General features: G+C 45.0%; 1 long non-coding RNA gene across 2 annotated transcripts; it reads left to right on the top strand.

Moving 5' to 3' along the window:
- The first annotated feature begins 5366 nt into the window (after positions 1-5366).
- On the top strand, positions 5367-111303 carry LOC146797781 (uncharacterized). Of its 2 annotated transcripts, none has more exons than XR_014968532.1 (4): positions 5367-5538; positions 87127-87205; positions 107206-107266; positions 107839-111048. It is a non-coding gene; the product is annotated as an uncharacterized LOC146797781 (long non-coding RNA). The 2 variants fall into 2 exon arrangements; XR_014968533.1 differs by lacking the exon at positions 5367-5538 and adding an exon at positions 77579-77746 and having other exon boundaries at positions 107839-111303.
- The last annotated feature ends 32876 nt before the right edge of the window (positions 111304-144179 follow it).

Here is a 144179-nt window from a genome sequence, read left to right on the forward strand (position 1 = left end):
TTCTGACCTGCACAAACCGTGGCTATGTGTTGTGATTGAGTTGGGAAATGTCAGAGGTAGGGTCGCTGCAGGGTGTTGTTGGGGAGGAGGCTAAAAGATAGCTGCAGAAAGGTTGTTTACCATTTATATATTAAGGAGCTTTAGTCTTCTTTAGGCAGAGCGCCTGGTGATCCTAAGTCGATCTGGGGCAAAAAGGCGGGTGACGGTTAAGTAAATCTTGGGCGGGTAAAACGGACGGGGGAAGCATCGGTGAGCAGAACGGGTGCTTACCAACTGAATCTCGGGCAAAATTCCCACAGATGCTTCTTCTGCATGAATCAAGTCGGCACCTCGCCAGGGAGGTAGCCTTAAATACGGATATCTGCGCGGTGTTGTTCCGGGTCATGGGGTCAGGAGACCAGACTGGACCCTGTGGGCGGTCGCCATCTTGGAGGGGTGGACTATTGTAAGATCGTATCAGATAGATATAAAGGAAGGAGCCAATCGTATTGCAGATTGGTCGGGGACTTTGTATGTATATGTGAATAGGCACGACAGGAGGATGGACTTAATTATAGCATGAGGGAAAAGTTATGCGTGCGGTCTAAGAGTGTACGCCATATTGGAACGGGGAAAGCTGCTGGGTGGGAGGCTGTTGTATAGCGTGTTATCATCTGGGTTCTAGGGGCGGTTTGCGAAAAGATATGACACCAAACCACAAGAAAGCTTTGACGTGGACAAAAGTGCCCCAACTCGGGAGCCTCGTCTAGCTCAGAAATCGACTCCCCAGCAGCAAGTTTGGAAGGAGATACCTCACGATGCAAGGTACATTTTTTCGAGGATGTACTGTGCTACAGACTCGGTATCAGAATACCAAATACCACAAATACTACAACATCGGCTAGTTCCCCACAATATGGACAACCTCCGACGCCAAGAGCAGGCATGACTACCAGGTCCAGGAGAAAGGAACTGGAAAGAAAAACGTAACAACAGTGACTCTGATTAAGAACCTTTCCTCCATCCAACTCTCAAAACAAGAAACCAGTATCCTCAACAAAGGACTATCCTTTTGTCCAACAGCCTCATGGAATCTAACTAAGACACAAATGGACCTGTTTAAGTTCACACGCACGCTTAAACTAAAAGCGTTCTTTGCTGACAGAGCAAACTGACAAGAAACTCAATCGCTGACCACGGTCTCGGACATGTCAATCCAAGATCTCACTTACATTGATCTACTAACCAATCTAAGTGAACCAAAAACAAATTCAGACTCACTAGTCAGAACTGCCACTGAACTAGAAATAGCTACCAACAGGTCGACGGATACTGATTTTGCTAAAAAATCGACCTTCACCCCACAGTCGCCATCTAGTAACAGCATTGACGCGTTCCATCTTGCTGTCACCCACGATCTGGAACGTGAATTTGCAAAATATCAGAAGAAATCTAAATACCTACCCCAGAACATCCGCCGGGATGAAAGAGCTGCTACTAAAACACTCAAAGAAAGAAAGGATTTAATCCTGAAAGAGGCGGACAAAGGAGGCAACCCAGTTGCACTACATATTGATGACTATATCTTGGAAGCCAATCGTCAACTTGAAGATAAAACATGCTATCAACTCCTAAAAAAGGACCCAACACCTGGGATTCTTAAACGCACCAGTGAGAGAGTCAATGAGTGCTACGGAATGGGGTTACTATCCTCGGCTGAAAAAGCCTTTCTCTACATAGCACACCCAACCATGCCAACGTTCTATCTCCTCCCAAAAATTCATAAAACTACGTACCTGCCACCAGGTAGACCGATCATAGCGGGCATTAATTCATCATGCTCAAGGCTGGGAGAATATATTGATAAAAAACTGCAGCCGCTAATGAAAGAGATACCCTCATTTATTCAAGACACTTAAGATATTCTCCTCAAACTACAGAACATCACGTGGGAACCTGACTTCATACTGATGTGCATCGATATCGTCAGTCTCTACACTTCAATCAAACATCAAGATGGAATCAAAACAACACAACAAACACTATGGACACAGCCAGCTAATTTTTTGGAGACCAACAAAATGATCCTAGAAATGTTAGACTTCTGTCTGGACAACAATGTGTTCAGCTTCAATGGCAAGATACACAAACAGATACGCGGTACCGCCATGGGGGATAAATTTGCGCCGCCGTACGCATGTATATTTATGAGCTACGTAGAGAAATTCTGGCTGTGGGGCTCAGATAACGAAGAATTCACATCCCACATTATATTGTGGCGAAGATATATTGACAATATTCTGTGCATCTGGCAGGGTGACACAGTCACATTACAACGATTCCTTGTAAAACTGGATAATAATCCCTGGGATATCAAAACTACATACACCTTTTCGTAGCGGGAGATCAACTTCCTGGATCTGACACTATATGTGAAGGACAATATACTGCATACCAAACTTCACCGGAAAGAAACAGCGGCCAATTCAATACTGAGGGCGGACAGCTGCCACCCAAGGCATAACATCAGAAATATCCCCAAGGGGGAGCTTCTAAGAACCCAACAAAACTGTAGTGAAGAACAAACCTTTTTGGAGAAAGGAGCAGAGACAGTGTCACACTTGGAACAACGAGGATACGATAAACATTCCCTGAGCAAAACACTTACCTCAATATCTGAAATCGACCGGAAGACCACCTAACAACCAAAAAGAAAGCAGGAGGATAATACTGCGATCTGTTTCATCACAGACTTTCACAATGGACACAACCACATAAGACAAACCCTGAACCGCCACTGGCATCTTATACAACAGGGTCCAGTCTGGTCTCCTGAACCCATGACCCGGAACAACACCGCGCAGATATCCGTATTTAAGGCTACCTCCCTGGCGAGGTGCCGACTTGATTCATGCAGAAGACGCATCTGTGGGAATTTCGCCCGAGATTCAGTTGGTAAGGTTCTGCTCACCGATGCCTCCCCCGTCCGTTTTAACCGCCCAGGATTTACTTAACCTTCACCTGCCTTTTCCCACCAGAATGACTTAGGATCACCAGGCACACTGCCTAAAGAAGACTAAAGCACCTTAATATAAACGGTAAACAACTTTTCTGCAGCTATCTTTTAGCCTCCTCCCCATTTCCCACCTCACTCACAACACATACCCACGTTTTGTGCAGGTCAGAACTCACACCACAAGTATACCACCCACCATCCAAGACCTCACGCTCCCCATATGCGCGCGGGTCCGAACCTTAGCTGCCGATTCCGCGATGAGGCAAGTCCTGGCTTACTTTTTGAGCCATTATTCAGCACATACCTAGATTAAGATAAGCTACCCACCTATGCAGCCCAAAGACTAACTGAGTGAGTTTCTGTTCACCTTCCTTCCGAACCCAACCCTGCAACTTCCTTACTGTAAACGTAACTATACTCATTCCTTAACTTTGAATGCACTGGTCTTCGTATGTCACTTATGTACACATAATCTGCCTCACTTACTTTGGAATGTCACTCTGAATGTATATGTAAATAACGCTTCACGATGACTTGTTTTTGTATTCTCTTGATGCTTTAACGCCTCATTACTAAAATCGCATTTTTCGTCCCACCGCCTCCGTGCCTGTGCGCGTTCCTGTTCCCATCACCCCCCTCCCACCCCTGTCGGTTATTGTCATACTCTACCAAATCGCTGCATGACGACGTCACACTTTTACCATGTATAATGTTGAATGCTGCAATACCCTAATTTCTCCAAAAATGTGATCACTTTAAATGGTCCATCACCAATATCATGGCTGTGCGCCATACCATGGTCCCCATGTGGATCATTCACGTTCACAAACACAATGGTTCTTGGTACTGTTTCGTGTTAACATTTCTTTTTGTGTCCAATTTCATTTGACGTTGGTTTTCCCCTGATGTACTTATGTCTATGTCTAATTGATATGTGGCCACTGTCAACCTGGCTCCCACTTGTATACGTATTGTATGTTCTTGTACAGCCCTGAAGAAGCCCCAGGCCTGATGGCCATGTAAGGGGGCGAAACACGTGTTGGCTGTTTGTCACGTTTGCCAATTCTACTCAGAATTTTAAATCACCCTCATATAAAGATTTCACACCACGAAACCTGAATACTGGAATTTTTTCCTGAATCTAAACGATAACGCAGACTTGTGCGGACCTTTTGTTCTTTAATAATTAAATAATTTTTTGTGATTATTGGTGGTATAAGATAGTAGGGCCAAGTGTTGTTTTCTTTCTTACAGGTGATGGATGTCCCGCCCGGAGTTCTGCCAATTGTCCTGTGCCCGCTTGCTCAGAGCAGCCTTACCCCTGACCACTTTGGAACCTCATAGGGTGGGGATAACTACTTCTACACCCATGAGTTTACATAAAACACATGAGTTCACGCATCCAAAACTCATGACACTTTGTCCTCTATGAGCCTGAGCCTCATGGGGCTTCTCTCAATGAACGGGTCACACATGAGCACCAGCTATCTGCTGCACATTGACCACAGTTCTCTACTCCTATCTTGTTCAGCATCATCGCCTGTTTCCTATCCAGAGTTTTTTGCAGGGCTTTGTGCTTTTGCTGTGTAATCACCCATTTGGTTTCCCTCCAGTGCTGTTGCTACAGGGTTGGATGGTTGCCTCCACTATCAGGCCAGCAATGGTCTCAAAGGTCTCACCCTCTGCAGAGAGTTTACTTATCCGCCATCACGTTTATCTCAGTTCAGTTGTACCTCTTTGCTTACCTCTTTGTCACCAGGTCTACGCGAGGTCACTGGCCGCCTTTGTCAATGAGTAACCAGTGCAGCGTGACGTCTCAAAAGCCACAGGAGACATCACCACCAGTGATGATTAATATTTAACTGGCCAAAGGTGACGTTTCCTATCGCAAGGGGCCTCACTCACAGGGCCTTTTATTGTATAATCTATGGGAGGAAATCTTTCTGGTACAGTAGACACAATTCATAGGTTGGCTATCTATAACCAGTGAACGTTTCCAGTGAAACTGCACAAGACATGAACCCGAAGGGAGGGAAAATAATAACCTCCACTGGAGTCTGAGCTGAGTACTGTCACATGGTGAAACGCGTTAAAAAGCAGCAGCGGCTCCCCCGCTAAGGTGGAGCAGCGCCACCCGCTGCTCTTTAAGCAGTGGAAAAAGGAAATAATAAAAACGTAATAACACTATGTTATTATCATTTTATTTTTCCATCGTGAGATAGGTTTACTGGGCAGGATGGGGCTGGCTGCAGGGAAGGAGTGGTGGGGCACTTAAGTGCGCATGCCGGTTTGGGCGGCGACTTGGGCTGGCAAACAGTCATGCGCACTTTGCATGTTCTCCACTGGCTGAATTGGACAGCCTGGGTGGAGAATATGCACAGGCTGATAGTTCCTGTCTGTGCGTCGAACTACGGTGCTCAGACCAATCACAACACTTGGTGACAGCAGCATCATGATTTACTTAGGGTAGCCTATGTGTGCTTCACTCTTCCAATAGGAACAGAAGCGGACGGAGCCGAAGCGAGGAGGCGACGGGCTGCAAGGTAAGTAACTTTTTCTATCCCCTCCACCCACCTGTATTACTTGGTGGCAGCCGCCACTGGAAAAAAGAGCTTTACCGGATTGCAATGGGGATCAATTTGGGGTCAGGAAGGGTGGCAAATGCTATCACTGCATTTCCTTTGGCCTGGCCATTATTACCATGGTCTCAGCGGCAGGAACAGAAAGTGAAGAAGGGTCTAAAGGACCTGTTTACTTCCTGTATTTTTCAGCGCTTGCCCTCCCTCTAGCCCTTCAACATCATGAGGTGCTTTGGGGTGGGCCATTGGTCAATATGTTGAGTCACCGAGGGTCAAAGCGTGTGTGACTTCTCTTCCTTTACCGTCAGCATTTCAGTAAATCGACATTCATGCAGAGCATATCAGAGAGAAGGCATAGGCGCACCATATCCAGTATAAAAAGACATCACCACCATTGTGGCTCTGGGGTTGGTAGTAGCATACGTGCCAAAATTTTAAAAATCGAAAGTGGGAGATTTAAAAAATAATAATGATAATCGAGAGAGGATGTGGCTTAACAGCTAGCGAGGTCAACCTTGAAGCACGGAACCAGATTCAAGTCTGGTGGGAGTCTCAAGCATCCTGTGATTTTGGGCAAATCACTTAATCTCCCCGTGCCAAAAAAAGAATGCGTCCATCTGAAATGAAACTGGTGCTCATATAAAGCGCTCAGATACCTTTGGGTCGAGTTCGTAGTATATAAAACTGCCCAAACAAATGTATTTCTCCCATTGACTTCTATTGAAGGAGCGACAATTTCAGGCGCATTAATCACGTCTATTGACATGTAGGCAGGAGGTGGTGCTGCACTTTTAAGCCGCAACTAATCAATTTGCTTTTTGCTCTCACATGAGCCATTGTAAATGCTGTTGATGTTACCACGGTAGCAACAAAAGAACAAAGTCCAAAACAGTAGCAGGCAGCTCTAAGGCTGCAACTATGAGCCCTAACTAGACAGAAAGGCTAACACGACTAAATAATCTGATTCTTGCAGTCCAAAATGTCCTCCTTGCACCCTAACATGAGAATGATGTTCATTCCTGACATCACATTTACACAAAACCGTAAGCAACTCGGAGACAGTAGCCTGTAAAGGGCAATGTATTCATTCGATGTGCATCTTATGAGGGACAGCAAGCAGGGGGTGGCCTAGGTAGACCAGAATGCACATAGGGTTCTTTGAGTCGGGTGAGGACCAGAGAAGGTCCTGCGGCATTTGTTTACATAGGCATGGTAATGGCTTCTCAAAGGATGGTTGCGGGGTGTCTTGATTTTGTGCCAGGTTGAGTCACTTTTTAGATGCAGCCCGACGCAAAATCCTTCTTGGTTGTTACAAAGCCATGCAAATGTTGATTTTCGTGGTTTTGTGAGAAAAAGGAATGCAATGCAGGGCATAACGCTACCTTGCGTTACTTTCCATCAGGTAGGCATCCCATCGGTGGTGTATGGGCGTTCCCGTGCATCCATCCATGATTTTGACACAAACCCATATGTACACAGACTTGTAGACACAGGCTTGCAACACAATGGTGCTCCTGTCTAAGGAGAAATATCGTTATTTCTCCTCATATTTCCTTTTTGCAATGCAAAGAGAAAAAGGCCTCCAAAGGTAGTTTCTGTGTAAGAAGATACCCCTTCCTTCACAAAAACTATCTACTCTGTAACTATGGTGCAAGGGTGCCAGCATTGATCCTAGGCAGCCCAAAGTGTGTCAGAGTATGGAGAGAGCAGAACTTCACCATTTCTTTGAAGATGTGGCGCAATTCTGCTCTCTTCAGGTGATAGAAGGCAGCGCAGCAACATGTCTTGCTTCACTGCGTGCTCCACGTCTTTGCAACTGTGCCCCTTAGTGATAGAATTACCAAAAAACGTAGCAAAGCTAAACCCATAGCAGTACTCCTTGACTGAAGGCATATTTACTACTTTTTAGAATCCACAAACATTGGCAGTAATAGGCTTGGAAAGCTCCACAAGTCTACGGTTTCCAGTCATACTATTGGCAATCGAACACCCAAAACATGATGGGATGAATGCTTGCAAATAGTCTAACCACTGGCAGTCCCCCGGGTATCATTCCAAACCGTTGTTTTTCACCCACTGTGCCATTCTAGACAGATGCCCTGATTTAGGAGTTAGCAGACGAAGGAAAGGTCGAGAGAGTGGTAAAGGACTTTACTGACTTTATTCTATCCGCCAAATTTAGAAATGTCCGATAGCATGGCGGAGAGCTATAGTCTTTGGCAAGAATCACTGTCATGGCTGTTCCTGTCAGTAAAGGAAAAGTTTAATGGACAGCTCTGTCAAACCTGACTGCTGGTTGCAAAACTTTTCCAAATCTTTATTTTTCAAAAACAAACTTCCAAAGCAGGAGTTTGTCTTTGGGGAAAAAAATAATAATGGCCCCCACACCAGTTTTCTCTCATGGTGTAGAGGTCATTTTTCTTTTTTTACTATCCCTCACCATCAGGAAAAACCTGGTAGTGATGGACAAGAAAAAAGGGCATCTTTTTGCCCATTCTAAACAGTACGGACAGTCGCATGGCTTACTTCCGATGGCACCTCCTCCGTAGGCCGTTAAAGCACGTTTACATTGACAGTAAATTTCAATCAATCAGCGTGAAACTTGCAGCCCACCCACTCAAAATTGGGCAGTGGACCTTGTGTTTGGTGGACAGGATACTGTATTGCCGTTGCAACAGAGTACCTGTCCGCCAAACTCCAAATCAGCCCCAGAGGCCCACCAAATGCAAATCAGTACTGACCCTGCTCCTGATGAGAACAGCCCATCCCAAACCTTGGTTACCTCACACATTCACTCTGTGACCCACTGCTTTGTTGGTTGGGAAATTTGAGATTCACACCCTCTGAATCTCACTGACTAAGCTACAGCCCTTAACACACCCACACCCATAAACAGACACATACACACACCTTTCCACAGGATCATTCCTGTAATGCACTGCAGCACTGTTTGAACGTATCTGCGTATTGCTTCATCATATTTAGAACCATACAAATGATATTGAAATGTGGTTACAGGACATTAGTCATCACCAGGTAAAATAATGTACATTAATCCACGCTGTGCTCGGAACTTGTGAGAGCTGTTTTCCCTGCATAATAAACACATCACAAATTGGGCTTATGCTAACCTAGGTTGTGTTTACACTGTCCTCCATCTTGCATCAATGTCATAAACTATCACGTGTTGACTGTTGCTGTTCTCGTTCTAAATAAAGAATTACGAGACTCACACTAACAGAGAATGATACTAAATCTTTTCTCCCACTGTACCTAACCAAGGACATTTCAACTGTCCCAGGCTATTGTTATACAATGTATCAATTGAATTGCACAAGTAAACCGTGAGAATACCTGCAAACTTCATGCATTGCTACCATGAGAGAAACTTCGATTGCATTCTGTAGTAAAATGCTTCTTCTTGCTCATTCCCTATTGGTGCTGATGCTAAGAACCATGTACTTATTAAAAATTTATGAATGCCTTTGTTAGAAGTCCTAAAACGAATGTGTAAATTTATCTGTACAGGAGAACATTTCCCCCACTTTTAGAAGGCGGACCTATGCCGGATTTCACTTTGAACTATACTGAGTTCTCTGTACTTATTATTTGTTTGCTTTACTGCTGAAATTACCTATGACATGTTCTATGTAAACTGTCTATTCATTCTTTATATAAAGCTTTCAAATGACAATGCTTGTCTGTCATTCGTACAAGAAGGTTTGTCACCTGCTACTGAACTTAAATGATTGAACAGAAGTGACAGCTCCAGATGGGGAGCCCCATCGATCCTGGTGCTAGCCCACGGTCTCTAAATCTTTGGATGCTTGTTGGCACAATCCCTCCAATTGTAAATTTATTTTTCTGGTCTGCAAGAAAAGTCTATTCCACGGGTCCAAATAGATACGGGGAGAGGTGGTGATGGGGAGTGATTGGAAGATCTCCAGTTTCTGCTAATGTCTTATTTGGCTATGAGGAAGACAATACCTGCTAGCAGTCTCTGGTGATGTGTGCATGCCCAGCCCTCCAAGACCACCAAGAGGGCCACCCTGGGATGAAGCGCTGCAGGGCTCTGTATTAGACATGTACTTGAGTTGTATCTAGAGATCCAGTAGGTGACAATCATGGGACTGGACCATGCAACATGAAAACAGGACACGTCAGGATTGCCCCCACAGTAGACAGCTTGCTGATGCGGAGCCCCCCATTATCCACAGCTTATCAAACGAGGAATACTGCCTCGCAGTATCAGCACGCCCAGGGAGTACCTTGATAAGTCTTGAGCGTTTCAGTGAACGATCATCATCCCTGATACTGCGAGGCACTATTCCTCATTTGATGCTTTTGATGATGACACTGTGAGGCATTTTCCTCCTTTGATATTTTGGATCTAGAACAACACAATTTTTTCATATACAGGCTGCGATGGTTTGTATTGTTTCTTAAGCCCTGATAAAGCTCCCGCGCTTGGGAACGAAACACGTTGGCGGAGCTGCTGTGTTGTAATAAGGAATTACGCATGAAAATAAAGAACATAATGGTTTTTGAAAAATTGCTACGCTTGCATTGACTTCATCATCTGACGCACCTCCTATTGGTTTATACAATGCGTCCCTATGTATATGAAGTATTTGAATATATTGTGTTTACACCGCAATACCTTTACAACGCAGGCATTACAACGCAAGTCGTTACAACGACTTGCGCTGGAGGGTGCTGGACTTAGGAATAGTATGATATACTATTCCAACTCCAGCCTACATTACTGTAGAGAAGGTGTTGGAATAGTAAATCATACTATTCCTTAGCATAGAGCGCCACCCAGCGCAAGTCATTGTAATGACTTGCGTTGTAATACCCGCGTTGTAAAGGTATTGCGGTGTAAACACCGCGATGTAACCGATGTTTCCCGAAGTATTTAGATCAGGATGGGCAAGGTCGTCTATGGGGCTGTAAGTATTGTAACAAAATGTTGCCATACAGTGCTACCCTGTCGTCGTCATACTCCAAGTGCCGAAAGCCCTACAGCTGGGTGTCTGTCCACCCTTATCCATTTTGCCAGTGGCTCCATCACCAAGGCAGAGAGCAGAGGTGAGAGGGGCAGCCCTGCCACCTGCCCCGCGTATGGAGAAAGGGGAGGAGAATGTGTAGCCTGCATCACTTGCAGTCCCTCTTGCCTCTGGGACAGCCAATAAATCAATTTTCCTGCCTTATTACATTTTTGTAGTTGATATTGGGCTAGGGACCCAGCAACGCTATTTGTATCAAGGAATTTACATCTTAGCATCTCCCTGGATTCTTCTTGGTGTTGTGTGCCTTTGTTAAGTGAAACTGACCCTATTGATTGTTCAAGACTGAGGACCTTTGTTTCAAACAAGGTGATCTTTTTCACTCTCTCTCCTGTTCTCGCCCACACACGGCCGTGAACGCTCTCCAATGGATCATGTTTTAAAGACCTTCCACAGGTCCATTTGGGACTTCATTGAGTGGTGATTGAGGTCAAAGTAATCCCCTACGGCCATTTAGAGGGGGTAGACCAATGACTACTCCCTGATCCTCCGGGTGTTTAGCAGTCTGATACCTCTTACCTTGGGCACAGGAGCCCCTAGTTGCACCTCTAGTGGAGAGTGGACCAAGAGGCCTCAGGGAACGTTACAGGCATCCAAAACCATGGGCTAGAGTCTCCTGGCATGAAGAAGTAATCAAGTCTGGAGTGGCTTTTGTGTGAGGTGGAGCAATTAATGAATGCTATTTCATTGAGTGCCATCTGCACCATACTTCGGTCGTTGTTGTGTCCATGTATCTGTACATGATAGCATTAAAATCCCCTCCCAGGATCCGTGTGCTGACCTGGGTCTGAAGCAAAGTGACTGACAAACCTGGTAACATGGTATTAATCAGTGCCTGGGGTACATATACCCTCCAGCACGCTCTAGAGGAGCACGTATCTGCCTTGCAGGTCTAAGTGGGACTTTGTGATGACTACCAGGCAAGTCCAGTGTAAAAGGATAGCCACCCCTTGGTCCCTCTGGTACAACCAGCATTCGAAGACCCTTATATAGCCATATCGCCCGAGAAAGGGGCCGTTCATTCCCAGTAAGTGGGTTTCCTGGAGACAAAACATAGCGGGTGCCCAACATTTTACTTTCCCCTCTTAATCCTTTCAAATAGCCCATTAACACTCCAGGCCAGCATCTACATTTGCGGAAGCATAGCGAGAATAATAGAGGTCTAATGGGCATAGGTTATTGTAGTAGTAGTGCATGCCTTGTAAACAAAAGAACAAAGCAAAACCCCCCAAAAAAGAAACCAAGCCACTCCCCCCAACTTTCTTCCGCCCTACAATTCACACCCGGAAGTGTCTGTTGCCCCAACATAGATATACCCTAGAAAAGAAAACAAATACAGTAGTCTTGGGAGTCGCTTATGCAGCTAGAGGCTGTTGCTCTGGCCATTACTGGGGGGACACAGAATTAGGCTCTCCATGTCCTCGCCAGGTGTCCGATGAGGATTAGGTGGCGAAAACATCTCAGGGCCATGGTCCGCGACCAGACCTCCTCTGCCGGGACGCCCCACCGGAGCGCCAGGACCTCCCCGAAGGGGGAGTCCCCGACCTCCACAGCATCTCTCACTCCAACGCCCCACAGCCACCTCTGACAGTCTGGCTTGGATCTTCTTGAACCACTACCATACTCTTTCAGGGTGGTCAAAGAACAGAGTCTTTCCCTAGAAAATTACCTTTAACCTGGCAGGGAACAGGAGCATGTATATCAAGTTCATGTTCCAAAGCTTCTGTTTAACCTGGTCGAATGTTTTCCTCTGTATCTGGACCAGTCTGGTATAGCCTAGGAAGATGCGGATCTTGAGCGATTCATATATAGTCTCTTCTAATGACCTTGCGGTGCATAGCATTGCGTCCTTGTTCCAGTAGTTCAGCAAACGAGCAATGATAGGACGGGGCAAGGCCTCATGGTGTGGCTTCTGGACAAGCGTCCAGTGGGTCTGCTCGATGAGAAAACAGTTGTACCCCTGGGAGAAAGCCCAGACTCCAGGAACCTTTTGGGACTCGTCGCCTCTGGGCCCTCATTGAAGCTCATCAAGGAAAGATTGCTATAGTGGGAGGGGCTCGATCTTGGCCTAAAGGGCAAGTATGTATTTCTTAATGGCTTGCAGAAGGGCTTGATTGCTTATTACAGGCCCACTTTAGATGCTGCTAAGGCTTTGGTCTCAGCTGGCAGGGTTCCTGGGGGACGCTGTCCTGTGGGGATATAGGCATTTACATCGCATGCATTTACAATGCAGTTGTTACAACAACCGCGTTGCTACATTGCAGTACCATTACAACACAACTCCAGTGTGTGCAACAGTAGGGAAGGTGTTGGAATAGTAAATTATACTATTCCTTAGTTTAGAGAGCCCACTAAAGCAAGTCGTTGTAACGACTTGCGTTGTAATGGTACTGCGATGTGACAGCACAGTCATTGTAACGACCGCGTTACAATCGCATGCGTTGTAACCCATGCGATGTGATGGCTGTTTTCCTCCTGTGGAAGTGGCTTGGCCATCATAGTTCCATCTGGGTTGTTCAGACCTCGTTCAGTCAAGTCATGCCCGCCTGACCTTCACCAATGAAGCAGCACAAACAGTCCAGAGTCTGACTGGGAAGGCTGCCAGCGGCCCAACTAACTGTCTGACGCCTCGTCATCCTGACAGGTACTTGTGAGCATGAATGGTCACCAGATCATGCCGCTTAAAGAGACTTTGGCCCTGAGCGCTGCCAGCTACAGAGAGCCCTACAGTAGGACTTAAAGACAACAGGCAGGGGGACCTCCCAGGCAAAGGATTATGTGGTTGGGGTCTCTCCAGCCACTGGGAGTCGTTGTCTGTCACTAAGCAGGGCACCTGTGGATGGGAATGACGATTCTTATAGGTTTACTGAATAAAGAATCGAGATTTTATTAAAGACAAGGAGGCTAGCATTATGCATCATCTTCTATTAACTCCTGTTGAGCAGCAACACACAACTTGAAAGCTCCCAGAATGGAACTTAGAATATCACAATAAAAAAGAATGTTCAAGTCATATAAAGGCTCTCAGGCACATGCATCAATGTTGGGTTTTGCGATTTGTTAATTGCAATTTTTAAGGAATCGCAATTAAGGAATCGTAAAAGCCTATGCATGTAGAAATCGCTTTAAAAATAGCGATTTCTAAACATTCCTTAATTGTGACTCGTATGTGTGTGTGTAAAATGGAACTTTGAAAAATGCACTTTAGTGCATTTTTCAAAGTTTTTGCAAATTACCATGAAGTTCAACTTCATGGTAATTTGCGCCCCCTATTAGCGAAATCGCAATTTTTTTTTACTTTAATGCATTGCATTTAAGGAATCTCAATTTGCGATTCCTTAAATGCAATCGCAATTTAAGTAATCGCAATTTAGAGATTACTTAAATCGCGATTTTTGCATTTGGGATGATGCATCCCAAATGCAAAAATACCGGTCGCAAAGGGGCAGATTCTGAGAATCTGCCCATTTGCGACCGGTTTTTCTTTTGATGCATGTGCCTGTCTGTGTCCTCTATCTTCTTCCTCTTTTGTTCAGCTTCCTTTAACAACATTGAATAGCAGTCCTTTCTTCCACCGAAAAACTCCTATATATCTGTAAAAGAACCAACAACCAAAATGAACCTCTTCTTGGAGAAATACCCTGAAACAACAATCCTAAAAAATCAACAGATTACTTGAACATGAGCTTAACATAAACACAATTTAAATCTTTTCTTTAAAATCTACCCCAATCACTTATTCCATGGGAAGGGTGGGTGGGATAATGCTAGCCTCCTTTCTCAATCTCGATTCTTTATTCAGCAGTCCTATAAGAATTGTCATTTTATGGCAAGACAAGAGGCTAGCATTATGCATGTTCAAAGCTTCTTAAAGCACATTTTGAAACATGATCGACTCCTCTAAAGTAGAACTTGCTGAATGCCTCAGCCGAAGACCAATCTGCTGATTTCAGGATCTCTTCTATTCTACCCCCATCATACATACCTTACAAGCCATCACACCTCTTACACTATGAGCAGTAAATTTTGTTAAGTCAACACCTGCCTCCTTCATAGTCGCTTTCACCCATCTCGCAACAGTTGCATTACTTACCGGTCTAAACGGTTTCACATAAGATATCAAGAGTTGATCCACTCCATCGCTCTTCTTGTCCAACAAACGTGATTCATACTCTTTTATATAAAGTACCACACAAAGCTTTGGTGTACCATCAAACCTCAGATAGAAAATGGACTCTGACATTGTCATAGTTCTTTTACAAACTTTAAAAACCACACCACCTGAAGTACGAGCACTCATAGATCACACCCAATATACTTAACTTGCTCAGAAGCAGAAACAAAAGAGGAAGAAAATGGAGGACACAGAGCCTTTATATGACTTGAATATTGCTTTTTATTGTGATGTTTTCAGTTTCATTCTGGGATCTTTCAAGTTGTGTGTTGCTGCTCAGAAGGAGTTAATAAGTGATTATGCATATTGCTAGTCTCATGTCTTTTCATAAAATCGCTGATGTCACAACAGAGCGATTCACCTCCAGTTCTCAGGTGAATCCTCAACCACCCCAATATCCAGAGTCCCAATGCAGTGCACAGTTTCCAGTCTGCAGTCCTCCTCCAAGGGCAATCCCTAGGGGGTGGGGCCTCCAATCCAGAGGAAGGGCAACCCGTCACTTCTGGTCCTAAAAGGGCCCCCTCGCAGGCCCATGAGGATGGTCTGGTGCCCGCAGACCAGTAGTCTTGTGGGGCTCTCCAAGGCGGGACCCTGTTTCAAGAGGGGAACAGACATAGGGAGACATCACTCCTGCAGCATCAGCTATGTCATCGGCGATCCCAATTCCATTTCTTCTAAAGAACAGTTGTGGGTGGAACACAGCGCTCACCTCTGCTGTGTACAGCCCCTGCACCCAGCTACTGTGGCTGAAATCTTTTCTGGACCGACAGGCTTACCCAGGGGATCCCCCGCGGGCTTCTCTCGGGCCAACCACTAAGTTGTTGCAGCTACTGCTGTAATTACGGCCCAGGGGGCTGGTAGAGGCGGCGCAGGTCCCCGGGACAGCCAGCCCGCGTATTTCGAGGTTGCCCCTACCCGGATCTCTTCAGACCTAGGTCACCAGTAAATCTAGATCTGTACCCCTCAAGGCAGACCAGGATCAGGTAGAAATGCAGGCGCCGACCAGGAGCCCCAGCAAGACACATCTGCCATCTTGCTCCTCTGGCCACACCCCCCCACGGCAGCCTTATTTTTAAGGCAAGCTTACCAGATAGTGCAAGCTGCCTGGATGCAAAAGACCTTTGGTTAGTTTACCAAGATCTTACAGTAGGCTTAAAATCTACCACTGCTTTACAACTGTTTGCTTTATAGTCACTCTCAGTTGCTTGCTTCTTATTTGAGTGCTTGCCTTGTCCTTGTCTTTGTCCCTACCCTAGAGCACAGTTATTTTACTTGTGTCCTTCCACTGCTCACTTTTAGTGAACTTTTTTTTTCTTTTTCGTTTAACCTCTCCCTGAGAGAGCATGTGCTTTACAGCTGTCTTACTTGTGTGCTCTTTCTCGTGTGCCTGCTATTCTCTGCCAGCACTGCTCACTCTCTCATTTCTTTTTGCATGAGCACCCCCACATGTGCTTTCCATCTGCCTCCCCTGTGTGCTTCTCTCCCTCCTCGTGCACCTTGTTGCTCTTTCTTGTGTGAGTGCTTCTCTCCCCCTCTACTCTCTGTCGCCAGTGCTTCCCTTCCTCTTCCTGCACTCCTTGTAGCTCTACCCCACCTCTTTGCTTCTGTGATGTTCTCTTCCTCTTGTGCTTTTACCCAGTAGAAAGATGTGACCAGCCTTTTTGTATATTTTGAAGATGTTGCACAGTGTCCAAACACTGTACTGCACCACCAAAAACAATTGTCAAAGCCATCTGGTCCCAAGCGAGACACCTATTGGCTTCAACCATGCCAGCTTCCATATACATTAGGAAGAGGTGCCATGTTTCCAGACTTTCAGGTGATGACTGCCTGTTCAGACCCTGAATACTCCTGCGAATACAAAGATCTGCTACAATGCAGCAGGGGTCTTCATAAATATTTACAGTGCATTTTGCTACTCTTATTCCATTCTAAAAGTGGAAAAGAGGATGTGAAAAGCTGCAATTTTTTTCTGTGGTTAGAAGGGGTGTTTTTTCTTCAAGTTTAAAAGGTGTTTGATGTGAAGCAAAAAAAGAAAAAATACATAATTTTTTCTGCACTTTCTGAAGAGAAGTGACTCCTATATTTCCCATATGTTTAGTTATTTTTAAGAGAAGGGATTTCTTCAAAGGTCAAATTCTTTCCATTTTATTAAATAAATAAATAAATAAATAACTCTACAAATGCACATTTACAAGAAATTTAAGCCTGCAGGTATTCCATAGTAGCAGAGTGAGTTCTGACAGGTGAACGTCAGGGAATGTTACCCGATATATACTTGCAGAATTAGTGAATAAACATTGGCAAAGTCAGTAGGTCTTGCCTAAGTGAGGTACTGACTTTGTTAGTGCCTTTAATCATGTTGTAGAGCAGTGTGGCTGCTGTGCTGTATGACAGAAAGGAAAAAAGAAAGCGCTATGACACAACCAGCATTGGCTATGTCAAGGCACTGTTTTTAGGTCTCGCCTAGCGTTGCTGCACACATGTGTAGCTCGCTCGGCGAGATTAATTGCTAATGAGGAGTTTGACAAAAGGGCTTTAAGCCCCACTCCTTTATTTTCATTGGCTGGCGTCACCATTTATGCTAAACGGTGGCCCGCCATTGGAAATAAGCTTTCTGGGGTGCCTCCTTTTCGCTTTTTTGTCCGGTCCATCCGGACTAGATCGTCTGCTTCACGGCTGTCGTGAAGCAGTTTCTTATCGCAAGGAGGCGTGTTATGTGAACAAGCCCTGCGATCCAGTCCGGATGAGCCGGACAAAGAAGGAGACATGGTGCTGCGTGTTTATTTTGGCATCTCGCTTTCACTTTAAAGTGAAAGCGCGATGCAAAAATAGACAGCGGGAATGGCGAGCGCAGAGGAGACAGATGCGAGGTGGTGATGTGCGAAGGAGACGACAGACTGAAGGACAGATCTGACTTTCTGGGGAAGAGGAGCTGAGAGATGCTGTGGATGTGGTGGGAGGAGGCAGCGTGCTGGAGGCTGGAGAGAGAGGCATGGCTGTGCCCCCCTCACCCCTCTCTTGACTCTACAGCTCTCATGCCCATGTGCACTCACCGGTGCATGCCACCAGGCGACTCCTGCAGAATACTGATCATGCCCTCGGTGGAAGCGCTTCATCCGCTCTCTGCACACACACGGCAGCCTGTGTGTTGTTCCTGAAATGTCACCCCTGCCCCGTGTGCTCCTGTCCGTGCCCTGTCCTCATCACCGCCGTGCTCCATATAATGGCTGCCGGGAGAGCGGTGTAATTAGAAGTCGGGTGGCGGGAAGGCGGCTGCTCCAACCTTGAACGGTAATCTGGTCGGCTGGAGAGGGCAGCATCCGGGATGCAGGGCACACACTGCTGCTGCGGTGACGCCGGGCCTCGCTCCTGGCCCCCAACGTGGGAATTCATTCAGTGAGCCCCACGCGCGTCGAAGCGCTGTAGGTACAAGGCACGCATGAAGCGCTTCATCTCAGAATGCATTCAGTGAGCCAAGTGAGCTCATGAAGCGCTGTGAGCCCACCAAAAAATGCATAAAGCGCTCTGTCGCAAAACTTATTTACTGAGCCCAAGGCGCGCTTAAAGCGCTCCTCCACAGATTACATTCACTGAGTCCAACATGCACAGGGAGCGCTCTTTTGCAGAATTCTTTTAGTGATCCCAAGGCGCACCGAAGCGCTCCGGGGTAGAATTTATTTTGCAAGCCCAAAGCAGAATGAATTCAGTGCGTCCAACACACGCATAAAGCGCTTCATCTAATAATTCATTCAGTAAACCCCATGCCCGCATAAAGAGCTTATTCTCATATTGTATTCAGTGAACCCAATGCTTCCTTGAAGCACTCCCTCACAGAATTCATTCAGTGAGCTCAAGGTGCGCAGAAAGCGCTCTGTCGTAGAATTCAGAAAGTGAACACAACACATGTCTGAAGCGCTCTGTCGCAGAATTCATTCAGCGATGCCAAGGCGCGCAGGAAGTGCTATAAGGCCAAAAGCCGCAAGAAAGCGCTCCATCGCAGAATTCATTCAATGAGCCCAATGGGTGATGAAGAGCTCAGTTGCAGTGGTCCATCGCAGAAGTAATTGCGGATCCCAATTTGCGCTTCAGGCGCTCCATTGTAAAATTCATTCAGCGAGCCCCACGCGCACCTGACACTCCATCGCAAAATTCATTAAGTGAACCCAAAGCGCGCATGTAGCTCTGAAGTGCAGAATTCATTCAGAGAGATCAAGGCACGCATACGGCGCTCCATCGCAGAATACATTCAGTGGGCCCAAAGCACGTATAAAGCTCTCCATGCAGAATTCATTCAGTGTGCCAGATACAGAAAGCGCCCGATCATCACAGAATTCACTGAGTGACCCAAAGCGAGCATGTAGCGCTCCATCGCGAAATTCACTCACTGAGTACAAGGCATGCATGAAGCGCTCTATCGCTGAGACACAGGAGCAGCTCCTCTGAATGCCTTACCCTTCTGCCCTTTCACACTCATTACTTCAATGGGATGCACGTTCCCTTTACTAATCTCTCAGTTTCCTTTGTGACATTGCCAGTTTTTAAATGTGTCGCCTTTAAATAACGAACTATCCGTTTACACAATTAACATTCTATTGTGTAGGGGGTAACCGTTGGCTACAAGTCACCTCGAGCTGAGCTTGTACCCTGATACGGGGTTTAAGTGATCGTGATTTTACATGCCTTCCGGACCAGTGACCTTTCACCCTGTATCGGATTAGTCTCGGCACACAAGCATTTGCAATGCAAGAGTTCTCGCAGTTACAGGAGTTTAAGCTATTGGCATTGTAAATTACAATGCCTTTTATTTATGTTTTTAAAAAGAAAACAACAATAAAAGGCATTGTTATTTGCAATGCTGATAGCTCAAACTCGCGTCAATGCAAGACCTATTGCATTGCAAATGCTTGTATATATTGCCTGAAGGATGGAGGGTGGGACGGAAGGCAACATGGAGGGAGAGTGTCTGGTTGGGTCACAAGGACAACGGAGGGTGTGGGAAAAAAGTACTATGACGTGGCCAGTGCTGGTCGAGTCACAGCGCTTCTTGTTTGCTAAAGCGGATGGGGCGGCAGCATGGAAAAAGGAGGAGGTGGTGGCAGGGCACCACTGACAATGAAGGGAGGGTGGGTGGTTGGCAACACAGGCAATGGGACAGTAGGGGGAGGGGGCAAAGTGGTTGTGAGGGACAAACCAGAAACGTAGGGAGGGTGGGTGTTGGGGTAAGAAGGACAAAGGATAAGAGCAGGTGGTGGGGGCAGTGGGGTAGCTAGGGGGGATGGTCTGCCCCAGGCAGCACTTTTTTGGGGGTGGCGGCACTTCACCCCTTCACTTCACTTGCGAGCCCTCCCGCTCTTACCTGCACCAGCCGTCATTGGACGGCAAACTCAGGGGCCGCCCGAGTGGCAAAAGCTCTAGCTATGCCACTGTGTGGGGGAAATCACAGACTGCAGAGGAAGGGTGTGCCGTAGGGGCAACAGGGAAAACAGGGGGAGGGCATGTAAGGGCTCAGCATGGACAACGGCAAGTGGTAGGGCAGCATGACAGACAGCGGAAGGTCAGTGGGCGGGAAGAACTTAGAGGTGGAGTCAGCTAAAAAACATGGACTCTGATGGAATGCTTAAACATTAAGAAAAAATGTGCACCTCAAAAAATGACACCAGTAATGCATCCATGCTCCAGGGCCAGGACAAACACACGTAGAAGAAGGAGTAGAAGAAGGAAGACCGTGGCAGCTGCCCAATAAGAAGCAATCAAATGAGAGTGACAATAAAGCCAACCAATGGTAAGCAATGGAGAGCCTCTAAGCCTGCTGTTAGATAATATGTCTCTCAAGAGACAGCACATGTGCTATCTAAGGCGAGCGAGACCTAAAAATTGGTAAATCTATTCAAAACGGATGCATGCACAGATTTACATAATATGTTGTACAGCCCAAGCTGTATTGGGAAAGATACAACTATATGCAGTTTAGCTGCAGGGACATGGACGCAAATTAAATTGTATACTGGCCAGGCTGGAACACAGTGCATGTTCACTCCATTTGTGAAAATCAGACATCTGTCCAATCAGCACGATTCCTGACCTTGAAAAGTACTTACTAGTCAGGAGTTATATTTATCCTTTCTTATGTTTTTTGGCCTTGGCAGTCCTCAAACCATCACTTAGACACATAGGTGACGTTTCTGACCCTTAGCTTGCGCTTTTACCACAATGAATGCGGTTTCTGGAACATCATTTTTCCAGACTTTTCGAGCTGCGTCACCTCTTTGCCTCCTCCCTCGGTGAGACGCAGCAGCTGTGGTTGAAGGGCCTTGTTAGCATCTGTTAGGTAAGCGCCGTTCCTGCTGGCTTCCAGCCAATCACTGTGCCGCCCCCTGAAGCCTGCAGATACGGCTCGTCTCTACAGGGCTGGTTCCACCGGGCGACCGGGCCTGTGGCCCGCACCCAGAGAACAGCAGTTACCACCTCCTCCCGCACCCCACCACCCCACGCCCCCCCCCCCAAGCAGCAGCACAGGTCCCAATATTCAATAAGAGGTCCGTCCTCGTGCCTGGGAGCCAGAGGCGCAACAAGAGCTAAATTTCGGGGAGGGGGGGGGGGCTAATAAAACATTTGGGGGGGGGGGCTGACACTTTAAGCAATAGGCAGAGTGGAGCTGCAGGGGCTCTTAGAAGGGGTGAAACAACAGTGAGGCCTCATTAACATGCAAATGGTCTTTTAAAGACCTGTGAAGTGCTCGGGTGCGGCTGTGTGTGTGCCCGGGAAGATGTCTCATCCCGGGCTGCCACACGCAACGGGGGGTTGGGGGGGCTGAAGCCCTTTGAGTCCAATGGATGTTGCGCGCCTGCTGGGAGCTACATCCACTCCCTGCATGGAGGTCCCACAATCCTATCGCACCCCCTGAACTCCCCACCCCACAACCATGGGTGGACAGCTTTCTTCAATTCACTCCACTATGCAATCAGAAGTTTTTAACTTCATCCCATTTTCCTGTCTGCAACGCATGTGTAAGTGTAAACATGGGGTGGATGTGTGTGCTTAGGAGTTTGTGAACTGCAGTGAAGCCATGTTGTTACCCTATCATTTTTGCTAGGATCAAAATATCTTTTCTTTGTAAAGTAGCTAAGAGTCTACCACTTTGGCGGGTCTAGATCACCTCCCTCAAATATTGATGTATTTTGATAGGAAGCAGTTGACCCTATGGTGGGTCTGCATGGCTACAAATGACCTGCTCCTGCAAGCCGTAGCTTCTGAGGAGATGGTGCCCTTTTTGACACCCGGTTGTTGTGGACAAAAGTCCTACTTTGTAGGCCAGAATTTGGCAGTTTCTGACATACATTTTGCATATAGCTACATCAAAATATGACTCTCGCCAAAGCGGTAACTCTAGACCGGCATAACCTCTGACAGAAAATGTATTTATTTGGGGTTCCTTTGCTGAGTGTTTCCATTAAGGGGAAAGTGCTACACCCAAACACCCATTGAAGAGATAGGGATAGACTGTGCATCGGCTTGATGCTCAGGGTCCATCTGTACAGGTGGGCTGCAGAGGTCACAGACAAACATTGGCTATCTCAAACAGCTGCAGGTACCACTTCCCCCCGTCTCACTAAGATGCACAACATGCTGCTCCCTACAAGCAACGTAACCGCAGCCAGTGCATGACTCTGCCTTGGTTTTACCAGTGGCCTGGATGCAACTTACCTTTGGTCATTTGTAAATCACCACAATGCACCCGCAGGTGGATCTCTTGTACAGTTCACTTTACTCTGTGGTACCTGAGCAAATACCTCCTAATTCCAGCAAACAGCCTGAAGAACAGCTCCTCTCACAGACGGGCATCGAGATTGGCTGATCTTCCACCGTCATTCCTTAAACCAGACACTATACATCCAATCCAATGGCAGCTTAAGTCATTGGATGCCCCATACTTTTAATAACCACATCATTCTCACAATGGTGCAAAACTGTGCCACGGGTCACATGCCCTAAAGTCCTACATTATTCTCTACCTCCAGCCCCAGTCCAATCTATGGTACCCTGAAAGATAGTCTCTTTCCATCACCGATGTTTACTGGACCAAGCCTAGTGGATAAAATCGGTGGGTGTTGCATATTTTATCCTTTTTGGTCTTGGACCTTTCGTTTCTGGCCTTGCCTGGCATAGTTTGACCTTTACTTATGCTGCAAGAATTTTAGCTACACAACACCCGTAACAAGTTAGTAATGCATACATCATGCAAAACTGAAACAGATGCTTTTGGAGGCTTTCGTTATAAGCACTGTGCTTTGCAATTCAAAGGCATGAGTTCACCAATGCTACTAATTTGTCAATTTCTGTGATAATATTCTGCCAAATCAGTGAATTAGAGAACTGTCAAACATGTCAAATCTAAACAAAACATAGGTTTTCTTAGATCATTGTATTAAGCTTCCAGAGCTGTTTTTCAGTTTTCCCCATAAATAGTCTTGAGTAACCTCTCCCAAGCCTCATCTTCCATAAGGGACATTTCCCACAGCAATAGGACTTGGTTGCTCTGAAATGCCACATACCGAGGCTAATCTGTGTGAAGTCCTGGCATGATGTAGGTGGTTTGAGCTCCAGTTCAAACCCACATTTTCTCATTGTCAGAGTCTTAAACCTCATGAGCCTTTGCACAAGGGGCCATGGAGTACCATCTCTGACATACCCTTACTGTGTCTTGTGGCCCAGTTAAACAGTGACTCATGGCTCCATTTATTGCTGAGGATTGGACTGTGGTCCTGAGGCTGATGAGGAGATAGCTGAGCCAATCTTTGATCATTCCTTTCACTGTTGGGATGTAATGAACATATTTCTCCCTGAGCGTCAGAATCCCAGTCATCCGTGGGAGGATTCTCTTGAGCTGAATTTGCAGTTTCAGTTATCTAAGTAGGGATTGTGGTCAGGCCATCTGGCAGAGAAATTTGCGCCTGACTCATAGTAATTGGTCACAGGCTTTTCATTGTCTTCCATCAAGAGCTGGGAACTTCATAAATTTCCTGGTTTAGTAGATTGCTCTGGTGCACGATAAAGGCACCCCGCCAACCTAACACTCGTGAAACCGGTGAACGGGGCAGCAGGAATCCTAGGCGTGATCACATACGGTTCCGAGTCCCTTCAATCTCCCAACACATTTTTCTCTTAATGCCAGTGGCTAAAGGTGAAGAACCATCTGCTTGCAAGCTTACTTTTTTCTTTATTAGAACATTGGAATGTTGAGTACTCCATTGAAAACAAGCATTTGCAATGCAATAGGTCTCGCAGTTACACTAGTTAAAGCTATTGGCATTGTAAATGACAATGCCTTTTATTTATGTTTTTAAAACGAAAACAGATATAAAAGGCACTGTTATTTGCAATGTCAATAGCTCAAAGTCACGTAAATGCGAGATCTATTGCATTGCAAATGCTTGTTCTTTTTAGTTACCAATCGGAGTAGGGGAAAAAAGCTTGAGAGCGCTCTTTTATCTTTAAAGAGGGTGGCAGGGAAGTTATAAGGGACTGGGTGGGGGAAACAACATGAGGACCCCCTTGTGTGGTGATCAGGGCAGCAGTGCACGTGAAAAGGCCCACCTGTGAGCAGGGCCGGACTGGGAACTGAAACCGGCCATGGCAAAGTGCTCGGCCGGCCCCCGGGGCTTGGGGGTGCCGCCGAGCTCTTTGCCAGGGCCGGTTTTCGGTCGATTTTGTTACAGGGCCGATTTTGCAGCTATGCTGCAAAAACGGCCCTGTAACAAAAACGGCCCCCAGGAGCCCAAAACCGGCCCCCACCCGTGCAGCGCACCGGGGGATTGCCCGGTGCCTGTTACGGCCAGTCCGGGCCTGCCTGTGAGGTGCCCAGGGCAGCAGTGCTCGTGAAAAAATACTTGCCCGTGAGCTGCTCCTGGCAGCAGTGCAAGTGACCGCCCCACCCCTCTCACCTTGAGGTGCTCTGGGGCGCAGTGCACATGAAAAACATCCGCCCTTGAAGTGCTCTGGACAGCAGTGAACGTGAAAAACACCCGCCCTTGAGGTGCTCTGGACAACAGTGCAAGTGAAAAACACCCGCCCGTGAGCTGCTCTGGACAAAAGTGCACTTGAAAAACACCCGCCTGTCAGCTAGGCTGGGCAGCAGTGTACGTGAAACACCCGCCTGTCAGCTGCTCTGGGCAGCAGTACACATGAAAAGCCACCCACCCACCCACCCGTGAGCTGCTCTGGGCCACAGTGCACGTGAAAAACACCTGCCCGTAAGCTGCCCTGGGCATCAGGGCACATGAAAAACACCCGCCCGTGAGGTGCTCTGGACAAACAAGATTTTTGACATCTAATATTGAATTTAAGTGGAATGCACGAGTCTTTATCACCAGCATTTCCAGTCATCTTAAACAAGGCTCTGACTATTCTGTTTTGTCTGGTACCGCGGCCCCCGGCTTGAGCAGGGCCGGACTGGCTACCGGGCATTTTGGCATGCTGCCGAGCTGGGGGCTGATTTCGTTGATGGGGACCTGCATGTACTGAACGAAATTCGTTTTGCTTTGTTTATTTCGAAGCACACGCAGGTCTCCATCAACAAAATTAGCCCCCACCTCAGTGACAACGGCCCCCAGCTCGGCAGCATGCCAAAACGCCTGATAGCCAGTCCGGCCCTGGGCTTGAGGCGTGAAGGTCGTCTTGGCTGTCGGACTCTTCACGTGCACTGCGGCCCAGAGCACCTCACAGGCAGGTGTTTTTAAAGTGCACTGAGGCCCAGTGCAGCTCACGGGCGGGTGTTTGGTTTTTCATGTGTACTGCTGCCCAGAGCAGCTGGCAGGCGGGTGTTTCAAGTGCACTGCTGCCCAGACTAGATTACAGGCGGGTGTTTTTCAAGAGCACTGTTGTCCATACATCCTGTGTATCCTGTAATCTAGGCTGGGCAGCAGTGCACGTGAAACACCCGCCTGCCAGCTGCTCTGGGCAGCAGTACACATGAAAAACCAAACACCCGCCCGTGAGCTGCACTGGGCCGCAGTGCACTTCAAAAACACCCGCCCGTGAGCTGCACTGGGCCGCAGTGCACTTTAAAAACACCCGCCCGTGAGCTGCTCCGGGCCGCAGTGCACGTGAACAACACCCACCCGTAAGCTGCTCTGGGCAGCAGTGCAGGTGAAAAACACCTGCCCGTGAGGTGCTCTGGGCCGCAGTGCACATGAAGAATCTGACAGACAATGCGACCTTCACGCCTCAAGCCGGGGGTCGTGGTACCAGACAAAACAGAATAGTCAGAGCCTTGTTTAAGATGACTGGAAATGCTGGTGATAAAGACTCGTGCATTCCACTTAAATTCAATATTAGATGTCAAAAATCTTGTTTGTTTATACCACCAGAGGGAAAGAACATGAAAAATGGGAATATTATTAAAAAGTGAATTTATGAATAGCTTTATATGTAGAGCACAACCTTGTATATTAAATTGCCACAAGCTTAATATGTAAAAAAGATAAGTGCCAGGTCCCTCATCAGAAGTGCCTCTTCTGCTTGCACTGTCCATTGCCGCTGTCAGCCCTGCTAATTACAGTAACAATACAATTACAAACCATCACACTCCTACAAGAGTGACAATTCCAAGCCCCAGAGCTTAAGAATGGCTTTGACTACAGGTATTAATCATTTTTAATACAAATCGAATTTATAAATGAATAAATAAACTGTTGTTGTGCTTCTCTTTAAATTAGATAAACAGCGCCACCATGTTTCAGAATGTCATAAGTACTGGTGTTGACAATTAAGTGCCGGTGCTGAGCACCGGAAATCATCAGTTCAAATTAAGCACTTGAGTGTACATGGAATTCAGAATAGAGAATTGGTCCCTTCGACTCAACCGGTCACACAGAGTGCAGTCCCTAATTGAATGCCACAGTGAGTTAATATCCAACAATTAGATTAGAACAGTATGGTTAGCAGCGCTCTGGGCAAGCCGATGTAGTCTAGAGCAGTGTCAATGGTTAATGGAGCATGGGGCTTCCTGTCATTGACAGCTGCATCAGAGGATTTTAAGGATGTCCCCATGAAACGCTGACTGCTCTTGTGGCCCCTTGGGTGACTCTTGCAAACTACCCTACCACTTGCTTGCCACACTACCACTGCTAAAATAGTGCAGATGTTGGTCATAAGAACATCACTGTACATCATGGCCACGAAAAATGAATTACACCTTCTCAGGGCATGAAGTCCAAGAAAACGGTGTGAACAGGTACACACTGTATTGCTATCTACTTGTCAATGTACACTGTAGATGATATAAGTAGTGTGCTAATTTAATATATACCTGCTGCTATGTGCACTTCCTATTTTGGAAGATCGAGGAGCTGAAGCATGGGGTCTGAATGATTTGCCCAAGATAACACAATTTGTTGCAGTGAGAAAGTCAGTGGAACTCTTATTTCCTGATCACACACCTTCCTTATAAATAAAGAATGATGATGACAGCATCTACGTATTGAACTGCTGGGCATGTTTGCTGCAGAACCAATTAATTTCTTTTCCATACCATTTAAAATGTTCATGGTTTACGGTTTGAATTTGGCTGCCCATTTAAAAGACAAAGAAACCAGATTTAGCAGACGAGCATCTGGCAATTTGACATCTCTGAACTCCTCCACTGCAAGGAATTGATGAATTCCCATGCTCTTTATGAGTCAGTGCTCAAAGGCGAGGGACCCTATTTATAGAAAAAAATACGAACCAGACACTGATCAGTAACAAGCGCTAATAAATCAAGCGCGCGGTGGGAGCGTGTAAAGGCTCCTATCACTACAAAGGAGATGCCAGAGAGGAGACACCATGCGCGTGCACATCGCCTGTCCAGGCGCGCACATGGTTTGTCTCCCTTCGTGAATGAAAGCCGTAACAATAGAGGCTCGCCAAGCGAAGCAGCTGCGCTGCATTCGCTAGGCGAGACCTGAAAATTGAGTGCTCCGGGCTTCTAATGGCTGGTAGTAGCCTGGAGCTCCAACATCCCAATGTTTGTTCACAGCAACAGGTGTGAACAAAGGCCTCACAGAGCCCAGGGAGATTTCAACCCCCTTGGGCTCTGTGAGGCCTAGGGGCGGAATGTTCTAATAGCCTTAGAGCCCTCCATAGCGGGCTCTACCAGCCATCAAAGGCCCGCCCCCTTGTTAAAGGCTCTCGCCTTCGGCGGAGGCCTTTAACGTTGGAACGGACCTTTAACGCTGGAGCGGGCCTTTAATAGCCGGTAGAGCCAGCTACGGTGGGCTTTAAGATTATAATCAGTCCCCATTCTCTTTGTTGCCTGCATTGATCTCTGTTTTATTAGGTTTGATTTTGTCCCACTTGGAGTTGTTTGCTGAAGCTTCTGATATTCCCTCTGCAGCTGTTCAGTTAACTGCTTCACATAGTTCAGGTATGTGTCAAGCTCAGCTTCACCAGACAGGGCTTCTAGCATGAAACCTCAGGCGTCTTGCGTTTCCGTTAGACAGCACAGGAAGATACAGTTCAGTCACTCTTGAGTACGCCTGAGTACTTTTGTACTGCTGTACTATTGACCAGGGTGGCGGTATACTGGCTTCAGTGCATATTTTGTGTAGACTGAAGTTGTAAAAGCATATTCACCTGAGTTCCAGAAAAGCTTCCGGGTTTAGGAATCGCCTTATAATTGGGTGTTGCTGCTGTGACGTAGAAATATTATTACGTCTCCCATGTGCTTACGTCTTTCCCCAGCTCCACATACAAAGTCCAGTGAGATCCTTCTTTTTTCTCCACATTCATACTCTACATTTACTTGCAATGTCAAGCAATTGTGACGTCGTCCCTCTTTTTAATCAAAGCAGCAAAGAAAAACACAAATGGTAAAAAGAATATTAAACAAAGTAAGCCAGCAATTGGAACCTCAATAATCCAGAGTGCAAAGTATAGTTTCACATCTGTTCAATCAGCTTGAGTGGTTAGCAAAGTGCTCTACTTGAGCGTTGAGAAGTGTTGTAGGTAGTACAGTGGTTTTTCACCTGGGCTTCCAGGAGGTCTGGGGGTCTGCGACACCTACTCTTGGGGCACACAACTGCTCAGTAAATAAAATAACATTAACAGATTAAAATAGTGTATGTAACTAAAGAAGCAAAATGTAAAACTGAAACTGGTAAAAACATTATGTACATGTGAAAGAATTTATAGTTGGAGGCTAACAATTAAGCTGGTGTCCTCAGATTGGTTCCTGGGAGCAGGGCAGGTGAATCAAACAAAATAAAGTACGGACGATGAGTGGCCTCAATTGGATTTAGATAAGCCCCAAGAATCCCATTACATTTTAACCTTTTTTTTTTATTGTTTCTGAATTAAATTAAATTTTTCGTTATTTGTGTATAAGTTTGAGAATGTCTTGCTTCTGTATTTCTGTGTATTGTTTTGAGGTTCAAATTATCCAAATTGCTTAAGCCAAGGTCTCATGCTTCTAGTATTGAGTCAGTTGGTGTCCCCAGATTCCAATAATAATTCAATGGGGGTCCTGGATTAAATAATGTTTAAGTGGGGATCCACAGAAGTCAAACGGTTAAGAACCACTCAGAAAATATGTTCCATGTTGTGCCTGGTTATTTTGCGGAACCGTGACAGCGACAGGTTCCAGGAATCTACGGTTTCCAAGGGCTCCGAGTCAGATACAGAGCTGCTGGCTGGCTTGGGGTTTCTCATAAGTTTGGTTTGTGAAAAATAAATCCTGGAACAGAAACAAATGCCTGGTTTGGACTTTGTAGTCACCTGTAGAGGTTTCTTCTACATCAAATGAAGAGTCATAAATCTCATTATGTAGCAAAACTTTATCAGATTCCTGCACTTCCTTGTTGATGTCAGTAGATGGTTGTTCAGATATGTAACTTTTTTTCCCTTCCATATTTTTTGTAATGCAATGCGTTCCGGGTAATTGACTTGTGGGCTGACTTGGCAGTGACTATTTTCCCTTTAATCTGCCTTTCTTGCATGAGGGTGGCAGTAAAATATGTATCTGATTTCCTTGATTGATGCAGTGGCACTAATACCCATTATCCATAATGCAGGTAAGAAACACCAGCAGGTTGCTTTTGCCGGCATGTGTTCCTTGTATTCTCTACTTCACAGTCTCGATGGATAATACTCTAATGCTCAGGAGGCAGCGAGGTTATTATTTCTGGTAATCTGGTTTGACGGGCCTGGCTAAACATGAATTGAGTTGGATATTTCCCTCTGTAACTATGTGGCGTGCCCCCTTAGTCTCTCATTTCTTGACACAATGCCTGATTGACCAATGTCAGAATTCCTTTCAGAGGGCCCTGGGGCACGCAGGGGTTACTGGGCCCAACCGTGGTGGTTGAGGCCTTTTACGCCTGATGTTCTGGGGCCCAACCTACCATGTATCCAGAGCAACTGGGCCAAGTATCCATTCTGCACTTGACCCTCAGTGGTAGCTGTGGTAGAGCAGTCAAGGCTACCACAAGGAGATGATGGATGGAGCGCTGAAACTGTTCAGACCCCTAGTCGCAGATCGGCGTTGAATCCATCATCGTTTAATAGCTCACTCCACCACCCCAGTTCAGACCCAGCTATATGCAAATCAGTCTTGACCTTGTTCCTCATGGGAACTGTCCAGCCTGAACTGCCAAGCCAGGTCTTTCCTGGACCGGAAGCAAACATCCTGAGACCATTTTCGGAGTAACACCCCTTATCAGCCAGGCTAGCGTGAATCCAGTGGGAAAGTGAGCAAGGGAACCACGTCTGGGCATACCCTGCCAACTTAGGGTGAACAGAGCAAATGCAAGGAGATGATGGTCAGAGCACTGAAACTTTTCATACACTCCCCCCCAGTCACAGTTCTGGGTTGAATCCAACCTCGTTCTTTAGCTCACTTCGCCACCCCGAGCAGTCAAGGCTCCCTTGGGGTTAGATGCAGGTCAGTGAACGTGGCTTAAAACTCAAAGGTCACACTGTACGAACAATAAATCAATATCTAGTCAAATATTTGCTTTTATATCAACAAAAGAAGTATTTTATTTCTAATTCTACACATGCAAAGCTATATGACATTCAGAAGGAACAACAGAGTCCCTCTTGAGGTCGGGGCTCTAGTAGTTGTCAGGCAAATCCCTATAACAGCCTCCTTCATGAAACGTGTTGGGTGTTATTCAAGGCAAGTTTCCTACTTAGTTGTCGAAGCTGCAGCTGAGTCATGGAGATGCGGTAAGCTGGCTTTGCACAGCGGGGGGAAGGGTGCTTTTTTCTCTCCTAACGAACAAGAAAACTCCCACTTGACCTCTATTACTTTAACCAAGGGAAATAACTGCTCCAATAGGGATATTACAAAGAAATATATCTTAGAACATGTTATATTTCTGATCAATCTTCTTTTATTTCAGGTATGATGATTATTTCATGATAATTATACCTATTTCTTTTATTTCATCAGTATGCAGAAAACACAGAATTTTCTAAAAACAATCATTCTATGATGACATATATTTGTTTCGTATATATTGTTTTTCTTTTTTAACACATGTCTTAAAAAATACTGTAATACTGTACAATAACATATAATGATCAACAGTAAACCCCTATGTACATAGTAACAATACAAAATATGACTCAAAAGTACCTTACATAAACTCACAACCACACCATTCAGACTAACAATCAACCCACATTCATATGCACAATCCGGTCAGAAGGAAAAGATGTTTCTTGGTCTTTCTTGACCCTGTCGTGGGCTGAGTGCATACAACGTGTATGCCCAGACGTGGGTCCCTTGCTCACTTTGCCACTGGATTCAAGCTAGCCTGGCTGATGAAGGGTGTTACCCAGAAACCGGTCCCAGGATGTTTGTGTCCGGTTCAGGGAAGACCTGGCCTGGCAGTTCGGGCTGGACTGTTCCCATGAGGCACAGTGTCAAGACTGATTTGCATATAGCTCGGTCTGAACTGAGGTGGCGAAGTGAGCAAAAAAATGATGATGGATTCAACCCAGATCTGTGACTGGGGGTGAGTGTCTGAAAAGTTTCATCACTCCGTCCATTATCTCCTTGTGTTTGCATCAAAAGTATAGTCCCAGACATTCAGCCCTACTCTTTAGGATTCCTTTCCTGAGATGTGTCCAGACCCGTCCTTGTGATCTCTCACTGAATCAAAGAGCAGTCTTTTGAAGTGTAAAGGGAGTCTCTTCCTTTTCCCTCCAGTGTGTCTCCACCCAACTCACTGGGATGCAGCAATACACAAATGTATCTGGGAGAATCCTCTCCTCCGCATGTCTTCATCATGCAGGCCTGGGCATCCCAAAATGGACCCCAGGGTCCTCCATGCAATGTGCTATTGCAGGCTCTCTTACCCAGTGTACATCCACAGCACACTTTCTGTCCAGCACTGCTACTTCCATGCATTGTACCGTTACATGTACACATGCATTCAGCACACACACTCAGTCTGCACCCACTGTTCAGAACTGAATCTTTTCTTTGTTTAACGAGGGTGTGCTATATACAAACACACAGTGCCAGCACACACACTCACCATGTGAGCGCTGCACAACACTTCACCTTTCAAATACTGTATTTCACTCAAGCACCCATGCACCCAGCACATGTTTCCATTGCACACACACTGCACAGCACTACATCCTTCATGGCTCACAGGCATACATACATACAGTACACACTATCCACACATGCACTGCACAGTACTGCTCTATCCCTGTACTGTGCCCTGTCCAGGCACACATCCACCCAGCACAGAGTCACTACTCCTACGCTATGCAGCACTCCACCTATATCTGATGTTGGCCAAGGTTTGAGTTAAGCACACAGCAGCAGAGCTTTTAAAAAGGTGAGTGAGCCCGTAGGCCTCACTCTAGGGACACAGGGTAAAAAGGTCCTGTTCCCTTCTAATGATCACTATATGGTATGCTGCCACCAATACGCGCATGCTGCTTAACTCCTGGTGAAGGCTGTAGCCTTCCAACACTATGAGGGCATGGCTATGGGCACCACTCCTGTTCCAACAAGACTACAATCCATGAGACAGTGTTCACATATGACAAAACAAATCATCATTAAGGATCCAGACAACTGTACATTTGGGCCCTCGGAGCAGGGGTACACGTATTGGAGCGTAATCTTTTGTTGTTGAATCCCTAAACTGTGCAATGGTATCAACCAGTGAGCTGAAATCAGTAAACCAAGCCACTTCTTAAGATGATTCTTATAAGCCTCAATTTCTGTCATGAGCAACCTTCACTACTCTTACACAATGATATAAGGAGTACAGTCCTAGTGTCTCTCAGCTATAGTGTCCCTGATGACACAGTTAGCTCAATTTGAACTTTCATGTCGCTGCACACCTTTCAGTAACTTACTGGCGTAGTTGACAGGTCTCCATGTACTTTGACAGATGATCTTAACTTCATTAAAAGTAGTGTCTTCACATGACATCTTGACAAGATCTTGTTCTGAGAGTATCTTAGGCAAGGATTGTTTTATGATAAAGTTATGTATTCCTCTGCAGGAGACAAACTGCTGATCAAAGGCATAGTGTGTCTGGGAGGTATTCAGAGGGTTTAAAATCTTTCCCTACTTTATAAATGTTTTTGAAATCTTAATCCATTGGATGCATGCTCCACCATTCAATCCGGTATGACATTTTAGTTTGAGGATAAAAAAAATGGTGAGAACTTCTTGATGATCTGTTACACTTGAAAACTTCCTGCCGAACATCAAAAGATGATAATGTTACAGGCCCACACCACAGCTAAGCTTTCCTTTTCAGGTAGAGTGTATGCTTTTTCAGTATTGGTTTAATTCTACATAGCATATGAAATGATGTACCACAAAGAGTCTATTTCGCGATATGTTGTGCTAGTGAGAGCTAAACCCTTGGGGTTTGCCCTCAATGTTGGTTCACTGCACAAAGCTGGATCAGAGTAAGCCATAAGCCATGTGCTTGGTAGATGCCTTCTCTGTTTTGATTTTTTCAGAAGCTTCTTTACATTCTGTTGACCACTCAAACAGTCAACCTCTCTTGGTAAGTTCTCTTAAAGTTGTACTGATGGCGCCAATCTAAGGAAAATAACAAGCACAGTAACTTGAATGATCTAACCTCTAAACATCTTTCGGAACTGGTGTTTTGTGAATGGTGGGTATTTTCTCTGGATCAGTCTGCAAGCCTTTGCATAAAGATTTAAACCCAAAAAAGTCAGTTCCTTTTTGACCAACATTTTCTACATTCAGTGTGAGCCCAGACACTTTGTGAAGTGCTTGGTCGTGCTACTCCTGATTGCTCCCACAAACTAGGATATCATCGCTGTCACGGAAGCAGTTCTTTAGATGCCACATAACTCTCCTCAGATTTTCGTGAAAAATATATGCATCAATTGTGATTGCAAATCTGATTCTCTTCTACCTGAACATTTTGATGAGAGTCAAAAATGCTCTGATGTACTGAGATTGTTCATCCAGTTCGAATTTTGATAGCGTTTATAAAGATCTAATCGAGAATGATTGTGAACTCATTTGAACAGATAATCATGTCACTTAGTGGTGGTCATGGATGGCGTTCTCTTTCAATGGCCCTATTTTGTAGCCTTCTACACAAAAGCAGATCTCTGTGCTGTTTCTTTTTCGGATGGCTAAAATGGAGGACACCAATGGTGTTTGCCCATTAATAGGCTCTATCAGATCTTGTTTAGGGAGACTTTGGAGTCCCTCCTCTACTTGCGTTTGTAGATCAAAGCCACAAGACGGTGAATCTAGGTGACAGGGAATTTTCTCATGCAGTATAATTTAGGTTTTCTTCTTCAACGTGCACAGTCCCTAAATAAAGACGTACACTTCACCAGTATGTGGGTTGTTGAGATGTCACACAAAGTCATCACCATCAGGGCCATTAGCTGGATTTTGGCATTGATGAGGAGACATAGTGTGTGACATCTCCCATCATCTTAATTTCACTAAGGTTGTTCCATATATTTGTCTATGTCAGTAACTGTGCTTTTAGCTACACACTGATATAACATCCACACGTGATGGCGATGGTGACAATGTATAGTTTTGCATGGACACACACACTCAAGGAGAGAGACAGGAAAAGAGGCCTTAGCACACCCTCCCTAGAAACTATTCGCCCACACAAGTTCCTAAGTCTTATGAAAGGAGGACCAACCTTTGGTGTCCTCTTTGCCAACGCACGTAAACAAAGATATTTGGGGAGGGCACCTCACCCACAGTGTGCTGTGGCACGCTTCATCATTGGTGACCTCTCCATGCCAAGCTAGGTGAACACCACCTTGCCTCAGGCAGTGCTGGGAGTTCCAAATACATTTTGACTGAATAAAAACAGGCATGCAGATGTGTTCTAAAAATATCGTATGGTGTTCCTTTAATTTGGTGGGTACCCAGATATGATTAAAAGAATTTTTGTCAAATGTTTGATGAAAATCAATGTTTCACCCATCCATAATGTCTTGCCAACAAGATTCGGCCAAATTATTTGCTGAAACCAGTAACTAGCCTTCTTCAGGGCTCCTATAATCCCTGCCTAGTATGCGTTTGTTCCATGAAATAGAATGAAATGCGAGGCTCTTATACCTGTTTCTAAACATTTTTCTTACACTCTATTTTATGGCTTGTTGCATTTTCTGGTCATGATGTGGGGCATCTACGTGTAGTCATACATTTTACAAGGGTTGAGTGTCGAAGACAAACCTATTGTTCCCCTCATTCAACGGCACTCAACCCTCAAAGGAGGCAATCTTCTGTCTTCGCAAATGAGGTATTTCATGCAGAAGATTCAGGGGCAGTTCGAGAAGGACCTCAGAGTTTTGTTTCTGGCACTTGACACTTCATCCTGTATGAAGTGTATGCAGGACATTATAAGCATTTTGTGGGATGGTGCCTTCCATTGAAGTGGTTGTATTTCAAATTTTGAACTACAGAAATATTTAACTACTCGTATATTGAATCCCAAATATTTACTACAACTATATTGTCAGGCTAAGCACACACAGGGAATTATAGATTTACTGCTCTAACTCCTCATACATACATTGATACATTCCAAAAAGATCTTTGAGCTCATCCTCTGTCAAGACGTTATCAGTCCCGGCCACTAAGGAGTGTCCTAGAGTGGCAGAAGCTTTGTTTATATCACCTCTAAGCTATGGAACCAAATGCGCTGGAGTTTGAGGAATCAAGCTAACCTCCTCACGGTCAGGAAATCACTGAAGACCTGGCTCTTTACCCTCCCCTTGTGGTACACCAGTACCTCCTCTGGAAAGGTAGCACCAAGACACCTTAGGCAGATGTTGTGCTCTACAAAAATCACATCAAATCATTGATGTTAAAGTGCAAGTCAATATTATGGAGCCAACATTTTGGTTCAACACCCACGATGAAACAATACTATGCAAATGGCTGCTTCAGCGTGTCAGGTGTACCACCTGGCCCTACCACCTTTTTTTTTTGCATATTTATATAGCGCGAACTAGACCCGAAGGTATTGGAGCGCTTTACATAGCACCGTATTTACATTACACATTCAGGCACGGGGAGATTAAGTGATTTGCCCAGAATCACAGGATGTGGACGCGACCTCGAGGCTCGAACTCTGGTTTCCAGCATCAAAGTCGGCAGCGTAGCCGACGGACCACATCCTCTCTCACCTTACAGGTTGTCTCCATCAGTTAACTAATGCAAACATCTCCTACACCAATGACCTCAGCTAAGATAATATCCGTTTGGTCTACTGAAACGGTACCTACTTCGAATCTACTGGTCAGACCAGCTCATCTACCCGCCCGCTACCCTCACTTATCATCCCTCCACAGTTTTGCAGGACTCGGTGCATCCATTCCAGAAATGGAGCTCTGGATCCTCCATTGCCCTAGTGATTCTTGTTGTCCTCCTATACTTATAAATCCTCGGTCCCCAGGAGACCTATTAGTGCTCCGCGGAGCACCAGCGCTGTAGTCACCCAACCCTGCCTAGGCAAGTCTGTCGACCCTAAAACAAAGTTACTCTTTTACGACAGGTCCTGACTGAAACAGCCCAACGTAACAGTAAGTATCCCAGTCGCTTCCCCAAAGACCATCCTCACTGCGTTTCTGCTGTGCTACACCAGTTCCTACTCAAAGCCCCCAAACTACCTTCTACTATTTAGTCCTTCAGAACCTTCTTCAGTAGTACACAGATTCCCATCAAATAATGTTAATTTCCAACAGAATATCCTGATCTTATACAAACAGTGCGAGTGCTTTTTATCACATTTCATGTGTCACAGGCTGACTGTAATAAGTGCTCAATTTGTAAAAAAAAAAAAGCCATAAGTGCAGCGGCCAAAAATGTTTCTTAGGAGCCCGCCACTGATGCTCTCGATGCGCTGATACTCAGGGTTGCCTAGTAGCAAGGTTGCCTGGTCTTCTGTATTGCTCTCTCTTCCTCTGGGTCAAAGCCTGATGCTTGCCATTATGTCCTAGTCCCCATACATGAGTGTCAGTACCTAGCGCCCCCACCCACTGGCATAAATCAAACACCGAAATACCCTCTATGCCGCAGAGAAGCTGACTGCCTTCACTCACTTTTCTAAGCAGCCAGACTATGGCTGAGAGTTTCAATGCCCCTTCTATTCCCCACTGGCCAACAATTATGGCCACACTATACACACCTCCGGCAGTCCCCACTTTCCTTCCCTCAAATCCATATCCATGCCCATTAGCGCGACATCCATTAAGCCTTTACCAGATCAGTATCTTCATGTGGAATAGCAAGGTATCTGGACAAACTCCCTTTTTAAATTTTCAACAACATCTGTATCGACTGTCCCCAATACATCCCACCTCTTCCCATCCATTGTAAGCTTGTGGTGGCAAAACATCTGCCCTGTCGCCATCTGCCCAATACCTTCTGCAGTTACTAATGAATGAAGACAAATTCATTTCTGCTGCTTTGCATCCTCTGGTCACTGAACGCTGTCTGTATTGACTGCAGAAAAGAAACAGGGGTGTAACAATGATTCTCTTTGCTGCCCCATCCCCAGCATCCCATCAGCATGCACGTAGCTCATGAAACGGGTCGCCTGTCATCACTCAGTCCTCAGTAACTGAATATCAGGAATACCAATGCATAAGCATCCTTTGCTGTTTCTATCAAGAACAAAAATATACATACTGCCTGCTCAGTAGTCCCACCCTACTGATTCATTTTCTTAATACCTTAAGCAGCGGGTAAGAAGTCAGTGATGTCAATACACAAAGAAGAAGTGAGAGGGATTATGACTAGACCCTCACTCCTCTCCAGTCAGCCTCAATAGATAAACAAGTATGGCAGTCAATGGAAAATGATTGTAAACCCAGATATGTTAATACAACATGTATGTCAACAAAAGGGTCCTCTAGGTTGCCCCCTACAAAGGCAATAGAACAGGCACCCATGCATTGGGGCATGCTTCATCAAAGGGTTCTCCAAAAAGAAGTAGGGTAACAATCTGTGGAATGTATATCTTCATCATACAGTAGTCTTTAGCTCTGTATCCTGTATTGAGGAAAACAAAGGCTGGCAAGGACTCATAGTTACCATTCCTGCACTACTGAAAAGCCAGCTGCCCAGGTCCATGCTCGTGGTGGGATGTCTTGCAGTGGAAGCGCCTTCCAGTTGCCGTTGGCTCTGTGGGGCTGCTGAGTCTTAGGTTCATGGTGTGGAGTGGTGACAGAGATGCGGGGAGCCTGAGTCTGTAGTATATTTTTTGGGGTGTATACATTTATCACAGCCTTGAAAATGAGGTTTTCACCTCGAAACGTGTTGACCTTTGGGTATCTGCGATTAACTGAATCCTAATAAATAGAATGAAAAATAAATATTGGAGTACAACATCTTTGGATTTCTAATATGAATTACATTAGTTGGAATGTTATTTTGGACTCCCCTCCCTTTAAGGAAACCTGAATAGGTATGCCTGCTTGGACTCTGTGCCCTGTGGTGGGAGGGAGGACCTGGGGGGCGTTGCGTAGAGGAGCTGGGTCATGGGGGTGAAATTAGCATTTGGGCCACACGGTTGCCATAGTAGGAGAATAGTGTCCTTTGGACGCCATACGTTGGGCGTGCATGAAGAAGCAGAGTCAGGATGTGTTTAGATCTTGGGGGCATTTCAACAACAACCAGCGATAATAATCGCTAAGCGCACTTAGCGCTAGGATAATTATCGCCAGTTAGCATGGATTTTTATCGCTGAGATAGCGTACTATTAGCAACGCTTATCTCAAAAGCGATAAAAATCCTCAGGCTAACTGTCTAACGTGAGATTATCGCTGAAAACCCAGCGATAATCTCACGTTAGCTTGTTGATAGGGACAGACAAACTTAGCCATGATATCCTCCTTCCATAGGATATCATGGCTAAGTCAGAAAAATACCAGATGTAAAAAAGCAGCGTTAACCGCGGCTAGCGCTGCTTTTTTTGTCTCTAACAGGGTTAGCGATATTCTTGATAATAGGAGAAATGTCGCTTAGCGACATTTCTCCTATTATTTTACTCTGGAACGCCCCCTTTGCATCTCATTAGAGATGCAAGGGGAAGCGTAGAGTAAATGGGTGCTAACATGCAAATTTACATGTTAGCACCCTGTTGTTGATAGGGTGCTAGTTTTATCTCTGCTTTTTTGGCTTTTAAAGCCAAAAAAGCAGATATCAAGCCCTTGTTGATATGCCCCTTAGGGGCATATCAACAACAACCGGCGATAATTATCTCTAAGCGCACTTATCGCTAGGATAATTATCGCCGGCTAGCGTGAATTTTTATCGCTGAGATAGCGTGCTATTAGCAACGCTTATCTCAATAGCGATAAAAATCCTTACGCTAACAGGCTAACATGAGATTATCGCTGGAAACCCAGCGATAATCTCACGTTACCTTGTTGATAGGGACAGGCAAACTTGGCCATGATATCCTCCTTCCATAGGATATCATGGCTAAGTCAGAAAAATACCAGACGTAAAAAAGCAGCGTTAACCGCGGTTAGCGCTGCTTTTTTTGTCTCTAACAGGGTTAGCGACATTCTTGATAATAGGAGAAATGTCGCTTAGCGACATTTCTCCTATTATTTTACTCTGGAACGCCCCCTTTGCATCTCATTAGAGATGCAAGGGGAAGCGTAGAGTAAAAGGGTGCTAACATGCGAATTTGCATGTTAGCACCCTGTTGTTGATAGGGCGCTAGTTTTATCTCTCATTTTTTGGCTTTTAAAGCCAAAAAAGCAGAGATAAAGCCCTTGTTGATATGACCCATAGTTTGTTAAGTATTTTTGTGTGCAGCTTTTTGCTTGGGTGGGGACGGCTAACCTGCTTTGACTTGGTTTCATTTCATCCCTAGCATACTTTGTGCTTGGCATTGTCTTCAAAGGGTTACCTGGATTGCAGAAACTTCCTCCAACTTCAGGATAGCTTTCCTTCATTAAATTTAGTTTGTCCTCAAATCATGAACATCTGCCCTCACGGTCCTTGGATCCTTTGCAGTAGAGAGATCGTGGGGCATATTTACAAGGGGCTATCGCCACCAGAACATCACTTTTTTTGACGTTCTGGTGAGGATAACACCTTCACCTTATTTACAGGGCGGTTAAGCCACTTAACGTGGCTTAACACTGCCTTGAAATTAATGCCCCTATTCACACAGCATTTAGCATGAAAGGGGCAAACAATGGGTGTTGCAGTGGACATTCCGCCGCAACACCCATTGATTTTGACGCTGCCCCCTATTTACAAGGGTGGCGTAAATAGGGGGTAGCGCCAAAAAAAGACCTGGGAAAACCTGGTCTTAAACTGGTTCAGAAGGAGAAATAATTAATTTCTGCTTGTTTTTGCTGTTTTTATGTGTGCTACATTCTGGAGCACATATAGAAGTTGCAAATCACCATTAGTGATTGTTTATGTGCAGGAAGGGACACCGTCTTGCATGTGAACAATCATTCCCTGCCACGCAGGCACCCTTGCTCTGTGGTGCAAGGGTGACTGCATTAGCGATAGGCAGCTAAATTTAACACCAGCACTAGGGGAAACGCAGGTGTGCACCGTATTATTGTAAATATGGCGCACCCCTGCGGTTTCAGAAAGTTGGAGCTTGGCGTTACCAATTATGGCATAACACTGCGCTCCGCCATTCTGTTGTAAATTTGCCCCCTTGTATTTGTTCTCTGAGCTGCCCCCTAGATATTGTCAAACTCCTATGCATGGATTGGATGGGAGAGTCTGCACCAGTTGTAGTTGGGATGCCTATGCTATTGTTCTGCTCATTGAGCTTCTATCTTACTCCAAGCGCTCTCAGCTACTTTCCATGTGGACAATATCGTTGGTACCTGGCGCACAGCTAGAGACAGACAGGAAGTATTGATGCAGCACAAAGAGCACAAGCTTGGACCAGAAGTCACTGTGGAAATAATTGCTTGCCTGGCTGGACTGCGGGAGCTACACCTGACTAGGACCTTCACCGGACGCAGGTGACCCAGACACTGCTGATGGGGCCCTGAAGTCAGCCCTTGGCTGCAAAGAGTAGCAGTGGCTGCTGTGTGGACTTTAGAGTGAGTGAGTGTAGTGTGAACAGGAGACAGATGAATGAGTGTGCGAGAAATCATTGGGGTGACAGGAAGTCTCAGTGTGGGTTTGTGCCAAGGTAAGTGTGTGAGTGAAAATGCGAGGGAAGCACAAGAAACGAGTGCAAGTGAGAGAAATGAGTCTATGAGGGCATGTGCATTTCTGAGTAACTGAAATGAGCTTGTATGAGATACATGCTGTTTTTGTTTGTGTTTACCTAGGGATGCGGGTAATGGTGCCCATCAATTATATGTCACAGGCTTTATTAGTGACATTCGGGCTGTGTCTAGCTGGCTTGCTCATGCCTGTTAGGGTTTATTGCTGCAGGGGTGGATGAGCTGATTTGTGACACTACCCAATGTTTACTAACCTTGCCAGAGCCTTGATGGACTTAGAACCCAGGCCCTTCCAGTCCATGCCTGCAAGGCTTCAGCTGGCCCTTCATTAACCGGAAGTATCCGCATGAGCGACACAAGGAGCAGTGGTGTGCCAATGGTTCTCGAAAGCAGGGGTCTCGTGCACCTCTGCCCCAGTGGTGGCCGGAACTGATCTGAGATGGGGAGGACTGGTAAGATGGTGTAAAAAAAAAGAAGTATTAACTTACCTCCTCAATGCGTTTCTACTCTGTCGTCATCTCTCCTTGTCTCTCCTCGCCGGAATAGGAAGCACCCAGGCTCCACTAAGCCAATCACAACTCTGCAATGCAGCGTTATGATTGGTCGGAGTGCAGTGATTCGGCGCTCAGGCATGGACTGGGAGCCCGGGCATGTTCTCCACCCAGGCTGCAATGCAGCCTGGGTGGAGAACATGCAAAGGACGCATGACAGTTTGGCTGGCCCGAGATGGCCGGACAAACATTCATGCGCAAGTACATAGTGCCCACCACCCTCCCCCCGCTCTGAGATCAAAGCAGCCCAGCCCCGCCCACAAAGCTACTGAGGCAGGAAAAATAAAAGGATAACAACAAGTTATTATCGTTTTATTTTTATTTTATTCACACTGCTGAAAAGCAGTGGGGCGACGCCACTGCATAGGCTGGTCCTGCACCTCAGTTTTCTGCACATGAATACACCACAGCCAAGAGAAGGGGAACCAATATTTATATGTTCTATGTGTATGGCCGCAGTAATCAGTGTATGTATAATGCTTTGGGTTTCTTTGTGCCCTCTTTCATGTGACAGCTTCCAGCAGAGTGTGGTGTACTGGCCATATGATCTATTTCATATCATCTACATCCATCCGAGAATGCAATGTTATTTCTAAATCCTGCTACACTCCTACCGATGGCTTGACCTCTGCTAGCCAGTTTGTGATGAGCCTAAATTTGGAATATAGCTCTACCTCGGTGCCATGCGTACCTTGCTTATTTATTAGAAAGTTTTATAAAGCGCGAACATGACCCTTGCGGGTATCAGAGCGCTGTACACACGGCGCAAGCATGAATAAACTCCGTACAATAGAGGTCAGCATAGTAGCACCACAAGGTGTATACAATCAAGATCAGGGACCAGGTAGTGGGCTACCCTAGATCCATTTCTCCTCAGGTGTAAAATTTTCTTGTAACATTCAGCAAAACAAGCAAGAGTGCCCTTGACACAACATAGTAAAATAATTGCCAACACTGTAGGGTGAGGACCCTCGGGTAAAATAACAATTAGCCATCAAACATGAAATAAATGGAGAACGCTAAGTTGGGAAAAATGTCAGGACTGTAAACAAGGTTACATGCGAAAGAGAAATGAGGATGCAGTAAATGATCTTTCAGAAAAATCAATTTGGCCTGTTTCTTGAAATAGGCAGTGGAAGGATTGGCTCTAATCTCAGTAGGAAGAACGTTCCAGATTCTAGGTGCAAGGCCTTGTTACAGGTGATAATACCAACCTCCGAGAGGTTGTACTTGACATCACATACCTAGACAGCAGCTCTGGTGTACAGGAACTGTAATTCCTGGAGGCATATATCGCCAAAACCCCAGACTTGCCACACACCCTCCAATCAGCAGACCAGTACAATACGTATACTACTTGCCACATGCACCCAACACACTTTCGAAATCCAGTATTCTGAGTTCATCTAATATCCAGAAACACTCTCCATTCAATGCTCTCACCACACACCATCATTTCAAACACACCTTTAAATGGGCATCCACACAGAGGGCACTATAGGCAGGATCCTTACACCTTCACGCGCACAGCATATCAATTTAGCCCTATAGCGGGCAAAAGGCAGAAAAAGAATCAGCACTGCCAGTCACCTGAGGAACATACACATCAGAACAACTTCAATAAATCGAGCAAAAACACACCATCAGTAGTGTTGTACTGTCAGGACACAATTGCATAGAAAAATAAAGGTTGTTCGTCAAGGGCTTATTAGCAGAGAATGTGTGTGTGTGTGTGGGGGGGGGGGGGGGAGGGGCAGCAGCCCGCAGGGATGTCAGCCCTTCGGGTAATTTGAGGAAGAGAAGCAGTCCGACGACTGCTCCAGGATTGGGCATACTTTGGGCTATTTTTGTAGCCCAAGGAGTATTAAGCTGGGCATTTTGTTGTGTCAACCACCATTTTGTGGGTAACACAGTGGCTGGTACTTAATTGCTGGCTATGAACAAGGATGACTGTACATGGTCTGAATTGACAGTGGTTACAAATTAAACTAATGTAAGAGTGTGTTGGCAGGGGATCACCTTGGGCTCAGCTAAGCAGAAGCCATCTAGCATTTCACAAATGTTGTACACTAAGTGGGTGTCACTGTTCACAGATTTCTTTGGGTCAACTTCATCAGCTGTTCCGAGTTCGGTCTTAAACTTCAGAGTACAGAAAAACTAAATATGGGATTATGAGATTATGTAAGAAATCAAATCCATCTGCTGAGGGCTCGGGTGACCACTCCACGGTGCAGCAGTTCTTAAAATAGTGGACACACACTGTTGTAGACCTTTTTCTATTTCTATTTTGTATTTGTCTAACCCTCATTCCAACTGCTAATTGGTTCTGATTTATGGAAGTGTCCATTTATCAGTGATGAGCACATTCTGTCCCGGGGGGGCTTTATTGGAGGTACTCCAATAGGAGCTGACCTTCTTTTAAGAGGCTTAAGAGAACTGTTTCTAGGAACTGCGGGAGGGAAAAGGAAAGGGGGAGGACTGGAGCCAATAAATTCACGTTCTGTTGTGCAGAGGCATGCAGAGGAGCCGCCCGAGTGGTCTTGTGGAGTATACATACTTCTTTTCCTTCACGGGAGTCAAACCCTGAATTATGCATACTGTGCTCGGTTTTGCTCTCTCATTTTTCTGTGCCAATGACTGAAGCCCCACAGCAGACCAATAGTTTTTTCTGATGTACCCAGATGACCATGTGATCATGCGTCACGTGCAGTCAGGGATGCAGCAATAGTTGGAGAAGTTACATGATTATGCTTGCAAAATAATTTTGCAGTAAATGGCCAGACATGGCAAATTATTGTTTTTGGTAAAAGGCATCGTAAGGACGAATGAATAGTGCCCCCTGGATGTATGAGAGAGCATACAGAGTAGGGAATTATGTGTACTCAAATGTTGGAAAAGTTTGATTGTGGCACTATTACGGATGTGCTGAGAATTGACAAACCTGCAGTAAATAAACTCTTTCAGTGAAAATAAATGAATTAATGTGAAAGAAGAAGTATTGATCGTTTTAGTCCAGGAGTCTCCAGTTCATCTTCCTATGCAGGAGCCGCAGCCACGGTATGAGTGGTAACTGAATGTGGTCACCGACTCACCTGGTGGGCGGGATGGGCTGTTAGTCTGGATGGGGAGAACACCAAGCATTGTTGCTCCTGGAATGTGTGAGAAGGCTCTCCTAGATGACAGATGTTATTCTTGTTGAGTTGCCCTTGTGGGTACCATTGGTTACTTGCATGTACTTGTCCTCTCTTTGTCGGCTTTGTTTTTGATACCAGTTCCCCATACCTAGCCTCATTGAATTATTTTATTCTCCCAGATATTGCATGCAAGTCTAAAAGGTGATGGAAACAATGCTTGCAAATAGACTAAACCGCAGGCAAGCGCTCTGGATCACTTGCCAACCCACCATTTTTCAGGCACTGTGCTTCACAGTAAACACAGACAACCTGGACCAGTTTTGGCCTTGTTAGTCCTCGTCAGTGAGATAAAGTTTGGACCTGTGGCACAGCGAGTGATGGACCCACATTTGGCAACCCTTTGGCTACATAGAGCATTACATCAGACACACAAAAGATGGTGGAAGGAATGCTTGCAAGTAGTCTAAGTCACTGGCAGTCTTTCAGGGTAGCATTCAAACCAACCCCTCATTGTTGGCACATACTGCCACTCTAAGCAGAGGTCAGCCATTTGCAAAACAGTACAGACCTTGCTTCCCTTTGGAGCAGTCAATCCTGAACTGCTAGGCAAGCCTCCCTCCAGAAGGGAACACAAGCAATCCCAGACTCTTTTTGGCTTTCAGTCTTGTAAGTCCTCGTCGGTGAAGTACATGTTGGATTCTGTAGCACACAAGCAAGGGCAGCACATCTGGGCACACCTGTGGCCGCTAAGTGCATTCCATTAAACGCACAAAAAGTAATGGAAGGAATGCTTGCAAAGTGTCTAAAACTCTGGCACTCTCTCTATGTCATGTACCAATCCATAATGTTTTGCATATCCGTAGGAATACTGCTCCTCATGGGGACGGTACATCCCGAACTGCCAGGCGAGACCCCTTCCAGAAGCAAATAACAAGCAACAACAGACTAGTTTTGGCCTGCTTAGGCCTTGTCAGTGACGTATTGCTTTGATCCTGTGACAAAGCTAGGAAGGGACCCACGTCTGGGCATGTCCTTGACCACTTATGGCATTACATCAAACACAGACAATGTGATGGGAGGAATACTTGCAAATTGTCTTCTGGGTAGAATTCCAACCCATTGTTTTTTTGCTCACTGTTCCACTATTGATGGTGGCTGATCTTATGCAAATCAGTACTGAACTCAGTGTTCTTGCTTGCTTGTCAGATTGGCAAGCAATATCCCCGTCTGATATCTGCAATGCTGCTACTTGGGTATACCCTCCCATACCTGAGAGCATCATTAGAGCGGTGCATACATTGGGGGGCAACATTCTTGCAATTGGTGAAGCTAACTTTTGATTTCCTTGAAACTAAATATCATTGGTGGTACAGTAACATATTATCCTATGTTTTCTTTAGAGATTTATTTTTAGGCCAGCATCTTTGGCATATCTCAGTAAGTGCTGATGAAATGCTAATTCACATTGGCAAATGGGGGACGCTTGTGACATCAGCACACGTGAGCTAACATGACGCAGTGGAGGAAAAGAGAAGGATGGCATCAAAGCTGCCATGATCAAGCGACTAGTGATTCTAAGGGAGACAACACTTCCTTCTTGCAGAAACCAGCAGGCAAGACATGGGTTACAGACACAACAATTCGAAAGCACGCACAATAAAAAAGGTAAACATGCTTCTTACTAGCCAATAGCATTACACTGCAAGGCAGAGCATCTTCTCAGACCTGCAACAAATTACCATAGACAATTGTGATCATCACAAAGTGGTATGGTGAAGATGTATGTGGTATAAAGAATTGGGGTAACCAACAAACGAGGTCCATGAGAAACAATTACAAATAGGAGGGAGATCTCGGAGCTTGCGACCATAACATTTAGTTGAGGTGATTCCAATCCCCAAAAGCCTAGGAACACAGGCCCTTCCTGCTATGGAGGTTTATTTTACATGCAGTGCTGCTAGGCACACCACAGACACAGAGGTCCAATACATGATACAACAATGTTACGGAGCTCCTTCACCTCTACAAAATGGATTGTACCATGCTTCGGACCCTCTTCACAAACTGTATTTTGTAGTACATTTACAAGTACTACAATAAAGTACAAATGTACTACAAAATGCTATTCACAAACCTATGTGTGGAGTTGCTATCTCCTCTTATATATCTTTCTTTATCAAAAGAATGGGTTAACCCATGGTAAACCAAAGGACCTGGGTAAAGTACAATACAGAAAACAAAGTGGTCCCAATGATCATACTTTTATCAGAAAGAAAATAGGTCCAAAACTATATCAGGCCTACATCCAAATGGATTGGCCAATATGCGAGAGAGACACAGGTCTGTATACCAGAGGACAAAGGACAACACTTAGTTAGAAAACCAAATTCAAAATTGAATTTTTTTTTTATATAAATCACTACTGTATATATACATTGAAACATAAACTTCTAAGGGTTGCTCAAAAAAGGTGCGTAGAAAAGTGTTTTATGTAAGGGTGCTCATGTGCAAAAGTGAACTAGAAGGAAAACATCAGCGTGAAGGAAAAAAACAATTCACTTTTTCAGATGCACACTGGCTGATGTAACTCGAGGGTAAAGACCAGTGCAATAGGCCGGTTTGAAAAAAACGTCTTTATCTTATATATTCTTAAAGTCTGTTTTGGGGAGATGGTGGTCATAGAGTAACATGAATAGAACATTGAATAAAAATTGGATGAACCAGATTTTACCACTGAGTACGTGTTTAAATTTGACACAAATGTGCATGGGGCTGTGCAACTCCTCTGTGACACGTAAGTCACGTGTCACAACTTCACGAATGAAATTGTCAGAATCGGGCACTTAAAGGAACGGAGTGCACTTGAAGTGTATGCACGCCGAAATTGAGTAAAATGATGAGGTTAACATCAAGTAGAAAACATAGGGTGTGCTGCAGACTCTTTGTAATGAATCATAGTCCCGCCGTTCCACCTCTGTTAGCACCCCAGACGAAGAGAAAAGTAGAAAATGGAAAAACAACAAGGTCACGTCATGGACTGTCCGGAAAAAGTTATCAACAAAAGAAGTTATTAAAAGAACACGTTTAACCATATTATTATGGACATTTGTTTAAAGAATGTGTTGTTTTGGGGAGTTTATTTTCATATGTATTTAGTATATTTATTTCAGCACATACGAGAAAGTGCACCGATTTAGGAGTGATTAGGGGATATTGTTGAATGATTGATGGGGAGTCCAATATTGCTGTTTTGGGAATTTTTGGAGGGTGGAGCGAGGGAGTCACGTTGCGGGAGCGAACACAGGTGGGAGATAAGCGTTCGGCTTAAAAAGCGGATGCCTCGCAGAGTGGGTGGTTTGAACATGGCGTTTTTAGAAGGCGGTTTCACTGTTTGCAAACAACAGAAAATGATTACAGGTACAAACTGGGGAGCAGGGGAGAGTGAGATAGGTGGTGTTACCGATGGGTTGAATGTCAGTGTTACGGGTGATTAGATCTGTAGAGGGACGTGTGATATGTTTTGGTTAAAAGACAAGGAGGGCACAGAAGTTGAAGGTAAAGGATTTGTGTGGGGAAAGATGAATGGGGAGGCACAGGAGTAGCCATTTATGTTATAAGGATGAATTAAGAGTTTGGGGTTTAGGCACAATATATGTTGGTGTTGAATTACTGTTATATATAAAAGATATGGGGTGATGAATGTATTTTTTTAATAATTGTAGATACCCCTGAGGAAGGTCAACAAGACCGAAATGCATTGGGTGTAGTAAAATAATGGATTAATAAAGTTTCTACACGTGCCTGAGGATAGACCTGGATGGGCAATTCGAGAGCAATTAATATGTGTGAAAATTTGGAAACTTATTTTCTGTGACGTGACGGACTAACATGAATAGAACATTGAATACAAATTGGATGAACCAGAGTTTACCACTGAGTACGTGCGTAAATTTGACACAAATGTGCATGGGGCTGTGCAACTCCTTTGTGACACGTAAGTCACGTGTCACAACTTCACGAATGAAATGGTCATAGAGTACAACCACACCATCCAGGAAGAAACTGAAATAAATCAATCCAGGCCATGAGGTTGAAAATTTTGACATTTCGACCCGACTATTGCGTAAAGGGTTGATTAAAACCTCAGCATTCGGGTCTTCATCAGGACAAAGAAGGACAGGGTAAGGTAACCTATGGTTGGGCGCAACACTAGGGTCCCCAAAATTATAATGTTCGGGCCCCACGTGGCCAGGGCTCCTTAATTCCTAAAGCTCTTGAACGATGAGTCACTGCAGTGGTGTCAGTCAATGAATAATATGTTGTTTTTGTGTTGAAGCACCGTGAGTTCAAGGCTGCAGCCACATACAAATTAATTAGTCAACGTTTTCATAATCGGGATGCTGTGGTCCTCATCAAGCCACATCTTCTGGCTTTGCGTCGTCCAAAAGTGCCTGCAGAGTCTCCAAACATATAAGTATACCTTTTAGTATTCATTGCCGGGTGGCAGACAAAAGTGGCAGGAAAATGGGGAATACCTACTACTTAAGGGGATGAGTGAATGGAGGAGTACGGAGGGCTTATCGGATGGCCAAAACCCACCTACTAAAAGGTAAACCCTTCCTATTCATAAACTGCACTTCTAAAGTTACTGAAGCCAAAAACAACCCAAAACAGTAATATATGTACTCCAGCTCAGACCTGGATTAAGTCCAGCAACACACATGGCCAGACTTTGGTGCTATAACACCCTCCCCTAGAATCAATGGAGCCAACAAAGAATTATGGAAATATATTGTAAAATAAAACATATTTATTTCTAAGATTAATTCTCAAATTACTGTTTATTTTAAACCCCTTGTAATATCTCTTGTTTTTTCCCTCCCATATATTTGTAATTTTTATTATTAACTCCCTGTATTATTTTATATTGAGTAAAATATTTTTTTTAACACAAATTAAGATTCTGTTTAATATTTTAACTACAGTAAATACATTTCAAAATCTTCAATTGGAAGCAAATTTACATAACAAGGATTATAACATTTCCAACACACCTAGTAATGGAAAGTAGTGATTGTTCTCAACTCCACTATCTCCAACTGTAACATATTTCCACAATAACCAATGACAACCAGGCATATCACATCTGAAATGAACTCACACACCAAACAACTTTTGATGCATTCACTATGTCTGTGACATCTTTGGAGGTTTGCCCTTTGTTTTGAGGAGCAATTATTTGAGTAGGGAGAGGATTTACATGCAACCGATGACAACCAGGCAAATCGCATCTAAAATGAACTCATACACCAAGCAAGGTTTAATGCATTCACTATGTCTGTGAACACATTTGTAGGTTTGCCACTTTGTTTTGATTGGCAATTATATGAGGAGGAAGAGGAGGGAGAGGGTTTACAGGCAAAGGATCAACAACTTTGCAATGTTCAGAGAAGCTGTTATTGCCAGAAACTGTTTCTCACCTGATATCATCCTGGACATGGTTACTGACTGGGCACAGTAGCTTGATTCACCTCCAGCCCACTCCTATGTTATCCCAGCCTATGTCAAAATACTGGCTGCACTCAATATCATTCCTGAAGGTTTTTCCTGGCAACTTTGGCATCCTCGAAGGCAAGTCAGTCTTGATACTTGCATCAGGTTCTGAGATACATCAACAGAAGAGTACATACGTCTATCACCACGCCAATGTCACTGGTGGGGAGCTAAAGGGTGGGAAGGGAATTTTATGCCTTTAACCACATTCTTCGTATGCTATGTGTGAGTAGGTGTACCCACGTGGCACTTCAGCCACCTCACCACACAGCACACCTTATTTGCAACAGCCACCACTGGCACTCCGTCAATGTGTATGCTGTCTGCTATGTCAGGGACTGCTCCACTGATCTGCACGCTGCCATTCATGGAAGCATACAATACAGCTCTATTTTCTGACAGTCACCTCTTGTACATTGCTTAGTTGTGGGGGAGTTTGGTGACATATGGCTCATTGTAAGCTAGATCTGCACCTGGGGGTGGCCTCTCAAACATAATAAATAATCACTACATCACAACACACATACAGTACTCTGACACCCACTGCATGTTTGGAGGCCTGAAATATTACAACTTGAATATAGGTCGCTTTGTAAAAAAATATATACATATAACAATTTTCTGTGTTGCAAGTGATGCCTGGCGTGCTCTATCTCTCCCCATCTCCTCACATCCTACAGCAGTGGTTCTTAATTATTTGTGGTCCAGGGACCCTGGGGGTTTACAATGCCTACTAAGGGGGTCCACAACTGCTTAGAAATTATTATTAACAGATTAATAAGGTATAAATAAAAAAAGTAGCAGAATGTTAACTTAAAAAATTGTAAACGTTCTGTAAATGTGAAGGCTAAAAATGAAAGTCTAAAAATTAGGTTGGTAATCCCCAGATTGATTATTGGGAGCAGTCAAGCAGAGGCAGCCTAAATTGAATTTAGAAAAACTCCTACTTCACAAAAAAATATTTGTGAATCTAACCAAATATTTCAAGACTTGTTTCAATGAATGCATGTTTCCATATTTTTGAGTATTGTTTTGCTGTTCAAATCATCAAAATTACTTAGGCTGGGGTCCCTGGATTCCAATAACAATTACATGGGGATACACAGAAGCCAAAAGTTTAAGAACAACCAACCACAGTATGTCAACAGAGGTAAAATAGGGCACACGTATGTAAACAATTAATTATTGAATGTGCTATTGGATTTCAAGTCGCGATTCAGATGTTTTGACCAGGCGGGAAGGGGTGCTAATGTATTACCCAGTAATTGTGTGCAATACATCATATATGTATGTATGTGTGTGCGTGTTTGCGCATATATAACATTTTAAACTCATGCAACAATCTCTTTTTTGCATTTACAAATGTTATTGTGCAATGCGTTTGTTAGCAACCAAAGAACATTTTTAGTTAGTTAAAATATTATTTCTGTATCAGAATGCAGGTTTTAAATACATTACACTTTGTAGGACAACAAAGGTTAGACATGCATAACACTTTCCCACATTGTACATTCAGCACAGTTGTAAGTTTGACACAGTTTTGTGATCCAAACAGTATTCAGATTTTTATTAGTGAATAAAGCTTATAGTGACCATGTAAGTGACAGTGCTAGATATATTATAAAGTTATTTTCAGGGATTTCTTCTGCTGCTCTGCCTATGCAAAGCTGGTGGGGAGTATGATTGAGGCTGTGTTTGGGGTGTCGGTGAGTGAGTTGGCGGTATTTGAGTTATGGTGCTGCAGGTGGAGGTGGCAAAGGTGTGAGATAGGACAGGTGTTGTGTCCCTTCTACACTGAGGTGCCGCTGAAAGATCTCCTTGCGATGGCTGTGAGGACTGAGACTGGCAAAGGCATTGTCTTCCTTAAAAAGTCAAAGATAGGCTTTGTGCATCTTTGCCATGTCATGGTAATATTTTGCAGTGTTACTAAATGCACTGGTCTGTCTGTCAATCATTTAACTGAGTCATTGAAGGGAGACAGCTATCACATAGAGAGTAGCCCCATATCATGAATATACTCCCACATGTCAGATTACTGGTGAAACGCATCCTTCCAGTGGGAAGCATCAACTGTGCAAACCCTTCCACATGAATGGGCATCTGACATGGCCAGCAGGCTGTCCAGCACAGAGAGGTGTGGCATGTGGGAGGTTGTTGGGAGGGGAATCATGAATGGGGGAAACCTGATCCCCCACCAGTGGTGTTCTCTTCCAGGGATCATTGAGAGAAGACCAGAGATATAGCTTCATAGAACTAGTGATTACGAAATTGTACAGAGGAATCTGTGAGTGGAGGGCTGTCTGGGGGTTGTGTAGGCAGAACTTGCATCAGTGGCTGCTTAGCTAATGGCTGGGGACAGGCAGTCCTCTGAAGGAATTTAGGAGGAACACCGCCCCCTTGCTGTGAAGTGGCTTTCATCAAGATGTTCTGTGTGGTGGCCACCATGTCCTCCTGTTCACCCTGGTCCTCCTGGATCACCTCCTGCTACTCCTCCTTTTCATGTTGAGCAGTGCTGGCAACTGATATTGAGGCTTGAGGAGGACTGGATTCCCTCTGTGGATTTCTCACCGTCCTCCATCTGTAGATGGTTTTGCATCATTGTCCAGTGCAATGACCCAAGTACTGTATTTTTGTTTTTCAGGTAGCTCGTTATTAGTTTTCAAATAGTCATCCCATCAAAAAGAAAAAGCATCATTGTAATTTTGCTCTCTGTACATATTATTTGCTACATGGTCACGTTCTTCATGTATGTATGTATCAAGTTTCGTTTACATTTAATATACAGCATTGCCAATATTATATGCACATCCACAGTTATGCAACACATGAGAGAAACTGCTTATCCAGAGAATGGCCCAAGTACTGTAAGAAGATTTCAGCAGATGAAGTACCTGGTATCAACAAGAGAGTGGGGATAGTATAAAGAAACACTCTTGGTCCCCTAATCATAGTAGTATAAACAACAAAAGAGTGTGCCTTCTATCAAGACGAGCGAGCATGAAGAATCTTTATAGATTCTTTAAGAAAGCCCTCACTCACCAACCTAGTTGGTGACATGCTTCATCATCGGGCCCCACCGGGAGGGGGTAAGTTGGATGGTCGTTCTAGTTCAGAGAAACCAGATTGCACGTTAAGTGTGAAAAATCTTCACACCATGGGTCTCGGGAGGGGGGTGGTGGCGAGAATGGCAAACCGCTGACGTCGCCAGGCACCCGCTTGGTACCCGAGGAAACACGCAGGTACCAAGCGGGTGTTGATGAAGCATGTCACCAACTAGGGTGGTGAGTGAGGGCTTTCTTAAAGAATCTAGAAAGATTCTTCATGCTCGCTCGTCTTGATAGAAGGCACACTCTTTTGTTGTTTATACAACAGATGAAGTACATCAAATACAGTTTTGTGTCTTTAAATGTCAACACAGTACTTTAATAGACATCTTTCTGCAAATATATTATAACGTTATTAGTATAAATCAACAAAGGCAATTAAGGGTTGATCTATGGATGAAATTATTATATCTCAGCAATGTGAAATCCCCAACTCCAGCCACAGCGGTTATTGTTTTGGAGATCCCTCTTGAGGTCAGCTATTGAACCTGGGTCCTTGCAGTTTGTGTTTCCAAAGTATCTCCAGATCCAGCAATCTATACAAGCCATCAAGGCCATATATGCAGACACATTAGACATACATACAGGAGAATATATGGTTCTGGGAAATATACTTATAGCATTTAATAAAGTTACAAACTAGAGCAAAATTAGTTAGTGAAACAACTAAGGACAAAACACAAAGTTAAATTGATAGGTTCCCAGACTCATCTGACACATGTATGGTAGAGAGCCTACCAGCAGCTACCAGGATGCCCATTGATGTGATAGTTGTGGATGTTGTTAAGGTGGACATCAGAGGCTGTTGTATGAGAGAAGCTGACAGGACAGAAAGACATACATTGTAAATCATCCAAGATGATGTTAAGTATATGGTTTGAGGACTCGCTTTGAGAGCAACAAAGAGTGTTGTCATGTAAGTTAAAACAAGATCTAATGATATCTTATAGTATGGCTCCACAGACCAACACAATGGAGCACTCCACTATGCACTACACTATGCCCCAGACCCTGCCGCAGAGGTTCAACCATTGTTTAAAGGAAGCAATGAACACCCTACTCACATGGAACCAGGGTACATAATCTATAAGCAGAAACAGTGGTTCCTGTGGACAAATGTAAACAATAAGCAATATTGATACGCACAATGGCAATAAACTGGGGTAAAGAGGATGTCCAAGAGAGATATAAGACCATATACAATGGGACACTTGGAAATTCAGAACGTTTATATACATAAATCATCACAGTTATATTCAAACAAGTGCATGGTGTCCCCAAGTGAATATGGAACCTACAAAACAGTGCGTGACATTTTGTGACATAAAGAAATGGTTTCCATAATGACAAAGTCGACCATCAAATTAGTATATAATTAACACAGCCTTCTAATATGATAAGATAGACTGGTGAGTGGTTTGCTTTAGGTAGTGTCGACGGTGTTTCGACCGCGTTAGTTGGAAGGGTACTCACGTGGGACTCTCTTATTTCCGCTAGTGCCCGGCTGGGTCCCACGTGAGTACCCTTCTAATTCTTTCACTTCCTTGTGGTGCACCATTGTCACTTGGACAGCATATTCCTTCTTTCAGGTACCCGATTGATAGCTCATTAGCATATATTAATAGCCTTTAGGTTGCTTTTGGCCCGACCTGGATTCACTCTATTTTATTATCATCTGACAGATGTCCCTGCATTGCTAGGTCCTGAAGAGACCCTCTACTGCTAACGGGGTCGAAACGCCGTCGACAATACCTAAAGCGAACCACTCACCAGTCTCTATTATCATATTAGAAGGCTGTGTTCATTGTATACTAATTTGATGGTTGACTTACAAGTATCCCATTGGATACGGTCTTATATCTCTCTTGGACATCCCCTCTACCCCTGTTTATTGCCATTGTGCGTATCAATATTGCTTATTGTTTTTCAACCAGGCAGACTGAAGCTCGGTCATCCCAGGATCCTCCCGCTTTGGCGGTGGAGCCCCCCAGGGCAGAACTTTGTGAGGCGATCTATGGCTCCCAGGCCACACTCGAAGCAAAAATTTAACTGGTGTCAATAGAGGTGAAGTTTTTGTGAGCTGACTTTCAGGGGGTCACGGACAAAGTGCACACAACAGAAGAGTCCATAGAGTTGCCCAGAGCAAAAGTATCCACCCTTGAAAATCAGATGACCAAGATAGTTACCCTGACTGGGACATTGGAACAACGGGTGGAGGATGCCGAGGGGCCCTCCCACCTCACTATTCTCTGGCTGCTGGGTTTTCCAGAAAAAACAGAGGGGAGCTCGACAGAACTCTTCCTGGAACAGTGGATTCATGCGGAGCTAAAGACGAGGGGCCTCTCTGCGCTGTTTGTGGTGGAGCGGGCGAACAGAGCCTTGGTTGTGAGACTCCCTCCTAGGGTCCCCACAGGGCACTAATAGGGCGCTTAGTAAGTAGATATGCCCCCTATATCTCTACCCATAGTTGCAAACTACCCACTAAAATTAAGGGTATTTGCAGGGCTGGACTGGCCGTAGTGGGCACCTGGCATTTCCCCAGTGGGCCGGAGGGGTAGGGGTCAGTTTTATGCCTGCAGAGGCCGCTTTTCTTACTGGGGGACGGTTTTGCAGCACTGCTACAATTATTGGCCACCTGTAAGGAAAGCGGGAACGGTGCTTTTTGCTAGCACACCTCCCCCCTCCGTTCCCATGGCTGGTCGAGCAGCAACTTGCCAGGGCTAGTTGCTGTTCGCAGTCCGGCCCTGGGTATTTGGGACTTTACTTTATTTTCAATCTATCAGATCATATTGTAAATAGAGTTAAATTTTTCTGTTGTTTTTGACACATTTCGCTGTCCTCTCTTGGGTATTCTTGATTCTATTTCAAACTTAATTGCTATTACTTGCACCCCATATTTCGATTGATAGTAGGATCACCATATTTTCTTTCCACTTTACTTATTATGTATATAGGCACTACTTTTTATGAACCACAGGATTATTTCAGTCCTTAAATTAGTGTGGGATAGGGAAAAAATGATCTCTATTATAACTGGTTAGCCAAGTATATTTGTTCTTTATCATCATCACAGGTTTATTCTGAGTACATCCGTGGCGTTCCTTAAGGCACTTCTGTCACCGAAATGCACTTTGATACGATTCTACCAAGAATTTGCCACGTTGTAAGCCTAAATACAGTTTTGTACTTTGTTGTTCATTACTGTGGAAACATATATTTTTTTTAAATGTTGACAAGATGAAGATATATGATGACCTAGTTTACACATAGAATAGAATTCACCTCCAGGAGTCATCTGTGATCTTTTTTGATTTTAAAATTTATATTTTTTGATAATAAAAAAAGTACTGATGAGTGTCATATGTTCTGCTTGGCTCGTTGTATACTGTTATACTCAAAAGTAATACAATAGGCTGCTTAAGGTCTTTATGTACTATATACGATAGATTTAGGCACCATGCAGGGGTGTCGCTGCTGCTCTTAGCAGTAGCTCCCGAACCACTGGCGATCCGCCTTAGACAAGATGAGACAAAGAGGATTAAAACTGGGGCAGACGACACATGTGATTTTTCTCTATGGAGACAACACTTTGATTTACCTCTGGTCTCTCTGAAGTCATTGGCATGCCCACTAGACATATTTGAGTCCTTCTGGCCGCCTCAGGAGTAAGAGTGAACAGGCGCAAAACCATACTCTTCCCCGATGGGAGAGCTGGCCGGCAATCCGGCAGAACTCCTGCCTGAGATGGACTTTAGATGGGAGATGGATAAAATCCTATATCTGAGGATCATGGCAGCAGCCAGGCAAGATGGGCAGTTACATATCAGTGGGTAGAGTCCTGGAGGGTCTAGATGCATCCATGAAGTTTTGGAACACACTCCCTCTCTCTGTGATGGCGAGAGTGGCGATGGTGAAAATGGTACTGTTACTCTGCTGCCTGTATGCACTTCAGAAATCTCTGTGCCCATTGGAGCCCGCAGTGTTCAAATGCCTTAATAGTCTATTGACGTCTCTGGTGTGGGCGGGTAGGCGCAGTTGAGTGGCTCTGAATAATCTGAAGAGAGATCTGGAAGAGGGGGGACTAGCACTCCAAGACCTGACAGACCACTATTGCATGGCTGACATTCAGCATGTGGCCAATTGGCTGACGGAGGACAACACTACTCATGAGGGGTGGTAGACTTGGTGAGGGAGTCCTGTATGTTGCAAGACAAATGGCGATGATTTGGGAGGATTTAGTTACTACAGCACCACACAGCCTGGTGTTTGACAGAGAGTTTCCACTATGGGACTTAACCCCATTCCGAAACATTGACTCAATTATGTCCATGATGCAATGTACGGATGGTGGTTGCACTGTAGCGAGCGACCTCTACTCCGAAAGAGGTCTTTATTACATTTCAGGATGAGGCAAGGGAGATGTTAGGACTTGGTGCTAGAGAATTTCTCCAATATGCAACTAGCCAGTACCGCAAGGAAGTCCTGGATGTGTTTTCCAGCTGTGCCCATCCAGGCTTACGTGCGGGGCAGTATTTTAAGGTTCAGAGTGAGTAGACACAAGGTCACCAGGATATACAAATCCCTAAAAACAGATAAAAACAGCCCGTTATTGAGGACCAGGGCTGCATGGGAGGCTGAGCTGGGTAAACTACTGCTGGACAATGACCGCGGCATTCCGACTGGTGCAAGCATACTCGAGAAATTCAAGCAAACTCATCCATTTGAACTTTCTTCCTGCCAAAATCCAAGTGCCACAGTGCAGGGCCTCCTTAATGCATTTGGCCTAGTATATTGCCAGGCAGTGGCATCCTTTTGGGAGACAGTTGTGAACAGATTGAAGGGGGCACTGGGTTCACCTAGACCATTTGTCAAAACACTCCCTATGGGATGCAGTAACCAAACCCAAGGGGGAAAAGGTGGAATACAAGCTTCAGCAGTAGGCAATGATATTGGCGAACTTTGTGACTAAAACTTCAGGTATGAGTGACGTATAGATAGGGATACGTGCATTCAGGTTTGGTTTTAGAGAGAGAGTTGGTTGGGATTATAATCTTACTTGACATGGAATTAGTGCTGTCTGGAAGAGGCAGCCCTTGCAGCAGGCGGGGAATGCACTGTGGAGAGGACAGCTTTCTCAAGAGGGGTGAGACAGAGACAGGATCCAGTTGGCCCTCGAGGCAAAAAGCATATTCTAAGGTGTGGGCAGTATTTATGTGGCTAAAAGGGAATGTGTGTCAGGTGCGTCTGATTTCTTTCAGGTTTTCCTATTCACTACCATGTGTGCGTGGCGGCCCCAAGTGTGGACTTCTCTCAGCTCTCCGCCCAGAGTATGGAGATCCCGCTACCTGTAGGGAGAGCCTGGCACATGTATAACAGAGGGTCCCTATGTCGAGGGGAACGTATGCAGGAGGACTGTTTCCACAGTGCAGCAGTCGTGCTGTGGTGTTCAAACTATGGGAAGGGCGTGATGTCTTGCCAGGAGGACTCAGGTGAATCAGCCACTTCATAATGTTCTATGAAAACCAAGAGCGTTTTCCAAGTGTATGTACCAAAATTAGTTTAAAATCTTTAGCATCTTAGATACCAGTGTTATGTCACTTGGTGGGGACACAACCATATTTTGTTCTGACAACGTCAGATCAATCCAGGGACACCCTGGGGCAGATTTACAAGCCCCTTGTGTCACTTTTGCGCTGCCGTTGCGTCACTTTTTCTGACGCATCGGCGGCGTAAACAGTGCACCACATTGTGGCCTATTTACAACGTGACGCATCTAGGAACATGCGTCACGTTGTAAAGCCCTGCGCCGCATTGTACCCGAGTCAGGTACGATGTATGCAGGGTGGGCGTTCCCACGCAGGAAAGCCTCGTAGAAGTGACGCAGTGAAATCTGCAAGATTTCACTGCGCCACTTCTAGGACGCCACTGCGTCAAATCCTTGCGCCTGTTAGAAGCAGGCATAAGGAGTGACGTAGCACAATAGGTATAGGCCTCCCCATGCTTTGCTGGAGTTACGTTGGGCTTGCGACACAACTCCAGCAATGCGTGACTTATGCGCCAACAAATGTGTCAGAATTTCTGACGCAACTGTCAATCCTTGCGCCATGGTGTGCCATATTGTAAATACGACGCATCCATGGTGGCGCAAGGGTTTCGCACGCAGGCGCAGGGAAACTAACGCATCTCTTCTCTAACGCAGAGATGCGTCAATTTCTTGTAAATCTGCCCCCTTGTATTCAGGAGAGTGAATTTGTCAGTAATGCAAATGGAGGCCACCTCATTCCAAGTCCTGCACTTTTTGTGTGACAACCTAATGTAGTCAGTGGGTTGCAGCCTTGGTGTGCTCACACAGCACTAATTACACTAATGCACCTGATGGCAATGATTTGTTGGTGAAAAGTACAGGACTGGAAATAGTGCTCAGGAGGGCATGGAGCAAGATGCCACTTTAGTAACAGAATTCAGGTTTAATGACAAATGCAAACACGAAGAGCCACCCAATAAGATATTTATAGTACAAAAAAACCCTACATAAGACAACAAAAAAACAGCAAAGCCCTCATATCAGAGGATAGATTCAAGATCGATGGGCATCACCTTTTAGCTTCCATGGCAGCAGATTTGGAGAAATGGGATTGTAATTCCAAGACAAACCTGACGTTTTGGGATTTGTATTCTCTTGTGTTGGTCGGACCATGATGGAAGCATATCTACAGTCCCGCCACAAACAGGACTTCCATTAACTGTTCTAAGACAGGTGATTGGCTGTGCCAGTTATTCTCCCATAGTGGTTTTGGAGCACTTGATGTGTCAGAATTCATCAATTACATCTCACTCTGATGGCGAAGAAACAAAAACAATCACATTGTCACACAGCCCAACCCATTGTGCATTTATCATAGCACCACCAACCATTATAAATAGTGACATGGCTAATATCAATGGATGTTTCTCCCACTTTAGGACAGACAATTTATAAACCTCGTGCAACACGACCATGTAAAACAGCTTCTACACTGGCTAGGAAAAATAGAGAAAGACAGAAGTACCAGAATAAGTGTCAAAATGGTGGTGTTATGTGTGATAGTTGTATATAACCAAGGGTTGACACAGGTGGGTCTCTTTAGGGGATGAACGAAGAATTCAGGTGGCGCGTTTCCACTCACTGGGTGAGACTGATAGAGGGCAAGGAATGCGTGTGTGTTTCGTTTACTGAAAAACTGATATCTACTTTACTCAAATGTTTGCTGCTTGATTCTCAACTTTTTAAGACACGCAGATACTTACTTGGGCATGTGCAGAGTCTAAGCTTCTACAGAGATGCTGGGAGCCTTCTAAGAGGAGAAAAGAGATCTCCTGTAAAGCCAGTCTCCAATTTGAGAAAATCTAGACGAGACAAGATTTTAAAGGCATTCTAGAAAGACTTCAATAATGTTGAACACATGTATTTTGCTGAAATATTAGGCAGACATTTTGACAATCATCTCTTTTTGCCCAGCTGTCAATCACAGTCGAAATTTTCTTCTGGGTGATTTTGTTTTTCTGCTAAGGGCAGTTAAAGAAAAACGTGGATGTATTTGCTACCAAGACCATAGTTTTGGGTTGACCCCCAAAACCCTATTGGTAAGTACCCCACTCCATCCAGAACATTTGTTTTACTGGGTGAAAAGAGTGTTAAGTTTTCCTGTCAACACTAATGCTATCTTTTTCTCAAAAGATGATACTGATTGCTTTGCACATGCACTCTGCAAAAGCAAACCTTTCTTTGAAAGAGTTCAGTCCAGTACCAAATAGCAAATTGCTTGACTCTTTCATGAAAGAGCTGAGGCAAGCAGATGATGAAAGCAGAATCTACCTTTAGAAGGTCATCCAGAGATAGGTGAGTTTTTTTCAGGATCCAGGCATTGGCAACACCACCAGGGCATGTTACCAGGATGAAACAAGGGGGCAGATGTATCAAGGGCATGTTACCAGGATGAAACAAGGGGGCAGATGTATCAAAGGGTTTTACCTATTCTGTGCCTATTGGAAAATATGTTCATACATGTGGGCCCCTGGATGTCTTCAGCAATTCCTTCTGCTGAGATTATCAGCACTCAGGCAGCTTCTTCAGATGGAGTAGTCCATACAGGAATTTCTTCACAGTGGACCGCCTTCCACAAGACCGATACTGGAACAGCATCAGGTGAGTAACAAAATCCCACAATTATCTTTCTAACTTCCTCCAAATGTGCAACTGATGCAAGATCATTTGCTTGCAGGTCACATCCACTTTGTGACGGACAATTATGTATAGGGCTCCCAGTTTTATGGTATTTATTTATTCTACATTTCCGTCTGTATTTATCCATATTTATTTTTTGCAAATTTTGTCTGTATTTATCCATTTCTATTTTGTGTTTTCTGTATAAATGAAGCTGCCATGGGTATTGTTCCACATTTATTTGACTGATAAATGTACATTAGCATTTGCATGTCCAAAAGGTTTCAGCAGTATACAGTGCAATAGCATTATCTGAAAACACTTGCATTGCAAAATAGCATAAATGACTGTAGATCTGCACTTAATTAAGCTTAATTAGGAAATGTATTGTCTATTTTCATCTGCCCTACCTCTCAATCTATACACTTACTGACCTGGCACTCATGATTGACAGTAGAAAAAAACATCCAAAGAAGACATATTTTCCATATTTTTCTATATTTAAAAATAAATACAGAAAGGAAAAAAATAGTATTTATCTGTAAAAATCAGTAAAAACGGAAAACTGGGAGCCCTAATTATGTATTAATTAAAGCATACCCAGGTATTTTGGAGGCAGGATGGAGGTTTGACAGGCACTAGTTTTTAACTTCCTGGCCGAGCTATCCATAGTTCGATAAGAACCTAGGGCCCAACTTACAAAGGTAAAGTGAGACAATAGTCTAACTTTATGACTTTCGATATTCACAAAGGGCATTTACAAGTAGTAAAGTTAGACTTTTGTCTCGGTTAAACATAAGTTTTGGTCTTAAATTTAACTGAGACCAAAACTGAGACAAAAGTCTATCTTTACTACTCCTAAATGCTCTTTGTGAATACCCAAAGTCATAAAGTTAGACTTTCATCTCAGTTTACCTTTATGAATCAGGCCCATAGCCTTTGCCTTGCAAGTGGAGGTATCACACTCATATTCCAAGTAGTGGTCAGGAAGGCTTCAGTTTTGTCCTGTGTGGTTCTTTTGGAGAGGGTTCTAGATTGGAAAAGTCTCTTCTGGATTGGGAATGCTGTACCTTTAAATGCTGGAGCAGGAAGAGCAGCAAGAGCTGCTGAAACATGTACCTACTGTAGCTCAGCATGGGTCCAACAATGTAGATATTTCTTCTCCATTCAGTATCCTTATCCCACACTTAACATAAGTGACAAAAGACTAACAGTGCAAGGAACGCATGCCCGCCCAATCTGCATTGTTGCTCGTGGAGGAGGAAGTGTACTTTCTGCAACTTTCAGAGGATTCAGGACCATGCCCACTCATTAAAGGATCTGTCTGTGGGCATTAGAGCACTTACCTACATGCGCAGGCATCAGCGTTAAATGAGTGACTCGTGTTTGTTGGCGGCGTGTGGCTGGCTCTGCCGCTGCCTCTCCCAGCTGCATCTCTCTCCGGGGGCCGGGCTTGGTAACGCCCCCTGACCACGCACAGAAGCGCGCCAGGAGGCGCTTAAAGCCGGTGTCGGTGCTACACTGGTGGGTGACTCATGTTTGTTGGCGGCGTGTGGCTGGTGCTGCCTCTCCCAGCTGCATCTCTCTCCGGGGGCCGGGCTTGGTAACGCCCCCTGACCACGCACAGAAGCGTGCCAGGAGGCGCTTAAAGCCGATGTCAGTGCTACACTGGTGGGTGACTCGTGTTTGTTGGCGGCGTGTGGCTGGTGCTGCCACTGCCTCTCCCAGCTGCATCTCTCTCCGGGGGCCGGGCTTGGTAACGCCCCCTGACCACGCACAGAAGCGCGCCAGGAGGCGCTTAAAGCCGGTGTCGGTGCTACACTGGTGGGTGACTCGTGTTTGTTGGCGGCGTGTGGCTGGTGCTCCCGCTGCCTCTCCCAGCTGCATCTCTCTCCGGGGGCCGGGCTTGGTAACGCCCCCTGACCACGCACAGAAGCGCGCCAGGAAGCGCTTAAAGCCGGTGTCGGTGCTACACTGGTGGTTGACTCGTGTTTGTTGGCGGCGTGTGGCTGGTGCTGCCGCTGCCTCTCCCAGCTGCATCTCTCTCCGGGGGCCGGGCTTGGTAACGCCCCCTGACCACGCACAGAAGCGCGCCAGGAGGCACTTAAAGCCGGTGTCGGTGCTACACTGGTGGGTGACTCGTGTTTGTTGGCGGCGTGTGGCTGGTGCTCCCGCTGCCTCTCCCAGCCGCATCTCTCTCCGGGGGCTGGGCTTGGTAACGCCCCCTGACCACGCACAGAAGCGCGCCAGGAGGCGCTTAAAGCCGGTGTCGGTCCCTCCTCTCGCGAGGACGCGCGCGGGACACGCTGGGCTGAGCCCGGGCAGAGGGCGGGCCGTCTGTGGCCGTCGGGGGCCGGAGGAGGCCGGGCTGGGCCACCCCTCTTGGTTACTACATCTGAAGAACTGACAGTGAGTCATGACTGTTTGAATTAGGGACTGTAAAAACAAATACATATCCCCTTGTTGTGAGACTCTGCCATTTGTTACGGCATTTCGACTGTATTGTGTTGTGCGCATGCCGTGATAGTGGAGGAGGGGATAAAAACTGCATCTATTCCAGGCTGGGTGCAGTGAAGGTTAGGACTAGCGTGGGGGGAATAAGTAATATTACGATACCTTCAAGGGCAGTGACTAACTGTTGTTGGGAGCGTGACAGGCAAAACGGTCACACGCTCGATAAGAGCAAAGCTCAATACTCCCTCTGTTCCCCAGGCGCATAAAGTTGACACTAGTTCACCTTTCCCTGTAATTATGCAGCCTACAGCTATTGACCGTATGCTTAAAAGAGCGCTAGGGGTTGTCTCCAGCGAAATCGAGCGCACAGAGAGACGTATGTCACTAACCCCAGTATTTGACCCACTTGTCGCTACCCAAGATCAGGACCAGGAGGTTGTGTTAATCACATCGCCCAGCCCCTTAGAGCCTAGCGAGCAGGATAACCAGTGTGCCCAACAGACCACCATAAGGAAAAGGAAGGACTTAGTCGCAGCCAAAAGTGTTACAATACAAAGAACGAAGAAAGGCTGCCTAAAGAAGCGAAGGACTAAAAATAGCATAGTGAGTTCCGCCCACCCTGTGAGTATAAACAACACTGGGGTTGAGCGAGCAGTACAGACATCTTATCAAGTAGACCCACCAATATGGTTGACCCAAATTACGTCAGATTTACAAGCTCACCTAGAAACATTTATTGTAAATCAGATGAAGCCGCTGGCAAGCAGGTTGGATAAAATCCTGAGTGAATTAAAAAATAGGGAGAAAAAAGGCAGCCTAGTAGGGGAATCAAGTAATTCAATTAGCACCTCAGATATCAACTTAGTGCCACAAAGGGAGAGGAACATTAGTAATACAGGGGACGCACAATCAACAACTATACAGACCCACAAAGTCCCGGTTCCTCAGTTACAAGTGGACAAGCTCACTAACCCAAATAATAAAGGATTACACACAATTAATGGTCCAGGTGTGCAACAACCGGATAAGCGATCCCAACTATCTGCTGATCCCAATGTAAGAATAGCACACAATGTAGAGAGGGCTACCACAATAAACCCTACCAAGGCTCTACCCACTGTAAATTTACCACCTGAGTCACGCCCGTTTGTGGTAGTTTTTGCTGGGGTCCCCGAATTAAAACATGAGCAGAGAGAAACACACCAGGAGTTAAAAAATAAACTCATTCACTGGTTGACCCAAAATAGACCATTAGCAGATAACCAAGATGGGGAAATCCTTTTGGTTAGAAGAGTGAACTGGCTAGGAATCAGACCCAAAAACATTGTAGGCAATTGTATTATTGCTAATTTTAGGGATAGGGGGGTTGTTGAGCATATCCTCAGACAGGGGACACATAGTCGTGTGAGCGGTATAAGGCCTCTATCACTTAGTTATTTCTACCCAAGGCAGCATGAAACACATGAGGGACAGTACAACACTTGGAGAAGTTGGGAGGGATTAAACTTGTACTCAAACAGGACCCCAAATTGCACACGAGGAACGGCAGGTATATGGGAAGGGGGACACCCATGCTGGGTAAATAGGTTCAGCCCACTAAGGTCTCTAGAGGAGACTGATTGACTAATCGCCCCACATACCCCAGAAAAGCAGGCCGACATTGAATATAAGAACCTTGACCTGGATGCATTGATTGGGGGAGGCTCGAAAAACAGAGGGGGGACACCACTCACATACTCCTTGGCCAAAGAGGATAGACAGACAACATTAGGGGAGCGCAGGTGCAGGAGCCCAGTAAAGACTCCGGAAGCCTCTAACTCCATCGCCAAGGGACGACTGCAAGTAATCTTAGGGACAGGAGCTATAGCCCCAGTTTCAATATTGCAGGGTAGGGAATCGCAGAGGCCACATGCTAGGAACCAAGATGGGTTGGTTAATATCTCTCAAGGTAGGACTGGGCCAGGGAAAGATAACATAGCAGAAGAGGGACTGAGAACTATTTCCTGGAACATAGCAGGTCTTGCAAGCAAATTTGACAATGAGGACTGGCGGCAGTATATGGCCCATTTCCACATAATTTGCTTGCAAGAAACCTGGGTAACAGACAACACCCACTTTCACATGGCTGGGTATAAATGTTTTTTCATCCCAGCACAGAAAACTACCTCAGGTAGAGCCAAGGGAGGATTGTCCATGTATGTAGATTTAAATATACAAGGCAAATTGACCAGTGTGGACTGGTTCTCATGGAACATCCAGGCCCTGAGGTTTAGGAGTAAAGGGTTAAGGCTCGTGTTGTTTAATGTGTATAACACAGGTCTTCCCGGAGATGATATTCCCATTTTGGGGGAATTAGATTCCAGACTGAGGCAAGAGCTTGCGCCTGTTAACGGGGCCCAGGCCTCATCGATATTAGTAGTGGGTGATTTGAACTGCCACTTATGCCCCCTGCTGTTTCCGATTAATGTGAATTGGTCATAATGTCCAGTGAAAAAAGGTCCTCATTTTATTCACTCATCGAGTGGTACAGACCTGGGCAAGCTCCTTCAATCTTACGACCTGGAACACACGGTTGATATGATCCCACTGGGGCCAGATGGCACACTCCCTCCCACTTTTAAAGGGAGAGGGTGCTCTTCCTACATAGATTATATTCTTGCTTCCAGGTGCTTAAAGAACCGGATCACGGAAGTAGGAATTGAGTGGAGCCCCTTCAGTGACCACAATCCCTTGGTAATGGAGTTTTTGGACCTGGCGAAACAAAAAATCAATTCAGCTGGGGGCATTACCGAGAGAGTGACGGACCAAGGTAGAAGACTTAGGTGGGCGAAATTAGACGGGGAAAGATTTTACCGGTCCTTAATGGAAAAAGGTAAATCACTCATTGATGAGGGCTTAGATCTCTCTGTTGTAGGGGCTCGATTAACAAACGCATTTGGCCAAATAACTAGCCTGGTGGAGGGGCTATTGTGGACCAAGGCCCCAAAGAAAACCAACTCGAATACACCGAGATGGTTCGATGGGGACTGCACACAAGCCTTGAGGGAGCTAATAAAAGCTCTTAGCAGTAAACCTAGGGACACAGCAAAAGTCACCACGTGTAGATTAAAATATAGGAAGGAACTGAAGAGAAGGAAAACAGCACTGCAGGGGGAAGCGTGGGCGGCCTTGAGGGAGGCCTCCGAAAAAAGGGATATCACGGAATTTTGGAGACTAATAAATACCCCTTGTTTTCAAGATAACAACGACCCTGAGATTGGCACAAACATCTTGCCGGAGCAGTGGACAGCCCACTTTGAGGGCCTGTACAACCATGGGGAAGAAGACCGGACAGAGGAGATGGGGGTGGTTACTCAGGGACAGGTACTGGAGTTTACCTTAGAAGAAATTGTTATGGGCATTGAGGGACTAACTAAAAATAAAGCCCCGGGCCCAGATGGGACCCCACCGGACTTGTTTTTGAGTAATGTGGAGTTATGGGCCCCCATTTTAACCAGAGTCATAAATGCGGCCATTAGGGTTGGTCTGCCCCGTTCCTGGTCGTTGGCTATTATAGTTCCTATTTTCAAAAAGGGCAACAGAGATAACCCCCAATGTTATCGCCCAATTTCTCTGATAGACGTTACAGCTAAAATCCTAGGAAGAGCAATACTGAACCGCCTGACTGAATGGGCCGAGGATAATAATATTATCTCGGACGTCCAGTACGGTTTTAGGAACGGAAGGTCTACCAGTGACCAATTTTTTTTTTTTTTTTTTTTTTTAATTATTTTTATTGCAGGAATTAGTAAATCTTTACATAATCGGCCAGCATTACATCTCAAGCCGGAGCGTTGAAACCCAACCCTCCGACCCCCTCCGGAAGTTGCTTACACAGCCGTTCAGCCCACAACCCTGGGGTCGGGCGGCAAAAGTCCATGGGGGCTCAGGAGGTTGTCGAGGTCGGCCCGGAGGATTCGTTGTTCTTCATCTGCTTTTCTAAACAACCCTATGACTCCAAAAACATCCCCCCACCCTTGAAACCCCCCTATCCCAGAAAAACCCTCCCCCCCCCGCCATCAGCGCGCGGCATCAACCGCAACCGGATCTTCTAGGGGACCCATGGGGAAAGCAATAAAGCTGAGAAGTGCAACCGTCTAACGGGACTCAGGGCGCGCCGCTTACTCATGTTCGGCATCGCCGGGGGCGCAATACTCCCTAAGGGCCTGCACGAGCATCTCCCACTCCAGCGCTGTCTGCTCGGCCTTCTCGTTACGCTGTCTCCAAGCTAGCTGGTATCTAAGCGTACTCTCCCCCGCCGCCCACTTCAAAAATTCGCTGTGCCACCGGCTCCCTGTCGGGCCGGTCCGTGCCTTCCAATTCCTGGTCACCTCCCGCTTAGCAAGGAGCAGCCCCAGATCGATGAATTTACTAGATATTTTATTCTTGGGGGTATGAGGGAACCAATGCAGGAGACCCACCGCCGCATCCAACGAAAGGGATCTCCCCGTCGTTTCCTCCAGGGTCTTCCCCACTTCCTCCCAATAGGCCGACAATCCCGGGCAGGCCCACAGCATGTGGAGAAGGTCCGCCTCCTGGGCCGGGCACCTGGGGCACTCCGCCGAGGCCGCCGCAAAATATCGCCTGATTTTCACCGGGGTCAAATATGCTCTATGGAGCACATAATAGTGGACTAATTGAAAGCGGGCGTGGCGCGTGCCCTTCCAGGCTCGCCGCACCAGCTGAGCCCAGGTCGTCTCCGGGATCTCCTTGCCAATGTCCTCCTCCCATCGGTTTCTCAGGGTGGTGAGGGGAGCCAGCCCCTCCTTGAGCAGTCTACCGTATAGGCATGTGACCGCCCTTACCGTGCCCGCGGACATCATCACGTATTGGCACACTGGGGATAAAAGGGGTTCTGCCTGCCCGGACCTCCAGTGCGCCTGGATCGCTCGAACAAGGGCCGAGTGCAGCAGAAAGTCGCCGCGTGGAATCCCGAAGCGATCAATGAGCTCCTGGAATGGCAAGATCGTCCCGTCCTCGTAGAGATCACCGATGAGCTGCAGCCCGGCGTCCTCCCAGGTCGCCAGCCGCGACCAATCCCCCCCATGGGGTAAAGCCGTTAGCATCCCCAGCGGTATTTCGGGTGCATACGGTGTTCGCTGGTGGCCCCGGGCGTGAGCCCGGTTCCAGCACAGGCGAACAGTCCGCTCCTCCATGGACAAGTCCTGCAAGGCCAATCGTTGCCTCATCACTATGAAGGAGAGAACATGCCTGGCCATACCCGTTCCCCTCCTGTCCTCGGGGCCCCGGAACTCCCGAGCGATCTCCTGGGTGAAGGTCTGGAGCTGCGCCGCCAAGTAATACTTTTCGAAGTCCGGCGCCGCAAGCCCACCCTCCTCCTTCGGCCTCATCAGGGTCTTGAGGGCCACCCGCCGGCGGCCCGAGCCCCAAAGGAATCCGACTATCATTGACCGTAATAGTCGAAACGTGGTCGGTGGGATCCAGATCGGTAGTGTCCGGAAGTAATATAACAGCCGGGGGAGCGCCACCATTTTAAGCAGAGCGATCCGCCCTGCCACCGAGAGCGGCAGCGTGGTCCAAAAGCCCATACTGCCTCGAAGAGCCCGGATGCCCCGGGCAATGTTCCCATCAAGGAGGCCAGAAGGTTCGTGGTAGACGTACACCCCTAGATATTTGAAGCAGTCGGGTTCCCATCTAATCTCCCTACTTAAGGCAGGTGTAGGGGTGCCCCTGCGAATCGGGAAAAGACAAGTCTTAGTCCAATTCACTCGAAGGCCCGAGACCTCCCCAAACTCCGTGAGCGCCGTCGCAGCTCCACGTAGGGCAGCAAGCGGGTCTTCTAGGAAGAGCAACAGGTCGTCTGCGTATAGCGAGACGTAGTGCGGGCCCGACAGGGTCCACAGGCCTGCGTAATGGGCTCCCGAACGGAGATGCAACGCAAGAGGCTCCACCGCCAGCGCAAAGAGCAGTGGGGAGAGCGAGCAGCCCTGCCTCGTGCCCCGTTCCACCGGGTATCGTGAGGAAATCAGCGGTCCCGCCCGAACCCTGGCCGACGCCGAGGCGTACAGCACCCTGGTCCAGCTGACGAAACCCTCCCCGAGGCCGAACCTCCGCAACACAGTGCAGAGGTAGTCCCATTCCAGGCTATCAAAAGCCTTCTCTAAGTCCACTGATAGGACAACCGGGCATGGGGCATCCACAAGCGGTTCCCCAAGTAAGCGGCACAACCTGCGAATGTTCATGGTCGTGTTACGCCTGGGGATAAAGCCAGCCTGGTCCTCATGCACCAAGGAACTCATGTGCCCAAGCAGCCTCGTGGCCAAGATGCTGCTCAGTATTTTATAATCCACCGTCAGCATCGATAAGGGACGGTAGGAGCCCGGATCGGATGAGTCCCTGCCGGGCTTGAGGAGCGGGACCACCAATGCCTCACACATCGAGCCTGGAAGGCGCCCCAGCCTCCTCGCCTCTCTATATACCACCATCAACCTAGGGGCTAGGAGATCGGCATAAGCCGCATAGAACTCCACAGGAAGCCCGTCCAGGCCCGGGGTCTTATTTCTCGCCATCTTTTTAATGGCGCTACGGATCTCTCCCAGTTCTATGTCGGCCCCCAAGGTTTTAGCCACCTCCTGCTCCATTGTTGGAATCTCTAGGGGCCGCAAATAATTATCTAGCAGGGCAGGGTCTTGGACAGAGCGACTGCGGTACAAGCGCTCATAGTATTGCCGGTAGCAGCTCAGAATCGCAGGCTGAGTATACACCTGGGTTCCGTCTGCCCTACGCATGGACGTCGTCAGTGAAGTCTGCCGCGTAGGGTTGGCCAGCCATGCTAACAGCGCGCTCGACCTATCCCCCTCCGCGATGGACCGAACCGTATAGGCTTTATAGTCAAAACAGCGGAGCCGTTCGACCTCTGCTGCCACCGCCTCCCTCGCCTCCGCCGTGCGCGCCTGTAAGTCTGGGTGCCCCGGGCGGCGTAATTCCAACTCGCGGAGTTTCCGATCCGCTGTCTCCAGGTCTGCGAGGATAACTCGCCGCACACCGACCTGTTTAGATATGCAGTACCCCCTCACCACCACCTTAAAAGCGTCCCACTCTAGCGCTCTCGTGCTCGCGGTGCCACCGTTGGACGCGAAGTACTCCGAGATCGTGCCACCCAGGTCCGCCTTGAAGACACTGTCCTCAAGGGTCTCGGGACGCAATTTCCAGGTGGGCACCGCCGGCACCCCAGGAAACCAGCGAAGGTCCAACAGGAGGGGGTTATGATCAGAAATGGTTCTGGTCAAATATTCAGACCGGACCGCCGCCGAAACAAATTCGGGCGAACCAAGAAAGCCGTCCAATCGAACGTGCAATTCATGTAGGCTCGAGAAGTAGGAGTAGTCCCTAGTTGTGGGGTGTTGCGCCCTCCAAATGTCCGTTAGACCCCAGTGAGTCTGCCAGTCTCGACGGTCCCTAGCCAAACGACGAACCGGAGAATCAGGGAGGGGTGGGTGCGAACGGTCATTGTCTACATCCACTACAGAATTGAAATCTCCACCCAGCAGGATGGGCCCGGAGAGGCAGTGGGCCAGCGAGCCCGATAGCCTGGAAAGGAAGGCAGTCTGGTCGACATTAGGAGCATACACACAGCAAACGTTTAGGTCTCTCCCTCCCAAAGTCCCCGAAATGGCCACATAGCGCCCCTCTGGATCTATCACTGTGTTCGTGACCTGGAAGGGGACTCCAGCTCTAACCCAGATCAGCGCCCCTCTGGCATACGCGGAGTACGAGGTGCAAAAGACCTGCCCTCTCCATCTACGCTGTAGCGCCGCCCCTTCCGCCTTGTTCAGATGGGTTTCCTGCAGCAGCGCCATTTGTATCCCCCTACGCACTAAATAAGCGTGGACCTTGTGGCGCCTGGACATTGTATGAAGCCCCCGTACGTTCCAAGTAACACATTTCAGATTGGCAATCTCAGCCATTGTCCCATAGCAGTCTCTCAAAGTCTCCCCAGCTGGGTCCCAACCATAAAAGGCCATCGATCCTCATAGCACTGATGGCGGCCATTGTCCCCAAACAAAACTGAACAACCCAAATATTAATCAACTCCCCATCCACCCTCCCCAGAACAGGACCCAAATAGCACCATCTAGTTCCCATCCAAACCACACTCACTAACAACCCACTACACCCTGCTAATCCTGCAGTCGCCACCACAGGAAGGCCTTAAGGGCCAGGTGCGGGCCGGACGGAGGCAATGGACCCTCGTCGCCCAGGCCACCAGGACTAGAGCAAGCCCACAACAGTGTCACGAAAAGACCCCCTGGGGGCCAGTCCAGGGCACCCCGCCCATCCTACCCCGGTAGACAACAACTCTTACCGTCACCCGCCATCCCCCCGCCGGGCCCCCACCCAAACTGAAGAAGCACACCCAGTTACCCCTGTCCATCCAGTATGTCCTCCACCGATTGTGGTGTGATCTCCGGCGTATGGCCACTGTCCGGTACAGATCCCTCGGAGTCCGTTGAACCCCCCTCGTCACCCGGGATCCCCTCCTCCGTCGTGGCATCGTCCCGTGACCCAGACAGCGCCGTCAGCACCTCCAGCACTCCCCTCCGCTCCGTCGATGTCTCCACAGTTGAGGGACCCCCCGCTCGGCCTCCGCGACCTCGAGTCCTCCTGGATCTCCGCCTCTGTCCCGGCTCTGCCATCCGTCGAGGCGAAGAGCCAGATCTACCTTTCCCCGCTCTATAGAGTTCGAGCCAGTGACAAGCGTCCTCTGGGGTGTCGAAGAACTGGGTTTTGTCATCGACAATTACGCGGAGCCTCGCCGGGTAGAAGAGCGAGTACTGGATACCCTCACTCCGGAGCTCGCGCTTGACCGCCAGGAAGGAAAACCGTCTGCGTTGGGTTTCATAGGTGTAGTCCGGGAAGACGTTCACCTGACTGTTCGCCACTTTGAATGGTCCATTATGTCTGGCGGCATTGAGGATCAGGTCCCTGTCCCTGAAGTGCAGCAGCCGCGCCACCACCGGCCGCGGGGCACGGCCCTGCTGCAGCGGCCTCGCCGGGACTCTATGGGCACGCTCCAGAGTGTAGAAGGAGGACAAACCCTCCGGGGCCACCGTGTCTCGGAGCCAGGCCTCCAGATACGCCACCATGTCGCCATCCTCGACCTTTTCCGGCAGGCCAACCACCCGAATGTTGTTCCTCCTGTTGCGGCCTTCTGCATCCTCCGCTCTCTGCTCGAGGACCGTGATCCGGGATAAAGCCTCCTTCATTTCCGCGGCCAGGGTGCGCTGCACCGGCTCCAAGGTTTTCACCGAGCCCTCCACTTCCTTGACCCGGTCCGACAGTTTGCCGTGGTCCGCTCTGAGGAGACCCAGGCTCGTCGCCACCTGGGCAATGTCCTGCTGGAGGGCCGAGCGCGTGGTCTCTATTGCCTCCAAAACGCGGTCGAATTGCTGCTGCAGAGGTGCACCACCGGCCTCCTCTGGACCTCCGCGTTCCTCCTTGTCCTGGGTCTCCAAGTCCGAGACGACCGGGGCAGTCCCCTTGGCACCTCTAGGTTTCCCCATGTCGCCGGCCGTTCTCCGCCCGGGTCCCGGAGCAGGCGTCTCCGAGTGTCGGCACCGGCTACGACTCCCTCGGGTGCTAGGCCTCAGGTCAAGTGCCGGAGATCTCCGTCTCCAAGGCCCGTTGGATCGTCCCAGCCGCGGCCCGTGCCACCACCTCGCCGTCCGGGGGCACCGTGGAGGAGGCGGGGACAATCGGCGCCGGGCAGGCCCACACGGCCGACCGAGTGTCACCAGCTCTACCGGACGACTCGCGGCTCCAAAGGGTTGCGCCTCCCATGGGAGTGGGTCAGCCAGGAGAAAGTAGCCGAGTACGATGCAGGGAGTGGGGCCACCGTCGGGATCTCCAGTTGTCCCAGCGTGGGATCCGCTATGGTGTGGGCATCCGTTCATCCGGGTGCAATCCCCAGTAGAAGAGACCACTCTGACCGATGTCCAGTTTCAATCCCCACCTGGAGACCACCGAGCAGGGGGCGCCCCGTCGCCTGCGACGATCCTCCAGTCTATCGGATCTGGCCAAGGGGACAAAGGAGTCCGGGCGCCATGTTGGGTCACACTCCGCAGTTCCCTCAACTGCGATTTGCACCGGGTCACCGCTCGTGCCGATCACGCCGGGGGCCCCGGCAGGTCTCCGTTGGGCCGGTCACCAAAATACGGGGGTCGGGGTGCCCCGTAGCCGCCGATGTACAGGATAATCACGGGCTCAGTCCCGGAGCCGAGCTCTCAGGCGACCATCGCCATCGGCGCCCAAGCCACGCCCCCCCGTCTACCAGTGACCAATGCTTGAACCTCTATATGTTGGTTGCAAAGTATATTAAAACCAGCAACGAAGCCATTTACCTGGGGTTCATGGACTTGGCTGCTGCATTCGACCACGTTAATAGGAACAAGCTTTGGGCTATGATGAATCACCTGGGAATTGATCCAGGTCTAATCTGTACTCTGAGGGAACTGCACAGAGAGACCTATGCCAGAGTACGCTACAATAAGGAAGGGGGGTTGACTGAGTCTTTTAGATGCACAAGTGGGGTGAGGCAGGGTTGCATACTTGCCCCTTTCTTATTCTTGTTATACATCAACAATTTAGAACAGTCCCTGACCAACTTAAAAACAGATTGCCCAAGGGTTGGGACACGCAACATCCCGGTGCTACTGTACGCAGACGATGCGGTACTTTTGGCGCGAACCCCCAAAAGCTTGCAGATTCTAATTGACGGGTTTGTCAAATTCATGGACGGGCTAGATCTGTCGGTCAACTTAAAAAAATCTTATGTAATGACGGCAGGTCACAATCCACGGACCAGCTTCCCATATAGAATTGGAAATCACACACTAGAAAGGGTGCAATCTTTCTCGTACCTAGGCTTGCTCTTTGATGAGTCACTGAAATTTACCCCTTTGGTACAGGAAAGGTGTGGGAAATTGGTGGCCTCAACTGGAGCCATAGCAGGTTACGGGAGGAGAGTTGGCCGTTGGTGTCCGGAACAAACAATGAACCTTTATGGCTCAATGTGTTGTTCCAAAGCCATGTACGGCTCAGAAGTGTGGGGTTTTATAAATCTTGACTCACTGCAAAGGGAGGAAAACAAATTTTTTCGTTCAATACTGAAAGTCCCTAATTGTACTCCAGCTGTCATAGTACACAGAGAATTAGGAAGACCTTACATAGAGGATATGATAAAATTTAGACCAATTCTGGCCTGGCTCAAAACTTGGACAAACCCTGAAGCTGCGTTGAGTAGGCAGATCCTAAAAGATTGCCTTGGAAGAGATAGAAGCCTGAATATCCCATGGCTTAACTACTTAAAAATTAGCCTGGAAAACATAGGCTGTAAGGAGTTTTTCTCAAACCCTTCAATGATCACACCACAGGATAAGCTTAAACTCAAGAGAATTTTCCTGGACCAAAGATCGTCTGCTAGAACCACAGTGGAAGGTGCCAAACGAACAGTGAGTGCTTACAGTAGGCTTGAAACCACTGAAGGGATGGAACCGTATCTTTGTGTTATGTATAATGCCCAAGAAAGGTTTTTAATGTCACGTTTTAGGCTCAATTTTTTATCATATTTGTTAGCTGACCCAGCTGGTTTTAGCCATTTAATTGAGCAGAAGGGTGCCTGCGGCTGCGACAATAGGTCTCCACAGGACACCCTTAACTTTGTACTCCTATGTCCTTTTTATGCAACACCAAGACGTAGATTTTTAAAGGAAATTTTTAAAAAGGCCAGGTTTACTCGAGCCAAAGAGGCATTGACCTTCCTACAAAGGGCTAGTGACCCGTTAACACTGTGTTCTGTCATAAGTTTCTTGAAATTTGCACTAAGATTAAGGGTAACCAGAGGTTAGAATCATTTGTGAACCGGGCAGTACTCCCCACCCGATATTTCCATTAAGCCACCAAAGCGGATTCGCTGTGAATAATGAATTATTTTTATGTATATAGATTCAGTCAATGTTCTTGCATGATGCTTTAATACTTTTTTTAACTGTATATAATGTGTACTCTTTTTAATTGTTTTTAACCACCGAATAAAGAATTACTGAACTGAACTGAACTGAGTGCCAGTGGATGTCCTGCCCAAGCTTCATGCACACAGAGTATGGCCTGACACCTCTATGTTATTTCTTCAAGGCCCTGCAAGCTTTGTGCTCTACGTACCACCACATCATGTTAGTCATTTTAGAGTCAGGCGTGCTGCGTCGCCAAGGCCTTGGCGACACATATTCCTGATGGCGCGTCACTGTTTGTAGGTCAGTGTGATGTGGGGAGGTTGTGTGTGTGTGGGCCATCCCTGTAGCAGTGAGTGCTGCACAACATCTCTTAGTCAGTGGATAACACAGCAGCTACCAGTCTGCGAAATAGCCAGATGGTTCTAACGGGATATCCAGATCAAGGAGGATTATAGAGTCAGACAGGAAACAGCATCCTTGTATTGGGAATTATTTGCGCTGATGTAGTCAGCTAATCAGAAGATTTTTGTGTTATGTCCAACAAGTTCTTTGACACTTGTAGTCATTCTGTTCTAGGTTTTCTTTTTTTTATTCTGCTAAGTTGCTCTGAAGTATTCCGAGGAAATCATGCAATCTGTGGTTTCTCTGCCACTGTTTTATCAGTTGCCCCGTGAGTCACCTATTAGCTGGAAGGAATCGTTTAGGGCTTTCAACATCTATTCAGGAAACACTCTAGATCTAAGTGCAAAGCAAACAGGAAGATATGTTTATTGGAACGCTGCGGTGCAAGTTAAAAATATTATTGAACACCCTCCTATTCAGAACCTGTTGGCAGACATTATTTATTTATTTAGTTCATTGAGAGTTTTATATAGCGCTATCTAGACCTGAAGGTATCAGAGCACTTTACAACAGTAAATGTTCACATCAACAATAACAAGTCTATACAGAGAATCTGAGTCAGAGCACTTTACAACAGTAAATGTTCACAACATAGATAACAAGTATATACAGAGCAGCTAAATATAAAATTGTCCAGTTGGTTTTCGGTGTTCACCTTTGGGATTTAGGACAGTAGCAAGGCCAGGTCTGATGTTCCAGCAGTGGACCGTCGGGACGTCCCAGATTCGGCCAGGAGCAGGGTGCTGAGGTCGTTGATAGCAGGCATGCTACAGAGAAGGGGGTCACCTCAAAACAGGCTACACAGGGGGATTTACAGGTAAGACCATGGACCCCAAAAGAGGGATCAGGTTGCAAGAGCCATAGGACCACAGGAACACAGCTGGTCCGTCATTACGCAGGCCGGGCAGGCTGGATGCAGAGCTGGTAGGTCAGTCGGGCTCTTTGCGACAAGGTGGTCTTCGCAGTCAGGGACAAGCAGGTTGGAGGGACGATTTCTGGACAGCTGAGCCACTCACACAGCTGGGCAACTCAGGAAGTGGGTCTGAATTCAAAACTGTATTCCTTTAACATGTGGAAAACTCTGAGATTAATACGTCACATCAGCAACTACATGAATTACATTCTGAGTAAATACAGATACATAGTGACAATATCAACTTATGTGTCGGAATGTGAGATTGAGCATGGCAGGTGAATACCAGGAGTTCCATGAAGCAATAGGTAGACAGGAAAATCACATTAATGTACAAGCCAATGTGGAAGTGAAATGTCACAAGCTTTTTACTAGGAAGCATCATCTGCAGCATTTAGAAAAATTATTGCACCATCATTAGTCGTTAGCTGAGCAACTCATTCTAATACATGTGGTTTTGGTGGAATGTTCCAAGTGTAGTTCAAAATTCCATTTGCAACACACAAATTATGATCTGCATTGGAACTCTATTGGCCGCCCGTTAGTCATCCAAAACTCCCTCCTGGCTCCCTCTGATAAGAAAGTTGAGGGTCTGGAGCAGACAGAAGCAGAGGACGGCCACTGGTTCCTGCTCTGAGCCACAGCTTTCTGGTTCCTCCCATTGTGTGGCAATCCCCTGTGCTCATTTCATGTCCCAGCATCTCTTTCGCCTCTGCCTCTTTCCCTCCATGTTGTTACTATGTTGCGTCTTTCTACTCCTCCTCTTCCTATTTATAGAAAGTGTCTCTTTTTTCTCTTTCCTCCATCTCTATGCTTTCTGCCTGTCTACCCTCCGTTAGTTCTTTTTCCCAAGGTTACCTGGGATTGAAAGTCTTACCCTTTTCTCCCTTTCCAACTCCTCCAGACTTCTGCGTGACTCCACCTGCGGGGGTGCCCTCTTCTGGTAAATATATCCCTCTCTAGTCCTCCTTCTAAAAAGCAACTATAAAGGGCCATTAATCTCACACTTTCACCCACTGGAACATGTGTGCTAGGGGCAGGAGGAAATGGGAGGGGCAAGTGAGGGCTCCTAGGTAAGAAGTGCTGAGCAGCTTAGAACAAAATCAGCCGCCATTTTCCATTGCCACACACATGGAGTCAAAATGGCCTCCACCACACTCTCAGTGAGACATGTACACACACACCACAGACAATCATCCATCCACAGTCAACCTATTTACTTATCCTTCACCACATTGAGGCAAATCATTTTAGTGAAGGGACTCTGAGTGGACCGTTTACCCAGGGAGACCAGAAGGCATCTCTCCTGAAGGCAGTATCCACTGTAAAAGATGTGTGCATGATTTTCAGGCTCACTGGGGTGTAACAACAGAAAAAAGTGTACTCTTCAGTTCTATACTGGCTTGATTCCCAGTTCTGATTCAACTTAACTGTGAGATGTTTTGGTGCCTTCAAGACATTGAGCCATGGAATGCATGCATCTTGCTTGGCATTGTCGCAATATTGTCATAATGAGGGATTCCATCCATGGGGAGAGGGGGAGTGGAGATGTGCATGGGTTTTCACAAGTGGCTCTTGGTCAACCCTGCGAGCAGAACTGCCATAAAATACTTTGGAGCTCTAATCAAGCGTCCCTGTCACTCAGATTGAAAATGAGTTTTTTGGTAGCTCCAAAAATAACATTTTGAGGGGCACGTATATGATTTATGGGGAGTGGGAAGTCCAAGTATCTTCAGTCGTGAAAGGTATGGGTCCATAGGGTTGAAGATTCTCCATAATGCCTTAACTTGTGTGGTTCAATGGGGTCTGAGTCTTTTGTAGCTGCTGATAAAGGACGAGGAATGTTTTATGAAAGATCCTGCTTCCTCAAGTTATAAATGATAAAAGTCAGACAGCAGCCTATGTTGGGTCAGACTGTTTCTCTTTCTGGACATATATTTGATGAAAAGCAACAAATTCAGAAACCATTGGCATGACATAATAACATGGAACAAAGATCCACGTGCGATTGCCTCACCTTAACACAGGTGAGCTGGCCAATAGGGGAGTTGGGAGATTTCTATTCCAGCAGAAAAAGAGTAGATTGGCTACGAGAAGAGATTAAAAAAGTGCAAGGTTTGAATAAACAGAAAGCAGTGAGTATTGCCACCACCAAGTAAAACATTGCACAAGCATTAAGATGCAATAAAATATTGATTAAAAAATGGAGACATTACCAGTAGGTTTTATTGGCGCAGAACTAGGACAAGCGGCATTTTTTTATCAGTTGAGCCCTGATTGGCGGAAGCTTATTGCTGTGGTGTAGAGAATCATTAATGATGCTTTTGAATTAATGAAAGAATGCTTAGAAAGTATAAGCTTGTTGTTAGGTTTTTATAGGACCCTCAAATGCTTGGGCGTCAAGTGTGCCCTCAGATTATTTTTTTTAACAGCCCCAGGACTGTGTTTTTGTGGGGCATTGGTGTAGGATTTGGTAGGGTCCTCCGAATCCTTTGGCACAAAAAACACAATTGTTTAAAAACTATTACTTTTTTTAACCTTTGAAAAACACACACACACACACAAACACACAAAACAAAGGTTAGAGGGACGTTATAGTTAGGGTCAGATTTTACACACACAAAACCATCGAAATTCTGCAGGTATAGTTATATCAAGTAACTATTACTCATGCCATAAGAGAACTATAACTTGAGCCCCACCATACAGTTTTCTCATCAATAATTTCACTGCAAATGTTGCAATTATATTATGAATGATGTCATAGAAGATGTCATGAGTAATATAATGTGTGGGGTAATTACTAGGAGTGGATGGCAAGATAACAATAACTGCTGAATTGCAATGCTTTTGTGTGTGTAAAATCTGAACCTAACCACCTATAACATCCCTGTAATCTTTAGTTTTGTAGTGAATTTAATTGTATATCCTAACTATAAAGTCCATGTAACCTTTGTTTTTTTCATTCAATTCGTACTGTTTTTGCATGCTATTTCCTAACTATAACTTGCCTGTAATCTGAGTGTATGAGTAGTTGTGTGGGTGTGTAAGTGGATGTGTGGTGGGTGTGTTAATGCGTGTGTGAGTGGCTGGGTGTGTGTCTGTGAGTGGTTTTGTGGGTCTCTGAGAGGGTGTATGAGTGGTTGTATGGGTGTGTGAGTGGCTGTACAGGTGTGTTAGAGGGTGTGTGAGTGGGTGTGTGAGTGCCTATGTGGGTCTCTAAGTAGATGTGTGAGTGTTTTTCTGGGTCTCTGAATGGTTGTGTGAGAGGCTGTATGGGTGTGAGAGTGGTTTTCTGGGTCTCTGAGTGAGCGGTTCTGTGGGTATGTTAGTGGGTATGTGTGTGTGTGAGAGTGGGTGTGTGACTGGCTGTGTGGGTCTGTGAGTGGTTTTGTGGGTCTCTGAGTGGTTGTGGAAGTGTCTGTATAGGTGTATGAGTGGGTGTGTGAGCGGTTGTGGGGGTGTTTGTATGGGTGTGTGAGTGCCTGTGTGGGTCTGTGAATGGGGGTGTGAGTGATTCTCTGAGTGGGTATGTGCATGTGTGTATTTTTTTTATTGGGATCTGGAACTGCAGATCCGTAGCAGGTTCATACAGGGGCCGCTGTGAATTTGCAGATCCTCGCACACTAACAAAAATATTTTGGGACAATTTCTTGCTCATGAGGGATTTCTTACAGACCCTCCATCAGTTCCTTGGTATCAGGATACCTCTATCCTGACCCCTCATATCCTTTTTAGATTGTATTTCCCCCCAGGGAATCATGTCCCGGTTCACAAAATGTCAGCAGCAACTTTTCTCTCAGGCTGCACCCAGCCAATCAAGGCATTCTATTCTATTCACCAGTTTTACAAAGCGCATAGCTACCCGAGAATCAGGCTTCCCAGCACTAGCAAGGGGATTGGAGTGAAGGCTTAAGGATTAAAAATTAAGAGAAAAGATGTGTCCTAAGTTTTTTCCTAAAATTCAAGAAATTGTCCTCAATCATGATGCTAGTGGGCAGAGATTTCCAGAGCTTAGGTGCAAGGTAGGTTAAACACCGACCTCCACTCCTGGCTTTCTTGATCCTTGGAACAAGGGACACCTCAAAATTATTTGCACTCAAGTCCCTTTTGGCCTGGTAAATAGTGGGCAATCGCCTGAAGGACCGGAGGCCCTGTATTATGCTTTGCACAATAATGCATAAAGCCTTAAATTGTATCCTGCAACTTACAGGCAGCCAGTGAAGAGTTTTGAGCGCAGCATCTGCTGAATGTATTTTCATGATATCCAACAGTATCCGGGCAGCAGCGTTCTAAATGATCTGATGTTTTTTATTTACCTATTTTTGACTACCTACATCACGCAAATTCCTATAATCAAGGCGTGACAGAATCAGGCCTTGAATCACAATTCTGCGCGCCGCTATCAGGAGCCATTTCAGCACCTTTCTTGGGGCTTTTAAGAGACCAAAACAGCTCCCAGACACCTGTTTTGCTTGGGTGGCCATGGTTAGCTGATTGTCAAGAACCATCCCTAGACATTTTACTTCTGACTTGGGGACTGGGCATTCCCCTTGGGAAGATGGCCTGATAATAAGATCCCAGAGCGTTGGTTTGTTCCAAAGTATCAAGACATCAGGTTTTTTCACCATTCAGCTTTAGGCAACTGGCTGCCATCCATTTAGACACCTTTTCTAGACCGCTATTGAGCCAGGCGGAAATGGTGTCTATGCCTGGTGCCTATGTGACGATTAACGGGTTATCATCTGCGTAGAATACCATCTTCAGGCAGTAGGAACAAACAATGTCTCCCAATGGGCGTATATAAATGTTAAAAAGTGTCAGGCTCAAAGACGAGCTCTGCGGGACTCCACGAAGCAACCGATGGCTAAAATGGGCCCTTGCTAACCTGAAACCTGTGCTTGTCCAAGAATGAGGCAAGCCACCTAAGGGCCGTTCCTGTGATACCAACTTCTTCCAGTCGATGGAGAAGACTAGGGTAAGAGACTGTCTCAAAAGCAGCACTCAAATCCAGAAGGATCAGGGCTGCTGATGTGCCATGGTTCATGATCATTTTTAGTTCTTCTGTGGCCCCCCAAAAGAGCTGTTTCAGTACTATACCCAGCATGAACACCTGTCTGGGTAGGATGAAGAATGGTATTAATTTCCAAATAGTCTGTAATATTTCTATTGATTCTTTTTCCCAAAATTTTGCAAACCTCAGGTAGTAAAGAGATGGGTCTGTAATTACTCATTATCTCTGGATATGAATTCAGTTTCTTTAGTAGTGGACGGACAATGGCATGTTTCCATTCCTCTGAAACCCTACCTTTGTTCAGGAAAAGATTGTACAGCTCAATCAGGGCAATAAGCATCACGTTGCCCCCTTTCACTAGAATTTCGAACAGAGCTGGATCGAGCAGAGAGCCTGATTTAATTGAGGATGCTACAGCCATAACATCCTCTATTGCTGTTGGTGTGTGGATCCGCGTCTCTAGATATATGTAAATCTTTTTTCTTTAATAACGCCAAACCTACAAAACAGAGTTACACCAAATTACAAAAAACACTCATTCTGGAGCAGGAGCTAGCTTTCTTTCTGCCAAATTTAGTGAAATTCCATTCAGTGGTTCGGTTGTAGCCGTGCCTAAAACCCCTATAGGAAATTGCATGGGAAAAATGTGTTTTCGGACCCTCTGCCTCCTTTTTCTTGGCCCCATTGCTTGACGAATCACCCCGAAACTTTCAAGACAGCAGAAGAAATGAGTGGCAAACTAGGTTTTAAAGATTTTGCGAAGATTCGTCAAACGGCGCCAAAGTTATTAGCAAAACAAAAAATTATTTTCTATGGAAACTAGGTTCGAACAAGAACTACCTACTGGCAACTGCCAGTTGGAGAAAATATAAATGTAAATATATATATATATATATTGACTTCTGTTATGGCCTGAATCAGTCTGATTGACTCTTCAGCGTCAGTAACATATGAACTGCAACATAACTAATAAGCATGCTGCTCACATACAGGCACTAAAGCCATCATTTATACCATATGTGTGATGCAGGGCCTTTCATTAGCAGGATCGGACTGGGGAACAAAAAGCAGCCCTGGCAAAATTGCTGAAACCAGCCTGCTCCCTTCGTCTCTCTCTCTTACCATCTATCCATTCTCATGGTCTCCTTATTCAGTCGAAGCCTACCAGACAGTGCAGTTGTCTGGTTACGAAAAGACTTCAAGTAGGCAATCTGAAATCTTTCCTGGGAATGCATTCAACCCGTTGCTTACCATTGGCTTTGTGGTGGGTAGCCCACATTTTCTGGCTTTATATTTGCTGGCTTTATTTGTTTTACGTTGCACGGTATGTCTTTCTCCATCCTGTGGAGCATCACATGTTTACTGTATTCTTCCACAGGGGCTCTCTTTCTGTAAGCAGGCCTTTAACGTTTGCTCTTATCTTGACACATTGTCTGTGTGTTCAGAGGGAGCATGGGGTGTAATTTTCTTTCTCTGACTTCAAAGTGAGAGGATTTATGTTACAATCTTGTTGGGTACTGGGAAAGAAAAAGTTGTTTTCTACCACACAACAAGATATAAATGTCTGTAAATAAACTATGCAGAATTAAGAAAGCACAAATAAAGCACATTTTTGTAGTTCTGAAGTGTAGTGGATACAAATATTTCAATACTGCCCAAAACAAACCAGTACACTAGGTGATGCCATTTCCACACATTATCCTTTGTGTGCTGTATATTTTTATCAGTAAAACTGTATGTGCAAATGTAATGTTCATTTCAATTGGAAATGTCTTGTCTGTAATTGCAGTGCGCTAACACACCATGTATACTCCACTCTAAGCCGCTCCATTCTTCGACGCTCCACTGCACAATGCTCCACTCTACGCCATTTCACTCTAAGTCACTGTACTCCACTTCACTCTATGACACTCTGCTATACTGCAATCTATGCCACCCTACGGCACTCCATGCCATTTTACTACACACTCTACTCCACTCTACACTAAGCCACTCTACTCTACACTACACCACCCCACTCCATGGCACTCCATTCTCCACTCCTCTACAAAACTTTTCTCCACTCCATCACACTCCACTCTGACACTCTACACCACTCTATTATACTCTATGGCACTTCACTCTAGGTCACTCTACACCACTCCACTCAACGACTCTATTACACTCTATGCCGCTCCACTCTACTCCTCTAACCCACTCCACTGTATGACTTGATTCTACTTCACGCCACTCCACTCTGTGACACTTTACTCCACTCTACACCCCTCCACGCCACTCCAGTCCACAACATTCCAGACCACGCCACTCTACTCCATGACACTTCACTCCATGCCTCTATGCCACTAACATCTAGCCATGGTGAACAGAAGCCACGCTGGTGTACAACATGGCTAAAACACATTGGCAAAGCCACTAGCTCTTGCATAGGCAAGACCTATTGGCTTTGCCAATGCTTCTTTCTTCTTTTCTCTCTTTCTGATCACTTTCTCTCTGCCTCCGCCCTCTCCCTTTTTCTTCCCATCTCTCCCGAGGCCTCCCCATGCCTTCTGCAAACTATGGGGAAAGTGACAGAGCCACCAGAAGCAACCTAGGGGGTTCAAAATCGGTCCCAAAAGGCTCCATTACACAAGGGAAATGCCTGGTGGAATCCAAGCCTGTCTGCCCCTGGTCATTACCTATGCAGCGCTGACATACAGGGCTCTGCTGGAAAGTTGCGAACCACATTTCCAGGTCCCCATTTTCAACAGAGCACTAGTACATCTGTGTTCTAAGAAACACAAACGGTTCAGAGCTGTTGGACTAGTATCTATCACAAACTCATAGCTTTGTTTAACCTGCCGCTCCGAGGGTCAGGAGCTGCACTGCAAAGGCGGTGCTACACAATACCAGACCCCCATAGTGCTGGGTAAGAGCGAAAGTACTTACCTACACAATCCCCATTGATTCCATATAGAGACCGTCACATTGCTAGCTGCACTTCAGTCCTCAAAAGCAACCCCCCAGCTTTTAAGCACTGGGAGAACACGGCTGTAAAATGCCCCTCTTGGCTAACAATGTAACTCACTATCACAAAGACACAGTTGTTTCTTCACAAGAAGATGATAGGAAACAATTTTTGTGAAGCGAAGAACAATTGTAGAAGTTTGAACAAGCAGGGCCGGAGTGGGAACTAAAAGCAGCGCTGGCAATTTTGTCGGACCAGTCCCTATGGGTGGAGGGGTGCATGTGTGAAGCACAGCTGCAATTGTTAATGGGGGCTGATATTGCAGCACCACTGCAAATCTGGCGCCCATTAACAAAACCGGCCCCCACTGCTGCAAAACTGCCCCCCACCCTTCCAGCCTCCCGGGGAAACGCCTGATGCCCGGTATGGCCAGTCCGGGCCCTGTTAACAAAACCGGCCCCCACCACTACAAAACTGCCCCTCACCCTTCCAGCCTCCTGGGGAAACGGCTGATGCCCGGTATGGACAGTCCGGGCCCTGTTAACAAAACCGGCCCCCACCACTACAAAACTGCCCCTCACCCTTCCAGCCTCCTGGGGAAACGGCTGATGCCCGGTATGGCCAGTCCGGGCCCTGTTAACAAAACCGGCCCCCACCACTACAAAACTGCCCCTCACCCTTCCAGCCTCCTGGGGAAACGGCTGATGCCCAGTATGGACAGTCCGGGCCCTGTTAACAAAACCGGCCCCCACCACTACAAAACTGCCCCTCACCCTTCCAGCCTCCTGGGGAAACGGCTGATGCCCGGTATGGCCAGTCCGGGCCCTGTTAACAAAACCGGCCCCCACCACTACAAAACTGCCCCTCACCCTTCCAGCCTCCTGGGGAAACGGCTGATGCCCGGTATGGCCAGTCCGGGCCCTGTTAACAAAACCGGCCCCCACCACTACAAAACTGCCCCCCACCCTTCCAGCCTCCTGGGGAAACGGCTGATGCCCGGTATGGCCAGTCCGGCCCTGTTAACAAGTATGAAGAACAGCATCAACACGGTACACCCTTTCCCTGCTCAACAGTCTAATAAGGACCCAAGGAGACAGAAGAAGAGAAGTGTGGTATTGGTGCTTGGAGAGTGTGAGGTGTGCTGGATGGAACTCAGAAAGGAAGATGTGAGAAGGTGTAGAGCTGGAATGTGGAATTAAAGCAGAGCGGAGGCTCAAGGAGAGGGATGATTGGCTTACTCCCGAGTGGAGCTAGTCGTGGTATAGGATGCTGCTCCTGGTACATGATGTATTTTATGAAAGAATACACATCCATCTCTATCTGCAGGTGTGCATCCTGAATATCAACAGCAGTACATCAATGGGACACAACTTCAAGGCAAAGCATCGAACAACAATATCGACAGGTAGGTTAAGTCTAGGTTTTCCTTACTCAACTCCACACGTAAGTACATTGGCAATATATATAAATAAATCCTAAAGGTATGTTGATGTGGAGGTAGGAATAGTAAATCTATACTTCCCTATATGCACCTCCTTCGATATTCAGTCCTCGATATTCTTCTACCAGGATATTCTAGGGGTCAATTTTCAGTAGTACATCCTCTCTGCATCACCTTTGTTTGAACCAGTCTGCATAACACAACCCTAGAGATTACACCTTGACACACTATACTAAACTAATCACGGCCTAAACATTACAAACTACATTGTAACACACATTGATCTCTGTCCTGTGCTTTCGTTTTGCACTAATGCATTCTGGGACTTGTACTAGTTTTGTTAAATTATCCCACTTGAACATTACCAAGGCCACTCCAATTATGCATCATTAGGGATCCATACTGTGTGGAGGGGTTGACTAAACTATACATCAGGATATGGCACATTCTTTGAGAGTAGCATTTTGCAACTGTGTCATTTTAACACACATTAATACTGTATGGGACTGGGCAAAGGTTTCAACTCATTAGTATTACCATTTTGCAAAGGGCCTAACACTGAGTGGTACCACTTGTGGCACTTTTTTTGGGAAACTTTTGATCTGTTTAACCTAGAAACAATTTTTTGTCGTAATCTGCAAATTATGCAGCACATGGTGGAATATATGAAAAGTGCGGAAATTCCTTAATCATGCAGAAAATGCCATAGCTGCAGAATTTAATAAGTGGCCCTGATTCCTGGAACCTACAGTTTGTTGTAAGAAATATCCAGGTTAAGAATGATTTGGAAAGCGTGTGGAACTTATTCCTGACCTGCAACACCCCCTTCAATACTATTAGTGATACTAAATTGAGGCCTGCAAGTACACCATCATCTGAAACACGCCAGTGCTTAATTTATAAAAGTAGGAGTGCCGGTGCCAAGCTCTGCTCAGAAGCTGGCAGCCGGTGCAATTAAATGTTGGCGGACAAAAGCTAATGCTGGTAGTCTTTCATCCACCCCAGACACCACTCCCTGCCCCTTTTGCTCTCTCTTGCAGGTTCCTGCTTTCTCCCTTTGAGATGGTTTTGCCGTCATGCTCTTCCGTCTTTCTGATCTCTGTATTTTTCCTCTCTTGTGCTCAGTAAATAATCTTATGCAGAAAAATGAGTGCTGGTCCCCAAACATAAGTGCCAATGGCCTCCCCATTGGCAACCACCGGCTCAAATTAAGCACTGGCAACACCCCCTTCGATGCCATTAGCGATGCTGAATAGAGCTCTGCCAGTAGAGCCCAATCCTAACCTGCATTGCACTGGCAGCCCTCTGATATTCATGAACTGGGACGTATCCATCAGCCAGTGCATCTCAGTCTGGACCAGAGTTATAAAACGAACGTACGAAACAATCTGTGGACTCAAGGAGAACAGTTTACAGTTTTGAACTAATAGCAGAACATTGAAATGTTGAGCGCTCCATTGAAGACAATGAAGTGCCCGGGCTTCTAATGGCTGGTAGAAGCCCTGAGCATCAACATTCCAGTTCACAGCTGTTGCTGTGAACAAAGGCCTCACGGAGCCCGAGGTGATTTCAACCCCATCAGGCTCTGTGAGTCCTTTGTTTTACAAATTAGCACATTCTGCCCTCTTGGAGCAGAATGTTCTAATAGCCTTAGAGCCCGCCATAGCGGGCTCAACTGGCCCGCTCCCTTGTTAAAGGCCTGAGCCAAAGTGCTGGAGCAGGCCTTTAATGGCCGGTAGAGCCCGCTACGACGGGTTCTAAGGCTGTATGATATACCCCAGCCTTGGGTCATTCCCTGCAACTACTCCTGCATATGTGCCCTCCTGTTCCTACTTTTCCTATCAGCTCACAAAAAGTAGATAGATTGTTGCCCTTTCACATTTCTTCTTTGCGTGTAAGTGCAAGAAGGCAGAATTTTTGTGCTTTTCAAATTGGAATATAAATGAACGTAATGAAAATATTATAACGTAAAACATAGTTGCCCCTCCTCCCCAGTACCCCTTCAAGTGATCTGAATGGCACCAGTGAACTAACTCTGCTCTCCTCTTCACAGGGAAAGCTAAAATAACAACGGCATGTGTGGGGCAGGCCTTGTTATCTTCTTTTTGGGTCTTGCCTACAGATAGCTTTAACTGTCTGTTGTCAAAGACCTACTGTCTACAATACAATATACATATGCAGTGCTTTGGGTCAGCTCCTTCTTCACAATTGGATGACATGTCCAGGTCAGGTCCTTGCTCTAGGAGCTTATAGTGCCTTGAAGCACTGATAATAGGTTTATTATAGAAAGCGGGTTGCCCATGATAAAAGTAAATCGTTTTTTTTCTTATTCCTGTGAATATCCCAAAGTCTTGAAGTGCTATAACAAATATAATTACATGGAGAAAGTTAGAATAGCGTTTCTAACATAACGCCAACTCACCACAGCCTATGTATACCGACAACAGACGATAATTCCATCCCACTAACTGTTACCCATTTTATATCCATTAGAAGAAGGCAATGCTGAGTCCACTGTCTTGAAACTCAGCACACAAGGGCCTAACTTTAAATAGTGCAGCAGTTGCAGTTGCACCGGGGCCAGGAATGTGAGAGGCTTAATGAATTCCCTAAATAGTTTTTTAAACTACAAAAGCAAGGGGTAGGGACCATTTACCATGCTTGCATTAGGGCCCATAGCATCTTTGCTACATACTTATAGCACACTGACCAGACTGCAAAACTCGACCCGACTTGCAGGTTACACATACTTTCAGAATCAGTGGTATTAACGGAGTGTTTCATTTGTCAGCCAACCCACTGTATAAATCCCTGGAGGAAAGACTTCTTCACAAGTGAAGCAGCCGAAGGGCTGTCTCCAGAGCAACCAACATCTCCAAACATTAGGTCATGTTATGTTGGTATTTGCGTAGCATGCATCTGCCACGGGTGTGGCCTCTTAGGAGAAGGAGTTCTTGAAAAGTGTCCGGCCCTGGCGTGAAAGGGAATTATCTTAAGAAAGGGTAAGTCAAATATCGGGTCCAATTTCGAAATTGCAAAATCGAAATTAAGGTTGCTCACAAAAAAATGAAAAAAGCCCAAAGCTCAACACATTTGCTTTTACAAGCACTGTGAGTGACCAAACAAAGTATTTTTACCGTAATGATAATTACATTAAGATGCATACATTGCATTGGAGCCCTGACATAGGTCTTGAAAGCAACTTCCCCAGTAGGAGAGCCTGTGTGCAGGGCTGCTTCCAGTGTCCTGGCACTCTAGTGAGACAGGCTCCCCTCATGAAAAGCTTGTTTGCATGTCCTGTAAAGGTAATTACTATTAAAACGCAATTACACTGTACAACTCAAGGCACTGCTGAATAGCACAAGTACTGCTCCTTCTGTGCATTCCTCAGTGCACGAAATGAGAAAATCTTGCGTGGCGGGACATCTATCTGCAGTTAGCTTTTTTTCTAATTCAGGAATGCAGATGTGAGGTGTAGTTTTCTGAAGCGTCACATCCACTTACCATGGTTTAAAAAAATAATTCGCCCGACCCTAATCTTAAATGAAGGACGTGGGTGAAGTGTCATGAAAGCAGGCTGGGTGGGAGAGTGTGGCATGCCAAGAGAGGCGAGAGATAGAAGGTCTTCTGCACAGAGATTGTTATGAATACATAGATGAGACTGCAAAGAAGATTGGGGGATGGGCTTTGGCAGGTGGGTCAAGTTAAACTAGCGAAAAGGGGGTGCAGCGCAAATGTTGTGGTGAGAGTGACACATTACCAGTCGTGGCACTTAAGTACTGTGGTGGCTACAGGTAATGAGAAACCAGTGCGTGCAGGATCTATCTATCTATCTATCTATCTATCTATCTATCTATCTATCTATCTATCTATCTATCTATCTATCTATCTATCTATCTATCTATCTATCTATCTATCTATCTATCTATCTATCTATCTAGTTTCTTGTAGGTCGCAACTACCCACTTGTTAGGGTCTCAAGACACTAAGAGGGGGCGGAGGGGATCTGCGGCTCAGTCAAAGAGCCAGGTTTTGAGGTCCTCCCTGAATTGCAGCAGTGATGGAGATTGCCTGAGGTGCAGAGGCAGGGAGTTCCAGTCTTCGCAGTGAGGTAGGAGAAGGATCTTCCTCTGGTCCTGGTCTTGCAGATCCGTGGGACGGTGGCCAGGGCCAGTTGGGTGGAGCTGAGCTGTCTGGTGGGAGTGTAGAAGGAGAGGCGATGGTTGAGGTATGCAGGTCTGGTGTTGTGGAGGCCTTTGTAGGCATGTGTGAGGAGCTTGAAGGTAATTCTTTTGTTGATAGGTAGCCAGTGAAGGCTCGCAGGTGACCGGTGATGTGGCTATTACGTGGGATGTTCAGGAGTTTTTGGGTGGTTCCGGTGTAGAGTGCGTATCTATCTATACGCACCACTGCTGTTCTGTAGTGGCAGTTCACTGCAGAGGTACGGAACAGGTGAAGGTGAGAAGCAGAAAGATAAAGGGCAGGGTAGGGGAGATATTCCTAGGGCGTAGAGGGGGTTGTTTCTAAGGTGTAGATGCAATACATGTGTTGTCCTTGAAGACTGATGGCAGTCTGCAAGGGTTCTGATGCACCTGCATCTGGAAAGAAGGAGAAAGTGCAATCAGAAGGAGGTGGAGATAATGAGTTTCAGGCACAGGTAGGCCAAAAGTGCGGGGTGCAGGCATGGGAAATATGAGTGCAGGTGTTTTTTGCAGGATAGGCCTTGAGATGAACCTCTAAGATAGCAATGAAATGCTTGAGCGAAGTGATCCATAGGTGGGAGTAATGGGGCGCGAAGGAGATGTCCGAGTTGTGGAAATAGTGGGAGGAATGTGGAGCAGAGGGTATCTGTGCCCAAACTGGCAAGTATGGATGTTTGGGGTATTTGTGTGGCACCAACCTAGCTGAAAGGTATCAGAGTGCTGTGCTGCACTCAATGGGTAGAGTTGAACTGGTGGTTGTTGGTACAGGTCACTTAGAGTTTAATGACCAGTGCATATTCAGGAGGGTGCAATAAGAAACAAGTGTCTTTCAGAAAGTTTTCTGACAGTTAAAGGCGCTCCGGGGTGTAGAAGTGAGGCCAGTTGCGCCTTTTTTATTAATCTCTCTGCGAGGCATATTCCACACAGCATGCTCAGCTGATACGGTCCTTCTTCCAAAAGTGTCCAAGTTGGCAGTCGTTCATCCCATGTTCAAGGTGCTACACAAATTGGTAATTTGTGACATAGGGGTTACTTCTAATGTATGGACAGCCCAAATGCCAAAATTCTGAGACCGGTATATTTTATGTATTTTTCTTTTGTATAAGACTGCACCCAAGGCATATTTGGGCACCATGACAAATGCTGGCCCTGGGACAATGGAGGTAATTTTTGACATATAGGGGTGCCCAAAGCACATTTTGAAAACAAAATAGGGTAAGGTCCTAGGGAGTGTCAGGTTTCATTGGCCTGGCACACTATGAAAGTATTTGATGGAGGGCTTTTCAGAGCCTATGGATTTCTAGCAAATATCTTTGAGAATTATGTTTTAAAATGCATTATTTGACTCTATTATTTTCAAAATGTTCTTGTGGTGAGCAACTCCCTCGAAGGAGTCTGGCTCACACACTTTGCTCACTACAATTCAGAGCAAGTATTACACCCCAAAACGTACAAAGATCATGTCAGCTATCCAAGATAGGTGGTATTTAAAATAACATTTGTCTGTGTTGTGTTGTTACATTTAATACACAGATATTACGGAACTTAGGCTATGTCAATTATTGTGATGTCATCAGGATTAAGGTCATGTGACATGACTTCCTGGAAAATTATGAGTCAAGGGTCATATGTTGTCATTTTCTGTGGGGTCATTAAGGTCAAAGAGTATGTGATGCCACTTCCGTTACCCCAGGCATTTTGTCGAATTGACGTCCATGGCAACAACGCACTCTATAATCCTTGACATAACAAACCAGCGTGACAGCTCATTAACTTAGTATGTTGTAGACTCCTGCATAAAGTTACTTATGCTCACAAATCTTATGAAATGCACAATTCCTGTAATTTTGCATTAAGCAGTTTGGTGTATTTTTGAGATCCAAGATTGATTGAGGTGAAAATGCATTACCACAAGTTACTTTTTTATGCAAGGGTAAGCCCTGGAGTAACAATTTCACATGAGATAGTGGCAAACCACATTTTGAGCTATTTATGTTATTTGCGTGCAGCATTGGGGGAATTTAATGAAAACTCGTGATTTTGCATCTCTATAGTGTACTATCGGTCCACATTGCAGGGCAGATTGCAACAGCATGGACAGTGAGTAAGAGCCCGGTTTTGAGATCTTTCCGAAATGACAGAAGTCATGTCTGTGATCATTGGCAGGTGTCTGGGTTTAGAATTCCACGGTTTTGCAGCATGTATTTAAAAATGTTAACCACCTAGGCGTTTTTTTAGGTCTCGCCTAGCGACGCAGCGCATGCGCTGCACGCCTATGCGAGATCTATTGTTGTGGATTTTGCTTCCGAAGGGGGACAGGAGATGTGCACTTGCCCGGACAGCCGATGTACACGCTCACGGCGTCTCTTCTCTGGGGATCTCAGCTTGCGCACGGACAGCAGATGTGCATGCTCATGGCGTCTTGCGCGCTCCCACCGCACTTTCGTGTGCTCAAACAATGCCCCTGCTGCACTTGTGATACAGAGTGCTGCCTGTGTAACCAAGGACGCGAGGTCTTCAAGGTCGCAGAGGCACAATGCAGCTGCAGTGGTTGGCTCTGGTTGCCAGCTCTTCTCCAAGCCATCCCTGCAGGGCAAGAGCTGCTCCCATGAAGCTTAATGCTGCTCACAGGGTTAGAGCCGCTCGCACAATTTATTTTTTGTTTTTTTGTACTGTACCAACAAGGACCGACTGGACGCTTCAAGCCTCCCATTAGAAGACAGTGAACGGCAGGCTCTTCTGAACCTCTACACCTGTGGTTCAGGAAATAGGAAATACCTCTACATAGTTTGTGTGAAGAGGGCTCTGTGACACCCACAGCCTTCTGAAAAACATCCCGGTCACTTCGCTCCACCCTCAGCCCGGCCGCCATCTTCACCCTCCTCCCCCCGACCCTGCTTTAACCAACAGCACAATTGTGTAGCGCCCGCTGTCTTATGTGAGTTTGGTGCTCATACAAAATACATGTTGCAATGGAAAAAATGGACATCTTGCATCACTGCAGACTCTTATTAACTAATTTACATTTTTATTGTTGTCGCGCTCCATGAGGGTGCTTGTTTTACCAGTCGGGAGAAGTTCAAAGTTCGATGCAAAACGTATTACATCGCCGGCTATTAATGCATTATCTTAATAAACATCTTCGCTATTGATCGAAAATAAGTTTTTTTTCGCTCTGCCCGCGCTTTTCATCTGCGCTGTACTCAAGTAATGAAACAACATATTACAGGAAGGAAAGGGGGTGTCCCTTCGCACCTTTTCCATAGAAGTTCCCGAATATATATTTCTTTCAGAGAGCCTTAACCACCTTTATGCGCGATGGCCGAACTCCCGGCTTCTATTCTCTTTAATTGGACTGAAACATGGTCTAGCGCAGCGTTCGATGGAAACCGCTTCTGGGAGCTTTCATGTTTAGCCCAGCCTTTGAACAAAACACATTTGCGTGGGCATATTGTCCTTGGAAATGTCAGCCATATGGAAGGTGGTTTAACATATCTAGCATGTGGCGTTTTGGTCTGGTTTCAACTTAGCTGCTACTTTTTAGCAGAATATTAATTGGCCACGCGACAGCACTTCACTCCCAGGCGTTGGTGCACTGTTCTGCTCTCTTGTGTCCTAAGTGTGCTTCGTTTCAAGCACATCTGCAAAACGATATCATGAAGAAGAGGAGGGAAGAACAACCAGAGAGGAAGGGGGCACCTAACTAGGGATAACTGCTGTGTGGTTTGTTGAAAATAACCAAAAAACTTGAGAATCCCCCTCCTTCCCATTAAAGAGCACCCTTCCCTTTAAAAAGCACAGCCACCGCAGCAAAGCAACTATGGACAAGCTGGAAACCGCATATGCATGGCTAGGGGGAAACAGGAGAAATAAGGGCCGCAAAAACGAATCTGCGGGGCTTCCACTGAAAACAACCTGGTAAAGTATGTCAGAAAGAGAAATGACATAATTAACCATCAGAAAATATAGACCATAATGTACTACATGGAGAGCAGTAGAAGTTTATAAAGCAACCCTTGTGTCATATTTTATGACAGTCTTTATTATATAATCATAAAAGAAACAACAGCATTTAAAACACACAGGGGCAGATTTATGTTCCCTGGCGCATCCCTGCAAATCAGCATGGATGCGCCAGGGAAGATGCGTCACGCAAGTTTGCCCTTGCGCCACCGCAGATGCGCCGCATTTACAATGCGGTGCATCGTGGCACAAGGACAAGCAGATACGTGACGCATCTGCCGGCGTAAGGTTGGCGCAGTGCTGAAGTTGCTTCGAAAGCGCGACGCAACTCCAGCACTGTTCCAACCTACCCTATCCCTAACATGGTGCGTCAAGCCTTACGCCTGCTTCAAGCAGGCGCAGGGTTTTGACGCATCAGCGTTGGGAAAGTGACTCAGTGAAATCTTATAGATTTCACTGAGTCACTTTTCAGGGGCGTTCCTGCGACGGAACGCCCCCCCTGAGTAGAAACGCCCACATGAAACCTGACGGGGGTTTCATGTGGCGCAGGGCTTTACACCGTGACGCATCTCCATAGATGCGTCACGATGTAAATGGGGCGCAACATGGCGCAGGGTTTACGCCGCCGCTGCGTCACAAAAGTGACGCAACGGCAGCATAAAAGTGGCGCAAGTCTGATATAAATCTGCCCCACAGAGTTAACAACACTGAAACCATGTTATCTCTTTTTACAAAATACTTTTAGTGACACTGGGTTTTAATTAACCCACCTTGAGGAAAACGTGCTTCTCCCCCTCTGCCTCTACATTGCTCTCTAGCTCTTTGCTGCTGCTCTCCACCCTGTCCTCCGTGTTACTTCCCCGACCCACACCCTCTTTCTGTTGTCCGTACCTTCTCCTCCCCCGCTCCCCTGTATATTGCTTTCCATCCAGCAGAACGCGGACCCCACCACCATATTACTTTTACAACACTCTGGCCATCCATGTTGTTCGCCCCCACCATCCTGCAATTTGCAATACAATAGGTCTCGCATTTGAGATACTTTGACCTATTGGTATTATAAATGACAATGGCTTTTATTATTGCAGGTGTTTTTTAAACACATAAATAAATGGCATTGTCATTTACAATCCCAATAGGTTAAAGTCTCGCAAGTGCGAGACCTATTGCATTGCAAATGCTTGTTCTGAGGTGGCGTGGGACAGGAGGAGGCGTTCATAGGCTGACAGAAGGTGTAGCTGGGGAGATGTCAGAGAAGTGTGCTTTGAACACATTTTTGACCCGATTTGCGTAATGTCCATTGTGTGAAGAAACTAGAGACCGCCTGCAGTTTCATTAGTATTTATTTAGTTACATGTGACTGTAGTTATCTGTGGGGAAAATGTGATGAATCAAGTAAACATAGGGCAAATGTTTATCTGGCGGGTCATCAGGGCAACACGCCTGACGCCCCGATTGTCTCTGGCTCAGCCCTGCTCAGGTGGTCTCATATCACATGCTTCATCAGCTGCCCTCCTCGTCAGATGCTCTCATGCACGTCAACCGTAAAGACGTCAAACAGACTTCATATCTTTGGCGTTTTCCATGCTGTGGGTTCCAGCATACGTGGAAAAAAACCTTTAAAAGCCTATTATAACCTATTAACCATTTGGTTATCCAAAAGACCCTTTTATCGACGTGACTGTGCAGTCAAAGTTGACAGGATAAGAAATGTAATTTGTCTTCATATCTGAATTGGATAGAAAACAAGCATTAAAAATGCAACATGTCTCGGCTTTGTAAAAGTTAAAGCAATTGTGTTTGTAATTAGGTGGCTTTTTAGCTTTGGTTTTATTAGTGTTTTTCAAACTTTCATGTACATAACATGCATATGTATGCATATATGTATATGTATGCAGATGTATATATGTATGAATGTATGGATATATATATATATTCACATACATACATACATACATACATACATACATACATACATATATAAATGCATATGCATATATATACATATACATATATATATATGAGCATGTGTGCGGGTAGAGAGAGGTAGAGAGGTAGAGGTAGAGAGGTGTAGAGGGGTAGAGGTAGAGAGAGAGGCAGAGAGAGAGGTAGAGAGTAGGGAGTGAGTAGGGAGTGAGTAGTAGAGAGTAGTAGTGAGTATTACAGAGTAGAGAGTAGTAGAGAGTGAGTAGTATAGAGTAGCAGAGAGTAGTAGACAGCATAGTAGAGAGTGTAGCAAAGAGTGTAGCAAAGAGTAGCAGAGAGAGAGTAGTAGTGAATAGGAGAGTGAGTAGTAGAGAGGGAGTAGTAGAGAGTGAGTAGTACAGTAGTTGAAAGTGAGAAGTAGAGAGTAGTAGAGAGTGAGTAGAGACTAGTAGAGAGTAGTAGAGAGTGAGTAGTAGCAAATAGTAGAGAGTGAGTAGCAGAGTAGTAGAGATTGAGTAGTAGAGAGTAGTAGAGAGTGAGTAGTAGAGAGTGCGTAGTAGAGAGTAGTAGAGAGAGAGTAGTAGAGAGAGTAGTAGAGAGAGTAATAGAGATAGAGTAGTAGAGAGTAGTAGAGTGTGAGTAGTAGAGAGTAAGTAGTAGTAGAGTGCAGTAGACAGTAGTAGAAAGTAGTAGTAGAGAGAGAGAGTGAGTAGTAGAGAGTAGTAGAGAGAGAGTAGTAGAGAGAGTAGTAGAGAGTAGTAGTAGTGAGTAGTAGAGAGTAGTAGAGAGAAGTAGAAAGTAGTAGAAAGTAGTAGAGGGTAGTAGAGAGTAGCAGAGAGTGAGTAGTAGAGAGTGAGTAGTAGAGAGTAGAGAGTAGTATAGAGTAGTAGAAAGTAGTAGAGGGTAGTAGAGAGTGAGTAGTAGAGAGTAGTCGAGTGAGTAGTAGTGAGTAGTAGAGAGTAGTAGTGAGTAGTAGAGTAGTAGAGAGAGAGTAGTAGAGAGTAGGAGAGAGCGAGTAGTAGAGAGTGAGTAGTAGAGAGAGAGTAGTAGTGAGTAGTAGAGAGTAGTTGAGAGTAGTAGAGAGTAGTAGAGAGTAGTAGAGAGTAGTAGAGAGTAGTCGAGAGTAGTAGACAGTCAGTAGTAGAGAGTGAGTAGTAGAGAGTGAGTAGTAGAGAGTAGTAGAGAGTAGTAGAGAGTAGTAGAAAGTAGTAGATGGTAGTAGAGAGTAGTAGAGAGTAGCAGAGAGTCAGTAGTAGAGAGTGAGTAGTAGAGAGTAGAGAGTAGTAGAAAGTAGTAGAGGGTATTAGAGAGTGAGTAGTAGAGAGTAGTAGAGTGAGTAGTAGTGAGTAGTAGAGAGTAGTAGTGAGCAGTAAAGTAGTAGAGAGTAGGAGAGAGCGAGTAGTAGAGAGTGAGTAGTAGAGAGAGAGTAGAGAGAGAGTAGTAGAGAGAGTAGTAGAGAGTAGTAGAGAGCGTAGTAGAGTGTGTAGTAAAGAGTGTAGTGTAGAGTAGTAGAGTAGTAGAGAGAGAGAGTAGTAGAGAATAGGAGAGTGAGTAGTAGAGAGTAGAAGAGAGAGTAGTAGAGAGGAGTAGAGAGGAGTGAGAAGTAGAGAGTCTTGCTGCAGATATCCCTCTGAAGCCAGGTGTTGTGTGTGCGTACAGTATACGCTAATTCACAATAAACAAGCCAGGGGGTGAAACTGCCGTGTACGCACCTCGTATTTAGTATAACGTTTAGAAGTTACGAGCTCCGAGAGGAGTGAGTTTAATCCCCTCCTGCACTGAAGTTGTTCTGTGCACCCGCATGCGATTTTGATACCCGCCGAGGGTGCGGAGGGACATTCTACAGAAATAAGTGAAAATTCAAAGTCAGAACGAAACATTTGTAAGTAATTCGGCGCAGTCTGTAGGCATGAATGAACGAGGGCCCGGCGTCCTTTCAACAAAGCGCAGACCCACACACATCTGCCCAAGTGTCACTTGACAAAAAACAGAGGCTTTCTGCAATAATGGTAAATATTTTTCTCTGTGAATGTGGTTCAACACAGTACTGTGTGGCTGGTAAAAAACAAATAATACCCCTTTAAGACATCTGCTAAAACCAGAAATCAGTAGCCTAAGAAATACAGTGAAAGAACATTCATTATGTGGCCTCTTTGCTGTATCCTTTTGAATGGCTCCCACAGAACGAACAACTCGATGGTTGGGAGAACCTGTCCCACATTGTTGCCGCCTGGATGATAATTTGCTGCCAAAAATGTATTTTTTTTGTAAAAACAGGCCAATGTTTTGCTCACTCCCCCGTCACACGTGGTTACAGTCCGTGCAGAGGGGGCGCTGGGATTCTCAGGCTCGCCCTGCTCCTAGCAGTGAGCCCAGCGGGATCCTGGGGCAGAGTTCTCACCCCCCCTGGCCCCGGTGCGCTGTCCGGGGACTGTGGGAAACAAGCGCTCACCAGGCAAAGCGCTTTACATGAGCACCAGTTAAGTTACACATTATATAAATAGTAGAAAACACTAGTAAACATTGCAAGAGAGAGCCACACTCTGTGTGAGAAATATTGGTATAACTGTAGCAATACGCAATGGAGTGAGGTGCATTGGCGGAGCTGCTTGCGATCCCGATTTTGCAGCAGCAAAATTTACTATTGTTGGTTGCATTGTCCGAGACGGGGGAGGTCGCGTGGGGTGTCGGGTAGTGGAGGAGAGGGGTTATGATGGCTGGAGTGCGCACTCGCCAGGCAACCATGGTTTAGCGAGATGCAAAAATAAACACGCGGCGGAGCTTGTCTTTATGGGGCCATGTGTTTGAAACACATGGCCTCATAAAGATAAGAAACCTTTTGCGACGGGAAGTCAGACGAGCCAGTCCAAGTGGGCCGTCTGAAAAATGGGAATGTCTACGTCACAAAGTGCTCTTTCCCAATGGCTGGCCACCGTTTCGCGTAAACGGTGACGCCAGCCAATGGGAAAGAGGGGGGGAGCTTGAAGCCCTTTACAGAATTCCCTCAGAATCATTAAATCTCGCCGAGCGAGCTGCGCATGTGCGCAGCCACGCTAGCCAAGACCTAAAAAAGTGGGAAACATCTGTGAATTAAGCAACTCTAAACTTTTTAAGACATGCTGTTACCGACTCATCAAAAGAGGTGGTAACTTATTCCCAAAGGAGAAGGGACCCTAGGATGGGGTTGCGTGTACAGCAGGCCAAGGAACTGCTTGCTCCTCCTGATATTTTCCCAAATGGGAAACTTTAATTTCTTTAAGGATCCACATGAATAGCATATGTTACCACACATGCCAAAACCACGCGTGTCTTAACAACACAGTCAATGCCATGATTGTGTCGTCACCACCAGTTCCATTACAACGCAAGTCATTACAACGACTTGCTTTGCGGAAGCGCTGGACTTTGGAATAGTTAAAATTACTATTCAAACTCCAGTAGGTGTATCAGTAGGGAAGGTGTTGGACTTAAAATCCAACAACAGTCCAACACTGCATTCCCTAAAGCAAGTCGTTGTAATGACTTGCGTTGTAATGGAACTTGTGGTAAAGTCGTAGTCGTGGTAGTGACTGTGTTGTAAAGGCACTACGATGTAAAGCCTACTTTGTAATAGTGTTTCCCATCCACATTCCTGTGTTTTTACACCATCCAGGTGTTTGTAGCCAATCACAGGGGGTCACAGCTTACAACCTGCCTAATCAATATTCATGAGGCAGGCTATTCTGCGACCCCCTATAAATGGTGATTTGGGAGCTGACCTAATTGTACATATTGGTTTGCAAAATCAAAGGCATTTGCAAAACGTTGGTGTGCAATTAGCGACCACTTTTTGTTGTGAATGGACTAGTACATCAGGCTCTTCCTTCTTTCCTATCAAAAGCTAAAACCTTAAGCACATCCGACTCTTCTACCCACAAGTGCTATTTCTGCGGAAGGTATCTTAGCCGCATAAGCAGGCCCACCAGTAGATACTTGCTCCGCAGCTGTAGTTGGCAAGATACCCCAGTGAGTAATTTTCATTTTATGGTTAACGGAGGGCAACCAGAAGGTGAAAGGTAAGCCTTGCAACATTTTAATAATGCTGGGAAAAGGTATGCAGTTCTGAATTCCACGCTGTACAAAACTAATGACGTTTCTCAACATTTGCGTTACGCAATTTTACTTAATAATAAAACTGTGACTGGAGCTATATGAAGGCACTTGTAAACCATCTTTGAATGTGTTGGCTAACCCCCAGGCCCCTCACAGCATACTTCATGATGAGGAGAAGGACTGATCTGATTAGCATTGCCCTCGGCTTCAGTGACATGCTCAGGAATGAGGCTGCGTTGTGCTATCAGATGGGGCCTGAAGCTCTCTCATGGACCTTTCTCGAGAAGTTCAACTCCATCAATAGAACAAAAGGCCGTGGCACAAGGAGCATGAATTCACTTATTCACTTGGGTGGATCCAGTATCACAGATAGGACTGTGCTATGCCTTTTCATTAGCAAAGAATCCTTTGTTTGTGTTCAATATTCTAAATTGCTTAACACCTTGAGGTGGAGGAGCTGTCACTTCATCATTTAACCCATCAACTTCTAATCTGCCTGAGAGTCTGATGCTGCATGTTGACCTCTTGAGAAGGCTGCTGCACTTGGTCCCTCGAAACATGCTGTTGGGCCTTTTGCAGGGGTTCTAACTCTATACGCTGTTCACTGGTAAGAGGTAGCGTTTTGAAGAACGTTAGCATTCTCAGGTCCATTTACCCTGTAAAGTTTTTATACTCAGAGGTCTTTGAGCTTTTATGCTGCAATAAAAGGATCAGAATCCCACTGATCCTATATCATGCTCTTTAATTTGTGATGGCAGCTGTAGAACAGGTCTGTTGTCTTGCATGAGTTCCTATTTTCCTACCACATTGGACATGCAGGACTTTGTTCCATTCGGCATCCTTGGCTGTTGCATCAGGAGCCACATAATAGGACTTTTCCAACTACTTTCAGAGATCTTTCACTTATCTTAGGATTCCCCAAGGTCCACTGCCAAACATCAGCTTGTAGGGATCAAATTCAGCACAACAATTTCTTATACGGTTTTCGGCATGCACTGGGGTTGGTAATGTTGGCTCAACTTAGTCTTCTGTTAGGGATTCAGAATGGCCAGCATGCATAACTAGGTGCTATTAAAACACTCCATTTGAGATTCCTTCGAAAGGTCAAAGGGCGATTTTGGTCTTCGTGGTACCTATCAGATCAAGCATTGACATTATTAACCTGCTGTCAAAGTCATGAACCTGGTGGCATACTGTCTTCCTGGATTCCAGTGAAATGTATACAATTTTTCTCATCTAGCTTGGCAAACCTAGATGTTTTCTCATATTTGGAGGGGAGTACCTGGGACAAAATTGCGAGGGGCTCTGTGATCATGAGGATATTCTTGACTCCCCTGATGGCAGGTCCCAATGACAAGCAGTTTATAAAGATCAAAGTCACACAGCTATTGCATTGCAGATGTTGCATCTCAGCAACCCTCTTTTACAGTCTGTTGCTACACAGCTCAGGAAATAGAATGTAGGCTTCTGGGTGAGTGTCGCTGCCAGCCTAATTATCTTTTACTCACTCTTGCACGTGGAAGCTTAGGCCAAGTATACATACTGGCCTAGGGTTGCCTTCAACAGGATACTGTTGTTCACGGCACCCAGAAACTACCCAAGTCAGCACAGAAGACAATCTGAAAATGGGGGAAATATACTTTTATTTGTAGTTCAATCAATCGTTTACTGGAGCTGTTGAGTCCAAGGGATAATGTTATAATTACACAATGACAATTATAACCTGATTTACAGAAAAATAAGAGCATATCATATCTGTTCTCTAGTAGGGCCCAGCCTTAAGGTACGGCTACAGTGTGATGGAATTAATTTAATTTGACAACAACATCAACCAACCATATAAGATGTTACACAATGCTTTTAGCAAAAATATTTTACACCCTCACAGTTTCAGCTCTACTTTGGAAATTATGGATTGTCAAATCATAACATAACAGGATACAAGTACATGCAAACTAATTTCTGAATACAGTAAACAGAGAAGAAAGTTTTAAATATGTAAAATGACAAACGCTTTATGGAGCTTAGAGGACAATCGAGAGTACATTTATTATTTTTTAAAGTGAAAATGTAATATTAAAGATATGATAATTAAATAGTTGATTGTAGCTTGAATAACAGTAAGGTTAATGGACAAAGTTGTTGCAAACAATGTGTTACATTTAAAAAAGCAAATGTCAAATGTGAGGCCCCTACAAATGACCTTTAATTTATATGCAAGTCTCACACTAAAAATCTGTAATCAGTCAGGAAGCAGTAAAAATTGTATTCAGTTTCATGTTAAAACCATAAAAGTAAAAAAAAAAAAAATCCATCAGTTTCAACAAGATTACAAAATTAAGATGCGGTAGAGCATCTTGGGTAGGAATATTAATAAAATTAATATCACCACTGAACACTAAATATCTTTCATAACATACTGCTAGGATGAATTAACATTGCAATCGGATGTATGAGGTATTCGTGCATGCTTTTACAACGCATGCCATTACAAAGCAGGCATTACAACGAACGTGTCGTTACCACGTGTTCCATTACAACACAAGTCGTTACCACGACTTGCCTCGGGGAAGCGCTGGACTTTGGAATAGTATATTTTACTATTTCAACTCCAGTCTGTGCAAAAGTAGGGATGGTGTTGCATTTAAAATCCAACAATGCATTCCCTAAAGCAAGTTGTTGTAATGACTTGCGTTGTAATGGAACACATGGTAACTACGCGTTCGTTGTAGTGCCTGCGTTGTAAGGGCACTCCGTAGTTCTGTCTGCGTTGTAAAGGCTGTTTCCCTCGCAATCAGTTACAAACCACAAATAGAATAAAAATAAATATTTTATCCATTGTTAAAAACAAACTGAACATGAATCTCCCAATCTCTTTCGGCTACATATATGTAGAATGCAAAATAAAGTCAGAGACTGCAAACTAAACCTCAACTGCACTTAATTATTGTAAGAAAACCAAAACTGGGCACCCTTGCGTAAAATTACATTTCTGTAGAAGAGGTTTGGTAGTTCTTCTTAGCTTATAATAATACTTACAAAAGAACAAAAATTTCATAGTGCACAGTTTCGAAAGCCCATCACTGGGATGCGGATTAACATAATCTATTGTAGACCAATCATTCCGCCTCGGGAACATCACGAGGCGATGAACCATGTTGCACCTACATTTTGGTAGCGCAAACCTATGTTGGATTCTAGTTACACACTCCAGCTAGGACTGAAGGCCATCGCTAGTAAACAAAATACATTGTGAGATAACACTGACCTCGGGACATTTTCTTGTATACCTTTCTTCTTCACAGAACTTAACTCGTAGGGTTTTTTGTTCTGCTTTACTAATCCTATTTAAAGACTCCAGGTCCTCAAAACAAATTCAGGTCTACTTAACCTGTCGCACAGGGTCTTAATATGCGTTAACCGCGAAATGTCTAAAACTAAATCCAGGGCTAAGCAATCTTTGACTATTGTTCTTTTAAAAAGAGGTTCCTGCTGCTTCCATCGCCTATAAGAGAGGGTAAAGCTTTAAGAGGTCTTCAAAAAAGGTTAGGATCAGTTTTTGTGGGAAACAAAAACTGTAGTCTAATTGAACTGTAAGAAATAACATTCAAAGCCTAGATATTAGTGGGCAAGACAAAACCGCTTTTGAATAGTTAATGCCAAGAATCCTGTGTCAGTGTATCTCAGTCTGCATTACTGATAACAATGGGCCAGATGCACAGAACAGTTTTTTATTCGCAAGTGCTCCAATTCAGAGTTTGGCACCGAAAAACTGCTTTTAGCAATGTTCTAAACCCATTTTAGGGGCCTGCAACTTTTTACCCATTCCTAATATGGTTTTAGGAAGGGATAAGGAATTGTTATTTTAGAAATGGTGTTTTGCAGGGGTAGAAGGGGTCCCTTCAAATTAACGAGTCCTAGCCATATGTATTAATGGTTTAGGATCGAGATAGGGGTTATAAGCCATTGAAAAGTTACCGATCCACAAGTTGGGGTGGTTACTCATTCGCAAATGGGAAGGGGTCCCTTTGGGACACATTCTCCTTTGTGAATTTTAAAAAGGTTTCCTTGGGAGTAGTCAGTGATCCACAGGACCACTTCAAACTCGAAAACAAACAAAACAAACTGTAAAGGTTTCTTTTTAATAGCAGCTCAGTTTCCTTTACAGAAAACAGGTTGTATTTTTTTTTAAGTTTACTTTATTGAAATGTGATAACTGACATGGTTTTCTGCTGACCCCAGCAGGCCTTCAAGCTTGTGATGGCTTCTAATTGTAGTGAATTACAATTTGGAACCTACCTCATTAATATTCATGAGATTGGTCAGATTCTAAACCACGATGATATGGATTTTTAAGAACAAACCTGTTATTCCATAGGTGGTCCCTATGGGGGAAGTGTAGCCTTCAACTTCCATGGCAATAGTATTGTAAAGAAACGTTTTATCAAGTTTTCTTAGCTATGCAATCAATGTGTTTATTCATGGCAATTACTTTTAAATAATGCTTAAACGATGCATGACATTATTTACATTAGTCAAAAAAGACAAGGTGCTCCTACAATGTGATGGCGCAGTTAGAGTGACTAAAATGATAATTAAGAGTGTGCTTGTGCTAAATACAATATATATATATATATATATATATATATATATATATATATATATATATATATATATATATACACGTGAGTGGTTGGAATGACATGTTATTGTACATGGCACTCATACTATGAGAGTCAACAACCTCAATCAGAATGTAAAATCAGTCCACATATGTTGTTGTCAACCTTTCGACCCTTTAGCAGAGTTACTTAGAGCAGGGTCATCATTAGGACAAAAGTAAGAACAGGAGACACCTAGAAATAAAAGAATCATATATCAATTCCCATGATTTGCTATCCATTGTGATGTCATTGTTAATTGGGTCACAGGGAAACTAAATAGACATACCAGAGGTTTGGGGTGCAAGGACCTCTAACTGTAGATGTAACAGTCTTAGTTGCATAGGAAAACTTCCGCAAACCGTAGGCAAGTAGCTGCGATGAAACTAATTGGGGTCAACCCATATATCGGTTTATGTGATTTTCTATACAGTGCGATATCATTGCTATCTGGGTCATATGGAAACCAAAGTCACATTCCAAAGGATTGGGGTACAAGTACGCACAACTGTATATGTGTCAGTTTAAACTGCGTCGGAAACCTCAGCAGACAGAGAACAAGTGCCTGTAATGAAACAAACCAGGTTCAAACCATCTATCAGTTTCCATGATTTGTTGTATATCATAACATCTTCGTTCAATGGGTGACAGGGGAACCCTACTGGCAGACCAGGAGATTGGGGTACAAGGATCCACAATCCCAAACGTGTCCGTCTTAGTTGCATGGGACAACCTCAGCAGACTGCGATAAAGTAGATTCCAATGATTACTGGCATGACTGGGGTAGACCCTCCGTGGCCGGTTATCTCGGAATTCAGAGACAATGAATCGGTTTCAACATACTATATGTAAAATAAACTGGAGGATATATGCAACATAAGGAGCCTCATACCGAAATTTAAATGTCGGTTCAGCAGTCCTGTATCCCCTCTATTTTTCAGAAAAGAGTTGACAAAAAGAAATACAGGATGTGGGAAATTGTGGGTTGTTAAACACTCCCTAATTTTCCAAGTATAGGGAAACTGTTCCAGTGCACACAATTAATTAAAGTTTCTCAGACACAGACAACAGATGTAGATAAGGAAAAGAATGTTAATTATTTGTCTCTTACATCCTTTAGATGCCTGTTTACACATGACTCATACCGGAAGAGCGTTGACAAAGTAAATACCTACAACTGTGTAAGTAACACGATACCTGGAAAATTAGTGAGTATAAAACAACCCACATATTACCACATCCTGTACTTCTTTTTGTAGACGCAGATATTAATTCTTTTCAGAAACATTGAGGGGATATAGGACTGCTGCGGCTCCTTATGTTAGTTTTATCCTCTGATTATCTTACCTATAGTATGTTGAAACAGATTCATTGTCTTATAGTCCTCAATTCCGAGATAACTGGCCAAAAAGGAAACCGACACTCAGAGTGGCTCTTACAAGGGTTGTTTTCTTGTCTTCTACCATCTTGACTGGTAATTAGCATTTTGGAGAGATTTCTCATTTTCGTAATAAAAAAGATTTTCTGATGATCTAGTTTCTAAATATGCACAAATAACCACTCTTCATATTGCTAATACACTCAAACTGACATACTATTACTGGTTTTGAACATGCCAGGTAGTCCTTCATTGTTGGTAATGAGAGCTTGTGAATAAACACACGCACATATTAGGTTCTCATGATAATATAAAATGTCTTTTTTATTTTGAAGCATGTCATTTTTATTTATTTTTTGCATTTATATTTTTCAGGTGACTTGGATGGACTCTCTGCCTCTCAGACGGCATTCATCCTGGCGGCCTTGCAGTTACTAATTAGCTCACTTAGGTTCCTATACACATGCAGAGATCATGGCCCATTGGCCTCACCTCCATTTAATTTTAATTGAAAAGACCTACAGCTCTCAGAAACTAACTATGGGACTCAGAATCTATAATGTTTTACATTCTTCTTGTAGGTTATAAACCATTCATTGAAGATGTGACTCATAAAAACCTATGATATGCAGAAAAATATATTCCATGTACAAGTACACTCTGGAGAAATACCAGCAGCTCACAAGGATTATACCTGTTACAGCATCACAGAACATTTGCGGTCTCACCGTGTTCTCTAAAACTGAACCCGACAAAGACTGAGCCTACCATAAGGCCTATGTGTAAAAACATTAATTACGCCCTAGTATGGGAATTTTTACAAGAGAATGTAACTGTGAATCTAGTGTCATAACTGCCTTTACTTACCATCTGCCTATCCTTTTAAGTTTATTTTACAGCATTTTAAGCTAAGTTCTCAGTTATCTAAGCCACTTGCAGCCAATGTGCTAATTAGGTGCCACGAGTAGACAGTTTCAAGGGTTTAAAAATCTGCTCAGCCATCTCCAGGAAAGGAACGACTGTCACCGACAGGCGTGTTGTTCCCCAGAAGGCACATTTTCTGGAGCGACAGTGTCAATTTCTGTAATCTCATTGTTAAATGGCATGTTTTGCATGGGGTGCAGCAAATGAACACAGCCATCCACAGTTTCCTCCTCTTCTTTGCATTGAGTGCAACAGTGGTCCTCAGCTTGGCTGCACAGATGTCTTTAAAATCAAAATGAGGTTAAGAAGTCTAAATTAGAGACTTTACAGTAAGCTCCTGTTAGGGCATTAGAAGTGGCACCAAGCACCACTACCGCTGCTCTGAACTGGTTAGTCACCTCACGATCCGGCTGCCTTTCTGTGATTATGCAGAGTAACTTAACTCATGCTGTGGAGAATACCACTCAGTGACGGCTCCTCCGCAAAGGTGGAGTATCGTCGCCCCACTGCTTTTCAGTAGTGTGAAAAAGAAAAAAATAACATGCTATCATTTTATTTTTTCCTGCTGCAGCAGCTTTGTGGGCTAGGCTGCTCACGCAGGAGCACGGGGGAGGAGGGGTGGGCACACTAAGTGTGCCTGAATAATTGGCCGGCCGTTTCGGGATGGCCAAACAGTCATGCTCACTTTGCATGGTCTACACCCAAGCTGCATTACAGCCTGGGTGGAGAACATGCCAGGCTCCCACTGCCTTTCTGAGCACCGAACTACTGCGCTCAGACCAACCACACCACATTATTGCAGCGTTGTGATTGGCTATGGGGAGCCTGGGTGCTTCCTGCTCCGGCGGGGAGAGCTGACAGAGGAGAGACGTGGTTAAAGATAACTGCATTTTTTTCTTTCTCCCCCCATCCCGCCACCCCGATAAGTAGCAGCCGCCGCTGATTCCACCAACGATGGTTCTAGCACCTATAGAAGTCATTGCCCGGACAAAGGGGGGTAGAAAAGATTTCAGAAGAGGGACGCTTGAAGCCATTCTTTCATAGTTGAAAGGAGAGTTTCAGAGGTGGTTGCTTGTGGCCTTCCAGCATTTTTCAAAGAGCAATGGTGTCTTTGGGGTACACTAATGTACACAAAGACTTCAAGAAGGCTTGCGTCTCCCACAGTCTTCCCCATGGACCTCTCCCTGAAAGTGATGTCATTATTATAGTGGGTGGTGTATTACCCACCTGGGTTGGTCCAACATCACACTCGCAGGCTCAGTATAGGATGGCGCTCTGAGTCAATATGGGCCATAGGTGATCAGAGCCTTTGCAATGTTCATAAATGGCACATTTGTGGGAAAATATTGTTATGGCCCTATGGAACTAGGGGTCTCTTCCCCAGGTATAGTACTTTGCCCTGGAGCTTCCCTCAGGACTGCGTCTTGCAGGCAACCTCCAGCAAACACAGAAACATTGTGTGTCAGCATCTGGCGCCTTCCTGAAAGTGCTGCCATTGATTGTTCTCCAGGCAAATACGGTGACATCAGCTGCAGGACTTTGCTCCGGTACTTTCTTCTCTCAAAAGGTGTGCCCAACAGCATAGGATGTAAGGCGCCAATCAGTGGATGCAGTCAGATATAGCAATGTCCTATCATTGCGTGGCGAGTGCATCATAAATAGCTGAGCTATCCCCAAATTGCACATGAATCTCTCATTGAAGGCAGTGGATGAGCACCGAGGGTGAATTTGGCCAGTTATAGGTCGATTCTTATTATGTCTCTCAGCAGTTATATGTGGACATTCTCCGACCTTATGTGTTTAGGCTTCCCCTCACAATGTAGATAACCGGCCCACCAGTAGTTCCAGAGGCAGACGGCTGAGATTTTATTGTGTTCATGATCTTTTTATTAGGTCATCTTCGAGCCGTTTTCTAAGGATGCCATCAAGTGATATCCCACCAGTTCCAATGGGTTGTCAACTTTGTGATCTACCTGGCCCCATGAACGGAGTAGCAGTTCTCAAAAGTAAAGACTGTTTCATTGGCTTGGTTGACAGTGGGTGAGTAACAATTGTTCCTACTCACCACCTCAATAGGTGTGACAAGGCAAATTAGGAGTAGTGGGGTGGGGGTGGTAGGAAAGAATAGGGGTGGTAATACATAACCCCAAGCAAATTTCTACATCAGTTCCCACTCTGGTGATGGATGTGTTCAGGAAGAATTAGTCGCACCTTGTGGTTCAGAACCTCTCTGGGGAAAGAACACGACACATGGACCTAACAAGGCAAATAGGCGAAATCCCAATAATATACAATACCAGAAGCTGAAAAGACGGTCAACAAGAAGGAAATTGCAAGTCAACGTTTCTGAATCGGCTGCACTGAATCTAGGCTGGTTCACAGGACAGCATGCACAGACACGCGTACTCAATACGGGAAGACAGTGGCTCGCCCTTCCCAGAAGTAAGCTGTAAGAAATCGGGCTGTTAGTTGAACAGGGGACGGTATCCACCTCAGTTATTAACCACAATCCTCAACAGGGTAAACTACTAAAGTCATTAGATTAACTTGATAGCTATGCCACACAGCAGGCAGGCTTAACTTAGAGGCAATGTGTGAAGTATTTATATAGAATTAAAGCAATGAAAAAGTCGAATGGCAAAGTAATAAAAATTAAAAAAATAGAATACATTTTAGTAAGCAAAATGACACACAAACGGCAAAAAGCCAATTATGGGAACCAAAAATATGAATTATTAAAGTTTTAAGTAGAAATAGCGCCAAGAAGCACAAAGTGCCGAAGGTAGTCAATGGTTGTGGAAGAACAAGACCTACGTACAATTTAATGCTGACCGCAATGAAGCGTGAGTCAGATACACTAATCTGGTTTGTCCTTGTCAGACATTTTACCATCTGACTAAGTCATTTACATCCCAATCCACCACAGGAGTCGACTCCAAAGCCCCAAAGGACCTCCAGAGAGACACTTAAGAGATTTACAAGGTAGAAGGCAGAGGTGAACAAGAGGGTCCAGACCAGGTCTGGTTGTCACTGGTCAGCTGGGTTGTTGCAGGAAAAGGCCTCCTGTAGCTTGTTGTGTTCCGGTCAGCCTTAGGACTAGGGCCACTGGAATTATGCAGAAGGAGAGGGCCAAATTATGCAGCAGGGTCGAGTAGATTATGCAGCAAGAAAATCCAAATTATGCATCTTAATGCGGCACATTTTGTGATAGTAGAACTTCATTATTTTGTCATTTTTAAACGTGCTAATACTGTATGGGTATTGGTTGCACCTCATTAGTACCAGTTTAGCACCCAAATATAGCAATAAGCAACAATAAGGTGACCAGTCCAGCTTTGCAAAGTGCCTTCCACTAAGTAGCAACAGGTGTTGTTGCATTTTTATTGGCCTTTGAACTATTTGAGAGAAAAACAACATTTTTTATTGGTAAAATCAGCAGCTTATGCAGCGGATGATGGATTATGTGGCAAATTTATAATTATGCGGAAATTGCTGCAGCCACACAATCGCATAATTGCAGTGGCCCTGCTTATGACCCTTGGACTCCACTTCTTTTTCCCGGGTACAAGACAATTGGCAAGTCCAGTCCTCTAGGCTCTCCTCAGGTCTCAGACAGCAGGTTCAGTGCTCTTCTGATCTTCCACAAGTCCAGGAGTGTTAAGACCTGTGTTCCTGGAGATGCCATATTTATGCCTGGCACAAGCTTGTTGATGGGAATGAAGGCTAGAGATGCCCTAATCAATGGGGTAAAGATTCCCAAAGCTATTCCTGCCCACTTTAGACATTTTCAAGATGGCTAAAATCTTCTGCCACACTACACTTTGGCTCTGAGGGTTGTGAGTGTGTTTGGGGAGTGTACTATAATAATCCCAGGGTTCCATCCATACCGAACACTAAAAGCCAGTTTGATGCAGTCCCTGTACCCACAACCTCAGAGACAGACGTTTGGTATACCAAAGCTGAGCTTTCACCAACCAGACAATGGCTAAACACAAATTGTTTTGGCATTCTGCTTCCCTCCTTTGAAGTGCACCTCAAATGTTGTATATAAACCTAGTTAGCCTGTCAAAGGGCTGTGAGACACTGTACTGTCAGAAGAGGCCCACTGTGATCGGAGCCGGACTGGCTGGGAATACAACAGAAAGACCCTGCCAAGTGTCATTTAACATTTGTCTGTGACAGGGGAGGCCTCTTTGAAGTATGTCCTAGTGTCATATAAATGTCAATCAGGAGTATACCAATTTTACCAAGTTGAAATAAGGAGTACGAGCACTTAACCACCAATTTGCAGGGGTAACATGCAAAAATAGGGTTAAAAAAAGGCAAAGAAAAAATTGGGGTCACCCTGCAGAAATGGCAAATTTCCAGCAGAAGTGCAGCAGGAACCGTCCTAACACTTCCCCAAGTAGCTCTCCTCTACTGTTCTTAAGTCCCCATCAAGCATCTGGACAAGTGAAATGAGTGATGCCCCTTGCCATAAGAGTTGTTTATATAAGGAGAAAGGACAATGTTGAGGCTGACCGCCCAAGCAGGGTGTTTTTAACCTCACAGGACCTCTCGCTCCTACCAAGAACTTTTCTTCTAATTTACCAGAAGTTTGGAACCCCAACATTGGACTGGTTTGCATCTCACGATAAGAAATACGTGTACAAATTATTCTCACGCTTTCCAGATCTGTGTGGATTGCCCATCTATTCCATGGCCTACTCAACTACTCTTTTCCTTTCCTCCAATTCCTCTTATTCCAAGACGACATCTGAAAATAAGGAAAGAGAAAGTAGAGGTGATAGTGGAAATACCTTTCTGGCCATGCAGGTCTTGATTCCATAGGGTGATAAGGATGGCACTAAAACTTTGCTGGAAAATTACTTTAACACCTTATCCTCTCAGAGCATGGAGGTGCCCCCTTCGTCTCGCTTAAACTGTTCGTTCTGGAAATTGAAAGGATAGGACTTTAGAGTAGAGGGATCCTTTCTCATCTGGGTGAAATAATTTAAAAATCTTGTGGTCATTCTACTCTAAAGACATATTCTAAACACTGGAAACTTTTTGAACACTGGTATTCATTGAAAGCTTAATCTTCTTTGGAATGAAGGATTCCTGTTAACTTACAATTTCTTCAAGATGGCTTTGATAAGAATTTAGCAATCTCAACTACCAGGGCCCAATTGGCAGCTATCAGAACCCTTAGGCTACTAGATGGCTCTGTTCTCTAGAATTATGGTTTGGTTGTTAAAATTCTTAGGAGCTTTACTATTTCAAGAAAGCAAGATGGTGGTGTGGGTCCGCGCCACTCTATGTGTGGCGGGCCCGTGAGTCGCACCGAGCTCCAGAGGAAATCTGCATTCACAGTCAGAGACCCAGGGACTCCTGCAGCACGGCCCGAGACTTGGAGTGAGTCTTTAAGCTACGGCGCGGAGGACCTGGCAGCGGAGAGCGGCAACGACATCAGCCGCGGGCGGAGCGGGTTGCTGGAGCTTCCCCAGAAGGTTTGCTACAGTACAGTGGGTGCACATACGCCTGTATAACATTTGAAAGGGGGTATTGACCACTAGAACTTGAGGCGGTCGAGACAGGCGTAGTACTTGGGCCCTTTCAGAGGCCTGACCGCTCTGCTGGGCCCATCTCGGGGTAAGATATCTACAACCTGGTTTGATTCCCCTCTTTGTGCAGTGCGAGATCTACCTGCAGACTACCGCAGCCGTCTTCGCCCACCACCTGGCCTTCTACTTCTATGCCCATCACCAGCTCGGGGATTCCTCCAGGCCCAAGATCACTGCCCGTGAGTGTAACAACACCCTGAAGGCCAGGTTGAAAGCATGAACCCCAGCAATGGCAAGAAGACCATGCTGTGTAAATATGTAATATATATTTGTCCAACGCTAATCAATTCAACTTTCCCTAAAATGTAATCCTGAGTGAATTTGTAACTTGTATATACATAACTCTAACCCCTAGTATCGGTTGTAGACATATATACTTACTACCATTCTTATGTGAATTTAGGGCCCGATTCACAGAACTAACTTAAGTCAAAATCCTAAACTTACTACCATTTTGGTATTCACAGAAGGCACTTACTCATTTTGGTATTCACAGAAGGCACTTACTCATTTCGGTATTCACAGAAGTTAGGAGTCCTAACTTTAGGACTCCTAAATGCCTTCTGTGAATACCGAAAGTCTTAAAATTAGGATTTTTCTCAGTTTAGTAGTAGTATAGTTAGGACTCCTAACTTTAGGACTCCTAAATGCCTTTTTGTGAATACCGAAAGTCTTAAAATTAGGATTTTTCTCAATTTAGTAGTCCTAAATCTAAATTTAGGACTACTAAATTGAGAAAAATCCTAATTTTAAGACTTTCGGTATTCACAGAAGGCATTTAGGAGTCCTAAAGTTAGGAGTCCTAACTATACTACTACTAAACTGAGAAAAATCCTAATTTTAAGACTTTCGGTATTCACAGAAGGCATTTAAGAGTCCTAAATTTAGGACTACTAAATTGAGAAAAATCCTAATTTTAAGACTTTCGGTATTCACAGTATTGCATATCTTTGAAGATGGTAGTCTGTTAAGACTTAACCCTGCTTTTGACCCAGGTTTGGCTCTAAATTTCCTTTTGAACTAGAATATTGTTACCAACCTTTTTTACCTGAACTTACATCTCAAAAGGAGTAGCAGTTTGGGCACCTAGTGGACGTCAAATGTGCATTGTCAATATATCAGGATAGTGCTAGGAATTTTAGAACTTCTAATTCTTGTTACTTTTAGTGCTAAAGGTGGAAGGCACAAAGTCTAACCTTTCCATTAGCAAATAAAAACTTGACACAATTTTGACGGCTTATACCTTTGCTGGTCTTCGTTCCCCTGATGTTCAATGGAGGACCACCAGGAGTGGTTCTACATCTTAGGCAGAAACTGAGGGAGTTTCTTTGAATGAAATATGTATAGCAAGTACTTGCTCTTTTATTCACACATGTGTTATACATCACCGAATTGAGTGTGTAGGTTTTGGAGAGTATTATTTTGGACTCGAAGTATAGACTGTAGTGAAACAATAATATTTTAATAAATGTTGGTGTTAAGCAAACCAGAGCCAGCACTCTGTGTCCATACCTTATGTCTGATACTGGTGCAATCACTAAGAGATCAGCCATATAGATGCACACTTTGTCAACTTCTGACAGATGTTCAGAACAATTCAATAATAGTATGCATTCAGTAAGCCTATTTTGCCACAATTTAAGTTCATCCACACAAAAACATCATTCCGGTATGTCATTCGGGATGTCAGTCATTACATTTTCAATAATATATATTTTATTCTTCTTATTATTCCAAAATTCTCATTGTTCTGGGGTATCAAAATCCATTCAGCAATTGAATTGACAGCCAACATGTTATGTCCCACTTGAGACTTCCTCAGGGCCTTATAAGAAAGAACATCACATTTGATCCTTTAACAATCATGATGTAACTCTGATCCAAACCTTGTCTAAAATTATTTGATTTGTAGGATTTAACTAGCATATGAACTGTTTCGTTACTTCATCTAAAAATAAATATGATCTAAGATTTTACAGTTTTTGTCTCCTTAACATCAGCCAAATATTTCATGAGCATGAATAAACGTACATCACCTCTTCCCCTGTTTATAGCATTATATACACCTCTAAGGTGGGCAGGTAGGCTTTTTAAGCCTACTTCCTGTTTTCTTCTCATGTCAGGTTTAATCACCTCATAAGTAATGACTGTGACGAGGTCATAACATACTAAGGATAATGAGATTACTGGTAATTAACTGGGGCAATTGGTTTGGCGGTGGTTGCCAGCCTTTTGTATTTGTTAGTGCTTGTTTTGTCATGTTTAAAGCGAAAGTTTATTGTTGGGGAAACCTCCGGGCCCTTGTCAATCTGGATAAAAAAATGCTAGAAACAAATCAGACTGAACACAGTGCCATGGGCTGTTGGCTTTTTTTTTTTTGCATTGTGAGAATTTTTATTTTACAGAGTTTTATATAGCGTGAACTTGACCCAAATTGGGTATCAGAGCGCTTTACATAGCACCAGTTGCAGTACATGAGGACACATTCATTTTTTTGTTAGGCACGGGGAGATTAAGTGAATTGCCCAGAATCACAGGATATTCAGTGTCATTGCTGAGACTCAAACCCAGTTCCTCAGATTCGAGGTCGACCGCCCTAGCCGTTAGGCCAACTCCTCTCCCAAAGGTATAATATACTTTTCATATGTATTACATAAAATCTACAGCAAAAACATAAATGGAAAGTACATTGCTCTGAGAAATTACCACAGGGGCAAGGTGGTATTTGCCCATTGATTGAGCTTTCCTTGTTAAAAGCAAATATATAATGTACAGTGTTCAAAACGAAATCTAGTCAGTAAAAATCTATGCTTTACATTCCACACCATACTTTTTTTAAATTTTTTATTATTTTTATTAGAATTGTATGAGTTGTACAACAGTCATATTCATTTCTTGTTAAGGCTGAGGCCAACTCTAGGAGAGTAATAAAGAAGGAAAGGATAGAGCAGCCAGAGGGAGAAGAGGGAAAAGAAGAGAGGGATAGGAAAGCCCAGTGGGGAGTAGTACTGTACACAGGCTAAGCATCATAACAAACCCATGACATTTCCCTGCTTCAGATTTTATTGATCGTAGCGTTGGACCAGCAATCTTTGGCAACTTTGGTTCCGACTGCTCATGGGGGTTTTTGAGGGGCAAGAGATCAGTCTAGGGCCTCCCACAGCCCCCTGGTAGACGCCTTCCATGGGGAGTACTGCATCGCCAAACTGTCCGCTCCCCTTAGGTACGTAATCCAGTTTAGCCAGCTATGGAAGGTAGCTTTGCTTGTGTCTTTCCAGTTGTTTAGAACTGTTTTGACCGCTGCTGTCAGCAAAAGGTCCATTAGCTCCTCCTCCTTTTCCGATGTGAGATCTGTCCTTATGAACGCAGTAATAAGGGAGGCGAAGTCTCTGTTTGTTTTGCGATTGAAAACCTCGTCTATAAAGTCAAACACCCTACCCCAGAAAACCCTGAGTGTTGGGCAGTGGAAGATTAGGTGTGCTAAGTCCCCTTTCTGTGTGTTACAATTCCAGCAGAGGTAGTCCTCCCTAAGGCCAAGTGTGTGTAGGTGGTCTGGGTGTCCAGTATGCTTTGTGGAGAAGCCAGAGTTTGGTTTGTGCTAGGACTGGGGTGATCTTATTTTGTTTGGCAGAGGTCCAGATCTTTACCCACTCATGCTCGCTTAACCGGGTGTTTAATTGTTTGTCCCAGAATTCGTTTATTTTAGCGTTGAGTTTAGTGTTATTTGGGTGCAGTAGCTTATATATGTGTGATACTTGGTGTCCTAGTTTGTTGATGTTTGCAACATATCGGAAGATCGAGGGTTGGGTGCTGACTAGTTTGACCTTTGATAGGGCTGCCCTAACTTTTAGAAATTTGTAGAGATCTAGGTCTCCTACTTGGTAGCTGGTTTTCAGGTCCGTGAACGTGATGGGGCCTGGCCCCTTATCTAGTTGGTGTGGGAAGCAAAAGCCCTTCTCTATCCATGACTCAAAGTTAAGGCTCTTCCCCTTATATTTGATTTTGCTGTTTGCCCATAATGATTCTGATTTGGTACCCCTGATGGTGACCTCCATTTTCCTGTCCAGCTTTTGTATTGCTATCTTGGTGTGTTTAAAAAATCTGCTTGGACGTGTCTGGGTATGTGTTTGTCGTGAGCAGTGTGAGGGGGTGCCTGTTGTTTAGTAAGGCCTTTTCTACCTGTAACCATGCTGGGGAGTAGTCTGGTGATGGGGACACCCACTGAGTACCCTGTTTTGCCAGGAAAGCGAGTTGGTAGGTTTTTAAATCTGGCAGGTTCAGCTCCCCTGTGCTTTAGCGAGTCTCAATTTCCTAATGCTGAGCCTTGCTTTCTTGTCCTGCCATAGGAATTTGGTGATTATGTTGTCGATTTTCCGATGGAAATCGTCTGTAAGGAGGAGGGGTAGCATACTTGACAGATAATTGATCATCGGCGTGATCATCATTTTTATTGTTTCTATTCGCCCCCACCATGTGATGAATTTCGGACTTCATACCTCTAGTAGCTTTTTTACTTTCCCCAGCAGGGCCTTTTCGTTGTGGCATAAGGAGCTGTATAGGTCTGATCCGAAAAGTATGCCTAAGTATTTAATGTTTCCGGTCTGCCAAGTCAAGTCGGAATCCCCCAGCGAGTCCCTCGTACAGTGTATGTTTAGTGGTTTGCATTCTGATGTATCGTTATTCAGCTTGTAACCTGATAAGTTGGAGTACCGTGTGATTGTGTTCAGAAGGGCCTGAATTGAGGTTTTCGGTTGTTCGGTTACTGGGCTGTAGGCTTTGATGGGTGGAATTAAAGTGTTAGTGACACAATATCGGACTAATGGATGAAGTTGAAAGGCTGCAATAGCTATACCTATATTATACATATTGTTAGAAATGGGGATTTCTAGTTGGCAGCGGCTTGCGCCGATGTCCAAATAGGGATCCTTCTTCCTAAGTCAGAGTAAGGAGCTAAACCCTTTGATAACCCCTGCTCAACCTTGTGATAACGTAGCACGAGCAGACAGGCCTATCTCAGACGCAGTGTATGAAGCATTTACAACCATACACAATAACGCAGTGAAGACACTACAAAGGGACACCACACAAGTAGCTATAGAAAAATAAGTATCTTTATATAGGCTTAACACAAGGCTCAAAAACGATCAAGAAACCACAATGCACATAATTACAGATTCACTTCAAAAGCAATAGAGACACTCAAAAAGTGTGTGCGACGAACTTAGTTCGAGGCCGGGGTCCACGCGACCCCGTGATGCACAATGTACCTGAGATTTAAAGGGGCACGGCACGCAGCCTCGCAAGGAAGTCGCGATGATGATAGGCGGACTTGCAGCAGCCACATCTCCCCGCTGTAGCGGTCCGCAGCGTGCACTCACGATAATCCTGGGGCTGGGCTTAAAGGCGGACACCCAGCGGCACCCAGCGGCACCCGCAGGTGATAACAAGATCCCCGAAGTGGTGACTAGTGCGGGCACTCAGCGGCAACAGCTCCTCAGCTGCGGCAGCCCACAATAGCGATCAGGATGACTTTGGTAACACAGGCAAATGCGGGCTCTCAGCGGCAATAGCTCCTCAGCTGCGGCGGCCCACAATAGCGATGCAATGACTTTCAGCCCGCGTTCCCCGCAGTAGAACCAGAGGCTCTGGAATTCTCAACAGAGGCCTCACCTGCGAGTAGAATCCCTCTCACATAGGAATCCGGACGGCTGATGGGTGAAGTCTAATGTCCCTGAGACTTCAGCAGGAGGCAAGCTCAAACCAGGCCCTTGGGTAGTTGCTTCAGCAAGATGAATAAAAGTTTCAAAGTCCTTTCCCTCTCGTTACACGGACAGAGGTTCGTCTTGACATCCAGAAGTAACACACTGAGTAGGGGTTTTAGCACAGATCTTTGTTCTCAAAAAGTCACAAATCACTGAACCCAGCCAGAACCAGTTTGGTGTTGTCCTGGAGTACTTTATTTACGAGGCTACATCCTGCCTTTCAGGGAGAGGGGGTCTGCACAGTGGGAGGTGGAGCCTTCATTCACCTTGCCAGGCACAGCCCTGCTCAGATCAAAGGGTCACCCCTCCCCATAGTCCAACTGCAGATCTCTTAATTTAATCCAGGTCGGTCTCTGCCTGCCCTGATCCTCCAAAACCAGACAGCCAATACACATAACAGCAGAGCACACGGGAAGGCTTAGGCAAGAAAATACCTACTTCCCAAAAGTGGTAGTTTTAAACACAGAATATAGAAATAATCGTCACTAAAAAATGCACTTTAATATTTGGAGCTCAGGCATACTAAATTCGACTTTCCTATCATGTTCCTTGGGTCAATTAGGATTTTACCAATTCATACAGTCAATTTACAATAGGGAGCATTCGCGCTGTGGCACTGAATGGCAGTGGCACCGCGGCCAAAGCATCTAACACCGGCAAACACAGAGGAGACAAAAGCGAAAAATGGAAGGGAGACCCATTTCACATGAGATAGTGGCAAACTACATTTTGAGCTATTTATGTTATTTGCATGCAGCATTGGGGGAATTTGATGAAAACTCGTGATTTTGCACACCTATAGTGTACTATCGGTCCACATTGCAGGGCAGATTGCAACCGCATGGACAGGGAGTAAGAGCCCGGTTTTGAGATCTTTCCGAAATGACAGTAGTCATGTCTGTGATCATTGGCAGGTGTCTGGGTTTAGAATTCCACGGCTTTGCAGCATGTATTTAAAATGGTTAACCACCTAGGTGTGTTTTAGGTCTCGCCTAGCATGCGCTGCTCGCCTTGGCGAGTTCTATTGTTGTGGATTTTGCTTCCGAAGAGGGACAGGAGATGTGCACTTGCCCGGACAGCCGATATGCGTCTCTTCTCTGGGGATCTCAGCTTGCGCCCAGACAGCAGCTGTGCACGCTCATGGCGTCTCACGCGCTCCCACCACGCTTTCACTTTCGCGCGCTCAAACAATGCCCCTGCTGCACTCGTGACACAGAGTGCTGCCTGTGTAAACAAGGACGCGAGGACGTCAGGGTCGCAGAGGCACAACGCGGCTGCAGTGGGTGGCTCTGGTTACCGGCTCTTTTCCAAGCCATCCCTGCAGGGCAAGAGCTGCTCCCATGAACCTTAATGCTGCTCACAGGGTGAGAGTCGCTCGCACAATTTTTTTTTTTTGTACTGTACCAACACGCACCGACTGGACGCTTCAAGCCTCCCATTAGGAGACAGTGAATGGCAGGGTCTTCTGAACCTCCACAGCTGTGGTTCCGGAAATAGGGAAGATCTCTACATAGTTTGCGTGAAGAGGGCCCTGTGACACCCGCAGCCTTCTGCAAAACATCCTGGTCACTTTGCTCCACCCTCAGCCCGGCCGCCATCTTCACCCTCCTCCCCCCGACCCTGCTTTAACCAACAGCACAATTGTGTAGCGCCCGCTGTCTTATGTGAGTTTGGTGCTCATACAAAATACATTTTCCAATGGAAAAAATTGACATCTTGCATCACTGCAGACTTATTAACTAATTAAAATTTGTATTGTTTTCGCGCTCCATGAGGGTGCTTGTTTCACCAGTCGGGAGAAGTTTAAAGTTCGATGCAAAACGTATTACATTGCTGGCTATTAATGCATTATCTTAATAACCATCTTCGCTATTGATCTAAAATAAAAAAAAATTCGCTCTGCCCGCGCTGTTTATCTGCGCTGTACTCAAGTAATGAAACAACATATTACAGAAAGGAAAGGGGGGGGGGGTCCTTTCGCACCTTGTCCACAGAAGTTCCTGAATATATAGTTCTTTCAGAGAGCCTTAACCACCTTTATGCGCGATGGCCGAACTCCCGGCTTCTATTCTCTTTAATTGGACTGAAACATGGTCTAGCGCAGCGTTCGATGGAAACCGCTTCTGGGAGCTTTCATGTTTAGCCCAGCCTTTGAACAAAACACATTTGCGTGGGCATATTGTCCTTGGAAATGTCAGCCATATGGAAGGTGGTTTAACATATCTAGCATGTGGCGTTTTGGTCTGGTTTCAACTTAGCTGCTACTTTTTAGCAGAATATTAATTGGCCACGCGACAGCACTTCACTCCCAGGCGTTGGTGCACTGTTCTGCTCTCTTGTGTCCTAAGTGTGCTTCGTTTCAAGCACATCTGCAAAACGATATCATGAAGAAGAGGAGGGAAGAACAACCAGAGAGGAAGGGGGCACCTAACTAGGGATAACTGCTGTGTGGTTTGTTGAAAATAACCAAAAAACTTGAGAATCCCCCTCCTTCCCATTAAAGAGCACCCTTCCCTTTAAAAAGCACAGCCACCGCAGCAAAGCAACTATGGACAAGCTGGAAACCGCATATGCATGGCTAGGGGGAAACAGGAGAAATAAGGGCCGCAAAAACGAATCTGCGGGGCTTCCACTGAAAACAACCTGGTAAAGTATGTCAGAAAGAGAAATGACATAATTAACCATCAGAAAATATAGACCATAATGTACTACATGGAGAGCAGTAGAAGTTTATAAAGCAACCCTTGTGTCATATTTTATGACAGTCTTTATTATATAATCATAAAAGAAACAACAGCATTTAAAACACACAGGGGCAGATTTATGTTCCCTGGCGCATCCCTGCAAATCAGCATGGATGCGCCAGGGAAGATGCGTCACGCAAGTTTGCCCTTGCGCCACCGCAGATGCGCCGCATTTACAATGCGGTGCATCGTGGCACAAGGACAAGCAGATACGTGACGCATCTGCCGGCGTAAGGTTGGCGCAGTGCTGAAGTTGCTTCGAAAGCGCGATGCAACTCCAGCACTGTTCCAACCTACCCTATCCCTAACATGGTGCGTCAAGCCTTACGCCTGCTTCAAGCAGGCGCAGGGTTTTGACGCATCAGCGTTGGGAAAGTGACTCAGTGAAATCTTATAGATTTCACTGAGTCACTTTTCAGGGGCGTTCCTGCGACGGAACGCCCCCCCTGAGTAGAAACGCCCACATGAAACCTGACGGGGGTTTCATGTGGCGCAGGGCTTTACACCGTGACGCATCTCCATAGATGCGTCACGATGTAAATGGGGCGCAACATGGCGCAGGGTTTACGCCGCCGCTGCGTCACAAAAGTGACGCAACGGCGGCATAAAAGTGGCGCAAGTCTGATATAAATCTGCCCCACAGAGTTAACAACACTGAAACCATGTTATCTCTTTTTACAAAATACTTTTAGTGACACTGGGTTTTAATTAACCCACCTTGAGGAAAACGTGCTTCTCCCCCTCTGCCTCTACATTGCTCTCTAGCTCTTTGCTGCTGCTCTCCACCCTGTCCTCCGTATTACTTCCCCGACCCACACCCTCTTTCTGTTGTCCGTACCTTCTCCTCCCCCGCTCCCCTGTATATTGCTTTCCATCCAGCAGAACGCGGACCCCACCACCATATTACTTTTACAACACTCTGGCCATCCATGTTGTTCGCCCCCACCATCCTGCAATTTGCAATGCAATAGGTCTCGTATTTTAGATACTTTGACCTAGTGGTATTATAAATGACAATGCCTTTTATTATTGCAGGTGTTTTTTAAACACATAAATAAATGGCATTGTCATTTACAATCCCAATAGGTTAAAGTCTCGCAACTGCGAGACCTATTGCATTGCAAATGCTTGTTCTGAGGTGGCGTGGGACAGGAGGAGGCGTTCATAGGCTGACAGAAGGTGTAGCTGGGGAGATGTCAGAGAAGTGTGCTTTGAACACATTTTTGACCCGATTTGCGTAATGTCCATTGTGTGAAGAAACCACAGACCGCCTGCAGTTTCATTAGTATTTATTTAGTTACATGTGACTGTAGTTATCTGTGGAGAAAATGTAATGAATCAAGTAAACATAGGGCAAATGTTTAACTGGCGGGTCATCAGTGCAACACGCCTGACGTCCCGATTGTCTCTGGCTCAGCCCTGCTCAGGTGGTCTCATATCACATGCTTCATCAGCTGCCCTCCTTGTCAGATGCTCTCACGCACGTCAACCGTAAAGACGTCACACAGACTTTATATCTTTGTCGTTTTCCATGCAGTGGATTCCAGCATACGTGGAAAAAAACGTTTAAAAGCCTACTATAACCTAGTAACCATTAGGTTGTCCAAAAGACCCTTTCATCGACGTGACTGTGCAGTCAAAGTTGGCAGGGTAGAGCTAGGACAGAACATAAGGGTAGATAAGAAATGCAATTTGTCCTCATATGTGAATTGGATAGAAAACAAGCATTAAAAATGCAACATGTCTCGGCTTTGTAAAAGATAATGCAATTCTGTTTGTAATTAGGTGGCTTTTTAGCTTTGGTTTTATTAGTGTTTTTCAAACTTTCATGTACATAACATGCATATGTATGCATATATGTATATGTATGCATACATTTATATTTGTATTTATATAGATATGCAGATGTATATATGTATGAATGTATGGATATATATATATATATACACATACATACATACATACATATATAAATGCATATGCATATATATATACATATACATATATATATATGAGCATGTGTGCGGGTAGAGAGAGGTAGAGAGGTAGCGGTAGAGAGGTGTAGAGGGGTAGATGTAGAGAGAGAAGCAGAGAGAGGTGTAGAGAGGTAGAGAGTAGGGAGTGAGTAGGGAGTGAGTAGTAGAGAGTAGTAGAGAGTAGTAGTGAGTATTACAGAGTAGAGAGTAGTAGAGAGTGAGTAGTAGAGAGTAGTAGAGAGTGAGTAGTATAGAGTAGCAGAGAGTAGTAGACAGCATAGTAGAGAGTGTAGCAAAGAGTGTAGCAAAGAGTAGCAGAGAGAGAGTAGTAGTGAATAGGAGAGTGAGTAGTAGAGAGGGAGTAGTAGAGAGTGAGTAGTACAGTAGTTGAGAGTGAGAAGTAGAGTGTAGTAGAGAGTGAGTAGAGACTAGTAGAGAGTAGTAGAGAGTGAGTAGTAGCAAATAGTAGAGAGTGAGTAGCAGAGTAGTAGAGATCGAGTAGTAGAGAGTAGTAGAGAGTGGAGAAGTGTGGCTCACTGGTTAGAGAAGGCATACCCTGAAGCAGAGGTCAGACCCGGGACCAGGGTTCAATTCCCGACGCGGCAGGGTCTGAGCCCAAGTGTCCACGGGCTCGATAATTCTCACTTCGGTGCCTACTCGAATCATGGGTTCACACTCTGCAACTCTAGGCAATAGCTTGCTTAATCTCCACTATGGCCCCCCGCGGCAGGATGCCTGGCTTTCACCTTAGGGATGCCCAGTACGGGTTATCTCGCAGGATGGGTTCTCAATGCAAGCGCCGAGATGCCCAAGGGTAAGTTGAGCGCTATATAAGAACACACATACATACATACATACATACGTAGTAGAGAGTGCATAGTAGAGAGAGAGTAGTAGAGAGAGAGTAGTAGAGAGAGAGAGTAGTAGAGAGAGTAATAGAGAGAGAGTAGTAGAGTGTGAGTAGTAGAGAGTAAGTAGTAGAGAGTAGTAGTAGAGAGTAGTAGAGAGTAGTAGAAAGTAGTAGTAGAGAGAGAGTGAGTAGTAGAGAGTAGTAGAGAGAGAGTAGTAGAGAGAGTAGTAGAGAGTAGTAGTAGAGAGTAGTAGAGAGAAGTAGAAAGTAGTAGAAAGTAGTAGAGAGTAGCAGAGACTGAGTAGTAGAGAGTGAGTAGTAGAGAGTAGCATAGAGTAGTAGAAAGTAGTAGAGGGTAGTAGAGAGTGAGTAGTAGAGAGTAGTGTAGTGAGTAGTAGAGAGTAGTAGTGAGTAGTAGAGTAGTAGAGAGACAGTAGTAGAGAGTAGGAGAGAGCGAGTAGTAGAGAGTGAGTAGTAGAGAGAAAGTAGTAGTGAGTAGTAGAGAGTAGTTGAGAGTAGTAGAGAGTAGTAGAGAGTAGTAGAAAGTAGTAGATGGTAGTAGAGAGTAGTAGAGAGTAGTAGAGAGTCAGTAGTAGAGAGTGAGTAGTAGAGAGAGAGTAGTAGAGAGAGAGTGGTAGAGAGCATAGTAGAGTGTGTAGTAAAGAGTGTAGTGTAGAGTAGTAGAGTAGTAGAGAGAGAGAGTAGTAGAGAATAGGAGAGTGAGTAGTAGAGAGTAGAGGAGAGAGTAGTAGAGAGGAGTAGAGAGGAGTGAGTAGTAGAGAGTCTTGCTACAGATATCCCTCTGAAGCCACGTGTTGTGTGTGCGTACAGTACACGCTAATTCACAATAAACAAGCCAGGGGGTGAAACTGCCGTGTACAAGCCTCGTATTTAGTATAACGTTTGGAAGTTACGAGCTCCGAGAGGAGTGAGTTCCCTCTGCACTGAAGTTGTTCTGTGCACCCGCCTGCGATTTTGATACCCTCCGAGGGTGCGGAGGGACATTCTACAGAAATAAGTGAAAATTCAAAGTCAGAACGAAACATTTGTAAGTAATTCGGCGCAGTCTGTAGGCATGAATGAACGAGGGCCCGCGTCCTTTCAATAAAGCGCAGACCCACACACATCTGCCCAAGTGTCACTTGACAACAAACAGAGGCTTTCTGCAATAATGGTAAATATTTTTCTCTGTGAATGTGGTTCAACACAGTACTGTGTGGCTGGTAAAAAACAAATAATACCCCTTTAAGACATCTGCTAAAACCAGAAATCAGTAGCCTAAGAAATACAGTGAAAGAACATTCATTATGTGGCCTCTTTGCTGTATCCTTTTGAATGGCTCCCACAGAACTAAAAACTCGAGGGTTGGGAGAACCTGTCCCACATTGTTGCCGCCTGGATGATAATTTGCTGACAAAAATGTATTTTTTTTGTAAAAACAGGCCAATGTTTTGCTCACTCCCCCGTCACACGTGTTTACAGTCCGTGCAGAGGGGGCGCTGGGATTCTCAGGCTTGCCCTGCTCCTAGCAGTGAGCCCAGCAGGATCCTGGGGCAGAGTTCTCACCCCCCCCCGGCCCCGGTGCGCTGTCCGGGGACTGTGGGAAACAAGCGCTCACCAGGCAAAGCGCTTTACATGAGCACCAGTTACGTTACACATTATATAAATAGTAGAAAACACTAGTAAACATTGCAAGAGAGAGCCACACTCCGTGTGAGAAATATTGGTATAACTGTAGCAATACGCAATGGAGTGAGGTGCATTGGAGGAGCTGCCTGCGATCCCGGTTTTGCAGCAGCAAAATTTACTATTGTTGGTTGCGTTGTCCGAGACGGGGGAAGTCGCGTGGGGTGTCAGGTAGTGGAGGAGAGGGGTTATGATGGCTGGAGTGTGCACTCGCCAGGTAGCCACGGTTTAGCGAGAGGCAAAAATAAACACGCGGCGGAGCTTGTCTTTATGGGGCCATGTGTTTGAAACACATGGCCTCATAAAGATAAGAAACCTTTTGCGACGGGAGGAAGTCAGAAGAGCCAGTCCAAGTGGGCCGTCTGAAAAATGGGAATGTCTACGTCACAAAGTGCTCTTTCCCAATGGCTGGCCACCATTTAGCGTAAACGGTGACGCCAGCCAATGGGAAAGAGGGGCGGGGCTTGAAGCCCTTTACAGAATTCCCTCAGAATCATTAAATCTCGCCGAGCGAGCTGCGCATGTGCGCAGCCACGCTAGCCAAGACCTAAAAAAGTGGGAAACATCTGTGAATTAAGCAACTCTAAACTTTTTAAGACATGCTGTTACCGACTCATCAAAAGAGAAGAGACCCTAGGATGGGGTTGCGTGCACAGCAGGCAAAGGAACTGCTTGCTCCTCCTGATATTTTCCCAAATGGGAAACTTTAACTTCTTTAAGGATCCACATGAATAGCATATGTTACCACACATGCCAAAACCACGCGTGGCTTAACAACACAGTCAATGCCACGATTGTGTCGTCACCACCAGTTCCATTACAACGCAAGTCATTACAACGACTTGCTTTGGGGAAGCGCTGGACTTTGGAATAGTTAAAATTACTATTCCAACTCCAGTAGGTGTAGCAGTAGGGAAGGTGTTGGACTTAAAATCCAACACCAGTCCAACACTGCATTCCCTAAAGCAAGTCGTTGTAATGACTTGCGTTATAATGGAACTAGTGGTAAAGTCGTAGTTGTGGTAGTGACTGTGTTGTAAAGGCACTACGATGTAAAGCCTACTTTGTAATAGTGTTTCCCATCCACATTCATGTGTTTTTACACCATCCAGGTGTTTGTAGCCAATCACAGGGGGTCACAGCTTACAACCTGCCTAATTAATATTCATGAGGCAGGCTATTCTGCGACCCCCTATGAATGGTGATTTGGGAGCTGACCTAATCGTACATATTGGTTTGCAAAATCAAAAGCATTTGCAAAACGTTGGTGTGCAATTAGCGACCACTTTTTGTTGTGAATGGACTAGTACATCAGGCTTTTCCTTCTTTCCTATCAAAAGCTAAAACCTTAAGCACATCCGACTCTTCTACCCACAAGTGCTATTTCTGCGGAAGGTATCTTAGCCGCATAAGCAGGCCCACCAGTAGATACTTGCTCCGCAGCTGTAGTTGTCAAGATACCCCAGTGAGTAATTTTCATTTTATGGTTAACGGAGGGCAACCAGAAGGTGAAAGGTAAGCCTTGCAACATTTTAATAATGCTGGGAAAAGGAATGCAGTTCTGAATTCCATGCTGCACAAAACTAATGACGTTTCTCAACATTTGCGTTACGCAATTTTACTTAATAATAAAACTGTGACGGGAGCTATATGAAGGCACTTGTAAACCATCTTTGAATGTGTTGGCTAACCCCCAGGCCCCTCAGAGCATACTTCATGTTGAGCAGAAGGACTGATCTGATAAGCATTGCCCTCGGCTTCAGTGACATGCTCAGGAATTAGGCTTCGTTGTGCTATCAGATGGGGCCTGAAGCTCTCTCATGGACCTTTCTTGAGAAGTTCAACTCCATCAATAGAACAAAAGGCCGTGGCACAAGGAGCATGAATTGACTTGGGTGGATCCAGTATCACAGATAGGACTGTGCTATGCCTTTTGATTAGCAAAGACTCCTTTGTTTGTGTTCAATATTCTAAATTGCTTCACTCCTTGAGGTGGAGGAGCTGTCACTTCATCATTTAACCCATCAACTTCTAATCTGCCTGAGAGTCTGATGCTGCATGTTTTTTTTTTTTTTATTCCTCATATACCAAAGTGGGCATTCCAGATGGGGAAACCCGCCCCCTCTCCTCTTCCCGCGTTATTCCGATCTCGATGTTTAGGGGTCTGAGGAGAGATGGGAAGGAAATACCCCTCTAGTAGCAACTGTTTTCTTATTCCACTCCATTCCATTCAGACCATTTGGCCCTTAAATGTTTTGGAGGCAAAGAACCAACAGTGCCCAGGTGAAAATCATTGGAATATGCTCATCTGTTCCGCCATGCCACAAGGGCCGCCCAGATCTTATCTTGGCTGGTACTATCACAGGCCATATCAAATTCACTTATATATATAAGGTACTTCAGACAATCTGCAAAATTTGGGGCATTTTCACTCTTCCAGGCTTTACATATTTCTCGTCGTGCCAGGATGATAACATAAAAGATAAATTTAGAAGCCAGATCACTCTGTTCAACGTGCGATGTTACTCCAAACATAATCATCCTAGTAGTCACTACTAATTGTCTGCCTAGTACCTCAGCCAGGAACCCTTGTACTTTGAGCCAGTAATTTGTTAACATTGGGCACTCTACAAACATGTGCAGATCGTCTGCGGCTAACAGTTTACATCTCGGGCAATAGTAATCTAAACTTGTTATTTTGACTAATTTTTTAGGTGAGACGTATACTCTATACAATGTAAAGAGGTGATTTCTTTTTAGGGGGGCAGACTTAACCACCATATGGAGCATTGCAAAGGAGTCCACCCACAGATCTCGCAGATTAACGTCTGTACCTATGACATTGCCCCACAACTTTTGGAGTTCAGGCTCGGTTACACCCTCCACCTCTATCAAGGCCCAATACCAGTAAGAGAGTTCTTTTGGCCATCTGCCCTTTTTATTAACCAAGTCAGACTTTGGGTTTGGGATGTTAATATTCCATGGAATGGTGGCCCACCACCCTGAAAGCTGATAGTATTTAAATCTGGTAAGTGTTCCCCCGGTCAAACTCGAGAGAGAATCCCAATCCAGGAGCTCCGAATCTCTCTGTATATCCCTCCAAAATACTAATCCTGCTGTTTTAAGTGGGGAGGAAAGCTTGTCCTTAAGGCAGTCCGGTGTCCCCGGTGAGTCCCATATCGGGGCATTAAGAGCATAATAGGGGATGCCCAATCTTTTCCTAATAAACATCCAATTTTTTAATGCCGTATTTAGAATTTTTAGTCTCACCCTTTTGTAGTATTTTGGATCTCCAAATTTGAACAGAAAATATTCCTGTCCTTGTGGGATACCATGGAGACGTGCCTGAAACAGAAGGCCCAAAGAGGAGGCATCTATCTTATCAGCCAGGAGTCTGAAGTTTTTAAAATGAAAGGAATGGCAATATATAAGTAAATCAGGTAAAGCTAACCCACCCATTTTCAGGGTTCTCCTCATTTTCTTCCAAGAGATTCTTGAAGTCTTTGTATTCCAAATGAAGGAGCCTATTTTCCCCTGAAGTTTAGCTATATCTGATGGGTTAAACATTAGTGGAATGGAATTGAATAGGAAAATGATTTTGGGTAATATGATCATTTTAATTAGATTCACTCTCCCAAATATGTTCAACTGGAGGCCTGACCACCGTAATAGAAGGTTACACACCTCCTTATGGACTCTACTTAAATTTACTTTCGATATCTCTATAATATCTTGAGCCAAATGAATGCCAAGATATCTCATGCGCAGTTTTACATCAGGAGCTGCCATCCCCTGATTCCATTGCATGATCTCAGTCTTTTCCCTATTGATCTTATATCCCGAGATCTTCCCAAAGGACTCTGCCTGAGCGAATAGCCTGGGAATGGCTTCTGCCGGATTAGATGTGAACAATAGGAGATAATCGGCATATAAGGCCACTTTTAAAGTAAGGTCTGCTATATTGAAAGGTTTAATTGCCTGGTCACCTCTCAGCTGACAGGCAAAAGGCTCAATATAGATATTGAACAACAGGGGGGAGAGGGGGCACCCCTGTCTTGTTCCACGTAAAATATGAACCCAGTCCGTGAGTGACCCATTTATCAAAATATTTGCCCTGGGAGAAAGATAAAGTGATCTAACTGCTGTTACATAATTTTCTGGGATTCCAAACCTGGACAAAGCCAACCATAAGTATGACCAATTCACTTGGTCAAAGGCCTTGGCAGCATCAATAGCCACAATAGTCAAGGGAAGTTTTTTATCTGTAGCGACGTCTATGGCAGCGATGGCCTGAAAAGTTAGTTCGTTTAGCTGCCTGCCGGGGATAAAACCTCTCTGGTCTCCATGTACTATGGATTTTATAACTTTAGCCATTCTTGCCGTCAGGACCCCTGCAAAAATCTTATAGTCCACGTTCAACAATGAAATTGGCCTATATGACTCAACCCTTGCAGGGTCCTTATCGGGTTTTAGAATCAACGTAACTGTTGCCTCTGACCAGGTTTGTGGAATTGCCTCACCCGATATCAGTATCTTATTAAACAGTATAGTGAGGATCGGGGCAACCTTATCCAAACCTAGATGATAGATCTCTACAGGAAGTCCATCAGGACCCGCTGCTTTCCCTTTTGTCATTTTTTTAATCTGGGTACAGACTTCACCCTCTTGTATTTCAGAGCTCAGATATCTTCTGTCGGCCTCTGATAGTTGTGGTAATTCGAGCTGATTTAACCATTGCTCGGCATCGTGCATTGAGGAGCCGCTCTCTTCTGTATAGAGATCCTGCATAAACCGTTTTGCCTCCCCAGAGATTATATCGTTATCATGGGAGATGACCCCAGTGTCACCTATAGTTAAACCCTTAATCACATTCCTAGCCCGGTCTGATCTAGCCTTCCAGGCGAGTAGTCGGCCACATTTCTCCCCATACGAAAAGTTTTGTAGATTGCAAGCGTCCCATCTGTCTTTGAGTGTTTTGTCAACCCTAGCCTGATATTCAGCTCTCAAAGCATCAAATTCATTCTGTATAGTGGCTAAATTAGGCTGATGGTCTAGTGAGGCCTTCTGCAGCTGTTGTTCTTTTGATTTAATTTTTGTGAGGTGATCTTCTTCCTCTCTTCTTTGTAACTTATTTCTCCTGATCATAAAGGAGGTTAAATACCCTCTCAACCACGCCTTAAAGGTTTCCCAGACCAATTGACCTGTTGCAGTACCACTGTTTGCCTTAAAAAACTCAGCAACCTCGGCCACCAACTCCATTCTCATTTCCTCTTTTGAAAGTATTGACCTGTCTAAGGTCCACCTCCTTACTTGATCTTTTTGCCCGAGCTTAACCTTTAGCTCAACCATGGAATGATCTGAAAGTATGGCAGGAATATAGGATTCGGTGACAACCCCAGATATTAATGTTTGGTCCAACAGAAAGAAATCTATTCTAGAGTGATGTCTATATCGGTGACTATAGAACGAGTACTCTCTACTACTGCCGTTTCTGACCCTCCAAATATCATGTAAATTCAAATCCTTCATAATATTTTTGAGCTCCGTTTGTGTTTTGCGTGGGGGGGTAAATTTAACTCTTGAGGTACGATCCAGATGTTCATTGAGGATCAGGTTAAAATCCCCTCCTAAAATGACAGGTGTTTCGTAGTTTAACAGACTCATTTTTAGGCTAGATAGAGCCCCTGGAGAGTCAGAATTGGGACCGTAATATACTGTGCAAGTGAATCGTGAACTATCTACCGCAAAAAATGCTGCATGTTGACCTCTTGAGAAGGCTGCTGCACTTGGTCCCTCGAAACATGCTGTTGGGCCTTTTGCAGGGGTTCTAACTCTATACGCTGCCCACTGGTAAGAGGTAGCGTTTTGAAGAACGCTAGCATTCTTAGGTCCATTTACCCTGTAAAGTTTTTATACTCAGAGGTCTTTGAGCTTTTTTGCTGCAATAAAAGGATCAGGAGCCCACTGATCCTATATCATGCTCTTTTATTTGTGATGGCAGCTGTAGAACAGGTCTGTTGCCTTGCATGAGTTCCCATTTTACTACCACATTGGACATACAGGACTTTGTTCCATTCGGCATCCTTGGCTGTTGCATCAGAAGCCACATAATAGGACTTTTCCAACTACTTTCAGAGATCTTTCACTTATCTTAGGATTCCCCAAGGTCCACTGACTTATGCCGCATTTCTTTCAAACATCAGCTTGTAGGGATCAAATTCAGCACAACAATTTCTTATACAGTTGTCGGCATGCACTGGAGTTGGTAATATTGGCTCAACTTAGTCTTCTGTTAGGGATTCAGAATGGCCAGCATGCATAACTAGGTGCTATTAAAATACTCCATTTGAGATTCTTTCGAGAGGTCAAAGGGCGATTTTGGTCTTTGTGGTACCTATCAGATCAAGCATTGACATTTTTCACCTGCTGTCAAAGTCATGAACCTGGTGGCATACTGTCTTCCTGGATTCCAGTGAAATGTATACCATTTTTCTCTTCTAGCTTGGCAAACCTATATGTTTTCTCATATTTGGAGGGGAGTACCTGGGACAAAATTACGAGGGGCTCTGTGATAATGAGAATATTCTTGACTCCCCTGATGGCAGATCCCAATGACAAGCAGTTTATAAAGACCAAAGTCACACAGCTATTGCATTGCAGATGTTGCATCTCAGCAACCCTCTTTCACAGTCTGGTGCTACAAAGCTCAGGAAATAGAATGTAGGCCTCTGGGTGAGTGTCGCTGCCAGAATAATTGTCTTTTACTCACTCTTGCACGTGGAAGCTTAGGCCAAGTATACATACTGGTCTAGGGTTGCCTTCAACAGGATACTGTTGTTCACAGCACCCAGATACTACCCAAGTCAGCACAGAAGACAATCTGAAAATGGGGGAAATATACTTTTATTTGTAGTTCAATCAATCGTTTACTGAAGCTGTTGAGTCCAAGGGATAATGTTATAATTACACAGTGGCAATTATAACCTGATTTACAGAAAAATAAGAGCATGTCATATCTGTTCTCTAGTAGGGCCCAGCCCCAAGGTAGGGTTACAGTGTGATGGAATTAATTTAATTTGACAACAACATCAACCAACCATATAAGATGTTACACAATGCTTTTAGCAATAATATTTTACACCCTCACAGTTTCAGCTCTACTTTTGAAATTATGGATTGTCAAATCATAACATAACAGGATACAAGTACATGCAAAGTAATTTCTGAATACAGTAAACAGAGAAGAAAGTTTTAAATATGTAAAATGACAAACGCTTTATGGAGCTTAGAGGACAATCGAGAGTACATTTATTATTTTTTAAAGTGAAAATGTAATATTAAAGATGTGATAATTAAATAGTTGATTGTAGCTTGAATAACATTAAGGTTAATGGACAAAGTTGTTGCAAACAATGTGTTACATTTAAAAAAGCAAATCTCAAATGTGAGACCCCTACAAATGACCTTTAATTTATATGCAAGCCTCACACTAAAAATCTGTAATCAGTCAGGAAGCAGTAAAAATTGTATTCAGTTTCATGTTAAAACCATAAAAGTAAAAAAAAAAAAATAATCCATCAGTTTCAACAAGATTACAAAATTAAGATGCGGTAGAGCATCTTGGGTAGGCATATTAATAAAATTAATATCACCACTGAACACTAAATAGCTTTCATAACATACTGCTAGGATGAATTAACATTGCAATCGGATGTATGAGGTATTCTCGCATGCTTTTACAACGCATGCCATTACAACGCAGGTATTACAACGAACGCGTCGTTACCACGTGTTCCATTACAACACAAGTCGTTACCACGGGAAGCGCTGGACTTTGGAATAGTATATTTTATTATTTCAACTCCAGTCTGTGCAAAAGTAGGAATGGCGTTGCATTTAAAATCCAACAATGCATTCCCTAAAGCAAGTCGTTGTAATGACTTGCGTTGTAATGGAACACATGGTAACTACGCATTCGTTGTAGTGCCTGCGTTGTAATGGCACTACGTAGTTCTGTCTGCGTTGTAAAGGCTGTTTCCCTCGCAATCAGTTAAAAACCACAAATAGAATAAAAATAAATATTTTATCCATTGTTAAAAACAAACTGAACATGAATCTCCCAATCTCTTTCGCCTACATATATGTAGAATGCCAAATAAAGCCGGAGACTGCAAACCAAACCTCAACTGCACTTAATTATTGTAAGAAAACCAAAACTGGGCACCCTTGCGTAAAATTACATTTCTGTAGAAGAGGTTAGGTAGTTCTTCTTAGCTTATAATAACACTTACAAAAAAAACAAAAATGTCATAATTCACATTTTCGAATCGTCACTGGGACGCGGATTAACATAATCTATTGTAGACCAATCATTCCGCCTCGGGAACATCAGGAGGCGATGGACCATGTTGCACCTACATTTTGGTAGCGCAAACCTATGTTGGATTCTAGTTACACACTCCAGCTAGGACTGAAGGCCATCGCTAGTAAACAAAATACATTTTGAGATAACACTGACCTCGGAACATTTTCTTTTATACCTTTCTTCTTCACAGAACTTAACTCGTAGGGTTTTTTGTTCTGCTTTACTAATCTTATATAAAGACTCCAGGTCCTCAAAACAAATTCAGGTCTACTTAACCTGTCGCACCGGGTCTTAATATGCCTTAACCGCGAAATGTCTAAAACTAAATCCAGGGCTAAGCAATCTTTGACCATTTTTCTTTAATAAGAGGTTCCTGCTGCTTCCATAGCCTATAAGAGAGGGTACAGCTTTAAGAGGTCTTCAAAAAAGGTTAGGATCAGTTTTTGTGGGAAACAAAAACTGTAGTCTAATTGAACTGTAAGAAATAACATTCAAAACCTAGATATTAGTGGGCAAGACAAAACCGCTTTTGAATAGTTAATGCCAAGAATCCTTTGTCAGTGTATCTCAGTCTGCATTACTGATAACAATGGGCCAGATGCACAGAGCAGTTTTTTATTCGCAAGTGCTCCAATTCAGAGTTTGGCACCGAAAAACTGCTTTTAGCAATGTTCTAAACCCATTTTAGGGGCCTGCAACTTTTTACCCATTCCTAATATGGTTTTAGGAAGGGATAAGGAATTGTTATTTTGGAAAGGGTGTTTTGCAGGGGCAGAAGGGGTCCCTTCAAATTAACGAATCCTAGCCATATGTATTAATGGTTTAGGATCAAGATAGGGGTTATAAGCCATTGAAAAGTTACCGATCCACAAGTTGGGGTGGTTATTCATTCGCAAATGGGAAGGGGTCCCTTTGGGACACATTCTCCTTTGTGAATTTTAAAAAGGTTTCCTTGGGAGTAGTCAGTGATCCACAGGACCACTTCAAACTCGAAAACAAACAAAACAAACTGTAAAGGTTTCTTTTTAATAGCAGCTCAGTTTCCTTTACAGAAAACAGGTTGTATTTTTTTTTAAGTTTACTTTATTGAAATGTGATAACTGACATGGTTTTCTGCTGACCCCAGCAGGCCTTCAAGCTTGTGATGGCTTCTAATTGTAGTGAGTTGCAATTTGGAACCTACCTCATTAATATTCATGAGATTGGTCAGATTCTAAACCACGATGATTTGGATTTTTAAGAACAAACCTGTTATTCCATAGGTGGTCCATATGGGGGAAGTGTAGCCTTCAACTTCCATGGCAATAGTATTGTAAAGAAACGTTTTATCAAGTTTTCTTAGCTATGCAATCAATGTGTTTATTCATGGCAATTACTTTTAAATAATGCTTAAACGATGCATGACATTATTTACATTAGTCAAAAAAGACAAGGTGCTCCTACAATGTGATTGCGCAGTTAGAGTGACTAAAATGATAATTAAGAGTGCGCTTGTGCTAAATACAAATATATATATATATATATATATATATATATATATATATATATATATATATATATATATATATATATATATATATATATATATATACGTGAGTGGTTGGGATGACATGTTATTGTACATGGCACTCATACTATGAGAGTCAACAACCTCAATCAGAATGTAAAATCAGTCCACATATGTTGTTGTCAACTTTTCGACTCTTTAGCAGAGTTACTTAGAGCAGGGTCATCATCAGGACAAAAGTAAGAACAGGAGACACCTAGAAATAAAAGAATCATGTATCAATTCCCATGATTTGTTATCCATTGTAATGCCATTGTTAATTGGGTCACAGGGAAACTAAATAGACATACCAGAGGTTTGGGGTGCAAGGACCTCTAACTGTAGATGTAACAGTCTTAGTTGCATAGGAAAACTTCCGCAAACCGTAGGCAAGTAGCTGCGATGAAACTAATTGGGGTCAACCCATATATATTTATGTGATTTTCTATACAGTGAGATATCATTGCTATCTGGGTCATATGGAAACCAAAGTCACATACCAAAGGATTGGGGTACAAGGACGCACAGCCGTATATGTGTCAGTTTAAATTGCGTCGGAAACCTCAGCAGACAGAGAACAAGTGCCTGTAATGAAACAAACCGGGTTCAAACCATCTATCAGTTTCCATGATTTGTTGTATATCATAACATCTTCGTTCAATGGGTGACAGGGTAACCCTACTGGCAGACCAGGAGATTGGGGTACAAGGATCCACAATCCTAAACGTGTCCGTCTTAGTTGCATGGGACAACCTCAGCAGGCTGTGATAAAGTAGATTCCAATGATTACTGGCATGACTGGGGTAGACCCTCCGTGGCCGGTTATCTCGGAATTGAGAGACAATGAATCGGTTTCAACATACTATATGTAAAATAATAAACTGGAGGATATACGCAACATAAGGAGCCTAATACCAAAAATTAAATGTCGGTTCAGCAGTCCTGTATCCCCTCTATTTTTCAGAAAAGAGTTGACAAAAAGAAATACAGGATGTGGGAAATTGTGGGTTGTTAAACACTCCCTAATTTTCCAAGTATAGGGAAACCGTTCCAGTGCACGCAATTAATTAAAGTTTCTCAGACACAGACAACAGATGCAGATAAGGAAAAGAATGTTAATTATTTGTCTCTTACATCCTTTAGATGCCTGTTTACACATGACTCATACAGGAAGAGTGTTGACAAAGTAAATACCTACAACTGTGTAAAATTAGTGAGTATAAAACAACCCACATATTACCACATCCTGTACTTCTTTTTGTAGACGCAGGTATTAATTCATTTCAGAAACATTGAGGGGATATAGGACTGCTGCGGCTCCTTATGTTACTTTTATCCTCTGATTATCTTACCTATAGTATGTTGAAACAGATTCATTGTCTTATAGTCCTCAATTCCGAGATAACTGGCCAAAAAGGAAACCGACACTCAGAGTGGTTCTTACAAGGGCTGTTTTCTTGTCTTCTACCATCTTGACTGGTAATTAGCATTTTGGAGAGATTTCTCATTTTCGTAATAAAAAAGATTTTCTGATGATCTAGTTTCTAAATATGCACAAATAACCACTCTTCATATTGCTAATACACTCAAACTGACATACTATTTCTGGTTTTGAACATGCCAGGTAGTCCTTCATTGTTGGTAATGAGAGCTTGTGAATAAACACACGCACATATTAGGTTCTCATGATAATATAAAATGTCTTTTTTATTTTGAAGCATGTCATTTTTATTTATTTTTTGCATTTCTATTTTTCAGGTGACTTGGATAGACTCTCTGCCTCTCAGACGGCATTCATCCTGGCGGCCTTGCAGTTACTAATTAGCTCACTTAGGTTCCTATACACATGGAGAGATGGACTCAGTAGATAATGGCCCATTGGCCTCACCTCCATTTAATTTTAATTGAAAAGACCGACAGCTCTCAGAAACTAACTATGAGACTCAGAATCTATAATGTTTTACATTCTTCTTGTAGGTTATAAACCATTCATTGAAGATGTGACTCATAAAAACCTATGATATGCAGAAAAATATATTCCATGTACAAGTACACTTTGGAGAAATACCAGCAGCTCACAAGGAGTATACCTGTTACAGCATCACAGAACATTTGCGGTCCCACTATGTTCTCTAAAACTGAACCCGACAAAGACTGAGCCTACCATAAGGCCTATGTGTAAAAACATTAATTACGCCCTAGTATGGGAATTTTTACAAGAGAATGTAACTGTGAATCTAGTGTCATAACTGCCTTTACTTACCATCTGCCTATCCTTTTAAGTTTATTTTACATCATTTTAAGCTAAGTTCTCAGTTATCTAAGCCACTTGCAGCCAATGTGCTAATTAGGTGCCACGAGCAGACAGTTTCAAGGGTTTAAAAATCTGCTCAGCCATCTCCAGGAAAGGAACGACTGTCACCGACAGGCGTGTTGTTCCCCAGAAGGCACATTTTCTGGAGCGACAGTGTCAATTTCTGTAATCTCATTGTTAAATGGCATGTTTTGCATGGGGTGCAGCAAATGAACACAGCCATCCACAGTTTCCTCCTCTTCTTTGCATTGAGTGCAACAGTGGTCCTCAGCTTGGCTGCACAGATGTCTTTAAAATCAAAATGAGGTTAAGAAGTCTAAATTAGAGACTTTACAGTAAGCTCCTGTTAGGGCATTAGAAGTGGCACCAAGCACCACTACCGCTGCTCTGAACTGGTTAGTCACCTCACGATTCGGCTGCCTTTCTGTGATTATGCAGAGTAACTTAACTCATGCTGTTGAGAATACCACTCAGTGGCGGCTCCTCCGCAAAGGTGGAGTATCGTCGCCCCACTGCTTTTCAGTAGTGTGAAAAAGAAAAAAATAACATGCTATCATTTTATTTTTTCCTGCTGCAGCAGCTTTGTGGGTTAGGCTGCTCACGCAGGAGCAGGGGGGAAGAGGGGTGGGCACACTAAGTGTGCCTGAATAATTGGCCGGCCGTCTCGGGATGGCCAAACAGTCATGCTCACTTTGCATGGTCTACACCCAAGCTGCATTACAGCCTGGGTGGAGAACATGCCCAGGCTCCCACTGCCTTTCTGAGCACCGAACTACGGCGCTCAGACCAACCACACCGCTTCATTGCAGCGTTGTGATTGGCTATGGGGAGCCTGGGTGCTTCCTGCTCCGGCGGGGAGAGCTGACAGAGGAGAGTCGCGGTAAAGGTAACTGCATTTTTTTCTTTCTCCCCCCCATCCCGCCACCCCGATAAGTACCAGCCGCCGCTGATTCCACCAACGATGGTTCTAGCACCTTTAGAAGTCATTGCCCAGACAGAGAGTGGTAGAAAGGATTTCAGAAGAGGGACGCTTGAAGCCATTCTTTCATAGTTGGCAGGAGAGTTTCAGCAGTGGTTGCTTGTGGCCTTCCAGCATTTTTCAAAGAGCAATGGTGTCTTTAGGGTACACTAATGTACACAAAGACTTCAAGAAGGCTTGCGTCTCTCACAGTCTTCCCCATGGACCTCTCCCTGAAAGTGATTTCATTGTTCCAGTGGGTGGTATATTCCCCACCTGGGTTGGTCCAACATCAAACACGCAGGCTCAGTATAGGGTGGCGCTCTGAGCCAATATGGGCCATAGGTGATCAGAGCCTTTGCAATGTTCATAAATGGCACATTTGTGGGAAAATATTGTTACGGCCCTATGGAACTAGGGGTCTCTTCCCCAGGTATGGTACTTCACCCTGGAGCTTCCCTCAGGACTGCGTCTTGCAGGCAACCTCCAGCAAACACAGAAACATTGTGTGTCAGCATCTGGCGCCTTCCTGAAAGTGCTGCCATTGATTGTTCTCCAGGCAAATACGGTGACATCAGCTGCAGGACTTTGCCATGGTACTTTCTTCTCTCAAAAGGTGTGCCTAACAGCATAGGATGTAAGGCGCCAATCAGTGGATGCGGTCAGACATAGCAATATCCCATCATTGCCTGGCGAGTGCATCATAAATAGCTGAGCTATCCCCAAATTGCACATGAATCTCTCATTGAAGGCAGTGGATGAGCACCAAGGGTGAATTTGGCCAGTTATAGGTTGATTCTTATTATGTCTCTCAGCAGTTATATGTGGACATTCCCCGACCATATGTGTTTAGGCTTCCCCTCAGCATGTAGATAACCGGCCCACCAGTAGTTCCAGAGGCAGACGGCTGAGATTTTCTTGTGTACAAGATCTTTTTATTAGGTCATCTGCGAGCCGTTTTCTAAGGATGCCATCAAGTGATATCCCACCAGTTCCAATGGGTTGTCAACTTTGTGATCTACCTGGCCCCATGAACGGAGTAACAGTTCTCAAAAGTAAAAACTGTTTCATTGGCTTGGTTGATAATTGTTCCTACTCACCACCTCAATAGGTGTGACAAGGCAAATTAGGAGTAGTGGGGTGGGGGTGGTAGGAAAGAATAGGGGGGGTAATACATAACCCCAAGCAAATTTCTACATCAGTTCCCACTCTAGTGATGGATGTGTTCAGGAATAATTAGTCGCACCTTGTGGTTCAGAACCTCTCTGGGGAAAGAACACGACACATGGACCTAACAAGGCACCGGCACAAGGGAAACAGGCGAAATCCCAATAATATACAATACCAGAAACTGAAAAGACGGTCAACAAGAAAGAAATTGCAAGTCAAAGTTTCTGAATCGGCTGCACTGAATCTAGGCTGGTTCACAGGACAGCATGCACAGACACGCGTACTCAATACGGGAAAACAGTGGCTCGCCCTTCCCAGAAGAAAGCTGTAAGAAATCGGGCTGTTAGTTGAACAGGGGACGGTATCCACCTCAGTTATTAACCACAATCCTTAACAGGGTAAACTACTAAAGTCATTAGATTAACTTGATAGCTATGCCACACAGCAGGCAGGCTTAACTTAGAGGCAATGTGTGAAGTATTTATATAGAATTAAAACAATGAAAAAGTCGAATGGCAAAGTAATAACAATTAAAAAAATAGAATACATTTTAGTAAACAAAATGACACACAAACGGCAAAAAGCCAATTATGGGAACCAAAAATATGAATTATTAAAGTTTTAAGTAGAAATAGCGCCAAGAAGCACAAAGTGCCGAAGGTAGTCAATGGTTGTGGAAGAACAAGACCTACGTACAATTTAATGCTGACCGCAATGAAGCGTGAGTCAGATACACTAATCTGGTTTGTACTTGTCAGACATTTTACCATCTGACTAAGTCATTTACATCCCAATCCACCACAGGAGTCGACTCCAAAGCCCCAAAGGACCTCCAGAGAGACACTTAAGAGATTTACAAGGTAGAAGGCAGAGATGAACAAGAGGGTCCAGACCAGGTCTGGTTGTCACTGGTCAGCTGGGTTGTTGCAGGAAAAGGCCTCCTGTAGCTTGTTGTGTTCCGGTCAGCCTTAGGACTAGGGCCACTGGAATTATGCAGAAGGAGAGGGACAAATTATGCAGCAGGGTCGAGTAGATTATGCAGCAAGAAAATCCAAATTATGCATCTTAATGCGGCACATTTTGTGATAGTAGGACTTCACTATTTCGTCATTTTTAAAAGTGCTAATACTGTTTGGGCATTGGTTGCAGCTCATTAGTACCAGTTTAGCACCCAAATATAGCAATAAGCAACTATAAGGTGACCAGTCCAGCTTTGCAAAGTGCCTTCCACTAAGTAGCAACAGGTGTTGTTGCATTTTTACTGGCCTTTGAACTATTTGAGAAAAAAACAACATTTTTTATTGGTAAAATCAGCAGCTTATGCAGCGGATGATGGATTATGTGGCAAATTTATAATTATGCGGCAATTGCTGCAGCCACACAATCGCATAATTGCAGTGGCCCTGCTTATGACCCTTGGACTCCACTTCTTTTTCCTGGGTACAAGAAGATTGGCAAGTCCAGTCCTCTAGGCTCTCCTCAGGTTTCAGACAGCAGGTTCAGTGCTCTTCTGATCTTCCACAAGTCCAGGAGTGTTAAGACGTGGGTTCCTGGAGATGCCATATTTATGCCTGGCACAAGCTTGTTGATGGGAATGAAGGCTAGAGATGCGCTAACCAACGGGGTAAAGATTCCCAAAGCTATTCATGCCCACTTTAGACATTTTCAAGATGTGGGTGGATTGCCCATCTATTCCATGGCCTACTCAACTACTCTTTTCCTTTCCTACAATTCCTCTTATTCCAAGGCGACATCTGAAAATAAGGAAAGAGAAAGTAGAGGTGATAGTGGAAATACCTTTCTGACAATGCAGTTCTTGATTCCATAGGGTGACAAGGATGGCACTAAAACTTTGCTGGAAAATTACTTTAACACCTTATCCTCTCAGAGCATGGAAGTGCCCCCTTCGTCTCGCTTAAACTGTTCGTTCTGGAAATTGAATGGATAGGACTTTAAAGTAGAGGGATCCTTTCTCATCTGGGTGAAATAATTTAAAACCTTGTGGTCCTTCTACTCTAAAAATATATTCTAAACACTGGAAACTTTTTGAACACTGGTATTCATTGAAAGCTTAATCTTCTTTGGAATGAAGGATTCCTGTTAACTTACAATTTCTTCAAGATGGCTTTGATAAGAATTTAGCAATCTCAACTCCCAGGGCCCAATTGGCAGCTATCAGAACCCTCAGACTACCAGATGGCTCTGTTCTCTAGAATTATGGTTTGGTTGTTAAAATTCTTAGGAGCTTTACTATTTCAAGAAAGCAAGATGGTGGTGCAGGCCCGCGCCACTCTATGTGCGGCGGGCCCGTGAGTCACACTGAGCTCCAGAGGAAATCTGCATTCGCAATCAGAGACCCAGGGACTCCTGCAGCACGGCCCGAGACTTGGAGTGAGTCTTGAAGCTACGGCGCGGAGGACCTGGCAGCGGAGAGCGGCAACGACATCAGCCGCGGGCGGAGTGGGTTGCTGGAGCTTCCCCAGAAGGTTTGCTACAGTACAGTGGGTGCACATACGCCTGTACAACATTGGAAAGGGGGATTGACCACTAGAACTTGAGGCGGTCGAGACAGGCGTAGTACTTGGGCCCTTTCAGAGGCCTGACCACTCTGCTGGGCCCATCTCGGGGTAAGATATCTACAACCTGGTTTGATTCCCCTCTTTGTGCAGTGCGAGATCTACCTGCAGACTACCGCAGTCGCCTTCGCCCACCACCTGGCCTTCTACTCCTACGCCCATCACCAGCTCGGGGATCCCTCCAGGCCCAAGATCACTGCCCGTGAGTGTAACAACACCCTGAAGGCCGGATTGAAAGCATG

This window comes from Triturus cristatus, chromosome 9 (assembly GCF_964204655.1).
Source record: "Triturus cristatus chromosome 9, aTriCri1.1, whole genome shotgun sequence".
NCBI classification, from domain to species: domain Eukaryota; kingdom Metazoa; phylum Chordata; class Amphibia; order Caudata; family Salamandridae; genus Triturus; species Triturus cristatus.